This window comes from Barbus barbus, assembly GCF_936440315.1.
Source record: "Barbus barbus genome assembly, chromosome: 42".
Classification (NCBI taxonomy): Eukaryota; Metazoa; Chordata; class Actinopteri; order Cypriniformes; family Cyprinidae; genus Barbus; species Barbus barbus.
Window position 1 is genome coordinate 2,861,950 of NC_136720.1, and position 111,835 is coordinate 2,973,784.

At 38.2% G+C, this 111,835-nt stretch overlaps 2 protein-coding genes across 2 annotated transcripts; both read right to left on the reverse strand.

Moving 5' to 3' along the window:
* Nucleotides 1-7,337: 7,337 nt before the first annotated feature.
* LOC306861625 (uncharacterized protein) lies at nucleotides 7,338-9,151 on the reverse strand. The gene has a single exon (XM_079404005.1). The coding sequence runs from the start codon at nucleotides 9,091-9,093 to the stop codon at nucleotides 7,498-7,500; it is 1,596 nt and encodes a 531-aa protein (XP_079260131.1). The 5' UTR covers nucleotides 9,094-9,151; the 3' UTR covers nucleotides 7,338-7,497.
* A 16,153-nt stretch (nucleotides 9,152-25,304) lies between these two features.
* LOC306861600 (NACHT, LRR and PYD domains-containing protein 3-like) lies at nucleotides 25,305-68,078 on the reverse strand. Its single transcript, XM_079403972.1, has 12 exons — nucleotides 67,835-68,078; nucleotides 67,175-67,290; nucleotides 63,083-63,193; nucleotides 62,588-62,704; nucleotides 50,756-52,642; nucleotides 47,640-47,813; nucleotides 43,014-43,187; nucleotides 42,249-42,416; nucleotides 34,088-34,261; nucleotides 26,802-26,975; nucleotides 26,612-26,658; nucleotides 25,305-26,513 (listed from the first exon to the last, which is right to left on the reverse strand). The coding sequence occupies exons 2-12, from the start codon at nucleotides 67,219-67,221 to the stop codon at nucleotides 25,924-25,926; spliced, it is 3,663 nt and encodes a 1,220-aa protein (XP_079260098.1). The 5' UTR covers nucleotides 67,222-67,290; nucleotides 67,835-68,078; the 3' UTR covers nucleotides 25,305-25,923.
* Nucleotides 68,079-111,835: the final 43,757 nt, after the last annotated feature.

Genomic DNA, 111,835 nt, shown 5'->3' on the forward strand with positions numbered 1-111,835 from the left:
GTAACAAGCTGCGCACAAGCAATTTCGCCATTTTTCGCGCAAAATGGTTCAAGCGCAACTTTTGAAGTTCTTTTAAAAGACAATAGAAGGTATGATTTTTTCTCATTCATTCTCCTGACATAATGTATGTTTGACTGTAGGAGAGCTGACATTATTCAACTTTAAGAAAACAGCTAGAATGCCCTTATAATTCCAGCAATGAAACAAAAAATACCCATGTAGGAGTTTTTACGTTTTTATATTCATTGCACAAGCAATGTACTTTTCTGTCTATCAGCACATGTGCGCGAGGCCGCAAGCACAATTAGTTTTATATAGCAGTGCATAGCAACACGGTGTTCATTCCATGAATTAATCAGTTTTTGAAAGAATATATGTATATAGGTGTTACAGATTTGTATCTGTACTTTATGCTGTTATTATGAATTAATTGGTTATTCTTTATTAATTGGTCATAGTTAGCAAGTAGTTTTCAATGCGGATATGTTTATTTACGAATCACAGAATACATAATAAGGAACAATTTTTGTCCTAAACTTGCTATTAATTAGTACTTAGTTAATCTTGCTTCCGTATTGGTTAATAGCATTAAGTTCAGTGTTAATGTAATACTACCTATTACTTCCTGTATAGTTATTTAACAACGGACCACTATTATAAAGTGTTTTTTCCCTTTTGTTTGGTTACTTCTACTTTTTTAATACTTGAGTCAAATTTTAATTTGTACTTTTTTACATTTACTCAAGTACGTTTTTGGCCAGATACTTGTACTTTTAATTTAGTCAACATTTAATTGAGTGTCTGTACTTTCACTTCATTATTTTATTTTTTGAGTACTTTTTACATCTCTGTCTGTGCTTTAAACTCATAAAGTTTTATTTCCTGTCTTAAGGCCACTTGAGTCAGTAGTATGTACTGTGAGTGCACAAAATACTCTTTTCTTGTTGATAAATAGACTAAAGGCAATTTGGTAAAAAAGCTAAGTATGTAAGCAGTGGGTAAATTTAAATGAACACATATCAATACAACACATACATAATGTTCACTGCATACTGATCTACTTTATTACTAGTGAGCTTGTTACATTGAAGGTTTGTCTAAAAGCAGCTTTACAATTTCTGAGTGGAACAGATTCATTTCTGATTTAATTCATAGTGTAGGTGTAATGCAGAGTTCCTTTTTTCAGAGTACAAGGCACACTGTAATGTCCGTTTTGCAAATATGTGGTGCATGTGCCCAGGAGATCGTCAGATGTCCGGTCTTTGTCCCACACCTCCAGCTTCAGGTTGTCAGTGGCTTTGCAGTTTGGGAAGTTGAACTCTGCAACCCAAACAGGATTACGGGTACTCTGCTGAAAATCGGTCATACCCCCATACGTAAAGCCACACCAGACCTTGACGTATGGGTCGGGTCTGTTTCCAAATATATTATCTGAAGCAAGGTTACTGGCTTGTATATTATACACCCGAACAGCAGCACTGGCAAATTCCAGCTGAGACACCAACATCAGCACAGCCAGAGACATCAGCCGAAGATAATAAAAGATTGCCATGACTGTCAGAAAGAATATGTTCAATTATAATTAAGATTATAAGCTCTCAAATATTGAAATGCAAAAATAGTGTCAATGTAGAATACAAAAAAAACATGAAAATGAATTAGTATTTTCAAATTCAGAGAGATATTTCAATGCATTACTAAATAATAATGAAATAATGAAAGCATTCTTATTTTGTAAAGAAACCAGGAAAACTTTACCTTGTTCAAGTTGTTATTTTGTCCCAATCTGGATGGTATATAAAGAGTGTCTAAGTAACTGGCTTCTTGACTTCTGTTCACTCATTTGGTCCAGTCCTGGTTAAATAGCCTTTATTCTGGCAACCGTCCCTGGTTTTTAGTGCACGCCTAGTAAAGGGGAAAGTACTAGAATTTACCAAAGATAAATTCCAGTATATTATTAAAAATGAGCTTTATAGGTAAATAATAAGAACTTAAATGATAGAGGATTTAAAAAATTACACATTCATAAGGAAAACTTTACTTTGTAATTTAAATGAGTCTATTGAAAGCCACATTCTACCACTAAATAATTTAATACAAAATATAATTATTGGACTTGAAATAATAATTTTAATAATAATAAGAAGAGTTTATATTATTATTATTAGTAGTAGTATTAATTGTTTTTATTTCAATTTCATTTTCATCTAAAATTAAATTTTTGCTTAAAATTATTTGCTGTTATTCAAATATGTAATTTATGAATTTCCGTTTACTCCCCACCAGAGGTCACTCCTCCATCACATTGACCTTCACACTAGAGGGCTGCATTGGGTTTGGGCTCCCGCGGGACCCAACGCAAATCTCGCGGGAGCGGGCGATTTTATCATTGCTGCGGGCGGGTGGTCAGAAAATTACATCAGGCATCTTCGGAGGACCAGAGCATCGTGGACAGATCCTGGGTTGCCTACGTAGGTATCAAGGAATTTCCCGGTGCACCCCTTCAATGTCAAATTTGAATAGGAGGTGAACATTTGGCATTTAACTCAAAATACCGTGTGTTCACGGTGTGTGTGCACTTGGATGGGTTAAATGCAGAGCACAAATTCCTAGTATGGGTCACCATACTTGGCCACACGTCACTTCACTTGCACTGAATTTGTTTATGTCTGGCTGCGCAAATCATTTTACTCCAGACTGCTTTCTGAATGAGGGACAAATCAAGGCAGGTTTTCTTAAAAAGTTAAAATTCAAGGATGGATCAGTACCCATTGTTCATGATCCAGCTGCACCTCCAGAAGAAGGAAGTCTCACTTTTTATATTTGTTATAATTATTTGTGAATTGCCTTTGCTCTTCCACAGAAGAGAGGGGCAGGGTAAGCAGAGCTCATTAGCATGTAAAGAGATATGCACCGAAACGAGTCGTTGTGAACAGCTGTTTTTCACGACCACTGAGACTATTTCGAGAAGACCCTAAAGAATCATACCAACTTGAGGAAAATGGGCATCCGATGTCCCCTTTGAAGCACAGCCACCACAAAATCAGACTAACTTTAAGATCATTCTGAGGTTAAATACAGATTTAAAATCATAAGAAATAGTTTTTTGAAATCAAATCTTTGCCTAGCTATGATGTGAAACACTGGAATCTAACAATGCCTTAGAAAAAAATAGTTAACCTTAAAAATAAAGCATATACATAAACCCATGTAGGAAATATAAGAGTTATCGGATAAGCATGATATTGATACGTTGCATCGCGTTGTGTAAACATTACCATGTCTGCATTTGTGATTGGAGAAACGACAATCAAGTGCTACTCTACACTGCTCAAAACTCACATTTGAATCGTCAATGGCAAATTCTTTAAATAAGAAAACGTACTTACAGGCTGTGAATCAGAAGCACCAGATTTTCCTTGCAAAGTTGGAATTGCCCCACTTTATATAAACAGCCTTTGTGCGAGCCAGCATTGTAGGCTACTCTTCCAGGTTCAGGAAATAGTTCTCTGTAAAATGCGCTGCACACACTCTAATATTTGGGTTAGACTGTTCTGGAACAGTGTTGTAAATACAACTTAACCACTGATTTCTAGTTGTGTCCTCTTTTGAAAGCCCAAACACAGTAGTTTCGCTTTCACAATGAAACAGCATCTCCAGGACATGGCGCCGGTGGCAGCAACAATACAACCGCGAGAATAAAAAATCATGCCCCCTTTCTTTGCGTATACATTTGGGCGGTGTTTTGCAAATCTTCCCACACAGTGACATAGACATGTGGGGGTGTGTTTGAATGAGCCATATTTGGTGGGCGTGGTCGAGGCTTAACTTTTATAAAGAATATCTCTTTGGTTTTGAAACTTTAGTCTTTGCAACTTCAGGGATGTTATCTCTGCACAAACAGCTTGTAACACTCCAAAGAGAAAGGAAAACTTGAAATCGCATCATATGACCCCTTTAAATGAGTTACCATTGAGCTTCATCTGTGTTCCCCGCTGTGCCCTTGCATGCATAGTCTGGCTCTGTCTTGCTGTTTGCAGGTGCAGCTACAGAGCAAATACGCAGGCTTCGGTGGTTTTTTACCAGTATGCACAGCTGTGAGTGAGGTCACAGCTGTGTTATTCTATGAGAAAATTGTGTTTTGAGGACACATGAGGTATATTATTGTTGCTTCATCAAGGTAGTAACCCAAATCTGACCATTTTAATTCATCACACATGATTGTGGCTTGTACATCTGACTTGGGACTCGAGGCTGATTTATACTTCTGCGTCAGATCAGACCTACGCCGTAGCCTTTACGCCATAGGCTATGCGCAGGGCCAGATTAACATAAGGGCAAGGTGGGGCTGAAGCTATAGGGCCTACGGATTGAGGGAGCCCGTGATTGGCTGTGGAGGAAAGGAAAAGTAGACCTAGAATTGATTGGCCATCGGGAGCACGCAAGCTTTACTGTAGTGCATGGGAAACAAACACTAAAAGCCAAGTGATGAAACGGCACTACCTGTTTAAACCGTGCAGCGCAAGAGAACAGCTGGACCACACCGGACCAGTGTCTCCCACCCGCACAACGGGTCGTTGAGAGACCCGCACAACGACTGGAGCGCCACAATTTCACTGCTCTATTGAAGTGATAATAAGCAGTGCTTGCCCATTTGAATTCAAGACGCGACACTTATATGTGAACAGTAAAGTCTTTGAGTCAGTGGTGAAGCTAGCAGAAACCAGATTGATGCACCAACCATGTAAACTGAAGTGTCAAGGTCAACTGTACAAAACTGTAAATAAGCTGCAATTTAAATCATCTATCTCTGTGGATTTATTAAAGACTGTTTTCCATTATTCATCTTCGTGCGTTCATTATACACCGCACTCGTGACAACAGCCTTGTAATTCATTGTATTTTTCTAGAGCTTTCTCTTTTTTTATTCTCTCCTTTTCAGCACTGCTTTTGCACTATTATCCTTTTTTATCTCTTATTTCCCCCAGATCTCAGACTCTGCCGTGGTTTCCTGCCCAGTCTGTTTCCTGGCTAGGGTTTTCTGCTCAGGTCTGGTGGTCCTCTGCCCTGCCGTGGTGGTCGTCTGCTCCGCCCTGATGGGTTCCTGCTCCGTCTGCTCCGCCCTGGTGGGCTCTTGCTCTGTCCTGGTCTCCGGTTCCGGCTGGATGTCCTGCTCTGTCCCAATCCCCGGTCTTCGGGGCGGCGAGAAAATAATAAATAAAAATAGTGGGTCTGCGAGAAAATAATAATAAAAAAGAGTGTGGCTGCGGTAAAATAATAAATTAAAACAGTGGGGCTGCTAGAAAATAAAATGTAAAAAGAGTGGGGCTGTGAGAAAATAATAAATAAAAAGTGGGGCTGCTGTGAGTGCAGGCAGCTTAGGGAAAAAAATGCAACACTGCCCTCGCGATCAAAAAAACTGACCAGCTCACTGGGAATTCTCCTGGTGCTCCAATCCGGGCCTGCCCCTCACTCATATAGAGTGGACTCACCGGATTGGTCAGAAACGTAAGCAGGCGCCCCTCAGACGCCATATAAAAGATACTGGCTATCATTTATCCTGTTTAGAGTACAATCTACTGAACATTTTATGCTGTGATTGATGTAAATACAGGCTCACGTAAACATCTTGATGCGAGGTGTTCTGAAGCTTTAAGGAGTTTTGTCAAATTAAAGGTTTGTTTTACCTTTAAATTTTGCTCTTATTTTAAACCGCAGGTGAATTTTCAAATCATCAGATCTTAGAAGAGTATGTTTACATTTTAGATAATGATTTAAATACATCTACAATTGAATGATGTAATGACATGCGCCATTACGTAACGACTTGTTTGTGCACATTATTACTAACTCATTCTTAACTATTCATAGACCAACATGAACTCATGACTTGTTGATGTATCATTATCAGAGTTGCTATCCGGGGTCGCGGATTGCAGTTTCTTGGGCTTGTTTTAAAAAATATGCTTGCTTGTTAGGAAATTCTGACGTTTCTATACATTTACGTTCTCTGCATTCTCCAATGCATTGACACTGTCTGCTTACAGTTAATAGCCAATCAGTGCAATAATATAAGTGCTGTAGCGTAATTCATCAAACATACCCCCCCCCCCATTGGAGAAAAATCACGTTCAACATGGAGGCGCATGACGCTGTAATCCAAGCGATGATAGTAGTAGACATAATAGAGAAGTGGGATAACTTTCTTTTTTTAGGTAAATTTTCAACTTTTACAATGTTTTTGTTTTACTTATTAATTATCACGGGCTATAATAATAATAAAAAACAAGTAGGGCTATTCTAATACTAACAGTATATATATTTGGTTCGAATATATTTTATTAAGCTATACATTTTAACTTAACTTATTCTGCTCACAGGTGATCAGAAATGAGTGGATATAGTGTGTGCCTCCTGCTTTGTTACGGTTTGCTCATTTTTGCAAAATAACTTCTGTTTTTACATTTCAAATAAAAGAGCGGTTTCAGTTTAATATGTTGCAGGCTCATTTATTGCTAATAAATAATATTGGGCTTGTTTTTGAAGCTGCGGTTGCTTATTTGTCTCGCGACAGTTGGCAACATTGATCATTATGTCATGACTGTGCCTGGAGGGGCACATTATTACTAATGCTGGGTACACACTCCAGCGGTGTGGTTCCCCATGTGTACCTTAAGACTTGCTTTTTTCATGAATCTCTTTCCGCACTGATCACGTGAACGGTTTTTCTCCAGAATGAACTCTCAGGTGCATCTCTAGATTGTGTTTGTTTGAGGAACTCTTTCCACACTGATCACACATGAATGGTTTCTCTCCAGTGTGAACTCTCATGTGAACATCAAGACTTTGTTTGTGTGTGAAACTCTTAACCACACACAGTATTAAGAACCAAGGGTTCCCAAACTTTTGAAGGGGGTTATTTTAATAATTTCAGCTATTTTTTTGTCTTGTGGACTATATGTAAACATCTTTTATGGAAAATATCTTACTCAGGACAGTACTAAATAAAAAATAAAATGCGTTTTGTATGATCTCTCTTATTTTGGTAAAATTATCCACATTTTCACAGATTCTGCAAGGGGTTCCCAAACTTTCGCATGCCACTGTATCTATTTTGCGAAGTCACATTTATGGACAAGTGTAAATGGAACAGTTTAAAAAAATCAGAGAGCTATCCGATCAGAGAAAATGCATGAAGTGACCAGGTGGAAACAGGCCCTCAGATAAGAATTAAGCTGAATAATGACATTATTTCCTGCCTTCATAATTGAGTTTCATAACTAATGAACTTTACAATTAACTAATCTAACAATAACGACACTCACAAATTTCACAATTAAAAGTCATTTATAAATTCATATTCACAAAGGTGTGTCCTGCGACAAACCAAAATTGAATTATACTGAATAAACAACTGAATTATAGCAAAGCAGATGGTCACATACACAGCGGTTAAAGATGCAGAAGAGTCTATCTAGAGGAGAAGAATGCAAATAGTCATGAAGGTGGATGATCAGATTTGGGGCACTTTCGGCTGCGGTGAGAACGTAGCTTTAGTTTCACACAGATGCACATTTTCTGGTGCCGTTTTAAACTACTGAGCCATTTAAAACGCTTTCCACATGAAGAACACAAATATGGTTTCACATCTGCATGACTTTTCAGGTGTATCTGTAAGTGTGATGGCAAAAGAAATGTTTTATTACACCGATCACAATTAAACTGCCTTCCTCCAGAGCGAACGTGCTTTTGATTTTTCAAACCGCTCCTTTTTCTAGGCCTCTTTCTACTCGCAGAGCACTGCAGTTTCTTTCCATGTGTTTGCAAATGACGGTTCAGGTCTCTTTTATATGTGAAGCTCCTCTTACACTGAAGACATGTGAAAGGTTTCTCTCCAGTGTGAAGCCTCGTGTGAATCTGAAGGCTTACGTTCTGACTGAAACTCTTTCCACAATGAGTGCAGGTGAAGGGTTTCTCTCCAGTGTGGATTCTCATGTGACTCTTAAAGTGTCCTTTAAATCTGTAACTCTTTCCACAGTCGTGGCACGTGAAACTCTTTTGAGAATGAATTCTTTCATGCCAGGTAAGGTGTCTCTTGTCTGGGAATCTCTGTCCACACTGATGACATTTATACTCCTTTAAGTGAAGCCTCATGTGGTAAGTAAGGTTTGTTTCTTGCGCGTAACATTTTCCACACTGAGGACACATGAAAGGCTTCTCTCCTGTGTGATTTCTCATGTGAATCTTAAGAGCTCCTTTTTGTGTGAAGCTCCTCCCACACACTTTGCAGTTGAAGGGCTTCTCTCCAGTGTGATTTCTCATGTGGGCATTAAGGGTTGATTTATTTGAGAAGCTCTTCCTACACTGTGTGCAGGTGTAAGGACTCTCTCCAGTGTGACATTTCATGTGTGCATCAAGGGTTGTTTTTTGTCTGAAACACTTTCCACACTGATCACATGGAAACGGCTTCTCTCCAGTGTGAATGACCAAGTGAATCTGAAGAGATGCTTTGCATGAGAAGCTCTTCCCACACAGTTTGCAGGCAAACGGCCTCTCTCCAGTATGAGTTCTCATGTGGGTATTAAAGGGTGATTTATATGTGAAGCTTTTCCCACACACATTGCATGTAAAAGGATTCTCTCCAGTGTGAAGTCTCATATGAGTTCTGAGGTTTCCTCTGCAAGTGAAACTCTCTCCACACCGATTACATGTAAAACCGCTCTCTCCTGGCTGTTTTCTCTTCGTGTGGTAATCAAAGGATACTTTATGTCTGAAACTCATTCCACAGTGATCACATGTGAATGGCTTCTCTCCAGTGTGACGTTTCATATGGGAATCAAGACTTTGTTTATGTGCTAAACATGCTCCACACAGTTGGCATACGAAAGACTTAATTCCCGTGTGACTATTCATGTGGCGTTTAACGTTTTCTTTACATGTGAATCTCTTTCCACACTGATGGCATTTGTAAGCATTCATGTGCATTTGAAGGTTGTATTTTTTCTTGAAACTCTTTCCACATTGATGGCAGGTTAAGTAACTGTTAGATTCCGTCTGAACTTTTTTTGGGGATGAAGTTGTTTCCACATTCATGAAGTCAAGTCTCTCGTATTGATCTTTCTCTTCTATCTTTGTCAGTTCTTGCCTCTCTTCTTTCAGTACCATCAGGTCTAAAGTGAAAAAAGACAAATACAGGTTAGTGCCACTTTAATGGCTTAAAGCAACAGACATTAAAACGAACATTTTCCAACAAAACTGGGATATTATAGACTAGTCACTCCTGGTCTTATGCCAAGTTCTCACTGCACGATTTTATCCAGATTTTTCACTCGCCAACAGGTTTTGATAAATGCCCGAAATCGGTGCTCGTTCACGCGAGTGACAATCGCGCAGTGTAAATTATCAAAAGGCGCGTTTCCATTACCCTTCAAATTGCGAATTGAAAATACGCCTAATGGAAACACGTCAATTTAGCGAAAAAGCCCATATATCGCAAAAACGTTTTTACGCTCGCATGAGGTGGTTTTTCAGGCAATACGAAAAAGGAATAATTTGCAAAAGTGCAATGGAAACGGGTTTTTTTGCAATTATACGTAAAAAGTCATATGATCATTCTTTAAAGATGGCGCGGTCTGTGTGGACCGAAGATGAGACTGAGTTCTTTGTTAAACTAATTAAAGATAAAAACAATTACGAGAATATTAGATTCAAAGCAACAGAGAAATGCTACCATTTACCAAAACTTGGAAGCAGACATGAAAGAGAAGGGCTTTGTCAAGCCGTGGCAAATCTTGCGGTCCAAATGGAAAGCACTGAAAACAAAAATATCTTTCAGAGAAGAGAAAACTTTGCAAAAGCGGTGCTGGTGGGAGAGGGAAAGTAAAATTGAAGTTTTTTGACCAAATGGACGAAATACTTGGCCAGAGACCTATTGTGACGTCCATGAACACAGTTTTAAACAGCATATGTAAGGGAAACATTCTTTCTATTTTGCATTAGCTGATAACTAGCCTGGTGTATTTTAGTTTTACAAGATTGTTAGTTAGCCTCAGGCTTTGATTTATGTTATTGTTTATCATGTTCATTTATGCGACCTTATAGCTCTAACGTTACATACTACCTTCTTACTTCTTTCATGTAAACAAATTAATATTCGATGACGACGATGAAGATTGAGAGATGGCTGGCAGTTCCTACGATCTATCGTCGGATTCAACGGGTAAGTCACCACATTTTTCAGGCTACACACACACATACATAAACTAGCAATACACAGTATACAGTGCACAGCATAAATGAGTACACTGAATAAACATAAAAGATGTATTTTCTTAATGATCGCTAATATTGTTCATGGAAAGATAGTAAAATAGAAATGTATTAAACATATACTTAATAAAATCGACAAAATATATGCCATTATTTTCTGTAAAATATGTAAATTAGCCAATTTTGTTTAAATGAAGGATTGCAGATATGAGTACACCCTAGATTTAATTCAGCAAATGTATAATATTCTAGTACTTAGTATGTCCTCCAGAACTTTAAGTATACTGCTCTGACCCTCTTGGCACTGAGTGTACAAGTTCATGACAAATTTTCTGTCCTGTTTAACTCCTGGAGGACGACCTCCTTGAATGCTCTGGTCTTTAATGGGGAGTTTTGCTCAGCTCGTCTCTACAGAATCCCCCACAGCTGCTCAAGAGTGTTACGATTGAGTGAAATATATGTCCACTGAAGATATTAATTCTCCCAAGGTGAAACTTCTTCATTGTCATGCTGAAAGAATACTCAGTTATGCAGGGAGGGAAGAGGTTAAATGAGTTTATTTTGCTTTGGCTTCTGTAGATAATTCTAGTGGTGACAGGAACGATGCATGTCACTTCTGCAGGCTGCGTCATACTCTGTGAAATAAAGTCTCACTCTTTTCATAGCTTTTACCGGCTCGGAGACACTTGCGTGTTATTTCTCCTGCTCTTTTTCTAGCAAAAATTCACTCATCACTAAATGAAAACTTAAAGTGAAGACCTGATTATTTCAGGATCCTTGTCACCAGTCCATTGTTTTTTTTAATGACAATGCTACTTCTGCTATATTTTGACACTTAAAACAATAATTTGATATTCCTCTTGTAACACTGTCCTCTTTAATGCTAAGAAATAAGTCACCTGGCAGTTCTCTCTCAAGTAGTTCCACTGAAGTCTGAGTATGATTCAGTGCGCTATATAACACTTTTAATTGTCAGGAAATTACTTGTCTTTAACAGTTTTGGTTCAATATGCTTACCTGTTGATCAAAAACAGCCTTATACCTATACACATTTGTTTTTACTTAGTAATTTTCAGGAGAGTGTACTCATTTTAGCAACACAACATTTTATCACTTTGATAAGAAAAATTTCATGATTTCAGCTTCCTTATGAGCATGGGCAAGCACCAAATGTACAGCGTTTCATTGTGGATGACATAAAGGAGGGACCCTGCTTCTATCAATCCAGTCTCCCAAGAGAGTCCAGTCCATTACTGCCCTTCCAGAACCCCTTGGCCTTAGTCCACTGACCCCAATCTGGTAGTCTCTGTGTTCCCAGACCTCCCAAATCCAGTGGTCACAAAGCTAGCACTCATGAATCTACACACTCTAGAACGGACCACCCCCCTGCCTTCATCTCCACTGGTCTCGCTCAGCCTCTTTTTTTTTATCTCTGCTGGTACCACCCAGTCTTTCGTCTCTGCTGGTTCTGCTCAGCATCTTAATTCCTGTTGCTCAGCCATTGGAAGTCATCCAAATCTCCATCATCCTTCCATCCAGCTCCCTGGCTCCTCCCAGCTTCCCAGTCATGAGCTCAGCCTAGGTGCTCGGATTCCTCGGCTCCACCTTGATCTTTTCACCCATCACCATTTTCTTTTGACTCCACTGTTGTCCATCATCCCACATACTCCGTATTCATATTGGCTCCGATACTACCCTTTTCTGCCGGATCCAAATCCAATACTGTGCGTATACTAGCGATGCGTGGGTCGTCTAATAACCCACGGGTCGGGTAAAGAAATTGTCACTTTATTTGCGGGGCATTAAAAAAAAAAAAAAACCATGTATGTTGCGTGCAATTCCCTATAGCTTATATTAAATATTAGGTTCTTTGATAAGGTTACAATATGAAGGCCTACGTAGCAACGTAACTTGCGTGATGTCCACAAACCTTTGGCGTCACGTGACACGTCATGAAAGCGCAACGCAGCTCCTGCATCTGCACTTTATTTTTCCTGGAAAAGCGCTATATAAAAAAACGTCTTATATGATGGTGGAGGAGAGAGAAGCAGCAAGAGGAAGATTTGATGAAAGACTGCAGAAAGAGAGATGAGAATGTAAAAGAAAACTCTTCTTGGAAATTCTACTACATACGTAAGCAACACTGGTTTTAAGTGTTGCTGGCGACTAACAAGGAAATCTTGTTTGTATTTATTATCATTTACTGCACTTCATTTTTGTGCTTCCTTGTCATTAGTTCATCCCCTGCACTTTATTTTTCGTGAAGCATTATTTTGTAGTCTCTGCTATGATAAACAGACATCCACTCTTGCATTCCGTATATATATATATATATATGTTTCAAGGCATCTTTTTTCTAAGTAGCCTATTTTGAATGAAGACCAGTATCATTGATACCAATACTGCAACTGATGTTTCTATTAAATACATTTTCTTTCCAATTTTAGCCATTAATTATAGCCATCCAACATTAAAGCCATGATTTTTAACATTTAATAGACTTAAATAAAAAGAGTGAACTTTTAACAATCCTAACATAAGGCCTTCACATAATTCAGACCTGCCAACCTTGGAAAAATCTTTTGAGTACCATCAGTGTGACGGAATGAGACGGAACAGGACGGGACACGGGTCTTGGGGTTCATATATATATATATACTACGGGGCCGTTGAATGCTTGAATCTGATTGGCTGACGAACGTTCTGAGGTGTGCAATTATTTTCAGGGAAACGCACGGCGAACGTAGTTCCAGGCAGCTCTCTTGACCGCATTACAGTTCCATATCACTTCGCATCGTTGTCAGCGCTGCCCTGACGATTTTATCAGTTAGCCTAGTGTAGCAACTTAAAGGCTACACATGACATTTCTCACTAGCGAGGTAATAACAGCGCTGCATCTTAAAGCAGACTTACAGTTTAGAGACGGTGCTTCAGAACACTGTTGAGGGACACACAGAGGTAGCCTAATTCATACAAGCTCTCTCTCTCTCTCTCTCTCTCTCTGTGTCTCTGTCTCTCTCGCTCTCTTTCTAATAACTTCATTATTAACTGCATTAGTCTGCTATCAACGGCTCAAGCCTCCATTGCCAGCTTTAAAATGACGTTTTGGATGAGATGCGGAAGAAATAATCCTACTCACAATAGCGATTTAAGTAGAAAAACCGGACGAATCCCTTGAAATATATCATCTGATCGATGTCTTGAGGTGTGGCAACCGTAGTATAAGCGGAATAATTGTCGCCCGTCGTGAATTATTCCTTACATATACAGCTACATTATTACCTGAAGCTCCACGATGACCAATGTTAAAACTGTAATTGCATAATGTGCAAAATGCAAGCTATAATTTACGGAAGTTCTAAGCGGCCTTGTTTTGTCGTTATCACGACTTAATTTTCTCTGTGTCTTCGGCATGAGAAAATGCTATAGAAGCAGCATCATCGCAGCATCATGGATGATCGTATTCGCTTTTACTTTGATCAGGGACTCACTCAAACTGAAATAATAAAAATAAAAAATATGGTATAAGTACCATCCCAAATATTGAAGGTGTTGTGTGTGTAACCGACTACATTGATCCATGATAGAATACTTGTCATGCATATTCATACTCGGCCATTTTAGCTCTGTGTCTGTCAGTGATTGACGACTTACACATAAGTGTTCGACACTTGAGAAGGAGGCTGTCGGGTCTGCAACTGTATCGTCGAAGACAATATAGCGACCCTGATTTTCTCACAATAGCTACAATTACGTCGTGAGAAAACGGTTTTTAGGTTGAGATCAACAACTTTCGTTATGTCCAGATAACCACAAAACAACTTTCGTTATGTCGAGATCACGCGAAAATTAAGTCGTGATCACGAGAAAACAAGACAGAAAAATTATAATAATGCATGGCCGCTTAGAGCTTCCGTAATAATTAGGGCTGGGCAATATGGCAAAAATAAATTATCACGATTATCTTTTTTTTTAAATCAGTCGATATCGGTAGATATCACCAAAAAAAAATTAAAAATTAAAATTTCTTTCAAGTTTAAAGGCAGATTTTTGCTCCGAAGTGAAAGTTGTAAAATCCAAACCATTGATTGTGATTTTAAACTATTGTTTATGGTCAGAACATGACAAACACTTCACATATTTGAATTCTTCAAACTTCTCCAGTCATTTTTCCTGAACAAAATAAATATCTTAATAGAAAAATGAATTTCTTATTTTCTGCATGTTCTAATGAGAGATTGTTTCAAATCCTGAAACAGGTATGTGTTGCCTGACTTTGATGACATGCATCTTCAGCACAGTTTACAGTCCAGGCTGCAATATTAATATGACATTTTCTTCTTCCTTAGAGATGCTAATTTGACAGTAGCTTGAGTTAACTGTTGTTGTAGCTTGAGTTAGGATGCAGATGTGAATTTATGTCCATTATCAAAAACTGTAACATCTGTAAAAATTGTAACAAGGTCATTTTTATATGGTGACTGAATTATTCTGAATATTTACATTTTATTGTAATTAACTTTAATGTATACTACATCGTTTTGAGGTGGTTTCGTGTGTATGCAGATATTTCTTGAGTAGGGATGTGCAACAGTGATCGAGTATCTGATTAATCTAATATAGGATGCGTTGAGATATTTACATTTATTACCAGTGTTCAGTTTCATGCTCAAATGCAATGCCCGATATTAACTGAGTTATGAGAGACGGTCTTATTGCTTTTAGATGTTTATTTTTCAAAAATAGTGACATTATAATAATGCTGTAGTGCTTTTTTTCGTCATATTTGTTCAACAGTAGGCATACTTCAATTAAAATTGTTTTCGTACTTTGTATGCGTTTAAAATGCGCAGGCAATTTCAGGAATCACTTGATAATGTAGATGAAAATATAGCACAAATCTGCCATAAGCATTATAATGAGGACTTTATAGAATGTGAAATCTATAGTAAATTGTCTGCTTGTTTCAGCTCGCTGCCATGAATGCACATCATAGGCATTTCCATGCTTTTGTGCAGATATAAGTTGTAATGTTACATCTGTTATATAGCTACGTTATCTGATTAATATCATAGGATGTGTCATAGAATGGGCTTCAGTTTATTGGCATAAAGTCAATCAGCTTCACCTCAGGCAGCTATTCCAATGCTTCTTTTTTTAATAATATTGCTGCATTGTAATCATAATATAACTGTGTTCATGTTTTCATGTCATTTATATTTTTATCATTCATTTTCATTATCTCCATGACGGCCCCGCGAGCACTCAATTACTTGTTTTTGAAACCTATTGATGATCAAAATAAGAAATTGCCAAAAATGCCCATCCCTGTTCTTGAGATGAAGCCATGCTTACAGAAGAAAAATAATCGGATATGGAAAGCTCTGGCTTTGTGTGGATGAGACCAAAGTCTCGAATTCAGCATAAAAGGAGTGCTGTCTCTTTAAAATGTGTTGCTCATGACGTGGATCTGACACAAATCCAATTTTCTCCCTGTTCTTTACAGTCATTTAGGACGTTTTAGCTCTTTTAAGATTTATAAAGTCACTTGCCAAAAATAGTCATTTTGACTCAGCATGAGGACCAATAAAATCAAACAAATAAATATTTAATTTCAGTATAGAGGGATATTTTAATAAGGATCAAATGACAGAGTTTGAGAATGAAAACCAACCTGTTTGTTCCTCAGTATCTTCATGTTTGACTCTGAATGCTTCTTCAATCCTTATGTCTTCAGTCTCTTCTTTAATAAACTCCATATTTATTACAGTGTCACGTGGATCTCAGTCGCTTCAGCAGGAGGTTTTCTGTGTGTTTGAACACTTTGTCCTGTTTAAGAAGAAAGTCTCTCAATCAGCTCCCTAGTTACTGCACTGCTAAGTGACTCAGAGAGAGTTAATGGCCTTAAATCACCACGAGGAGACAAAAAACATCAATTAGAGTTGCCAACTGTTTTGTGAGATAAAGAATCGCCCGGCTGAATGGGCAAGTTATCAATGGGTCTGTCCAGTAACTAATAATGAACGCTCAGTTTGCAGAGAAGCATTTCAGTTGCTCACGGTGAACTGTGACTTAAAGGGACAGTTCACCCAAAAATTAAAAATGTGTCATGGTTTACACACCCATGAGATGTTCCAAACCTGTAATCATTTCTTTCTTTTCTTGAACATAAAAAAAATACTTTGAAGAATGCGGGTAATAAAAGAGTCTCTGGTCCCCAATAACTCTGATAGTATTTATTTTATTTAAGTTACTGAGGACCAGCAGCTGTTTAGTTTCCCACATAAGTATCTTCTTTTGTGTTCAGAAGAAAAATAACTTTATGCAGGTTTAGAACAACCTGGGTTAATTATGACCGAATTTTCATATTTTCTAAAGTGACAGACACATCTGTGCTTCAGTGTATAGATAGTTTTATTAAAATTTGGATAGTCTGATAAGAGCTGATAAAATGTAAAAACTGTAACTTGAATGCAATGTAAGTCACTTTGGATAAAAGCATCTGCTAAATGCATAAATATAAATGTAGTCTGTTAATATAATATTCCATACATTATCAGAGTTTGGTTGCCATAATTATTATATTTCTAGACATTATAATAGATTGATTAATGTATCATTTATATTAATCATAAATATATACATAGTAAATAATCAAAAATGTCATATACAATTTGGCGTTTTAAAAAGTAAAAAACAAAAACAATTATTTAGCTAAAAATGGGACAAATAAATGTAGCCCTAATTTAAGCAAATTAATTACAATAAATAAACAATTCGTCCCATCCAGGTAACAGCTGCAAAACGGTCCAAAAAACAAAACAAAACGACTAACAATAATAATCAAATTTAAAATAATTGATTATTAATATGTTCTGTTGGGGAAGGTGGCAGAGATTACTCTAATGCTGACATGTGTATTCTTCACAAACACAATTTCATGTCTGAAATAAGATTTTAATAAACTGTGAATATTAAAGCAGTCAAAACGCATTATAATGATCAGATAAATCCAAGTTTATAGCTAAAAAAGCACATCATAAACACAGGAGGTGCGTCCCTTATTTCTCTTTTCTGAAGTTGGCAACCCTGTGTTATTATGAGTGAACTCATCTTCACTATAATCTGCATCACACAACTGTAGTGACCCAGTTTATATCTTCACTATAATATGGGTCACTACAGCTTCACTATAATTTGGGTCACTACATCACACAACTGTAGTGACCCAGTTTATATCTTCACTATAATTTGGGTCACTACAGCTTCACTATAATCTGCATCACTACATCACACAACTGTAGTGACCCAGTTTATATCTTCACTATAATCTGGGTCACTACAGCTTCACTATAATCTGCATCACTACATCACACAACTGTAGTGACCCAGTTTATATCTTCACTATAATTTGGGTCACTACAGCTTCACTATAATCTGCATCACTACATCACACAACTGTAGTGACCCAGTTTATATCTTCACTATAATCTGGGTCACTACAGCTTCACTATAATCTGCATCACTACATCACACAACTGTAGTGACCCAGTTTATATCTTCACTATAATTTGGGTCACTACAGCTTCACTATAATCTGCATCACTACATCACACAACTGTAGTGACCCAGTTTATATCTTCACTATAATCTGGGTCTCTACAGCTTCACTATAATTTGGGTCACTACATCACACAACTGTAGTGACCCAGTTTATATCTTCACTATAATATGGGTCACTACAGCTTCACTATAATTTGGGTCACTACATCACACAACTGTAGTGACCCAGTTTATATCTTCACTATAATCTGGGTCACTACAGCTTCACTATAATTTGGTCACTACAGCTTCACTATAATCTGCATCACTACATCACACAACTGTAGTCACTTCATAGGGAGCGAAACGAGACGCAGCTTCTCTGTTATTCACGTAAGAGTGCGGTTTACTCATAAAAATAAAGTTTATTCATGTTAGATAAAGTATCACTACGTTTACTTCATCCATAATTAACCCACTTTACGTTGCTTGTCAAAACTATTACATTTCCTGATTTTTTGCATTGATTTAAACACTTTAAATGCTTAAAAACCACACAAACCTTCCTTCAGCCGAACCACAACTGTTGCAGGGAGCGGCGCAGTCTGATGACGTCACATCACAACACCAAAATAAAAGTCCTGTCATCACGCTGCTGTCTAAAATACACAAATACACATTTAAATGCCTGAAGAATTCAGAAGTGATTTATTGGCGAAATAAGACTTGCTGAAATCGTTTGGTCTCATACTGTATCGCGTATCTTGTCAGTGTCTGCACTTGCTTGGCCATTTTAGTGATAAACAGGACAGTGGGTTCAGCTCAATTCAAATAGTGATTTGTTAGACGGGTATAAAAAAGGTTATTATACCGCAGCAGCCCTCGTGTAAAGACCATCGACTCCACCAGTGACGCTGGGCGTTGCTTCATGAATATTCACGAGTTTCCTGTTTCGTGTTAAGGCGCCACTGAAAATATTGACTGTTTTCAGAATAAGAAATGCTTCAAAGTGTGAAGTTCAGCAGGTATTCAGGCTACTGTTAATTTAGGCAAAATAGTTTGTAGATTGTGTCGTATGTTATGTTTAATTATTACAGCTATTAATTTGTTGATGTGCCTGAGGATACAGGATAAACTTACTGAGCCAACAAACATTTTTATGTACCTAATTTATTTTGACAATCTTTAAACTGTTAATAACTGATATAAATGTATCTTTGCTGTTGTTGACATAATAAAGTTTCAGTTGTGATCATTCTGTGGTGTTTGCTCAGTTGGTAGCTTATATAACATCAGCACAACTTTAGTAATAAGTTCATGTTTTTGTAATATATTTAAATATAAACATTCTTAACACAGTGTTCCATGTGGTTATACACATGGTGTGATGATAAAAAATAAAGTCATTATGTGGCTATTTAGCATTTATGAATACAATAAAGACAGCAGTATAGAGAAGACAATATAACCTACCCCTTTAATCACCGACGGACCACATGTTCTACCCCCCCCCCCCCCCCCCCTCTATTTCTATTCTATTCTATTGACTGAATAGCTAGATGACAGAGACCAGTGGTGCACAATTCCATGTAATGACCAATTATATATAAGACTCATTTATTAGATGTTGAAGTGTTGAAGATGGATGAGGCTAAATTCAAAGCACAGACCTTAAAAAATTTGGAAAGATACCTCAGGGGGACTTTCAGACAAGACAAATTCATATTTATAAGAAGGGCTAAAAGCTTCATTTTTAAAGTAAGTAGTGTAAAATGTACACCTGGATTTAGTGGCTTCACTGGTTGTTTATAATGATTTTTATACTTTTTAGATGAAGCTTTGTATTATATTAAAAAAGATGGTACTTTGGCAAAACTGGTCAGCACGAAAAAAAGTGCCCAAGAAATTTTTGAAGAGCTCCACAGCAGCCCAGTAGGTGCTTTTATTGGCCTGCTATGTCTGCGGACATAAAAAAGTGGGTGAGTTTAATATGTGAATCCTTCGTCATGTTTTCATCTATTATTCCATCAAAACTGATTTTGATAATATATTTTAGGTCAAACACTGTGCTGCTTGTCAAAAAAAGCAATGTTCTCTGAAGAACCCAACAGAATATACCCCTATCGTGGTAATTCGTGTTTTTATGAAAAACACAAGGAATATTTTTGTTACAGCAATTTTATATAGTAAACATGAACGTTTATTAGGTGGCACAGCCTTGGGATATTGTGGGGATGGATTTAGTGCTAAAACTCACACCAACGAAAGAAGGCTACCAGTATATCTGCGTGATGGTAGATTACTTCACAAAGTGCTGTGAGGCTTTCCCACTGAGAACCAAAAGCACAGAGGAGGTAACAGCCTGCATAGTAAAATTGTTCGACAAATTTGGTGCCCCTAAAAGACTATGTAAATAAAGTTAGTGCTTTACTTTTTATTTGTCTTTTATTCCATTAATTGTTCTTCCAAATAAGGAAATAACTGATTCTTACTACTTATTTGTAAATGAGATTTGTGTTGATCTGTACTGTTTGGGTGTGTGCCAAACTCTGGACATTTCCTTTTTTTTCGTTTTACAGATGTTTGAGCAAGTTGGTAGATAATAGGCCAAGCTCGTGGGCTGATTATTTGGAGGCCACGATGTTTGGTCTGCGAACAAAAAAGCAGCTAACAACAACATTTTCCCCATACTTTCTGCTATTTGGTCATGAAATGTGTCTGGGCTAGGTACCAGACACCTATGAGGTAGGCCGTATAGTTAAATATTTGTAATTTTTTCTATTGCAGTATTTTTTTCACTGTGTAAGCACAATTGTACTCTTTACTGTAGATCAATGAAAGTGTGGAGGAAATGATTCCAGAGGAGTGCATTTCTGAATGGATTAAATTGCAGGACATGTTGTACCACATTGTTCAGGAGAATATGGCACAGGTGCAAATAAGAAAGGAAACCGGATCAAGGAGAGGCTTTTGTCATGCAGGTTGGGGACAGAGTCCTGAGGCAAAACAAAAGAAGTCAGCAGAGAAAGGGGGGTAAATTGGATCCTGATTTCTTTGGCGCGTACACTGTCACTAAAGTTGATTGCAAAAGCATAGACATTGTGGATGACCATGGCAAAGTATTTCCCAGAGTAACCTTGATCAACTGGTACACTTTTTAGAAGATCTTCCACCAAAAGCTCCCAAGGTCACCTCACCCATCACAACCACATACATTTCAGTCCCTCATACCACCTGCTCTAGTGCCCCCCAGCCTGCACCCTCCTCTGGTGCCCCCCAACCTGCGCCCTCCTCAGCTGTGCCTTGCACTGATTGTATGTATCCACCTTTTAAAACCTATGTAAAGAGAACAACATTCTATTATCATTAGCGTTTTTGTTTTGTTTTGTTTTGTTTTTTTAACTATTTTCAGTATTACAAGACATCTGGGCAGGAAAAGTAGGAGGCAGACTGTGGAGCAAAATACAGTGGGTACGGAAAGTATTCAGACCCCCTTAAATTTTTCACTCTTTGAAAATTTTTTTTCCTCATTAATGTAACTCGTTGAAACTCGTTCCTTTTGACCTCATGATTCTCATTTGCTCTGACATGCACTGTGAGCTGTAAGGTCTTATATAGACAGGTGTGTGGCTTTCCTAATCAAGTCCAGTCAGTATAATCAAACACATTGGACTCAAATTAAGGTGTAGAACCATCTCAAGGATGATCATAAGAAATGGACAGCACCTGAGTTAAATATATGAGTGTCACAGCAAAGGGTCTGAATACTTAGGACCATGTGATATTTCAGTTTTTCTTTTTTAATAAATCTGCAAAAATGTCAACAATTCTGTGTTTTTCTGTCAATATGGGGTGCTGTGTGTACATTAATGAGGAAAAAAAGTGAACTTAAATGATTTTAGCAAATGGCTGCAATATAACAGTGTGAAATATTTAAGGGGGTCTGAATACTTTCCGTACCCACTGTAGGTCTATATAAAATATTTACCTGGGATCTTGAGCGCCTCCAACCTGGGGAGAAGCTTGAGAGTGAGGTGAGCGAGTCTTCACACAATTCCTAATAACTCATTTGGACTTCATCATAATTCATCACTGGCATAGTAAACAGGTATGCAGGAAAGGCATTTGTCATCGATTCATTTCAAATGACAAATCTGTGGAATGGCAAGGCCATTGAAACGAAGAAGGTAAACAAGCTTGCTTATTTTGATATGATTATCATAAATTTTCATGTTTCATCTGTAATTGTCTGTGTACTCATAGATGAATCTGCAGGTATATGATTTGCTGGTGGGTGACCACTGGACACTGCTGGTTTGCTTCACTCTATGATGTCTGTTATTCTATTACACTATAAGAGAGTGGATTTTTTCCTTTAAGATTGAAAGTTAAATTCAATGTCTTGCCAGGTAAAATATCCTCGGGAAGGAAAGATCATTTATTTAAACTCCTGTGGAGAAGGCAGCAGGAAAGTTGACTACTGCCTTAAGGCTGTTAGGTGAGAAATTAAGAACCCTCATCAGATAATGGTTTATAAGTTGTACTTTCTTCAACAAAAAGGATTTAAAATGGACAAAAAGGGTTTCAAGGGTGCCACATGGAAATGTGTTACCACACAGCCTACAACCAGATGCCACTTCATGTGGGGTGTTTGTGTGTAAGGTAAGTAGCTGTAAATTGTTTTTATAATTGCATTATTCTTGTTTATTTTCTAGTTTGCAGAAGCACTTCTTCTGGGGGAAGACTTGACCTTCTCATGCATAGACGTAAACATTGCACAGATGGGTGAAGACCTGGGTCTATGCCTTTTGAATTAATCAGGTTTTTCTTCATTATATTAAAAAGGGATGATGTATTACATGTGATAAAGAATATAATGTCACCTTGATTACCTTCCAAAGAACCTGGATAACCTGTGCCTGGATAACAATATCCCCACACACCAGACAAGGCAGACACTTGGGTATGTTAGATTATTTATATTATTATATATAAACACTACAGTGTATTTTAAAGTTGCACTACCATATTCATTCATGTGTTGTAAATCTTATATTGTTTAGATTGCATGTGACTCTTGCAACGGCTGGTACCACTGGGACTGCATAAACAGGCCAAGTTTGGAGGCACATTTTATTTGTCCGGGATGTCAAGGCCCTATTTAAAGTGTTTTTTGTTCATTGCTACCACAATGAGAAGAAAACCCACCTAGTCTCTTTACATCCCTTTATTCTTTTACTTTAATTTCTTTTCTGTTGCGAGTTTCGTGTACTCCGTTAAGTTTTGCCACCACGCCTCGTCTCCGAGTTCAACTCGAGTCTGTGACCGCCTCAAAACTTCTACCAGCCACAACTCCATTGGCTTCCCAAGACGTCACTTCAACGACTACTGAACTCTCAACCAATCAGCAACTTCAGGGAACCCCCTTTCCTGCAATGACAATGACACAAGGGAACCCCTTAACTCAAAGGCAAAGCAAGCAAGTAATCTCCAGTCTTTTGCAGAGTCGGTGCATTTAATATACATTTTAGCCTCATTGAGAAACTCAAAGCAAGGATTAAATAAGTGATTGATGGTTGTTCAGGTCTATGCAATAACGCATATTGCTGTAAACTTGGGATTTGACATTTTAATTCTCTTAAACTCATCCTTTCCTCACCTTCTCTCTTTCTGCAACGTGTGAATGCTTGTGTTCATGTGTTAGATTAGTTTATGTCTTAGGTTTATATAAATAAAATCTGATTTATATTGAAAAGAGAAGTATCTTGTGTTTTGTGCTTACAAGTTAGCGTCTTAATCTGCCGATCTTGTTACTGTGCTATTAAATAGTGTTCTCACTATATTTTGGATTTTAATATCCAGTGCAGAGTTGATGTTATATGGCTTGGTCAATGAATCGCTGCCGCCTCAGTGATCAGCCGTGAAACAGTGATTCTGTTCAAATCCCTATAAAATCATAAATGATTCCCTTTGAGCTAACTTAAACTAAATATTACGTCTTTTACATTACAGGATATCTTTATTGGCTACTGAAATTTCATGAAATGTTTGAATATCAGTTCAGATTGTGGGCGTACTCAGTAATTAAGTGATTTTAAGAGTAACAAAAGTAGATTATTTAACTTAATTTGTACTTCAGTACAAGTAAAAGTACAGCTTTAAAAATATCCTCAAAAAAGTACAAGTACCCGAAAAAACTACTCAATTACAGTAACGTGAGTAGTTGTAATTCGTTACCTCCACCACTGTCCACAACCCATTGCGCTTTGGCAAAAGATTCAGTTCAGAAATATAAATAACCCATGGCTTGCAGATCGATGTGCTTCCTTTCTCTCTGATATGGTAGGAAGTTACCTCTAATTTAAATGCGGAGGAAATGAACTGTGACAAGATGACTGACAGGACAATTTACATTGGCAGGATGCACATAACTATGTGACAGAGCGTCCATTAAAGACGCAGCTGTATGATGCGATGGTACAAACCAAATTCCGGAAATGTTGGTTTTTTAAATTTGAATAAAATGAATACTAAAAGAATTTCAAATCACATGAGCCGATATTTTATTCACAATAGAATTTAGATAACAAAAATGTTTAAACTGAGAAATTTTAAAATTTTATGCACAAAATTAGCAGGTCTCAAAATAGTTGGGACAGGGGCATGCCATGGCGTATCATCTCCTCTTCTTTTCAAAACAGTTTGAAGACGTCTGGGCATCGAGGTTGAGTTTCTGGAGTTTAGGTGTTGGAATTTGGTCCAATTCTTGATAGAGGTTTCCAGCTGCTGAAGAGTTTGTGGTTGTCTTTGACGTATTTTCCGGTTAATGATGCACCAAATGTTCTCTATAGGTGAAATATCTGGACTGCAGGCAGGCCAATTCAGCACCCGTACTCTTCTACTACGAAGCCATGCTGTTGTAATAGCTGCAGTATGTGGTTTTGCATTGTCCTGCTGAAATACACAAGGCGTTCCCTGAAATCATCTGACATCATCTGGAGGGGAGCATATGTTGCTCTAAGACCTTTATAAACCTTTCAGCATTCAAAGTACCTTCCAAAACATGCAAGCTGCCCATACGTGTATGTGACGAATAAAAATCTTGAATCTTGAACATATGGCTTTTTGTATGATAGAGCTTTAGTTGGCATCTGCAGATGGCACGGAGGATTGTTTACCGACAGTGGTTTACTTTACTTACTTACTTTTACTTTTGTCATTTAGCAGACGCTTTTGTCCAAAGCGACTTACAAATAAGAAAAAGTAACTAAAACTAAAAAGTTACAAATCTATAAATACTATATACCCACATATTTAAGAAAATAAAGAAATTAAATAAAATTGACACATGCATATAACAACATTTCAATAATAAACATATAAATGAAAAAATGAAATAAAAAGCGATACTACTATCCCTTGCCGGTGTCCCTGCCCGGTGGAGTCGCACGGTAGAGTCGATGGTCTTTACACTCTTTGGTCTTCACACTAATTACATGTTCCCGGGGGCGGGGTTTATCTGGGTTTGTGACGTATCGGACCCAGGAAGTAGTTCGTTGTAGTCCCTTACCAGCCATTTTTGTAGGCATTAAACTTCCAGAATTTTAAAAGACGATATCTCTGTTTTTCATTGAACTTTCAACGCTGCAACTTTGCAGATATTGTTTATGCTCAAACAGCAACATTACACACTAACGTTAAAAAAGTGAAATCGCAAGGTTTGTAACTCAAGATTAAAATTATTGTACTCGACCATTTCTCTCAACAATCATTATTTTCTTATTCAATGTTTCCTGTTTTCTCAATCTTATTATAGTTTTCATCTTAAATGTATGATCTTCTGATGTTCCAGCTCCCTCCTGTGTCCGGTGGCGCCATTCCATTTTCGCTTGTTTTTTGACCTTGTGTCTCCATTCCTTCTGAAGTCCTTCAATAAGGAGATCGTCAAAATGAATATCTATTTTACCTGGTTCATCATCACTGTTTCCAAGTGATAACTGATCAGGACATTTCGTATTTATAGGGCTAGCCAATATCACAATGTCAACAGGACTACACACATACTTTAGTGTATATGCATTTTTAAAAGCTATATAAAGTGAGAGTATTTTTTCAGGTGTGTGTGTGAGAGAGGTTTCTGTCTTTGTTGCTTACAGACTTTTCAGCTTGATGTAGAGACACTGAGGAGTTCAAATGATAAAACCCAAACCCAAATCCAGCATAAAGAGACTCTGTGAACGTGTTGTTGAATGTGTGTAAGTGTGTGAGTGTGTGTGTGTCAGAGACGCTGTAGAAGGACAGAGTGCCAGCCGACATGTCCACATACACTCCTATTCTGTTAGAGGACTCTGAAGGGACACGTATGACATTTAACTTATACCTATGAAAAGCAATGAATGTGTCATCAGAGCAGATCAAACTCCAGGAATTTTTATCATATCCAAACTCACAGTCACGACTCCAACCTTTCCTGCTTATTCCCTTATATGTCACTGATATTCCAGCATATTGACTCCATTCAATCTCCCAGTAACAGCGTCCAGACAGACTCTCTCGACACAGAACCTGAGCATACACATCAAATCTGTCTGGATGATCAGGATATGACTGATACTCTACCACCCGTGTCACTTTTCTATTATTCTCAGAGAGAATGAGATGAGTGTTTGCTGTGTTTGGATCCAATGTAAGATCACAGGCATCTGAACACAAGAAGAGAGACATTTATAACAACAGCAATCACAAACATAATATCAAGGTGGGTGGGTGAATGTGTGTGTGTGTGTGTGTGTGAACGTACATTTACGTAGTCCTGCAGTAATCCTGAATTCTCCTCCTTCACCCATACTAGTTATAATGGGGGGAAAATTAATAATAATAATAATAATAAGAAAATATAAGGCACAATCTTCAAAATACACAAAGATAAAAAATGTGGAAAAGAACAAATATTGGCCATAGAAATGATTACACGCAGCAGTGTGACATACTTGAGTTTGTCCAGTGAGCAGTTTGGATGGGTTAGTGTATCAGAGAGCAGCTTGACTCCTGATTCTGCTGGGTGATTGTAGCTCAAATCCAGCTCTATCAGATGTGAGGGTTTTAAACTCAGAGCTGAAGATATATAACGACAGCCTTCCTCTGTCACCATACAGCCAGACAATCTAAAAACACACACAGGAACAGTTCAAGACATTAGTTTGGCAATCAAATGTCACTATCACACAGTGACCTGTGTAGTCTGTATTTTATCTTCTACAATTTTATTTAGTCTCATTAAAAGGGACTGAAAATATTTTTTAATCTATGCACAAACAACTTGTAACACTCCAAAGAGAAAGGACAACTTGAAGTTGTATCATATGACCCCTTTAATAAAGCAAATCTCTCTCGTGAACTGCCAAAATACAGACAGCACGTAACATGTCCCACCAGAGACGGTAATATATTGGATCACTGTTACACAAAAATAAAGGATGTATATCACTCTGTCCCACAGGCAGCTTTGGGGTTCTCTGGTCACTGTTAGGTTCATCTTACACCGACTTACAAGCAAAAACTGAAATCAGTAAACCTGTACTAAGGACTGTAAAGCGATGGACCAAATGAAACAGAGTGGGATTTACAAGCCTGTTTCGACTGCACCGACTGGAGTATTTCTGAAGCTGATGCCAATGCTCTGGACAAGCTCACAGACTGTAAATTCATACATCAGTTTCTGTGAAGACATGTGCATTCCTACCAGGACTTCTTTTATCCTCCTGGGGTCGACAAACGCGGATACGCGTTTTGTGGCAGATTTTCCTGATAAGGCCGAAATGAGCTTGAATTACTCTGCCATTTTTGATTGTACAGATAAGAGCAATACACCATTTGAATCTGTAAGGGGTCTACTTTTATTTCTATACACTCATAATAACAACTATGACCTTTGTGCTTTTGAAGAATAAAGAAAACAAACAGGGTGGGCTCTCTGCCTTCTCCGTCTCCGCGAACTGCTTTTAGAAACGCATCATTAAAATGAACTGTAACTCAGAAAATACTCAACACACAGACATGGGAGTTATATCTATAAAAAGCTTGAAGTGTCTACTTTTAAATTAAGTCATATCGAAAACAAATATGCTGTGATAAAGTAATCCGTATGAAACCAACACGATGTTCAGTCTTTCCCGTCTAACTCGCGGCTTGCGCCGTTCATATGTAAATATCCACGTGAGACACGCGCACATGGAGACGCCCAACACAAACAAAGCGTGAGGAGATTGTTCATCGTGGCTACTGTTCGTTTCTGGAAGAAGACTGAGAGGAATAAGGCAGAATTTCCCTCAAAAGAAGAACAAGATTTCATCAAGAAGAGATCAATCTGATGAGTAAGTAATGCTTCTTTTTTTGCATTAGTCAACGTGTTATTGTGACAATCTTGAACACATTTACTTGTTGGGTTGTTCTCAAACTACAACATGATGAATGCTACGCATCTAAGAATGTTTACACCATGTTTATTATTAATAATCTGTTCACAAACATATTTTAATAGCGTGCTAAACAATAACAATTCGTTTCTCAGATATAAAATGTCCTTATTTATAGTACAAAGTACATCCTTTATAGTACAAAGCATGCATGAGTCTATGGCTACAGAATCATATCATAGGCTACTATAAAATCCTACATGATGTTCAGTATGGCTATATGACAACAAAATCATAGTTGGGTTTTTCCCAAACTATAGTTCCTGACTACAATGTTTGAAATTGAGTAAAACATTTTGAATATGATAGGCAATTCATTGTATTTAAATTTCTTGCGGCGCGATGATGTTTTCATGCTCTATATAAAACAATAAAAGTAATATAAATGTATACTTTAACCCTTAAATGCATGAATGTTTCACCAATCACTCTTACATATTCGGGTCTTTAGCAACCCGGACCTATATATTCAGCATGGATGGATCCTAAACTGCTGCAATAGCAAAAAAATTCTCTTCATATTTTAAGAACCATTACAGAAGAATAAAATAAAGCATATTTCGTTACCTTTTGAAACTTAGAAGGGTTCAATTTGAGCAGATTATTGTACCATCGCAGTCCTCGTCAGAGCGCACTTCCACAGTACATTCAGCATCTGCCTCATATTCGCAATCTCAAACATATTCGCAAAACTACCATTTTCGGTGACTTCAAAATCGATAGTTTGATCGCTGACAGCTTATGTACCACATCCACCATCAAATGACAGTGACATTTATATTTTATGGCATACAGTAATTGCTCTGCAGTATAGCCATTCAAACCAGTTAAATTTTTGCTGATGATATTCTTTTGTTTTAAGCCTGCGGTTATTAGGAGTGAAACATCACGTCATTATTGTCTATCAAACACTGCCACCCCGAGGGATAAAGGTGAATTGCACGTATTGAGTCATCAAATATTTGAATATTTTTGTGCAGAAAAAATATACTTACACTAATACACACCTCGGGTCTCTAGCAACCCTATACACTTTTTATGAAAAATTAAACAGAAAACAGACATTCTTTTAAATTGTATTATATTTTTATTGTTATATTGTTTATAATGAATAAATTGAGGAATACTAAGAAAGCTGATATCTAACTTAAAAAAATTAAGGAGGGAGAGGGTAGTTAACGACGTCCCGGGTCGCTAAAGACCCGAGGTATGTATTTAAGGGCTAATATGATCAATGCTATGAGTGTAAGTATGTTTAGAACATGTTTATTGTTAATAGCCTAGACTACTCTCTTCAAAAATAGATTTTAATGAAGTGCTAAACAATAATGATTAGTTTCTCAGATATAAAATGTCTTTAATTTTTTTTCGATAGTACAAAGCATGCGTGAGTCTATGGCTACAAACATATATATACACACACACACACACACACACAGATGCTCCTGATATTAACATGCTCACAAATGTTTTTTTTTGGTTGTTTGTATTTTATTGAATTAGATACCTGCACCACAGATGAATCCTGATGACTTTCTTACCAACGCTGTACCAACATCTGATGTTCAACTACACTGATATTCTATGGTAAAACAAGATCCTTGACTACTGATTATGTTTTTTTCTTCTTGAATCCATGGAAAGAAGCAGAAACACTTAAATAAAACACGTAAATATCAGGTATGATTTACTTGTTTCACTTGTTGGACAGAATCTGTTGCAGGAATGACACACTAGCAGTCCAAACTTTTTGAACAGAAAGATGTTTTTGTAAAGAATTCTCTTCTGCTCACCAAGCTTGCATTTATTTGATCCAAAATACATAGTTGAATTTGCTAAAGCAGTAATATTGTGAAATATTTTTACTATTTAAAATAACTGCTTTCTATTTGAATATATTTTAAAATGTAATTTATTCCTGTGATCAAAGCTACATTTTCAGCATCATTACTCCAGTCTTACTCTAAGTGTAACAATACACACTATACCATTCAAAAGCTTGGAGTCAGTATATATAGCTCTTTTCAACATAATAATAATAAACGTTTTTTGAGCAGCATATCAGAATATTAGAATGATTTCTGAAGGATCATGTGACTGGAATGATGATGCTAAAAAGTCAGCTTTGATTGTTCCTAATAAACTGCACTCGCAGGTGAATCTCAAGTTTTGTGTGATAGCTAAATATATTCTTAATAAACTACAAACAAAAAATATATACATTTATTTTGTCCTCATATTCTTTCTTGTAACTCTTCCCTCTCAAGTCACATACCTGACTGAATGGCTCAGTATGCGGGCCTTTGTCTTCTCAGATGTGAATGTGAAGGTTGACACCTTCTCGCATAGACCTTTCTACTCAAAAAGTGTCTTAGGAAATTTTAATCAATATATTGTTTTCTGTGAGCAAGTAAACAAACAAAAACACTAGGGTACAAGATCCAGTTCTCAATCTTGTGAACAAATGTTCTGTATGTGTTTTATGGCCTTATTTCAGGGACTTCAAAATTTTAGTTTTTCACTAACAACGCATAAACGTTCTTTCTCAAAAACAAAATCATGTACATAAATGCTGCTAACACATTATTATAGCCCAGTTTGTGCTGTTTACAGTGTTGTTAGACTTTAGCCATCTATATATTTATAACCAACTGAAAAAAGCACAAATGTCAGGGCATGTCAAAACGTCTCCAGGCCCCCAAAACACCCTCAGACCCCAGAGGGTTAAGGCTCGAACCCCGATGATCGCTGCTTGCAGCTATACTTACATTTGTTTCCCTCTCTGTGCCCACATACTGTATTTTGATGAAGCTAAATTCTCAATAAAACTGTTTTCATTGGTATATTTGACTGTTTCTGTTGTCAGACAATGGAATGAATATGAAATAGTGACTGAAACGCGATCCATTAAGACAACATAACCAGCTCTCACTTCCCAGATGTTAATCTGCACAAACAAAACATGATAATCACACCGTCGTCTGATGAAATCGAATACACATAAGATAAAGACACTAGCTGTGCTGTGTTTTCGGCTATACTTGCATGTAAAATTAGAGAAGCAACATAATATCTGTGTTTAAATTAATTAAAGCACTGCTCCTCTGTGCCGCGTGCTGAACAGAAACTGAGCAGACGCAGAGAGAGAGAGAGGTGTGTGTGCGCTGGGAGAGCAAGACCTGTACCGGCAATTCTCACAAACTAAATAAGCTTTGGGTGCTTTTTTGAAGGGAAAAAAGTCACTAAAGGGGTCTGCAATGTTGCGAAGTTGGCAACACTGCGCATCTCCATTTATCCAACTACGGTTTGGGCCACGGGTCAAACAGAAAATATGTTAATCACGCGTTAAAAAAATCAGGCTTGTAGGCCAAGATGTGTACATCAGGAGTTTGCTAATTGTCACACTTTTTGTACGGTGGGGAAAGCTGTAATTTGCTGATAGGTTAGTTTGAATGTCTCACATTTGGGTTTTAGTCACATGGTCAAGGAAGGGCAAAAAAGAAGATTGCAACTGTTACTCTCTCTTTTCTTGGCCAGCGATCTTTCTTCACTGGAGCCCTCTTCTTGGGGCTCTGCTTTCCCTCTTTTTTCTCGGTTTCTCTCTTTCTTTTTCTCTCTCTCTCTCTCTCTCTCCCTCTCCCAGGTAACATTTTACATACATACCGGGTACAAATAACTGTATGTTTTATCATTCAAATGTAACCATAACAAAATACTTGTTACCATTGCAATTTTAAAGTATGCTAACTATTGACATTGATTACCATTGTGCTACCTATTGCTAAAAAAGTTATTTATAAACGACACAAAATCCCAAAACTTTGTAGTATTTATAAAATTTGTATAATAGCACTGCCTCCACTGTGTTATTCCACTACCTTTCTAGGATGAGTCACTGTTGTATACCTCATTTGTAAGTTAATTTGTGAAAAAAATCATCTGCTAAATGAAATGTAACTATTATCTTTGCATTTAGTTGCTCCATTTAGTCCAGTTCTCATTGAAAATATCTGCGTGTCTTTGTCTTTTTTTAATTTTGTTTATGATCTGTTTTTGTTTTAATTATGCCCAAAAATATACTGGGCCCAATTTCATGAAAAATCTGAGTTAAGAGTTGTTCCTTGTAACAAAATTCAAAGAAAATTCTTAAATTTAAAGAAAAGATCCTAGTAAAGAAAAACGTAATTCAGAAAGCATTTTAACCCTTAAAAGAGGTCTTAAGGTCCAAAATTGTTAGGAGTACGGATGAGGACTTTTAAAGAGGTCATCAGATGCCCATTTTGTACAAGTTGATATGATTCTTTAGGGTCTTAATTAAAAGTCTATAACATACTTTGGTTAAAATTTTCTCAATGGTAGTGTAAAAAACACCTTTTTAAACCTGTCAAAATCAGCTCTGTTTTCAACATGCTGTACTAGTCAATGTTGCTTTAAATGTTAATGAGCTCTGCTGGCCCCACCCCTCGCTTCCGAGCTGCTCTCAGAGAGACTGTTTACTTTAGCTGCATTCATCGTGAAACTTGCTAATTAGCACATTTAGGAAAGGCGATTTGCAAAGATTCATAAAAACCCTTATACTCACTTCTTCTGTAGGTGAGGCTGGATCATGAATGATTCGCGCGAACATAGATACATTTAGGCAGATCAAGATCGGCGCATTCACTTTAAAGCAAAAGTAATGTTAATCCTCTGCATCTTCAGCGGCTCAGATGTTGGGAGTAAATGACGACTGCTATATTCATTATTACATCCAACATTAAAAGCACCTCAATCACTTAATTGGAGACATTCTTGAATTCCCCTGCACGGAGTCCACACAATGGCGGACTGATGACAGCTCAGTGAGGGCGGGTCTAAGGTAAGACACCAGTCCAGTCTATACTGAAACGCTACAGTCAATCAACTATCGTGGGAGGGGCCTGTGCAGAACTACGTCATTCTGACAGGAGTCTCAGAACAACCTGATCTGAGAAAGGGGATTTAAAAAAAAAAAAAAAAAAAAAAAACGCTGGGTGGATTTTTATAATTGTAAGGTGGATGTGTTTCTTTAGCAGTGGAGAAAATGGACGAAACATGAAGAGGGAGAAGAAATGTGTTGCACACAATGCATAACAGTGAGCTAATAAGACGCTACACAGAAGATTGTGCAGGGATCATGTTTGTGACCGATCTTATTAGAGGTTTGTGTGTGTGTGTGTGAAAGAGAGAATAGTAAAATAGGAAAAATGATGCCTGTAAATTCAAAATGAAGGCTTATAAAGACCCTACTCTTAAAAGCGCTCTTTTATTTCCTTCTTGGACAGCCAAGCAATCACAGTCTTCAAAAGACTGTGTCATAGCTAGCAACGGGGTCAGCCCCGCCTCCTCACTAAGATAAAAGTTTTTGTCTTTTCCTCGCTCACAGTTGCTCTCAGATTGGTCCTGAAATCACTTTTAAGCTAAGACTTCTAGTTAGAAATTTTTAAGCTAAATTAGGAGCTCTCTGAGAGGATTCTTAGAATCTTTATGAATACTGGCCCTGGTCTTGAATCAGGAACCACTATTCACTGATAAGAATACACAGAAACCAAGACAGAGTATGAGTACTGATACTTGCTTAAGGGTAAATGATACTGAAACTAGTATTTTGAGTACAGTAAATTTTACAAAGCAATGAGGCTAATCAATACAGTAGTGTATAAATGTCTCTTTTTGAATAACTTTAAAAAAAAATTTACTTCTTGAGTAAGAGTCTGGAAAGATATGATTTATAATAGACAGCTTAGTTTTGTATAGTAAATTTTTTCTGTGTTTATAAATACCTCAATATGTTCAGTTGACAGTGTGAACTCTTCAGTCCAGCACAGAGCAGCTTCACTCCTGAATCCTGTAGGTCATTGTTACTCAAGTCCAGCTCTGTCAAACAGGAGCTTGATGATTGTAGAGCTGACGACAGACTTTCACAGCATTGGCCAGTGAGATTACAGGTGACCAATCTAAACAGAATAATGAATCAGTATTTAATATAAAATGACTTCTGACATTTAACATTTATAACAGCTGTGTATTTTTTCTGAAACACAAATATTTAATTATGGAATTCCATTATATAATTTATTTTTGTGTAAATTATTCTGAATTGTTCTCTATTTTCCATTTCATGTCCATGTATTTATTTATCTGGTGAGTAGCCTTGTTAGGCTGCTCATCACCTGTGAAGATTTTTTGACTGGTCTGTTGCATCTTTTATGTGTATATCACAGTGGGACACAGGCACACTCAATTCGTATCACATCATTGCCTTAACCCTTGCATGAATACATGAATGTTTCACCAATCATTATTACATACAGTATATAGGTGTTCCGCGATCTGGACCTATAAATCTAACACAGATGGATCTCTAACTGCTGCAATAGCGTAAAACTCTTTTTGAACATAGACATGAAAGTGCACTATTCAAACTTAAATTATTATAATTCATGAACACTTTTGAATACAGACCAAAGTTTGGTCTCTTTTTTAAAAAAAGACTATCTGCCAATTATTGCAGAAGTGAAATAATTAAAAAAAAACTTAAAAAATGTATAGAAGTTTAAATGTACTGTACGATTTTTATTTTACTTTATATAAAATCAATATTTTACAAAAGGTTTTAATCCAAAATTGCTATAAAATTAAAGCCATATGCTTAAATAAGTTGTGTTCCAAATTTGAAGTTGATATAAAAAAAATGAGTGGTGTCAAAATTAGCACATTAACGCAGGCGATTAATGTTTTCAGTTTAACGTGTTAAAAATATTTAACGCACTTAATGCAGGGGCAGAGCTAGGGTTGGCCACCCCACTCACAACTGCTGTTTCTGTCGCTTTTTCTCTTGACAAGAAGTGCATTTATTCAGTCGCAGAACATCTTTATGACCACATCAACCGGGAGACGTTTCAGACGCGAGCTCCACTTCACTTCGGCGGCAGGCGTGAGTCAAACGAGTGCGGAAACCGTACTGTGCTCGCGCGTGCTCAACGCACAAAGGTGCCGGCACGCGCTGTAGCCTGTCTCATTTCATATCAAAGCACGAAATAAACTATGTGCAATGTTGTGGTCAGTTAAGTCATGATGTTACCAAAAAGGCGATTAAAGCTGCCTTAAAACTGTGCGTGCATGTAATATGAGTCACATTAAGAACATGTCTAAGGTTTTCAAAACTGTCCTTGAGCAGCCCAGCACTGTCTCCCTCATCTAACACACCTTATTCAACTCGTCAGTTCATTAATAGACTTTATGACCTGAAGTGTGTCAGAAATGGTAAAAAGATTAGAGAGAAAATATGATGCATGTCAGATCCGTTACGTTCAGTAGCAGCAGCTCTTAAAGAAATAACAGCCAAAATAACCTAATAACCAGCTGCTGTGATGTCTAATAATCAAATAACAAAGAAAAAAAAAAAGGAAAAAATAACTTTTATAGCTTTAAGTATTCAGCTATATTTAATTTAGTATTTAATGTTTGATACCTTCAATTTCTGTATATTTCTGCTGAAGGGCACAGGTAAATATGACATTTATTGTACTGGGTTTATGTGAAGATTGCTTTAAGTTCACTTAAATTAGAAGTTATTTTTAAAAAGTCTAATAAAATGTTAAAATTGATGTCTCTCAATTATACTGTACTGTTGAATGGCTATAGTCAATAGGTAAATATTGGAGGAGGGCAATTTTATAGAGAAATCAGTATTGGTATCAGTGATACTGGCCTTCAGTCATAAAAAAAGATGGCATTAAACAAATATAAAAAAAATATAATGTCTTTGTTGTTTGTACATTAATTTGAAGATTGAATGTGAAATTATTGCAATATAAAAGTATATTTAAAAACTTTAATGTTAGGTGGGATTAATCGCAATTAATTGTGATTAATTTCAGAAAAATGTGCGATTAATTAGTAAAAACAAAATTTAATCGATTGACAGCACTAAAACAAAAATTGAGGTTCCTTTATATCCGTAATATCCATTAGGCCACGACTGCCCCTTTTTTTTTTACTTAAAAAAAAAATAATAATAAAAAAAATACAATTTTATAATCTTTATAAAGACTATAAAAATTGATTCTAAAAGACCGTAATGCATTTGGAATATGGCACCTCCCACTAAGGGGGAGGAGCCCGCTAAAAGATTTTAAAGTATGATTTCTATGGTAACGCAATATCAGCTTTCAAAATGGTTTTCACAGGTCGAATTATGGGTTTTTAAGCTTTCAAATTATATATAATTTATGATGATTACTTAAACATATGATAGGGAAAAAGGAAACCGAAAATATTTTTTTTGTGATAAAAAGGTCAAAACTCCTGTTATGATGTATATGTTTTGAGGTGCACTCGTCATAAATTAATCTTTTACTGTTCCTAAATAATTTAACAACAAACAATGATAAAGTATCTATTTAGGAGTCTTAGATCTTTTCAACGATATATAGTTTGTCATGATTAGATTAGGATTTAATTGTAATATATTGAAGTAAACTTAGGCATCCCGCTAGCAGGAAGGTGACAGTTAAGGGATTTTAATAATTGATAAAAGCAGATGATTTTACCATTAGTCATCATCAGAACACACTTCCCCATTATTTATTCAGCATCTGCCTCATATTCGCAATCTCAACCATATTCTCAAAACTATTGTTTTCAGTGTCTTCAAAATCAATATTTTGACACCAGCTTATTCACCACATCCACCATCAAATGACAGTGACAATTAGATTTCATTTCATGCAGTAATTGCTCTGCAGTAAAGCCTTTCATGCCAGTTCAAGTTTTGCTGATGATATTTTTGTGTTTTAGCCTGCAGTAATTATGAGTGAAACATGTCACCTTGAATAATTAAGTTGAATTGCACTTATTGGGGCATCAGATATTTAATTATTGTTGTGCAGGAAAAATATACTTACGCTTTTGCATATGTTACATGTGACATCACACTGGCAAAAGCATTTGCACCATAGCCCCACCCACTGGTGTTCAGTCACTTAAGACCTAACACCTGTCTGCACTGAATGCAAGCTTTATGTCAAATCAGAAGCAAATAGAACCCATTATAATCAATTATTTGTTTTATGATGCTTTGTCTGTAAATGACATTAGGCAATCAAAACAGCGGTCATTTACTGACAAATCTTAAAGGAGTTACCCCTAATACATATTCAGACAGAGCGTCAGAATTTTTTTTATGAACATGTAACTTGAAGGTGAAACTCAAAGAAACAAAATAATAATAACAACAACAATAATAATTAAATCATGTCAAGACCACTGGGGTTCAAGAACTGCATTTTTAACTCTTAAATGTATGGATGTTTTGCCAATCATCATTACATATTTGGGTCTTTAGCGACCCAGACCTATATATATATATATCTAACACAGTTGGATCTCTAACTGCTGCAATAGCATTAAACTCTCCTGATATTATAACAACAATTAAAAAAATTAAATAAAATAAAGCATACTATTTGTCACAGTTATGGACTTGTAGTTGTGTTTTTGTTCCCCCGTGTTCCCTGACCTAGTTTCCCGTCTGTGTCTGATTATGTCCTTTGGTTCAGGTGAGTCTTGTAATTATAATTATTTGCTCCACTACTTAAGTTCAAGTCTGTTCATGTCTTGGTCCAGTCTTAACATTGCCTGTGTGCGTGTATCCTGCCTGCCTTATGTGGATTACATCTGTGTGGATTAATTAAAGACTGTTTGCCGCTATCTTCATTGTATTCGTGCATTTATTCTATTCCGCACCGTGACAAAAGAACGGACCAGCACAGTGTTAGCGGCATGTTCCCCGTGTTTTTTTTTTATTCGTTTTTTGGCCGTTTTTCTTTCTTGCTTTATGGATTCCCCTGCTGTCCTCCTCCTTCTGCTGGAGCAGGGGGAACAAACTCTTAAGGACCATACGAGACTGTTCGTGGAAATATCCAACTTTACCCACTACTCAGATGACTGCCTCTGCTTGTTCTACCCCGCAAACTTAAACTCTGTGAGCAGAGTTGCCAGTTGTCTGGAGATGATGCTCAGGAGGATTTTGTTGCCTCTGTAGAGTGAGTACTGGTGTCCTGTGGTTCTCCGTTCACCGTGGACATCGCGGACAATGACACCAGTCTCACTCCGCACCCAGAGCCCAGCCTACCATCACCCCACGCATGGAGCGTCAGCTAGAGCCCACCGTAGAAGGAGAGCCAAAGCCCGCCGTGATCGACCAGAAAAAGCGACAGAGCTGAGAATCCCCCTGGAGCCAGAGCCTCTCACGACATCTGACCATGTGTGAGAGCCAGCAACAACGCACGCAACGGTGGATGTTTCAGTGGAGCGTGAGGGTGTGGAGGAAAGGCCTGCTCACTACACCACCGGTGAGGGTGAACGCAGCAAGGACTCTGAGGACTTAATTGACTTTAATACTGAAATAATGTCTTCCTTCATCATCTGGACCCTCTTCCAGTCCTGTTTCGGCCAAGGAGGCCATTTGTGAACTGTTTATCTGTCCATAACTGTCTGCCTGTACTTCTACGACCATAGAGGTCTATTTGATGTGTGTGAGAGAGTGTATGTGTGGGCAGCACACACATCGTCCCAGAACTCTGAAATCCCTCCCTCCAGGTATGCACTTAAGGGTTAGAAACAGTTTTAAGTTCTCTGAGGGCCACTTAAAATATTAGCAAGATTAAAAAAAAAAAAAACACTTTAGAAGTTCCAGCCTATTTTCTATCCTGTTTTTGACCCTCTCTGCAGAACAGTCTGCTTTTATAAGTTGGGCGCATTCAAGACTGGCTAACAATTTTGTAGGGCTGCTCCCTAATAGTCGACTAACCGTTAGTAGACCAGAAGAGGCTTGGTCGACCAACATTTTATTAGAAGCTTAGTCACAGAAAAAAAAAATTCCTCAGGAAGTGGCGAAGTCACGCAGTCCGTCACGGACAGATCGTTAACGGCTGATAATATATAGTACATCCAAACGTTCACCTTTCATTCATCAGTCAACTTAGCTTGATGAGCTAACAGGAGCTCTTCTTTTCACAGGGATCTTGGGATGGTTTCGGCCGAAGATGAAGATGATCGGGAACAACAGATAAAATAATCCAGTGAGGGGAGACTAAAGTTAAGTCAATGGTAGCGACTTCAAGACCAGACAAATGTTGTGAGGAGCAGTGTTGGGGGTAACGCATTACAAGTAACGCGAGTTACGTAATCAAATTACTTTTTTTCAAGTAACTAGTAAAGTAACGCATTACTTTTTAATTTACAAGAAAATATCTGAGTTACTTTTTCAAAAAAGTAACGCCAGTTACTTTGTTTTCCCATTTATTGACTGACAAGTCTCCTGTCCCCATTTTGGGAGAAATCGGAAGTACAGAGGCGTTGTGTGCGCTGTGTGAACATGATGTTACTGTAGTTCTAGACTAAATGTGACTGTGCATTCAGGGGTGCAAACTCCCCCGCCCCACAACACACACACACACGCCACAAGACTCCCTCTCTGGCTCTGTGACACCCACCCAAGTAAAAAACAAAATAACAAAATATACCTTCATCACACAATATTTTTATCTGGTAAATGGAACTACAAACAATTTAAACAATTTAACAAGTGAAAGTGTGAAATGTTCTATTTAGCAACAAAAAATTGAAGTGGGTGAGTGGTAAAGTTTGGCTACCTGAACTAGTTAAATGCATAGCGTTTCACATTCGCATTCACATTTCACACACAACAGCAATTCAAATTGCTTTACAGGAAGAAAATGTTACACACTGCAAAAAATGCTTTTCTTACATTTCCTTGGTCTTGTTTCTTAAATCAAATCATTTTTTTCCCAGAAAACAAAATGTCAAAATAACCTTGTTTTCGGTTTGAAATAAGATTATTTTGCTTGTTTTAAGGAAAACTTAAATTTTGACTTTTTTTCTGAAAAGAGAATTTTTACTTGTCTAGAAAATGCTTCTTGATTTAAGAATTTTTAGATATTTGGACTAGAAACAAGACAAAAACTCTAAGTAGGAAAGCATTTTTTGCAGTGCACCATTCAAGGATAAAGACGTTTATATGATTAAAAGACGTGTGAGCGACAACTACAGTCTACAATCAAAAAGTATTGCTGTTTAGATGTTACATGAACTTAGTCAGGGCAAATAAACCACTGTAAATCTTAATTTCAGCACTCAAATTTTTTCTGACTAAACGCGAGGTGTTTCTCCGTCTTGAAACAGGCTGTTACAGGCTGATACTTAGCGCTGCCTCCACTTGAGCTGAGTGATACTAATATTACTGTTCATTAAACGCTATGCTTTACTTGTAGATCGAACAGTTCTCAAACCGACTTCTAATGTAGCGATTATGTAACTTACAATCTTCATATCAATCGCAACAGCAGCCTCACGCAAAAAAAAAAAAACAGCCTCACGGGGTAATCACCATTTAAACTGGAACACCATAATTTACAGCAGATACAAATGTATTCCGTCCTACTCTACAGCGAACTTAATTTAGCTAGCTACAAACAGGCTAATCTAACCACCACAATTACTTCAAAAAATAAATTGTTTATCATTAGCACACGTTTTATGTCTGGAAATATGGACAGTTGCCTGCAGCGTCTAAAAGTTAGGCTTCATGAGTGAGAGAGAACGCTACAGGTGACGTGACACAGATGACTTGCAGATACAACGACCCAAACCACCAATTTCTTTTCTTTTTTTTACAGATCTACACAATTCACGTGAATGACCTATTTCAAGGTGAAAACAGCAAATTTCGCCGAAAGGTGACAAGTTTGCACCCCTGGCATTAATTCATCTCACTCGCAAAAAAACAGATTTAGTATTCATCAAAATGAATTAAAACAGTGAAATGCAAACAGAATATGACGCAAACCGCCAATTCAATGTTAAATAACACAAATGTATCTAATCCCATTTTATTAACCGATGTCTTTGCTGCTGACCTTTGATGATCCAGTTCAACCATACTAATAAGCAACAATGACTTCAGATAAACTAACAATTGTGCGTCATTGTTTTTTATTGCTGAAGAGTGTTGAACCTTCTTCTCCTGCGTTCTACTGTACAGACTTTTCCTTCAGCCTGAGGTATATTCATTACACTTTTTGGTGTGAAAGGGCTTTTACATTTGCTATAAATAGAACTTATTATATTCAAAACACACAATCAAACCCTGCTCATATTTAAAAAGTAACGCATTACTTTCCATAAAAAGTAACGTAGTTAGTTTACTTTTTTTTTTTCTTTAGGGAGTACCGCAATATTGTAATGCATTACTTTTAAAAGTAACTTTCCCCAACACTGGTGCGGAGTGAATGTGGCTTTATACTGGTCTTGATTGCATGGTGACAGGTGCGGGGAATCAGAACTCAGGTGATTGTGATTGTGCAGGCTGAGTGCTGGGACCTGACGAGACTGGTGTTTCCCAGTAATCTATATGAAACCAACGCGAGGTAGTCTTTCCTGTCTGAGCTTATTATATGTAATGTGGTCATTATATACTGATATCAACATGCTCACTGATTTATTTGTTTTTTTATTTGTTTGTGACCAGTTACCTGCAGAACATGTCTTTTCAAACTGTTTTTCTCTGAGAGTACTGTACCAACATCAGATGTTCAACTACAGTTGTCAACATTTGAAGTGGATTAAAAAAGTTCATAAAAGATGTCCTTTTTTGTTTTACTGCAGTTAGCATCACCTAGTTAAGTCTTATTAAGTGTTGTAGACAATTGTATATTGACTTGCAAGATGTTTAAATTAGAAAGAATTTAGACATTTAAGAAATTAGACAAAATAGCTGTTGTTTGTTAAGCAGACGATTGGATTAAACATAATTATCAGACACTGATCATCTCAAAATCTTATCTGAGCTACAATCTCATTACTACAAAAAATCTATTCATACATTTTATAATAAATTAGTGCATTTGAAAATCAGACCTTAGTATGTTCAGTTGACAGTCTGACAGTCCAGCAGAGAGGAGCTTCACTCCAGAATCCTGAAGGTCATTATTACTGATGTCCAGCTCTCTCAGACAGGAGTTTGATGATTGCAGAGCTGAAGACAAACTTTTACAACACTGACCAGTGAATCTACAACCTGCCAATCTGAACAAAACAAAAGATACAGTAACTCTTACTGAACATTTTAGATGTCTTCCTATTTGAGCACACACTAATTCAACTCATCAGCTCATTATTAGAGACAAGATTCTTAAAATCCGGTTCTGGAGGGCCACTGCCCTGCAGAGTTTAGCCCAAACCCTGATCAAACTCACTTATTTGATATTTTCTAGGGATTCTGCAGACCTTGATGAGCTCGCTCAGATGTATTTCATTAGGGTTGGAGCGAAACTCTGCATGGCATTGGCCCTCCAGGGCAAGATTAGGGGAACCCTGCTCTAAGACCACACGTGTGTCTCAGAGAAGAGAGACATAAAAAAATATGCAGTGTTGTGTGGGCTCGAGAACCAGGGTTGGGAACCACTGCTGTAGGTGACCACAACATTAAAATTGTGATCAATGCAGTGGATGCAAATACCACCAGCACTGATACAGATTCTGATAGTTAGTCTTGCTTGTTAGATCATTCGTTACATATTAATTAGCCTGTCATCAGTGCAAAAACAACTGCTTCACATTGTAGAACACTTAAGAGTATCTTGCTTTTTCATGTTGTGTTTGAAAGGGTGACTTCCTAAATACCTCAGTATATTCAGTTGACAATGAAAACTCTTCAGTCCATCAGAGAGCAGCTTCACTCCTGAATCCTGCAGGTCATTGTTACTGAGGTCCAGATTTCTCAGCTGAGAATCTGATGATTGGAGTGCTGAAGACAAACTTTCACAGTGCCGATGAGAGAGACCACATCCAGCAAGTCTATAAGGAGTATGATTTTGTGCAGGAGTGTCAAATTCAGTTCCTGGAGGGCCACTGCTCTCTGCTCTGCAGAGTTTAGCTCCAACCCTGATTAACACACCTGAACCAGGTCATCAAGGACTTCAGAATTAATAGAAACTTACAGACAGGTGTTTTGGAGCTGGTTGGAGCTACACTTTGCAGGACAGAGCCCCCTCCAGGACCGGAGTTTGACATATTGCAATGAGGAGATGAGTGTAAAAAAGTTATGTTTTTTTATTCTGTACATGGAAATGAAACATAAGTGTGACAATACACAGTCCATGATTCTGCCTCACACACAAAACCAAATGTCAGAATATATTAAAGACGAAATCATATGCAACTCAACTCTCTAAGGTCCACGAATATGCCGTGTGTTTAGTTGTATTTTTTCCTGATAATGGCACAAAGAACTTAAAATGCTTCGTCATTTTTGGTCAGACACAAAAGATGAATACATTATTCATAATGTATAATAATGTATTCATCTCTAAAGTATCTACTTTTACCGTCATGGCCAAAAATATCAGCACCCTTGGTAAATATGATCAAAGAAGGCTGTGAAAATTAATCTGATTATGAACATGAAATTATCCAGCCATGGCTTCCTGTTTCACAGAAATATAAATAGGAGGGAAAACAAAGCCCAAATTCCCTTAGTCATCCATTACAATGAGAAAAACCAAAGAATATATTTCTGATGTGCAGCAAAAGATAATTGAGCTTCACAAATGAGTGAAGTGGCTTTAAGAAAAGAGCTAGAGCAGTGAAAATTCCCATTTCTACCATCAGGGCAATAATTAAGAATTTCCAATCAACAGAAAATGTTACGAAACTGCCTGGAAGAGGACGTGTGTCTATATCGTCCTGATGCACGGTGAGAAGGAGAGTTTGAGTGGCTAAAGACTCTCCAAGGACCACAGCTGGAGAATTGCAGAAAATAGTTGAGTCTCGGGGGCAGAAAACCTTACAAAAAAAATTGTCAAACAGTACCTACATCACCACATGTTGTTTGAGAGGGTTTCAAGAAAAATTCTCCTCAGTCATCCAAAAACAATCTCCAGCATATTCAGTTATCAGACACGACTGGAACTTCAAATGGGACTGGCTTCTATGGTCAGATGAAACAAATAAATTAGCTTTTTAGCAGCAAACACTCAAGATGGGTTTGGTGAACACAGGGATAAAAAGTACCCCACATGTACAATGAAATATACTGCTGTATTTCTGATGTTGTGGGCCTATATTTCTGCTGGAGGTCCTGGACATCTTGTTTAGACACATGGCATCATGGATTCTATCAAATACCAACAGATTAAAAAAATCAATAAGTGACTGACTCTGTTAGAAATCGTATAATGGGCCATGTTTGGATCTTCCAACCGTACAATAATCCAAACACAAACCTCAAAAACAACACAAAAATGGGTCACTGAGCACAAAACCAAGCTTCTGCTGGCCATTCCAGTCCTCTGACCTGAACCCTGTAGAAAATGAGTGAGGTGAACTGAAGAGAAGAAGCACCAACATGGAGCTGTGAATCTGAAGGATCTGGAGAGATTCTGGATGAAGGAATGGTCTCTGATCTCTTTCCAGGTGTTCTCTAACCTCATCAGGCATTATTGAAAATGTAAAGCTGTTAAACTGGCAAATGGAGGTTTCAAAAAGTATTGAATAAAAGGGTGCCGTTAATTGTGGCCAATTTGTATTAGAGAAAAACAATTATTCATAATGATATTTCCCCCCATTTTAAATTCTTATTATCCAATGAAAGGTTAGATTTTTGTGAATGTTTTTAATAAAAGATCAAAAGGATTAACTATGCAGATTAATTTTCACAGCCTTCTTTGATCATATTTACCGAGGGTGCCGATATTTATGGCCATGACTGTATTTGTATACGCTCCCAATGACAACAAAATATTGTGTTTTTGTAAAATAAAGAAAACAAACATGGTGTGCTTTCTGCTGTCTTAGTCTCTGTGAACTGCTTTCTGAAACACGTCACAAAAGTTATCTGTATGAAACCAACAAAAGGTACAGTTTTTCTGGTCTGAACTCATTATCTGTAATGTGGTCACACCCAAGTCAAGTGCAGCGTAGGCTAATCATACGGTAATCATCCATATATGAGCCACTCGAATATGTAAACGCGCATATTACATTAGATAAACTTGATGAAGCGTGCTGCTTTGTTTATCAGTCTACTTTTCATTTTTTCAAGACGTGATGTGAAGAATAAGCCTTGTACAGATGTGGCCACTGAAAAAGCGAATTCAGAGGAAAGGGATCACGCGTAACCACAGTGTGTTATTCAAGACCACAGGGAATGGTCTAACACAGGAAAGACATGATCAGTAGGGGTAGTCACTTAATGTACTGCACTGATGAGGCAGATAACATTAATCACAGTGAGTTATAGTTTACTGCACAAAGGCCAATTAAATATTCATGATTCTGTTATCAATAGCATTTTCACGTTTATCATGACAGTTTGATCACTGAAAAATCATTTTAAAAATATCATTTCAAAAGTCACAAAGTAATGAGACCATAAAAGCAATTTAATTTAAAAGTGTAAATATTCTGTGTTGCTGGCGAAGGCTGTTTACACTAAGAGAACAAAGAAATGAACAAAAGAATGTTTTTTTCAATGTGAGAGAGTGGCATAGTGAGTAGGCTAAGTACAGGTTTTCGTTAATGCTTATCCTTTGACGCAAGTGACATATTAGTTTCAATCTGACAGACAAACAAAATATATTTTTGCTACATGATGTGACCTAAAAATAACATTTACAAGAATAAATAAAGACAGGGCCAAGTGCAAATGAAGTGATGAAGCAGAGGAAAACATTTGCATTTTACAGTGAAATTCTTTTTTCATGTTTTACAGTAGGCATGTTCACTAAAAACGGCTTGGTTATTATTATTATTATTATATTAAAATTCTGGGCTGAGCCTGTCGTGACATTTTGGTGGGTATTTTTTTAATGATTGGTAGTTTTGTTGGGGTTTATTTGCTCCTGTTTGAAAACATTCATTTTAATTGCTGGAAAGCTGTTAAAACATGTTCATTTAGTGTAGATGATTTTGTTTCCCTGTTGTTCAGCTCAGACTGATTATTAATGCATCGCTATAGCCTATAACCATCAAACATTGTTTTATTTTATTATTTTTGCAGCAGTTTCTAAAGCAACTGTAGGCCTGTCTGGATAATTTTATTTCTTATATTTTAAGGATAATTTATGCATTATTTTACTGTTATGTAGGGGTGTAACGATTCACTCGCATCTCTCCTTCACGCGCTCCACTATTTACCACCTGTAACTGTCACAGGATTGCGCTCGCGCTCCGTTCGTCTCACTGACACATATTGTGAGCAGCCGATGTGTGATCTCTCCTTAGTACTCGTGGCCAGTAATGCTAAATTGAAGTAGTTTTACTTTTCTGTAATTTTTCAATGGCTCTCGGTAAAACCAACGACATTACCTGAGCAGTCAAAGGCTGCATGGATAGAGCAAAAATGTAAGTGTCTAAAGCAAGTTTCATTGAATGATAAATGTGTTTCAAAACAGTTTCGTTCAACCGAATGTACGAAGGAAACTGTTAAAATAACCACAGCATTAACAACAATAATAAAGACAAAACTCTGTTTGGTTTTTCATTCTCGGTCTTCACAATTATTTTCTTACTTTGATTAATAAGAAATTCCACGGGTTAAGGCAGTGCTGGAAAATAATGGTGGCCACACAAAATATTGACCATGAATGAACTTGATGAATCTTGCTGCTTTGTTTATTAAGGTGATGTGGACGTTTACATGTTTGCATGGCTCATCTGGATGATTACCATATGAATAGCCCACGCAGCACATGGGTGTGAACCCATTACAGATAATATGCTCAGATGGGAAAAAATTCCCTTAAAAGTAATCCATATGAAACCTTGCATAGGTTTCATATGGATTACTTTATCAGAGTATATTTGTTTTCAATACGAATTACTTCATTTAAAAGCAGACACTTTGGTAGACGAGCTTTCAATAGACATATTTCTATAGACATATATCTTCGTCTCAAGTGTTCGCTGAGTTTTGGTTTATTATTGTGACACATTTCAGAAAGAAGTTCACAAAACCCTGTGAAAGTGCACCTTGTTTGTTTGGTTTTTTATGCACAATGTTTTGGTGTTCATGTTTATACAAATAAGAGTAAAGTTTCGAATGATTTATTACTCCTATTATTATTACCCTCATCTATACAACAAAAAATGACGGAGCCTTTTAAGATATTTTTGCCTTTATCAGGCAAAAATACAATTGAACACGCTGGCATGTTCACCAACTTCAGAGGGCTAAACAATTACGCACCTAAAAACACCTTTTCATTAATATATTTTAACATATTAAATTAGTCAATATGAAAGTCAAACCTCAATATGTTCAGTTGACAATGTGAACTCTTTAATCCAGTGGAGAGCAATTTCAATCCTGAATCCTGCAGGTCATTGTTACTCAGGTCCATCTCTCTTAGATGGGAGTTTGCTGACTGGAGTGCTGAAGACAAATGTTCACAGCACTGATCAGAGAGACGACATCCAGCAAGTCTGTAAGGAGATGTATTTGTAAAGGCATGTTTTCTGAGCTTGACTATTAAATATTTTTTATTTACATTTATGCATTTGTCAGACACTTATCTAAAGCAACTTACACCCCAAATTCCAGAAATGTTGGGACGTTTTTTAAATTTGAGTAAAATTAATATGAAAAGACTTTCAAATCACGTGAGCCAATATTGTATTAACAATAGAACATAGAGAACATAACAAATGTTTAAATGGAGAAATTTTACACTTTTATCCACTAAATGAGCTCATTTCAAATTTTATGCCTGCTACAGGTCTCAAAAAAGTTGGCACGGGGGCAACAAAGGGCTGAAAAAGCAAGAAATTTTGAAAAGATTCAGCTGGGAGAACATCTAGCAACTAATTAAGTTAATTGACAGCAGGTCTGTAAAATGATTAGCTATAAAATGGATGTCTTAGAGCGGCAGAGTCTCTCAAAAGTAAAGATGGGCAGAGGCACTCCAATCTGTGAAAGAGTGCGTAAAAAGATTGTGGAATACTTTAACCCAATGACGCATACGATCACACCGGTGCGATCAGTCTTGGTTGGTCCCTGAAGCGTACGATCACATCGGTGCGATCAGTCTTGGCTGATCCCTGAAGCGTACGATCACACCGGTGCGATCAGTCTTGGCTGGTCCCTGAAGCGTACGATCACACCGGTGCGATCAGTCTTGGCTGGTCCCTGAAGCGTACGATCACACCGGCTGATCCCTGAAGCGTACGATCACACCGGTGCGATCAGTCTTGGCTGGTCCCTGAAGCGTACGATCACACCGGTGCGATCAGTCTTGGCTGGTCCCTGAAGCGTACGATCACACCGGCTGATCCCTGAAGCGTACGATCACACCGGTGCGATCAGTCTTGGCTGATCCCTGAAGCGTACGATCACACCGGTGCGATCAGTCTTGGCTGGTCCCTGAAGCGTACGATCACACCGGCTGATCCCTGAAGCGTACGATCACACCGGTGCGATCAGTCTTGGTTGGTCCCTGAAGCGTACGATCACACCGGTGCGATCAGTCTTGGTTGGTCCCTGAAGCGTACGATCACACCGGTGCGATCAGTCTTGGCTGGTCCCTGAAGCGTACGATCACACCTGTGCGATCAGTCTTGGCTGATCCCTGAAGCGTACGATCACACCGGTGCGATCAGTCTTGGCTGATCCCTGAAGCGTACGATCACACCGGTGCGATCAGTCTTGGCTGATCCCTGAAGCGTACGATCACACCGGTGCGATCAGTCTTGGCTGGTCCCTGAAGCGTACGATCACACCTGTGCGATCAGTCTTGGCTGATCCCTGAAGCGTACGATCACACCGGTGCGATCAGTCTTGGCTGATCCCTGAAGCGTACGATCACACCGGTGCGATCAGTCTTGGCTGGTCCCTGAAGCGTACGATCACACCGGTGCGATCAGTCTTGGCTGGTCCCTGAAGCGTACGATCACACCGGTGCGATCAGTCTTGGCTGGTCCCTGAAGCGTACGATCACACCGGTACGATCAGTCTTGGCTGATCCCTGAAGCGTACGATCACACCGGTGCGATCAGTCTTGGCTGGTCCCTGAAGCGTACGATCACACCGGTGCGATCAGTCTTGGCTGGTCCCTGAAGCGTACGATCACACCTGTGCGATCAGTCTTGGCTGATCCCTGAAGCGTACGATCACACCGGTGCGATCAGTCTTGGCTGGTCCCTGAAGCGTACGATCACACCGGTGCGATCAGTCTTGGCTGGTCCCTGAAGAGTACGATCACACCGGTGCGATCAGTCTTGGCTGGTCCCTGAAGCGTACGATCACATCGGTGTGATTAGAACGTTCAGTGTGTCACGTGATCAACTGCTGAATTCAAATCTGCTTTCGTGCTTTGGCTGGTGTGGACCCAGATCGGACGCGCTGAGCGCTTGTCATATTATCACAACTATTCAGTGCTTTCAACCATGTAATGCTTATTTTAGGTTTCAGACACTGAAATACACATAAGTACTAGCAAAACCATTCATTTATATAGTTTGGAAAATACACGCTGATGTCTATGGAAACAGCAATAACGATCCTTATGAATCAATGAAAGATGCATTTATATAGCGCTTTATTGTGTATTGCTGTACACCCAAAGCGCTAAACAATCATGTGGTGGGGGGGTTTCTCCTCAACCACCACCAGTGTGCAGCATCCACTTGGATGATTTGACTTATCACAGGCCGAGAATAATGAGAGATGACTGACAAGATCATGCTGGAGTATTTGCTGCTCAACAGATCCTGAGGTCACTGACAATTATCTCATCTTGTAAGATGCGCTCCCTTTACACTGAGTGCGTGTGATCACGAAATCTAAAGTGAAAATGAACAGCGCCAACGCTCATTCAAAAGAGATTTAAATGCTCCACATACTGAGAGCGGCTCCCTGATGCGCCAAAATTATACACAATATTAGAATGTTTAAAGGAGTGGACACGAAAATCGTAGGAGAGGAACACATATTGCGGGAGCATGCGGTAATGGTGAGAAATTCAGCGGGAGCAGGATTAAGAAAACACCCAAATCCCGGACATTTTGGGCAATTACGAAATCCCGGCCGGATGCATTTTTTTAGGTCCAAAAAGAGGACATGTCCGGGGAAAAGAGGACATATGGTCACCCTATTTTATGCTAATAAAATGATCCTGAAAATAAAGATATAAAGGACCTCAGATGATGCAACCCTGAACCAATCAACAAACTACCAAATTTTTCTCACTGATGTTAATCATGTTCATCATGTCTGCCGTATGGACAATTACTCCTCTAATTGTAATGCAGAAACATTCATTTTCTGTGAAGCTGCTTTCGCAACGTGTATCATGAACAGTGTATACTAATAAACATGAACTTAATTTGAAAGTAAAGATTCTCTGACTCTGACATAAATGAATACTCACAGAGCTTTTCTGCAGTTCATCACAGCTGGTATCAGTCTCCATCTACCCTCTTCTGTTGTGTTGTATTTCATGGGCTCAAATTTGTCTAGCACCTCTTCTGACATCTGAAGCATGTAGGTTATTGCTGAGCAATGTGCAGCAGAGAGTTTATTATCTGAGTGATTGTCTGATTCCAGAAACACCTGGATCTCTCTACATAATGTCTGATCATTTACTTCCAGCAGACAGAGAAATAGATTGATGGATCTGCCAGCTGAAAGATGATTATAACTATCATTAAGTGGAAGAATTGATCTCTCAGCTGATAAGTAAAATCTCTTGATTCTTTCTTTAATGTACTGTGTGGTTTCTCTGATGGTCTCTGAGCTGTCCTCTGTTTGTGTCAGTAGATCCTCTAAGAGTCTCTGATTGGACTCCAGTGAAATGCCCAGCAAAAACCGCAGAAAAAGATCCAAGTTTCCATTTTCAATCTGAAGGGTTTGATCAACTGCTGACGTAAGTAACTCATACAAAGAGTTTTTCTTAGATGTGTAACTTTCATGTTTGTCATCCAAAAACGTTAAGTTCTTCATCAGGTAACAGTAAAACACATAAAAGGAAGCTAGAAACTCTTGAAAGCTCAAATGTATGAAGCAGTACACTTTCCTGTGATGAATCACAGATTCCTCCTTAAAGATCTCAGTGCAAATCCCAGAATACACTGAGGCATCAGTGACATCTATCCCACTTTCTCTCAGATCGTCCTCGTAGAACATCACATTGCCCTTCATCAGCTGTTTGAAAGCCAGTTCAGCAAGTTTCACAATCACTTCTCTGTTGGACTGCAGGAGTGTCTCTCTATCTTTCTCTTCATACTTCTGGTTCCTCATGTTGATCTGAATCAGCAGGAAGTGGATGTACATTTCAGTCAGAGTTTGAGGGATTTCTGCACTCAGATCTTCTTCCAGGAGCTTCTGAAGCACAGTAGATGAGATCCAGCAGAAGACGGGGATGTGGCACATGATGTGGAGGCTTCTTGATCTTCTGATGTGTGAGATGATTCTGCTGGCTTGATTCTCATCAATGATTCTCTTCCTGAAATATTCCTCCTTCTGAGGCTCTCTAAATCCCTGAATTTCTGTCACACGACTTGTATATTTGGAGGGGATCTGATTGGCTGCTGCTGGTCTGGAGGTGATCCAGATGAGAGCAGAGGGAAGCAGCTCTCCTTTCATGAGCTTTGACATCAACACACCCACTGATGAAGTCTCAGTCACATCACAAACTTTCTGATCGTCTGAAAACATCAGTGTGATTCTGCTTTCATCCAGACCATCAAAGATGAACACAACTTTACACTCCTCATAAATCTTTGAGTCCAGATCTTGAAGTTCAGGATGAAAGTCCAGCAGAAGTCTGTGAAGACTGTACTGATGATCTCGGATCAAGTTCAGCTCTCGAAATGGAAGCACAAACATGAAATCTACATCCTGATTGGCTTTTCCCTCGGCCCAGTCCAGAATGAACTTCTGCACCGAGATGGTTTTTCCGATTCCAGCGATGCCTTTAGTAAGAACAGTCTTGATCTGGTCTTTCTCCTCACATCCTGCTTCAGCTGAGGCTTTAAAGATGTCATTGCAGTAGATCTGTGTGTCTTGTGAGTGCTGTGTTCTGGCTGTTTCCTCCATCTGTAAAACCTCATGTTCTTCATTCACCCTTTTACTCTCTCCCTCTATGATGTAGAGCTGTGTGTAGATCTTGTTCAGGAGGGTTTGATGTAGGTTGATTCCCTCAAGTAAGCTCTCATATTTTTTCTTCATGCTGGTTTTATGTTGGTCTTTGATTCTCTGTAGTTCATCAACTACTGGGTGGTCAGAATCCTGCTGCAGGTCTCCAGTTTGATCATCTCTACCCACAAAGCAGAAACAAGAACAACACAAAGAGTGAATGAGGATGAGCGGCAAGATCTTCTAGTAAAGCCACATGTGTCATTCTCTAAACTGGTTGAATCATAATAAACTACGGTGACCAGGAGGGGACATGCAGTTCAGTGTCATGTCATGGCCACAAGATATTAATTTGTGAGAACATCATATTAATTTAAAAAATGTGATAAAATGTCACAATCATTTTGTCGAGGTAATGACATCCTTTTGTACCATCCATCAAGATCCTATGTTGAGGAAACAACAATTTTCTTGTGGCCACGAGTTTAATGCAATTTGAAGCATATTGTATTTTTTATTTAATTTTTTTTCTTGTGCTTATGCTCTATGCCACTCTCCAAGTAGTTTGACCAGTTCCTGTGGTAATTTTGTTAGTTATATTAGGGTAAACAGACTTTCCCTACAAGTTAGGCTATAGTGTAAATAGACACTATTGAACTGAACACCCGCCAAACCCGCGTTAGTTCCAGGAGGAATGCTTTTGGCTAGACATAATACTAATATTTTCACAATATTTACACTTGCAGAAATAAAGGCTACATTTGTTTACATTTTGCAGAACAGACGGAAGAAGATCCGTCAATGTGCTTTTGTTTTGCTACGTTCAGATGTTCGGTAGCCGGTCATGTGAGGAGTTTTCACTCTTCTCCGTGTCAGAGGTTATATACATTTATAATACACTTTAAAATATAATTTAATTCAGTGATGCAAATCAGAATTTTTATCAGCTGTTACTCCAGTTTTCAGAGTCATATGATCTTTCAGAAATCATTGTTTCACAAACCAGTGTTGTTGAAAAAACAGCATATGCAGGATATGTTTTTGAAGCTGTTTATGCTGGTCCTTTGCTGGTTTAAGATGGTCTTTAGCTGGTAATATGCTGGTCTTAAACTGGTCGGACTAGCTTAGGACCAGCACATGACCAGCTTAAACCAACTAAGGACCAGCTTAAATCAGCATCCCATGCTTTAAAACATACCTTACCAACAGGTTTTTTCAACAGGGAACAGTTTTGTTGCTTAATATTTTTTGGAACCTGTGACATTTTGTTCAGGATTCTTTTATGAATAGAAAGCTAAATAAGAACAGCATTGATAATAAATCAGGTTGAAAAAAATTCTGATTTGCATCAATTAAATAAATTACATAAAAAAAAACATTAAAAGTATTTTGAACGGCAGTGTGTGTGTGTGTGTGTGTGTGTGTATATATATATATATATATATATATATATATATATATATATATATATATGTATGTATGTATATATAAATTTATATCTATATAGATCTATATATATAAATAAATATAGACTATATTCTGTATATGATCCAAAGTAACTAGTAACTAACTACTTGAGTAGTTTTTTTATCCGATACTTTTTTACTCTTACTCAAGTAACTATTCAGACTATTACTTGAGTAAATATTTCTTCAAGTACTTTCACTTTCACTTGAGTACAGTTTTTGGGTACTCTACCCACCTCTTGTAATGGCTGCCACCTGTCACCAATGATTGGCTGGTTACACTGATTGATGAGAGGAGGATGAGAGGGGGCAGTGGAGATTTAAGCAGCATTTCCACCACAGCCTAAATGTCCTAATTCAGATGAAGGGCTACCTCCTTTTGTTTTGTTTTTTAAACAGTATATCAAAAAAAAATTATGTTTTTAAATGTGATTGTTGGTACATTTTACCAGTATTTACCATATTTTCAGAACAAAAGTTAAAATAGGAAAAATATGCAATATGAAAATAATTTAAGACAAAATGTGTTTTACTGAGGGAAAAAAAACATTTGGTTTTCAAAAAGCCTCTTTCCAAAAGGTACATCTATATGTACGTCTTATATTCGGGTAAATATGGTACTTTTCTTCATTCACGTTGTGAAGTGGGGTTTTCTTTTTGCAAGTTACTCTTTTGAGGTTGGTTACTGTTCCTCACTGCTGACACACACACAACACAATTTTTATTCTGTTACGTGACCTTCCCCCCCCTAGACTTGATAAGGGAACGTAACAACAGCTTCAAAATGCTAATTCGTTGCACAGATACTCGCTTAACAGTCTTCTAGTTCGTCACAAACACTCACTCAGGACAGCTTTCAAAGGAATTTAAAGGATGTTGACCATACAGTTGTGAACATACGATTCGCCGCATTGACCGGTATAAGCAGCTTGATTTGGAAATGACTTAAGAACAATTCAGTCGAGATCAGCCCTCACTGCACGGAGTTGTTGCCTACATCATTAAGAAGATCAAGCTTTCTCAACAGATGTGGATGAACAGGTGCTGGTCATAAAATTAGAATATCATGAAAAAGTTGATTTATTTCAGTAATACCATTCAAAAAGTGAAACTTGTAATTCATTAAACAGACTGATATATTTCAAATATTTATTTCCTTTAATTTTTAATTTAAAGATTTTAATTTTAACAGAGATGTGAGTGTTTGCTGGAATTATAGTTTTAGAAAAAGCCAACTATGATTTTGTAGTCATATAGCCAAGTAGCCTATGTATGATTTTATAGTATGATATGATTTTGTACTCATAGGCTCACGCATGCTTTGTACTATTGTAAAAAAGGTTATTTTATATCTGAGAAACTAATTATCATTGTTTAGCACGCTATAAAAATCTATTTGTGAACAGAGTATTAATAATTAACATGGTCTAATCATTCTTAGACTAGTAGCATTCATCATGTTACAGTGTACACTCATATTACACTCAAAACATCATCATGTAATAAGAAATTTAGATACAATGAACTGCGTTAACAATAATGTGTATTTGACCTTCACTATGTATCTATTGATTACACTGTGTTGTAAATAAAATGAAAATAATTTGACCTTCAAATAATTAGGGATGTAACGGTATGAAAATTTCTTATCACGGTTATAGTGACCAAAATGATCACGGTTATCAGTATTATCACGGTATTGTTAAAATGTGCTGGATGAGATGTAAAAAAAAAACACAAAGTTTTATATTTAAACAACAAACAACAAATAAAATGACTTTGTTTGCATAATCACTAAAACAAAAACATTACCAACGATGTTCAGATTTTAAATGACAACTTGACTGACAACAGTTTAATAGCATGTTCAAATATCTAATGTAAATGTTCAAATAAAGCTTTGAAAAAGTTTCATATAAAGGTAAACCTCACATTTCAGCCTTTAAAGAAAGAAAAGGGTTAAGTCAAAATGATAATTGATTAATAAATGATTATATACATTTTATCAGCTCCGTAAATAATTCTAGATGACTTAGCACATAATCCACAAAAGCTTGTTTTTCATCAACCGGTCAAAATTTACAGCAGGGCATGCAAATTCGGTCCGTTTTTGGCCAGACAGAAACTGCACACAGGCTGAATGTAAATATAAGTCTCTGTAAATCCATTCTCTAACACTAGGTGGTGCTTATGGAAAAGCTGAATTACAGCCGTAAACTCTGTGGACAAAGCAGTATTGTGTTTAAGAACACTTACTTTAGGTATTACATGAAGCGAAGATGGAAAAAATGCCATTGAATCGTTTCTGAAGACAGTCAGATCCTTCAGAGGTACATTCATATAATTAATTCATATATTCATTTGTATAATTTAGTGCTGTCAATCGATTAAAATTTTTAATCGCGTTAATCACAGTCATGGACTGTGATTAATCATGATTGATCGCAAATTTAAAATACTAGGATTTACCTGTAAATGTTGAAATTAAGAAATGCATGACAAACTAATAATGCATAAAAACAGAACCTTTCACACCTCCGCTAGGTATGTGTGCATTAGAGCTAACATTAGCATCATGCTACAGAAGACAATTTATGAGATTAATAGTACACTTTTACTCAGAACTCACTTTAAACCACCATCGAGTGTTTGTAATAACTTCCTTTTGCGATCATATGTGTACACTTTGGGCGGCTGCGGTACATTATAAAAGTAGCCCAAAAAAATCGCAACCCACGGCTCTGTAATTATTCCTGTGGCTGTATTTTAAAAATAGCCCAATTGTGTGGGAAAACTGCGACCCTGGCAACACTGTTTTCCCACACAATTGGGCTATTTTTAATATTTTTTTGGGCTACTTTTATAATGTACCGCATATGTCAGCAATGCCGAAAACACAATGCTGCAACATATTAGAAGAGTTAACGGAAATAAATACAAAAAATCAAATGGAAAAAACAAGAACTTGTCCTTATCTGAATGGAAATGTGCGCTGTATATCCTAGCGTTACTAGTGGCTATTCTGCTTCTCGTTTCACTGCTGCAATCCAGGCGCGTTTCTCGGAAATCTAAACCATTTAACCTCTGATTATTTATAAATGAATGTTAATGTTAGTTCCAGGCCAGAGGGAGCACCCAACCACTGAGCAACAAGCATCTAATTTTAATTTTGACATTTTAAACAGCAGGATTATATAAATTAATCGCAATCCCACTGTGCATCAAGCACCCGCCACCATTGTTTTGAATGTGCTCGAACACTAACCGGAAACGTCCGAGGAACAAAGACGTCACTTGCTTATACTGCCGAATATCCGTTGAAATGGTCTATTAAATAGGCCTACATACATCCAAATCCGTGTTTTGTTTTGGTTTGTCTTAGCCAAGTAGCCTAGATATTGAGCCTTTATCATATTTATAATACTATACAGTGTTTAATTTGTAAATTGCGAGGTCCCGGAATAAAGCGGGGAGGGAGAGACGGATCCAGCATCAGAGGATCACGGAGCATTCACACAATCACTTGGTTGACCCACTTAACTGATTACCAGCTTGCATCAGTTGCTTTTAGTGTGCACATATACTCTAAAAATCACGTTTATTTTATTGCAACATTTTTTAGTGTTTGGGTAGTTTTTGTGTAACCCAGCTCCTGGGACAGGACAGTCGCAACAACCCAGTGTTTGTAATGAGCTCGTGCAGATATTTTGCATTCTCTTCAGGTGAGAGTAGTTCTCAGTGCCGCCGACTTATTTCTTTGGTCAAATATAGGTTTGTTTTATTTAATCTATAATACAGTAAACCATTTTATTTTATGCAATGCAAATCAAGTCACCGAGTCTTTTTGCGACGATTAAATGTTTTATTTTTAATTCTAAAATGCTTGTTAAACAAGTTTAATGTAAGAAATGTTGTAGTCTATACATGTTTAAACGCAAAAATACATTGTATTAAGAACTGTAGGCTATTTGACGAAAATAAAGGCATTTAGGCAAGAAAGAAAGAAAGAAAGTGAAAAAAAGTCAAAATAAATGAAAAAATAAAACGAACCGAAGTGCTCTGGAAGTGTTCTGTTACTTCTGCTAAACTTTAATTACTAAAACTAAAATTAAACTAAACAGTATAAGAACTATAGGCTAGAAATCTGTAAACAATAAAAACTAAACTAAAAAAACAAATTATTAATAAAAATTAAAATGAATATTGAAAGTAATATTAAAATAAAAACAAATTTAAAAATGCAAAACTATAATAACCCTGGCACGAATGTCTTTCATTGGAAGAAGGGGATCTGCCAAATGAGGTGATCGGAACAAGAGGTGCCGGATCCAAACTGGGTTTGTTCAAATTAAGCCCCGTGCAGACCCGAGAAATGCCTTTAAATGTACTACCCGGACCCGACGCGGACCTGACCATTATTCGAAAGTTGGACCCGAACCCGGCTGGGAAGACACAGACCCGACTGCACCCATCCCGATCGGCACATATTGCACAGCAAATGCTTTGTTGTCAATAAATAAGACATAAATAAAAAAAACTTTTTGCCTTAACTACTGTTAGTAGCCTATAAGTCTCGGCATGGAGTTCTCAACGCGTAGCAGAAAGATCCTAAGTCCAGGCATTATCTCTCTTTGGGTGATGTTCCCGTTTATTATAAAGGTAGAAAAAGTTTTTTTTTTACATAAAATGGTACTTCAGCCAGTGCTAATTAATAAAATGCTGTTGTGCTGTCGGTGGAGTGGGTGCTCACGGCTACGGTAAGAACCGTGTGTTCCCCACCATCCACACCTTTCCCTAACTAACCTGTAAATATACCTAACTCCCCCAAGTGGCTAAAATAAGTAATGGCTAAATTAACCTATCTAAAAGGTGAATATAAAGAGTAGCTCCAGAGTGCAGTCTGGACGATGGGGCGGGGCGACACATTAAGGAGGGGCGACACGTGTCGCTCCGCCCACCCCCAATTTCATTGGCTTATGATACAGCGGAGCTTATTGGTGTGTAGAAGTTTGCTCATGAGCATTCTTTTATATACGTTTTTATGAATGATCTACGCTGTTTGGCTGTACTACAGAAATATTAAGCGCTAACAACAGCGATTTTAGTTAGAATCAATTAGCAAATGTGTTTTATTTTTTATTTTTTTACTTATGACGAATTAGAGTAAGTTCCTATCAAACGCTTGGTTGGGGCATCTCCGAGTATTCGGGCAGAACAGTTTAATATGAGCGGCTCACGAATGAAGTCATCAGAACAAATTCTTAATTCGTGGCCATGATATAGTCCTAATGGCACGTTAAATTACCTCATATATTATTGCACTTTTCACAGTACACGAAGCAGACATACTTAAACATTGAGCAGTTTTAGCTGGGCGATGCTGATAAAAATGATCCACTGTTTGAGATTTAGCTGTTTTGTATAATTAATATTTACATGTAGCCTATATTCTTTATTTTAGGATCGATGGATAAGCACAAACTTCATTCACTGTAGTTCAGGAAGACATAGGACAAACCCGCAAATGGTTTTAATTTAAAGAACAACACTGCGGTGACAAATAAGACAATAATACCAAATAGCCCATCAGCGTGAACTGGGGTATGATGTGTGGATAATGGGAATAAAAACCTTGCTGAAACACACTCATTTATTTATTTATTTGCATATATGCCTAAATGTTTTTGTTTGCTAAAAGAGCTGTTATTAAATCTGACCTACAGCAAATATTATTATTAATGTGCTTTAGTGCGTATTTAAACATTTTTATTTATACTTTTATATATAGACTATATGCACAAATTAAATTATTGGTTGTGTGGCTCAATCCTTTAAAAAGAACCAATCACTGTACTATATTAGGCCTACAGATGTTAGATTTTTAGTAGCTATATAGTCTTTAATAAATAAATAAAAATATTAATCACAGAGAAGGTCTTTTATTAAAAGTGCTCACGCACCTTTTGCACAGATTCACAGCGCCGAGTTATTTAATATTTGATATTTACGCAGGTCTATATGGCTACAATGATCGAGTGTTAATAACTGAATCTAAATTCATCCCGTACACAGATTAACACGCACACACACACACACACACACACACACACACACACAATGAGGGTGTGGATACAGAAATTATCGGATTTTTAATATTTGATGTCACGGACACTTATTTACTATAAGATAGGAAATTTTAAAAAACTGTAAGAGAATCGATATATGCTCAAATATTTTATTGAGATATAAACAAGGAAACATTGAGGTTCTCATGAAAATATTTATTTGCACTTTATAACCTACAAGTTTGTGACGCATTGAGCAACATAGGCTAATTCATCTCTATAAATAACAAAAAAAAAAAACGGTTGTGCTTTAAAACATACTTTAAAACATATTCACGTTATATAAGAAATTATATTCGTGTTTGCCCATGTCTAAAATACAGTAAATTATCACCATTTGCGTATAAAATCCCAATTTAGTGCTGATCCGTGGCCTTTCGATCCTCAAGGAAATATGAATGAAGCGCTACAACCTGAAGAACCCGGAGGAAGTTTATTTTTAAATAATGAATTCATCTGACTAAAATTACTATGGTTACTAAACAGATAATAATTAAAGCCTATGATTCTAGAGTTAGAACATATTTCTGTAGTATGTTCAAATCAATTTTACAAAATTGTACACAAAGGAATGCGCATGTTCGGGTCTACACCAATAAGGCTTGCCGTGTTATAAACCAATGAAATTGGGGGTGGGCGGAGCAACACGTGTCGCCCCGCCCCATCATCCAGACTGCACTCTGGAGTACTTGAATATAAATGGCTCCTACATTCCCCATTCACTTTCAATGGTCGGACATTTTTGACAAGTGTGACTTAATAAAAGCATTTAAAAGCAAACTTGCTGATTAAACAAAGTTCACTAGTGTGATAAACAGTAACAATGTTCATAATTTTTTTTATCTCGTATTGTGAAAATTATTAATAAAAAAATGCTTTTTTCACTCAAAAAATTAGGTGCCTACTTTCAGATAAATGTGGCCTTACGATTAATCAGATGCAAACAGAAACACAAAACCAGTCCTAAATGAAAGAAAACAACTTGACAAAAAGATTGAATCCAATATTTGGTGATAATATAGCATAATGAGACATTGATAAGCAATTGTTTGGAGTCCGGTCATTTTTGACAGGGAACACCACAAGTGTGACAGGAGTCTGAACACAACCAGAGGGATATTTATATGACCTGTTGTACGGGGGTCTTGTAACATCTCCAAAAAGTCTTTGCTGCCATCCACCGAGCATGGTTGCATCTCAAGTCTAAGAAGTGTCACCTGCTATGCCACAAAACTGCTTTCCTGGGACATATAGTGAGCCAGTCAATATCAAGGGAACATAGATACACCGTCTCACTACCCATGGTAGTGCCAACTGCCTCTACTACCAAAAGCTGGTGAAACATGAAAGAGCAACAAGAGATGATTGTGCATCAGGCCAACAAGGAGGTTGGTAACTGGACTCACCTAGAACATCATAAGCTGTAGCAGTTACAGGAAGCTAAATATGCCATGTGAACGGCTGGCCAGAGATAATGGCCCTTAGTGTTTTTGCTGTTGTTAATTGAACTGAACTGAAGTTTTCTGTAGTAAACTGCCTTTGTATATTTTCTATTTATTTCCTAGTGTTTAATTTACCATTATTTCTTTTGAACAAAACAATTTTAGATTGTAGGTCATCTTGTACCCTGCCAAGGACAAAGCTAACCAGCAAAACTTGATATCAAAAGCATCCTAAATGTTACATGTGTTTGCACCATATTGTAGTGAGTAACCTTTCTTGGTATTGCTGTTTCAAATAGTCACCGTAATCTAGTCTGAGCCTGTCCTGCCAAAAAGTCCAAGCTCAGGATTTTTTTTTCTTTAACCCCTGTTGATGAAATTAACACTAGTTGGGAGCAATCCCATTCCCTCACTTCTAAAAAGGCATTTGAGTCGGCACGGTGCGAGTGCAGCATTCCTGTGGCTGAATGCACTGGCTCCAGCCACCTCTCTCTGGTCTAGCGCCAATGTCCTTATCGTGACACACTGCGTCATTGCATATTGTCCTGCAACTCCTCCACAAGACTGCTCAAAATTTCTTGGAACAAAACAACAACAGCGTTCTATGTTTTACTCTTCCGCATCTGGAAAATCCCCACATTAACCTCTTAAGTGCAGATGCAAAGAAAACACTGAATTACAACTATTTAAAGTTATACTGTGGTGCTACACTATGCATTTTATGGTTTGTATAAAAAGTATATTTAAATATACATAACAGCTTCTAGCCTAGGTTGTGTTGGAATAGCCAAGCATTATATTAATCATGTCAATAGTTGATTAATCATTCTAATATTTACACAATGGATGTGGTATGGCGTGATGAATCTCTGATGGTTGCTTGTGCTATTTCCGACAACAAGGCTATTTTGAACGTTTGCTTTGACGCCTAAACGTTTTCATGTCCTTTACCTACAGCCTCAAGCTGCTGTAGCAAGAAAATGTTAGCAAATGTGAAAAGATGTAATGCACAAATAGGCAACTGATTATAGAACAAAATGTCCCACTATGAATATGATGCACGCCCATGCCTACTCGTGAATACACATTTTACCTGTCTCTAGGTTGTACTTCACCATCTTTGAAGTTGAGAGGATGATCAATGGACCAGTTGCTTTTCACGGTCAGGTGGCTGGGTACTGGAGAAACTGATCTTGATCGCTCCCTTGATCTTAAATTAGAACAGCACAGTGCAAAAATAAGTGATGTTGCATTTACTGCACAACCCACAGTAAAACAAAGCTCTTTAGTCTTTACTTTTAGTACCTAGGTCTTCAACCCTGATCTTGATCTATCCTGCAAAATTGATTTTAGACTTTTCAGCACAGCTGTCTGTGATTTTTCCAACAACCCTGAAGACCTTGATTAGCTGGTTCAGAGGTGTTTTAGAGCTAAACTCTACAGGACAGTTGGTCTCCAAGAGCAGAGTTGAACAACTAGGCTTTAGTTGGTCAGTTTTCTGTTATCTACAGGAATTATACACACCTGCACATTACTTGACTCTTCACGCACAAATGATATACAATAGGGAGACTTTACTTTATCTTACTTTTGTTCAGGTGGAATTCCTTCATCTTTGAAGTTCAGAGGATGATCTATGGACCAGTCACTCTTCATGGACATACTGCTGGGTGCTGGGGATACAGATCTTTGCCGCTTGCTTGCATGCAATGCAAAAACATATTAATGACACAATACCATATGTTTACTTTTTTTCCAACTCACAACATGGAACTGGTTACTACATAAAGTAGAGAAAAGCAGCTTATTACAGAGTGAAGTGTATCACTATTGATTTAGACAATTACTTGATTCAACCAACATATCTTGTAGTTTTTTCCCTATCTTTTAATTATGTCCCTGTAGTTAGTGCAGTAGACATTTCCTTTTTAGTTTCATGCCTTGATTAGCAGGGCTTGAAAATCGATGCACAGGTCCATGCTTATAACATGAGAAATACCCGCAAACATTTCAGCTTGAAAGCTTGGGACAGATGATGGAATGTAGCATGTGTTTTCAAGTCTTGCTAATGTAAAAATTTAAGCGATTTTAAACTATTCAAATACAGGAAGACATGAAGACAAGACTCTAGAGCTGTCTATGATCACGCGCTCACGCTCAGAGCATGCACACACAAACCCATCTGTCAACCAGGGCGCTACTACAAAATGTAGTTATTTTTGTGACTTACTACATGTAAACAGTGAAATGCACACTAAAATGATGTCAAAATACCCATATTGGCAAGCATCACATAAACCCTTGAGAAAGAAAACATGTATGTTCTGTCTTAAAGAGACAGCAGCAGGTATTATGTTATTTTAAACAGCAAAAGTAAATCACTCACAGCTCTTGACTGAATTACGTTTGTAACTCTAATAGTATAGATCCATCTGTGTTTATTTATACACTGAAGACTATCCAGTGTTATTTTATTTACAGATTAGATTATTACATTTCTGTAGTGTTTCTGCACCTGAATATTACCTACATAAAAAAAGTAAAGCACTGGTAATTTCATTTGTATCTTTGTTATTGTATTTATTTGAGCTACTGCTTGTCATTTATTTATTTGTTCTTATACTTATCTTATCAATGACTGACTGCTTATCTTTTTTAGTTAAATTCAGTAAATTCAATTTGAAACAGTTTGAAACTGAAGTTCCTTGCACTGTGTAAACTATTGCACAACAAAATTAGCCCACAGCACCACCATCTTCCTTACAATATACAGTCATGTGAAAATGGAAAGGACACCTTATTGAATTTCATGGTTTTCCATATCAAGACATAATAACAAAATACCTGGTCCTTGGCAGGTCTTAAAATTTGGAAAATAAAACCTCAGATGAACAACAAGACATGACATATTGCACCATGTGATTATTTAACAATTAAAGCCAAAATGGAAAAGCCATGGGTGACAAAGTTAGGACACCCTTGCTGTTATCATAGGGATTAAGAGGGTAAGTAGCAGTCAGGCACTGCTAAACAAATGCCTTTGATTAACTGATCATCAGCAAGTGTGTGCAGCTCCATAAAAGCAGAAGTTTAGGCCGTTTGCTGGTCTGGAGCCTTCAGGTGTGTGTTAAACAGTGCCAAGGAGGTAATACATCAGTGATCTGAGAGAAGCAATTGTTGCTGCCATCAATCTGCGAACAGCAACCTGGTCATTTCCAAACAACTATTCCATAGTGATGAAGATAATTCACAAGTGGAAGACATTCAAAACAGACCCCAATCCTCCCAGGAGTGGACATACCATCAAATTCACCCCGACATCAGACTGTGTAATGCTCTGAGAAATGGCAGACAACCCAAGAACTTTACCGCTGACTCTACAGGCCTCAGTCAACAGGTTAAATAATGAAGTTAATTGCAGTACAAATAGACCAGACAAGTATGGCATGTTTGGAAGGGCTGCCAGAAGAAAGCCTCTTCTCTCTAAAAGAACATGGTTTAGTTAAGGTTTGCAAAGTTGCATCTGAACAAAACATAAGTCTTCTAGAACAATGTCCTTTGAACAGACAAGACCAAAGTGGAGATGTTTGGCCATAATGCACAGTGCCATGTTTGGTGAAAAACTAAAGAACATATCAGCACAAACACCTCGTACCAAAAGTCACACATGCTGGTGGAGGGCTGATGATTTTGGGCTTGTTTTGTAGCCGCAGGACCTGGGCACATCACAGTCATTGAATCGACCACAAACTCCTCTGTATATGTCGCGGTCCTACTCCACCCCGCTCCGAGCGGGAATCGAACCGCAGTCTCCGGTGTGGGAGGCGGGCGCTCTAACGAGGAGGCTAAATGCCACGGCCTCTAGCGTCTGTCGCTAGAGCGCCACTTGAGATCGGGGAGTGAGGTTTAACCTGCACAGCACTTACCCACTGGCCTCTGCTACACTCACCCCCCTCACTCCCATCCGGGTCACGGCACCAAATCTCGTGGTCCTACTCCACCCCGCTCCGAGCGGGAATTGAACCGCTGTCTCCGGCATGGGAGGCGGGCGCTCTAACAAGGAGGCTAAATGCCACGGCCTCTAGCGTCTGTCGCTAGAGCGCCACTTGAGATCGGGGAGTGAGGTTTAACCTGCACAGCACTTACCCACTGGCCTCTGCTACACTCACCCCCCTCACTCCCATCCGGGTCACGGCACCAAATCTCGTGGTCCTACTCCACCCCGCTCCGAGCGGGAATTGAACCGCTGTCTCCGGCATGGGAGGCGGGCGCTCTAACAAGGAGGCTAAAGGCCACGGCCTCTAGCGTCTGTTGCTAGAGCGCCACTTGAGATCGGGGAGTGAGGTTTAACCTGCACAGCACTTACCCGCTGGCCTCTGCTACATATATACCAAAGTATTCTAGAGTCAAATGTGAGGCCATACGACCAACAGCTAAAGTTGGGCAAAAACTGGGTCACACAACAGGACAATGTTCCCAAGCACACCAGCAAATCTACAACAGAACAGCTGAAAAAGAAGAGAATCAAGGTTCTGCAATAGCCCAGTCAAAATTCAGAGCTCATCCTGACTGAAATCATGTGGTGAGAGCTGTGTATAAACAAAGGCCCACAAACCTCAATAAACTACAGCAACGTTGTAAAAAAAGAGTGGGCCAAAATTCCTCCAGAATGATGTGAGAGACTGATAAAGTCATACAGAAAATGATTACTTCAGGTTATTGCTGCTAAAAGGGAACTGGGATCTACAGGGAACTGAATCATAGGGTTTTCCAACTTTGTCACACATGGATTTTCCATCTTGCCCTTATTTTTGTTAATGTAATAATGACACTGTGCAATGTCATGTGATGTTGTTCATTTGAGGTTATATTTTCCCAATTCTAAGACCTGCTAAGTACCAGATCATTTTTTTTTCATTATTATATCCTGATACAGAAAACCATGGAATTCAATAGGGTGCTTTAACTTTTTCACATGACTATAAATATGAATCAACAGATAACTATAAATTGTAAAGCACAAATACATTGAATGAAGAAACATTTAAGCCTCGTTCAGACTGTCAGACCAAGAACGTATTTGTTTTTGTTTGTATCTGATTGGAATATGATCTAAATGAGTAACGGCCCACACCGCGTATCGCATTTGTTCAAATCTGATTTGTGTGTCCTGTTGCACTCGTTCATTTTACAGACTATCTGCATTGGTTACTGTGGCAATGATGTTGCGTTGGTATGCTTACACTAAAAACAACATGTTGACCTTGCACTGGATTACATTACACCTCATGAGGTAGCGGCGGAAACATGGGAAGCAGGAATGCTCAACCATATTCTGACTTTTTCCATCTCAACACAACCTTGTTTCTCCAAAAGCCATTCAGCATATTTTCTACAAACAGCGTCTGACATGTTTACATTTTACGTGGCATGAGAATGTGAAAAAGCTGTGTAAAGTCCGATCGGATTTCATGTGATTTTATTGCCGTTCAGACTTGCTTAATATGATTGGATCCCAAATGGATAAGCACAAAAATCGGATTTGTACTGACAGTCTCAACAAGGCTTTAGGTAAAAATAATTGTAATTAAAAAAGAAAAATACCACCCAACTCTCCCCTCAAATCCCCTATAAGAGACCCCAATTTTCCAAAAGGAAATTTATGCCCTGTTTAGCATACCTGCCACTTGGAGACAAGTCACCTTGTATCCCTACTGATTTGTCCATGGTTCACGATCTACATCACATAGCACCATGGATAGAAGCTGGTACTTTGGGTGTCGTATTCTATCCTCACTGTCAATGCATAAAGATTTCATGATTTCAACACTTCAGATGCTTAGAGTTTTTAAAATATTTATTCTAAAATGCTACCTTCTATTAACTATAAAGCACTTTTGAGAGAGAAATGTCTGCTTCTGCTTAATTTCTCATTAATAAACGACAAACTTGCCAAACCCAAAGTAGTCTCGGCCAAAATAGTATAAAAGTAAAAAACGGAAAATTACTACAATTTCTAGGTCCCAAGTCTTGCCCAAAAATGTGCAATTAAAATTCTTATAATACAAACTATTAAATAATCTTCTAAGAATTTTTGATTTGTATGCAGTCGAGTAACCAGCATAATTTTATATTGTTATAACTGGCCAGATTCAGCACAAACAAGCTACTTATAATAATCTAAACTCCATTTTACTGCCATCATAAACATAGTAAACTCTCCAGTAAATACTGAAAGCTAACCCAATATCTGCTTTTAATCACAGGTATGTAGTACATGACTTGACTCTAATATAACCTTGATTTTCATTCGGTCTAATATTCAAAATTAAAACACAACCTGGCTGAGGCAGTGCACAGAAGTACTGATGATGTTGGACGCTGTGGCTCCACGTGCTTTTCAGATTATATCCAATTTCCTCAAATATTTTAGGACTGCTTCTCCGACCGATATTTCCTTGTTTCCTCGTTCATCTCTCCTGCCACGTATCAATTCTCCAAATGCACTGTTTTGAGGCATGAACCAAGAACGATTAGCGCTATAAAGTTTCATATTTAGTTAGTTTCACTTTTGATATTCGTCTGTGGACCGTCTTAAAACTCCATCCACACTGCAAAAACGTCAACCATGTCTGCTCACAATCCCTATATTGTGTGGTCCGTGTACTTTGCATGCATAAGACCCAGCTAAGACCCAGCTAACACAGTTACTGGACCGGTGTTGTGTAATATTCGGTTCCCGTGAAGAACTGTTCCAGTGGGCGGGGTATAGATGAATATGCATAAGTTCGCTCCTCGATGGGCGTGGCTAGTTGATAGTAGGTTCCTGTGAAGAACGGTTCCAGTGGGCGGGGTATAGATGAATATGCATAAGTTCGCTCCGCGGTGGGCGTGGCTTTGTTGAACCACAAACAGTCGAGTGGAACAGAAACTGTTGTTTGGCGGATTATTATTTAAGTAATAAAGCCGAAGGTTCGTATTCTTTAACTAATTGGTTAAAATGATTTTGCACGTGCTTTTATTCTGATTTTAAATAATTGTTTTTGCTGTGCAACCTTGTAACGTCAGGGATTAAAAAGACTAAAGGAGCACAAACGAATCGAGCTGATATTTCTGTTATTTGTCGTATCTTTTGAAGCTGTAAACTGTTTCCTTGCTTGTTGTTTATTTAGCAAGAATGAGTGAATAAAACTAAGATGTAGCCTAGCTAACAAGCATGTTTAAATGCATTTTTAAATGTTCTCTGGTGTTGTTTTGTGTTATTTCTTGCCCGTTTTTAACCACAATACACTTAGCCTACCTTGAGCATTATGACTGTGATTTAAATAGGCTACTATTTACACTTTTATAAAAGATGAGACGGGTCAACTTTTTTCCCTCTTTTTATTTATTGGATAATTACCCAAAACAATGCATTTCACACTATTTGCTTTGCCAGAATGCATGTCATCTGAAGATGTGCATTATAAGAAAGAAAAAGAAAAGAAAGTCTTAATACAAAATTAAGCAGGGGCTTGGCGTGACAAACATAATGATATTTTATATTGGGTCTGTTTACACATTCCCCGTGAAAGCATCCGTTGAATCTGAAAGAGACACTGATGTTATAACATGTTTTGAAGCAGGGTGAAACATGGAAGAACAGTTTGCTAATTAACACACCCAAGAGTCCTCAGTGTCTTCTGTTTATGGATATTTGTCCCCACAGGCCAAGCTCAGAGAGGTCCTCTGTGGAAATAAATGAATCAAAGTGATGCACATAATATTGGTGAAAGAATGTGTCAATGTCCATTTTATATAATATGTTTCTACACTGCGGTAAAGTTGGTTTTATGTTCACACATTCGGACTTCCATGTTCAATAGCTTTGTTAATATGCATTTAAAAAGGATACTTACAATTAATTTTCACTACCGACTATAATGAGCAGTACCTACAATGCATTTTTCTGCAGAAGTCAATGTTTTTATGAGGCTGAAAAACACGTTTATGTCTATGGAATGATGTGATGTCATCACCATCAGAGGGACCGTCTACAAATGACATGACTTTTATGGCAAGTTGCTAAAGACTCTTTTGATCTGAAAAGCGCTGCTTGCTTTTATTTAAAACGTTCCAGAGCATGTTGATATATGATACATTTATGATTTATGTCTTTAATAAACTAGTTGTGCCTCAAGTCTAATTTTTTTTTGCTATTACTGTGTTATTTACTGTGGTTTCTTCAGTGACTCGATTAAGTTCAATAGCTTTTAAAAGGCTTGATGGACTGCTCCTGGACACATTGGAAAATCTTAACTTCACCCTAATAAACATACTACAACTCTTTATTGTGCAGTAATTTTCCTTATGTGGTCAATTTGTACTACTTCATAATGTGTTGTATTGGTTTCTTCAATGACACACCATTTAGTTCAATAGCTTTTAAAAAGCTCGATGGACTATTCTAGAACATGGTGGAAAATGTTTATTTTAACCTAAAGAACATACTACAACTCTTTAACATGCTATTATTTACTCTAGATGCTCAATTTCTCCCATCACTGTATTCTATGGGGTTCTTCAATGGCACAGCATCCAATTCAATAACTTTTGAAAGGCCCAATGGATTGTTTCAGAACATGTTGGAAAATCTTAATTTGACCCTAATAAACGTACCACGACTCTTTGTTTTGCATCATATGGTCAACAACTACTCTCAACCGGTTGCATTAATTTCCTAAATGACAAATTATTCAGTTCAACAGTTTTTAAAATGCTATGTGGACTGTTACAGAACGTGGTGGAATACGTTTATTTCAATCTGAAGAATACACCACAACTCTTCAGTGGACAATTATTTGCTTTATATGGGAAATTACATCTCCCCAACATTGTTTTCTTCGTTCGCACATTACACAGTTCAATAAATCTCATCTGGATTAAGACTAATTCTTCTGGGACAATCTGTAAAATGTTTAGCTAATTTTTCTTTTTCCCAGCAAATTTCCAATGCTATGTTTAAGTAAACAATAATATTTTCCTTATTGAATGAATGAATGAATGATGCATTTATATAGCGCTTTATTGTGTATTGCCGTACACCCAAAGCGCTTTACAATCATGTGGGGGGGTCTCAACTCAACCACCACCAGTGTGCAGCATCCACTTGGATTATGCGACAGTAGCCACACTACAACGGCGCCAGTGCGCTCACCACACACCAGCCACAGGTGGAGAGGAGAGAGAGTATAGAGCCAATCAAGTGTATGGGGATTATTAGGCGGCCATGATAGACAAGGGCCAGTAGAGGGAATTTGGCCAGGACACCGGGGTTACACACTAAAAAACACTAATTAATTTAACACTATTAAAGACTCAAAGAACACTCTGCAACATTGCTCAGTTTCAATCTTTTATTTTATGTATTTGCAGTTGGATGTACTTTCACAATTGCAAGAAAAAAATACATCAACCAATGTGTAAAGTGTCAGCACCATTATGACACCATCATGTGTACATGTCAATGCAAATAGATAAACTTAAATGCTAAATCAAAAGATTTAGAAGATGTAAAACATATATCCAGTCGGTTTATTCAACAGGGGCCTCGTTTATAACCGTGGCATACGCACAAATCCTGTCCTGAAAGAGGCGTACGCCACTTCCTACGCAAAAGGTATATATAAATAATAAAAATAATGGGATATATAAAAAGAAACTTGACGGGAAAATTAATAAAGTAAACAACGATTTTAAACTCTGTTTTCATGTCGATATACACATTTGCATTAAATATTCCACTCTCATTAATGGAGATAAGCACCGAAATTACATTTATTCATTTAGCTAACGCTTTTATCCAAAGCGACCTTCAATTGCTATATATGTCAGAGGTCGCACGCCTCTGGAGCAACTAGGGGTTAAGTGTCTTGCTCAGGGACACATTGGTGTCTCACAGTGGATTCGAACCCGGGTCTCTCACACCAAAGGCATGTGTCTTATCCACTGTGCCATCACCACCCCATACATAAAGGATGCGCTTGATCACTTTTCCTGTGGCGAGTTTTAATGTCAGCGAAGAGTGTTATAGGTGCACAATAATGAATATTTAAAATAAACTGAAGATCTCATGTTACGAGAAAATATTTTTCTAGCGAGACTAATGATCAATGATGCGCACTTACTTCGATATTATGGTGGACACTGCTAGAATCAATACAACTGCAGGCAGCTGCACGGTGTTGTTAATGTCACGTTTCCATTTTAAAATACTTTGTCAGGGATGCGCCGAGTCAGACAATTGTATTTACACTGTAATAAATATCTGTTTCCACTAAAAATAGCTCAAAGATGTTGAATTGTTTAAACAGTTGAAATACTATTTGGCCAGTGTTAAAGAATAAGATCAAGTCTATTCTAAAATATTTATCTGAGAACTATTTTAAGTTTTATTTTTATGGATATTTTGATATATTTAATCTGAAACAACAAAGATATTAAATTATATTTTTGCCAAAAAAAAAAAAAAGTATGGCACAAATGATATTTATAAGCCGTAGCTCATATTTCCTTAATGTCTTGTAACTTTGACAGTGTTAAATATGGTGTCACGTGGATGGGAATATGCATGGAAACGATATGCAGATGAGGGTATGCATAGTAAGACTAGGCGTTATAAGGTCCATATGTGGTGATTTGTGGGAGGAGACGGGGTGGAGATGCACGTACGCACAATCTTCCCCTGACTGGAATTTATAAAGCGAAAATTTGTGTTTTTTTTTTTTTTGCGCGCAGGTTCTGGCATATGCATGGTATTATATATAAAGAAAAACTTTCGTGCATACACAAAATCTACCTTTTGTGAGTATCTACGTACACTTTTAGGATGAAATCTACGGAGAGTTTTATAAATGAGGCCTCTGGAGAGTTCTGTTCTGTAGTTTGTTCTGTAAAGTCCAATATGTTTCAGAGCACTTCAGCCATAGAAAGAAAAGCTATTGAAATGGATGATGCATTGAAAAAAATCTACACAACACACTGCTCGTAAAAATTGAGCATCTCAAAAAAATAAAAAATCTTCACTGAAGAAAAAAAAAGTAGCCATTGAACTGGTTAATGTGTCATTGAAGAAACCAATACAAAATGTCACCAAAAAAAAAATAATTTGTCCCTGCTAGGCTTATTATTTGTATATTGTACACCCTAAAGATATACAGATTTTTGTGTTTCGCTAGTGTAAGGGTGGCTCAGGCTGTAGGATTGCCGAATGACTAAAGAAACGTTATCAGCACCATGGTGTTACGGGGCTGACGAGACGTGAGACGTGCGGATCCATGTGCAAAGCTTTATTAAGAAACATGGTCAGAAACAGGCAGGGTCAGACATCGGCAAACAGGTATGGCAAGGGCAAGACAGAGCAATCCGTGGAGCAAGCGTGGGTCAACGATGAGCGAACAGTATCCAAAGGGGCAAGGCAGAGAGAGAATCCAGAGACGAGAGCAATAATCCAAACGGGGAGCGACCAGAGTCCAAACGGCAAGGCAAAGGGGTAAATCCAGGAAACAAAGGCAGGGTCAGACACAGCAAGATAAACAAGGCAAGACAAGACTAAGACTATGATAATGGCTCTGTAGAGTTGCTATCGCTATGCAAGTGATATACGCTAACAGAATACTCGGCCACACAAGGATCCAGCGGCTTTTCAAAAGGACATTGGCCAGGTATGGATTGTGCACGACTGTTATTAACCCTCGAGCAGGGCTCGCGACCGCTCGAGAATTATATTCAGGAGTATTTAGACCTTGCCTATTCTTCTGATCTGCCGGACTACGCACTCATAGATTTTTTCTGTGAGGGCATTAATCAGCCGCTCAAGACTCAGTTAATCCGCGAGGGTCCCCGTTCATCTCTCAGTCAATTTATGGACTATGCCTTGCTGTGTGTGGGCTCTCCGTTCACTGTGGGTGTTGCGGAGGAATGCAACACCGCACTCACTCACAAAATGGCGGCAACAACAACACCCCTTCACGTCGTCGCTGCCAAGCCAGAGTCTGCTCACGTCGTCGCTGCCAAGCCAGAGTCTGCTCACGTCGTCGCTGCCAAGCCAGAGTCTGCTCACGTCGTCGCTGCCAAGCCAGAGTCTGCTCACGTCGTCGCTGCCAAGCCAGAGTCTGCTCACGTCGTCGCTGCCAAGCCAGAGTCTGCTCACGTCGTCGCTGCCAAGCCAGAGTCTGCTCACGTCGTCGCTGCCAAGCCAGAGTCACACCACGTCTCAGTGCTCCAGCCAGAGTCTCTTCACGCCTCCGCCGAACTGCCAGAGGCTGTTACCACAGATTCAAGGTCAGTCCTTCGAGTTATGATATCCAGTGTGATGGACCCACCACTGATGTCAGTGCGAGTAGCTGGCATTCCCAGGGCCTCAACCCTGGCTGTTACAGAGACTGTTCCCCTGACCTCAGTGCTTCCCATTATGGCGGTTGCCATTTTGAGTGTATGGGCTGCACACTGTGCTCCTGAGGCCTCTCCTGTCCACGAGTCTGCTCCAGTGCCTCCAGAGGTGGCGGCTTCCGCTGCAGAACCTCCCGAAGTGGTGGCACCTGTTCCTGACCTCATGGTCTGCCCTGTCACGGCCACGGAGGCCGTTCCTGAACTCACGGTCTGCCCTGTCACGGCCACGGAGGCTGTTCCTGAATTCACTGTCTGCCCCGTCACGGCCACGGAGACCGTTCCTGAACTCGCTGTCTGCCCTGTCACGGTCATGGAGACCGTTCCTGAACTCACTGTCTGCCCCGTCACGGCCACGGAGACCATTCCTGAACTCACTGTCTGCCCTGTCACGGTCATGGAGGCCATTCCCGAACTCACGGTCTGCCCTGTCACGGCCACGGAGGCCGTCCCTGAACTCCCTGTCTGCCCTGTCACGGCCATGGAGGCCGTTCCTGAGCTCACGCCCTGTCCTGTCACGGCCAAAGAGGCCGTCTGTGAGCTCTCGCCCTGTCCTGTCACGGCTAAAGAGGCCGTCTGTGAACCCTCGCCATGTCCTGCCATGCCCCCTGAGATCATGAATGCTCTCCCTGTATTGTCTGTCTCTGTTCTCCCTGTGTTGTCTTTCTCTGTTTACCCCAGATCTCAGACTCTGCCATGGTTTCCTGCCCAGTCTGCCTCCTGTCAAGGGTCTTCTGCTCGGGTATGGTGGTCGTCTGCCCCGCCGTGGTGGTCTTCTGCTAGGGTCTGGTGGTCGTCTGCCCTGCCGTGGTGGTCTTCTGCTCAGGTCTGGTGGTCATCTGCCCCGCCGTGGTGGTCTTATGCTCGGGTCTGGTGGTCCTCTGCCCCGCCGTGGTGGTCTTCTGCTCCGGTCTGGTGGTCCTCTGCCCCGCCGTGGTGGTCTTCTGCTCGGGTCTGGTGGTCGTCTGCCCCGCCGTGGTGGTCTTATGCTCGGGTCTGGTGGTCGTCTGCTCCGCCCTGGTGGGCTCCTGGTCCGTCTGCTCCGCCCTGGTGGGCTCTTGCTCTGTCCTGGTCTCCGGTTCTGCCTCAGTCCCCGGTCTTCCCACTTCCTCAAGGACCTGGCCCTCCGTTCCCTCCCCCTCGTCCGCCTCCGCTCCACCACCCTCCTGGATTGTATTGGAGTGTCTGGAAGCCACTCCTTGGGGGGGGGCTATGTCACGAATCCTGGCCATGCTCTTCCGTTAACTCGCCACCAGATGTCACTCACTCATCATATGGACTCTCACACCACACACACACAGGACTCCATTTCCCATAATGCCCCATACCATGATTGATTACCCACACAGGTGTTTCTCATTACTTCTGTCTATTTAAGCTGTTCTCCCTATCACCTCATTGCGAAGTCTTGATTTGCACCGGCTGTCATTTCCAAGCGTTTTCCCTGTTTCCAGTCTCCTGTCTAGTTCCTGTTTGGCTACCCTGACCTTGGAGTGTTTATCTCGTTTATGACCGTTTTCTGCCTGCCCCGACCACTGCCTGGATATCGTTTCTGCCTCTGCCTTACCCTCAGTATTGACTCTGTTGTTGTTTGCTCCTGTTTAATAAAACCTGCAAATGGATCCGTACGCCTCTGTCTGGTTCACAACACATGGTATAAAACTGTACATTTCTAGTGTATTATCACCCACTGCCACTTATACCAACAACGGAAATAAGCGCAGTTAGAATAGCTAAATATGTGGGAGAGCATTGCTATTAAGTGACTATATTGTATTGCAATAGGTAGAACTTCAATACTAACCTTGAATCAAGACTAGTTAGCACATAATTTATAATTGAAATGGTTTCATAACAGTATTTTGTTATGGTTACACTTGAATTGGTTACAAAATAGATGACGGACGGTAAAACATTACCAGTTAATTGTACCCAACATGTATGTAAAATGTTACCTGAGACAGAAAGAGGGGGGGGGGGGAGATAGAGAGAGGAAAAAAAGAGGGAGAGAAGGCAGAGCCCCAAGAACAGTTCCAGCAAAGAAAAGAGACAGAGCAACAGTTACAATCTTCTTTTATCCTTTCCTTGACCATGTGACTAAAACCCAATGTGAGACATTCAAACTGACCAATCAGCAGATTACAGCTTCACCCACTGGGCAAAAGGTGCTAGACCCCCAATGTACTGTCTGCACATCTGTGCCTTCAGGAATGCCAAATGGCCCTTTTGTTACCCAATATATGTTTGGGACAGGAAGGCAGAAGTCTGATTATTTTCAACCTTACACTAGTGTTCAGTGTGTTACATAAATACACTGTTACATCACATCTGCATGTATTGCATTAAAAATCAACTTTGGACAAAAATCAAAACTTAGCCAAATGCAGCCATATATAGCCCATTGGAGATACATGTAAAACAGATAGATTATGAAATAGCTGCTATCTCTTGAATGTACTAGAGCTCAAATGATTCAACCTAATTAAGTTTGATTACGCTAATTTTATGAAGAAATAGCTACACTGTTAATGCAGTCTCTCTGCATGGCGCAGCTTTTACAAAGATTTTCTAAATGATCTGATAAAGTACTATTTAGCAATTTTTAGTGTAGCCATTTTAGACATTTCAAATCAATAATTTTGAAACAGAAAACACACACACACACACACGAAAGTTGAATAGCCAAAAAAAGATTTGTTTATCCGTCAAAAAAACGAATGTTTACTTAGAGCCACAAGGCCAAAGGTTATAATAAACATTACAAACAGAAAATGTACTGTTTTTTATGCATTTAGCATAACAAATAAAAAGAAAAGTTACAAACACATACAATGAACACCTCTAAATAAATGATATGCACAAAACCATGATTGGTCTTTTGATGGGACCACTATGTTGAGGCATTTTACATGAAACCACCTCTGGCACAATTCACACTGAATCTGCGAACAAAAAGGGCACATGTTGTTAGATTTGATATTTTTTAAATTCACTTCCTATTTTGTCACTAGTGAAATCATGACATATTTATTACCCAAATCTCGTCCTTGTTTGGGTTAGGTTTTTGCCCACAGACGGAACAATATTCTTCCCTTGAGACTGCAATTATTAAAAGGAAGATAGGGATATGCTTTTAATAAATGGTCGGTCAAAGAAAAACTCAAAGGACATAAAAAAAGCTAAAATACCTGATGCTAGTAAAATGTCTTTTGCCATATTTCTCCTGCAGTTCAACATCCAGTCCTTGCTGGGATCTATGTCAATGCTTTCCGGAATTGTTGGAAAGTTTTCCACAACCTGCCTGGCCATCTACACAAAAAACATCAAATATTAATATTAGAAAAGCTGAAAACAAAGCTTAAGTATACAACTATTTTTATTACCTGCATCACAAATACACCACAGCTGTAACCATCGTCTTGAAATGTATGATCTATTGTGCCAGGCTGCCATTTGGTGTCTACCCAGTCTTCTATTGCATCACGATTTCTCCTCATTTTGAAGAATTCCCTGTTGTTGCACAAAAACAATGCACTGTGATTTTGGTGTTCTTCTGCAAAGTCCCAAATACACCAACAACAGAGTGTTTGACAGAGCAGAAAAGTTACAGGTTGTTTGAAAAGAAAGCTAATGTACCCACATTTTTTACAGGCCTGTGTGGCTGCCTCCTTTTCATTATTTCCACATTGAGGGTCAAGCACAAAAATTTGGTTTGACACAGCATGGACATACTAAAAAGACAAAATAATACATAATTAAAATGTGCAGAAACATTAATATTGGAATGCCTTCGTGTGTAATACCTATTTCAAACAAGATAGTTATTTTCTACTTACCACAAACCTCCAGTGTACATTGTTGACATTCACAGCAGCGATTACACCATCATATTGCTCAAAGTTGACCTGTATGACTTTCAAAAATGCAATCAATGTTGTACGTATGACCTACTCAGAAACATAACTAGAGTTTCACTCACTTTTCTTAATCTTTGTTGCGCCAACTGCTCTCTTGTGCCATTTAAAATTACACCTGTAGTGTAATGACTCAGTTGGTAGAGTTTAGCAGATGCACCCTTTGAATTAAGAATTGCTCTTAGATAGCATTCAATAGTCTGAAAATACACACATACACATTGTAATTTAACAACTTAATTCAGTTTGTAAATTGAACATACATTTACACTGAGTGTCTGCCAAATGCTGCACTATTTGGCATTTATATTTTATTCCCGATAGACATACCGCTCCAAATAACCAGTCATGGGGCCTCAAAGTTGGGAATGCACTATGATGCAAGAGGTACTCCTGTTTGTGATCAGGGGACCTCAGAATGGCAACAACCAGATCAGATCTCAGATCTGAGGGTTTTGTCCACAGCATTTCAACCTACAATAACATCCACCTTATGAATGACTTTCCCTCAACTTCATTGATTAAATGTTTACATTAATGACAGTATTACCTCATCTTCTACAGATAGTATCTCTGCAGGTAGAAAATGATGGTCCAGGTTTGAACCTGTTGCCTGGCTCGTTGCCAGGTCCTTTCTACGCTTCTGGGTTCTTTGTTTTTTTTTGTGGACCTGGTATGTTGTTTGGTGCTGAAAAGTATTTGGATTTTTTCCCAGATAATTGTGTTTTCCTTCTCTTCATCCATGTTTCCTGGGAATGACTGATGTCCATTGGTGGCTGAGGCTTTAGCAACAGATCTTCTGAGAGGTTGTGCTGAATGATGTGTTCGGTGTATCTTGTTTGCAGGGAGCAATGCATTTTTCTTATGAAAGTTCCTGGTCTGAGCTTTTTCTTAGATTTCATGATGGTATGTTTTACAATTCCAAACCACTTTTCCACATGGCAATTAGTGTCTCTTGTTTTGTGTGATTTTGTTTTTATGTCCTTCTGATCATGTGATGCACATTCTAGATGTCTTAACAGCAAACCACTCCACATAGGAAAAATTGCAAGATAGTGGTCAAAGAGCATGTCGATGATACCTGGACAAAAGTATGGATTGTTGTCCTTAGAGAAAGATGTCTCACTTGCTGAGTGTTCCTTGGCTTCTTCAAAGATCTGTCTGAAATACGGTATGAATGGTGAACTACCCACAATCGTAGTAGCATTTTTTCTGTCTTCACAGTCCCATTTTTCCGCGTCTCCAGTTTCCATTGTTTCATTGAGCTTGCCTTCTTGGGGTTTAACAATTACACTTTCAAGAATTTGCAGGCTTGCCTTGACATTTTCACTGCTTTTTGGAGTTGTCAGGACAGAACACAGTGCACTGAAGATATGTCTTGTTTCAGCTAGTGAACAGGCATTCTGCAGTCTTGTAAAAGCAAATGTGACAAAGTCTCTGAGACCTTGGTCGTCAGTTTGCTTTGATTATGCCTGTCTGACTGCTTTGAGGATGTGAGCAGAACATATGTGCAGCACAGTGTAAGGCTTCATGTCATCCTGTGTTTTTTTGCCTGTGCAAATATTAAAAGCTCTTTCTAGGTAGGATGTCATGTGCTCCCTATTGAAAGCTAGCAGAACACTTTGCATGAGAGCCCAGCTATAGTCCGTCTCAACCTGGTGTATGTGCAGTTGTGTGTATTTGGACAGATGCAATGTAAATTGCATGAGCCAATATGTGATTGGAGGTACCGAATGCTCATTTGATAGCATTTCACAGATTGGTAAAGGGGGAGCATCCCGACCCCTTCTTGGAAGAGTGAGTGAGTAGTATAGGACTCGCTTTGGCTGATCTGCAATTTTTGAGACCACTCCTCCAGTGGCATCCAGATAAAGGGACACAGGAAGCCTACTGCGTAAATGGTCGACAAGAATACTGATCCCAAGCTCAGTGGACATATGAACACCAAAGGGGTCCATGAGAAAATGCTGTATGTATCCTGGTAGTTTAAAAAATCTGGTGTCACATCCTTTTAGTATGCCTTGCATGAGATGTATTTCCATTAACACATCAGTGTGGAGTAGTTTCTTCTTCCTAATTTCTGAGCGGATTACCTTCAGCACATTCCTGTTGAGGCAGCTGGACATATTTCCACTCAAAAGTTCTTCCTTGGATGTGGTTTTGAGTTTTTTGTAGAAATAATGACTAGGTCCACGTGTAATTGCTCTAGCAAGTGCTCCTCTTTTGAGGTTTGTTGCTGGCCTAAACCTTTTCTCACACACTTTGTGTATTATTTGTCCATGTTGACTGACCAGCATCTTTACCATTTTGCACATCCTTTCAGGCTTGGTTTTCAGTTTGAATTTGTATTTTGCCTGGCATGATGGGAATGTGCAAATTGCCACAATGTGTAAATATGGACATTTTCTTTTCCTGCTGTGGGCAACCTTTATGTTCTGATATTTAAAAGATAGAGTGCAACAGGGATTCTCATGTTTAAATGCATTATAGAGGTAGTGGGCCCAGGGTGGCCTTAATTTAGTGGAACCTTTCGAAGGTCTTATTTTGTTCAATTCCTTTCTATTAAGAGTGATGGTAAACTGTTTACGCACCTTTTGTGCTGTCCTGTAAACATTTGGACCAGCATCTCCCAATGGTGCATACTCACTTGTTTCAGTTCCCTCCAGGTTCACTCTGGTATCCTCTGGGCCAATGTTATTTAGACCACTATCCTCAGTTTCACTCTCTCTTTCCAGGTCTGCTGTGTCCTCCTGTGAGTCCGTGTTATTTTGGACAATATCTGCCACAGTGTCCTCTTTCCAACTCATTATCGTGCCTAGATCAGATTGAACAATAAGTGTATACTCATGAATTTTTTTGTCATGAAATAGTTATATATTTATGGCCAACACTTGTTTTAATTCTGAACAATATAAGAATAAATAAATGCTGGAACACATGGTAAATGGAGATAAAAGTCTGGTGAGGTAACAACAATGGTTTGAATATCTTTGTCCATGATTAATACATAATGCTATTATTTACAAGAAAGCTAAAAATGTATTTCTTTTAGAAACTGTCTGTTAAAATTTGTTCATGGTTAGACCGAATACTATTTTTTTATTTTTTTATTTATTTATTATTTAACCAGGAAGTCTCATTGAGATTTAAAATCTCATTTACTTGAGAGACCTGGCCAAGGTAACAGCCATACAGTAAGACAATTATAAAATACAAGTACACATTACAACAATATTCAAACATATCCTCTCAACAAAAACAATCACAAGCTTCCAATACCATTCTCTTTATGATGCCTTTAAATTCACCAATAGACACAAATTCATCTAGTTTTAGATCTTTTTGCAAATTATTCCATGTCCAGGGTGCCTAATATGAAAATGCAGTTTTCCCCAGTTCTGTACAAACTCGGGGTATGTTAAAAAGCAAACACTTGGAAGAGCGTAGCTAGTAATTTCCAGAACAAAGACAAATAAGAGTACAGAGATAAGCTGGAAGTTTACCTAACATTGCTTTATAGATATAAATGTAGCAGTGCTGTTTTCTACGTATAGCTAATGATGTCCAACCCACCATCTCATATAGAATGCAATGAGGAGTATCCGTACTCATCATTGCATTCTATATGAGATGGTATATCTAATATATATATTGCATTTGTAATAAAACGTAGTGAAGCATGGTATACCGAATCAAGGCTTGTTAAGATAGAAGAGGCCGCATGCATGTATAATATATCACCATAATCAAGCACAGTTAGAAAGTAGCTTCTACAAGTTTCTTTTTGGCATTAATAGTAAAATTTGATTTATTTCTAAAATAAAAGCCAAGCTTCAGTTTGAGCTTCCTGATTAGTTTAGCAATGTGTACATTGAATAAAAGCTTATCGTCAATCCAAATACCCAAGTACTTATAAGAAGGTACTCTTTCAATAATTTTACCATCAGATGTAAAAATGCTAAGATTATCAAGTACCTGTGCCTGAGGTTTTGAAAAAACCATACACTTTGTTTTCTGTGAATTTAAAACTAATTTTAAACTAACCAGAGCATCTTCCAGTGACTGAAATGCAATCTGAAGCTCTTTCACCGCCTGTGTTGTAGATGGAGCAAGTGTATAATTAATAGTATCATCAGCATAAGTGTTTTTTTGCTTGAATGTCCTCATTCATCATTTATATAAATAGAAAACAAAAAAGGTCCCAAAATGGAACTCTGGGGGACCCCTTTAAATATATCAAGAAAATCAGATTTGAGATCCTCTACATGAACACACTGAGTCCGATCTACCAAATGATTTCTAAACCATTTCAATGTCCCTGGTGCAAAACCAGCACTGCTAAGTTTGTTTAGCAGTAATTCATGATTCACTGAATCAAACGCCTTGGATAGATCCACAAATAATGCTGTGCAGTGCTGTTTTTTATCCAGTGCACCAATAATATAATTTAACACTACTGTAGCAGCAGTAATGATACTATGGCCAGTTCTAAAACCAGACTGAAAAGAATTTAAAATGTTATTATCAAATAAAGAGATTCAAGAATCTTGGCCAAAACTGTGAGTTTGGAGATGGGACGATAATTGCTCATATCTGAGAGATCACCACCTTTAAATAATGGGAGAACATAAGCAGCTTTCCAGATTTTAGGTACAGAATTCAATAAAAAAATTTAGATTAAAAATATGAGTAACTGGCTCAGCAATAACATCTGCTGCTACCTTTAAAAGATAAGGGTCTAAGTTATCTGGGCCTACAGATGTTTTGTTATCAGTGCCTTTCAACGCTTTACAAATTTGATTTACTGAAACAGGTTTAAAAACAAAAACATCCATATTTAAAGTCGCTGGTATAATCACAGAACATGGGACAGTTGTATTTGCATTTAAACGGTCAAATACTGACCCAGCATGTATAAAGTGTTTATTTAATTGGTTGATCATATTAACTTTGTTTATTTTATCAACCTGAATATATTGAGGAAGGCTAGAGGCTACATGAGTCCCTGACATGGATTTAATTAATTTCCAAAATTTGGAAGGATTATTTAAATTCTCTGTGACTGACTTTAAATAAAACTCAGATTTAGACTTCCTAATCATCAATGTGCACTTATTCCTTAGTGTTTTGAATGTAGCCCAGTCAGCAGGGGTGTTTGAAAATCTGGCGTGTGCCCATGATTTATTTCTTAAATTAATTAATTCGGAAAGACTATCTAAAAACAAGGGATTATCCCTACCACTGATCCTGAACTTCTTAATGGGAACATGTTTATTAGAGATGGACTGAAAATATTCCCATGCCAGTTCAACATCCTGTATTAGAGTTACTCTTTTAAGATCACTATAGTATAAATCATGCAAAAAAGCTTGCTCCTCAATTTTTATAACATCTTTTAAAAATAAAACAAGGTTTTACCTTAGGGATTTTTGTATTCCGGACACAAGCAATTACACAATGATCACTGATATCATTACAGAATATGCCAGTTGAAGTAAATTTATGAGCAGCATTCGTTATGATTAGATCCAGTAAGGTAGATTTATGTTAAACTTTAGGATTTAGCCTTGCTGGTAAATTAATAAATTGCGTAAGGCTTAAGGAATCACACAATTCTTTAAAACAATCTGAGGTTCCAGAGAGCCTTAGTGTTCTTACTTTTTTGTTTTGCTCTAAAGAACCTTTTTCTTTTAAAGTTTTGACTTGTCTAACACCTACTGTTCATCAGATGATTGCTCCAATTTGTCCTGACTGGATAGTAGTACCACGGAGGTACATTCCCACAAAATGTTGTGAACACTACCAAAAAAAATTAATAAATAAACACAATAAAGGATTCTGCAGAATGAGCTAAGTTGTCTCAATAAAAAGCTCATTCCATTTAAATCTTTGTTTGGACTTTAAACATACAATTTTTTAGATTATTAAGTTCTCAATATAAGATGACAACCTAATGAACATGTTGTTGAATGAACCGACTTAATAGTATCTCTTTTGGGTTTTCCTGTAGTATTTAGTATTCATTTAATATTGTACTCACACAATGTCATGCTCTATGTGCAGTGAGTGAGTTTATAGCTTAGCATAACTGGCACTGTCCATGGTGCTGAATTCATCATGTTGTTAATAACGCTTAGAAAACACAACATCAAACAGAATGTTTATTTGGACTGGCACTTCAGTGACTTTGACAGTTAAAACAATTTCATCAAAACTTTTTGTAAACATTTTGGGCCTCCTTTGTTCAATTTGGGCCTGTGTTGTGTTGATTTCTTTAGTGACACGTGACAAACTATAAACCAATTATTCTGAAGTCATCATTTTAACTGTACTGGGCATATATAGCCCACTTTTCCACCTCTTTTTTATTTAAGTGTGAATTTGTGATTATTATAATATAACTTTGTTCATCAGGTATGACTGAACAGACTGGATTGTGCCTTATTTTCAAAATCAGTTGTTCTCAAATGTCTGGAGGGCCCCTAATGCAGATTTTGTATGTCTCCTTAATCTGTCATTTTAACACTGCAAGAGCTGAATGAGGTGTGCCAGAGGGGGACATGCAAAACATGCTGTACTAAGGGTCCCTCCAGGACTGGGTTGAGGACCACTCATCAAAATGAATTAATTTTAGCAAAGAAAACCCTACCTCCCCAACCAACCAGTCATGAGGCCACAATGATTAAAATGACCTGTGATGCAATAGGTATTTTAGTTTCCAATCAGACGTTCTTAGAATTCCAACATAAAGATTTGTAAGATCTGCAAGTGGTCTCATTAGTAGTTAAGGGCTGAGTTTATGGCAATGCCACATATTTGGCCTCACCAATTGTTTACTTAAATTTTGTTATTTGTACTTTACAGACATCCTCTAACAACAAACACAAAAGCCAAACCAACATGCAAGCCAAGGAGTTAAAGACTTTATTAGAAGGGTGCATCATTCATTCAAGGGTGCACACTTTTTGTATATTTAATACTATTTAAGTTACCTGAGGTTTAAGGTGCTCTGATCCATGGGGTTAGTGGCTGCATGCCACGTATCCGTAAACAAAAGGGAGATTTGGTGTCCCAGTGTCATCTTTATGCTGTGTCACAGGAAATTGGTTCGTACCATTATGTTTCTAAGAGGGTAGTCTTTATTAAAGTTCTTTTTTCTTGTTTATTTATTTATTTGCCTTGTGCAGTTGAATTTTTATGATTTTGTTATGTTGATGATTATTTGGTTTGAATGTCATAAAATAAATGTTGATCTTTGATTATTGAGTTGTTGCCTTCTATTATGTTTTGGTTGAGGCTAATATAGTTAAGCATGTTTTGGGGTCTTTTTTATGGAAAATAAATGTTGTAATTAAGTGGCATGTTGTGTGTGTTTTGCACAAGATTAACACAGGGAGACATAATTTAGGATTTTATGTTGTGTTATGTTAGGATTTACAGAGGTTTCTGTTATATTGGTTTTGTAGTATTACCGTTGTGGTGAATAGTAGAGCATGTGGTTAGGTTGAGGGTGGAAAGCAAAACTGCATGTTGTTTGACTATTTACATGCAAGTGTATAGTGAGAGTGAACTACTGTGATGAGTGGGATGTAACTGAGATCAATGGAAGTAAGACTTGGCAGCTCCCATGGCTCTTAGCCCCACCCCACTTGTCACAAAATTTTTAAAGCTCAACAAAAAAAAAAAAAAATAGAGTTTGTTTTTCAAATGTTTTGAGGCAAAAAATCTCTTAAAATGTTTTTAGTATTCTTAATTTATCAATTTTACAGTGAAACAATGGGTTAGTAAGCCTAGGTTTCTTTGATTTATGCATAGTTCATTTTTGTTAATGGGCCTAAAGTTATTTTGGAGGCTGCTATTGCTATTATTTTATCAGTTATGTATAGATAAAACATCTAAAGTTGTCCATAGCTTTAAATTAAATAAAAATTTTCTTTCTTAAATATCCTTCCTGCTTCTTTAAAGAAACACAATCATGAAACCATGATTTGTACTTTTTCCAAGTAGCTTTTAAAAAAGAAAAAAGTAGATTTTATTTATTTTACATTTTAAGGTTTAAATGAAGATTTATTTTAGATTACATTTATAAATACCCCATTAAAGGTAGTGACAGATATTCCTTTTTTTGTATTATAATTATTAAGAAAAGATGACAGCAACTTACTCACATTGTTACAAATATATATAGTGATCTTCACATAGGTGCCAATTGTGTGGTATGCCATACACAAGACACTAGAGACGGTGGGTTTTGTCCCACATCATCTCAGGTGTGTGTGTGTGTGTCAGATGACCTCTCTGTCCTTTTACCTCGGGGCACCAGTTAAGGAATATCACCTTAACAATATCAAATAATCCAAGTGGATCATACAGTAAGCAAAATTATGTACATTGGAGGAAGGAAATCAGATAGTTTATGTGAATAGTTTTGAGATTCGGCTTGTGATTGCCAACACAAGAAAAACAGTTGTAAAAAAAAAAAAAAAACTGAACATGCAATTAAAAAAATAAATATGCCATGGTTAATAAAGTACTAAACAACTATGCAAATGACAAACACTACTAAGGAATAGCAATTATATTTTAGGGGTGTGAAAAGTTGAAAAGTGTGAAAAGTTTGATCCCCTTTGTTCTAGTCATTGTTACCACATGGCCAGCAAAATTGCAATGTATGGCCATCTTAGCCTAGGCCTTAGAATGAAAGCAAAAGGAGGGTTTGGGTAAAAAGGTGAATCTTTTGGACCAATTAAAATGCCCTCTCCTGGGTGCTGGGATCGCCTTTTATGATGTTTGTTTGTGTTATTCCACTGACATCCAATCAAATTGTAACAAACCATCCTCCACTATAGCAGTTAGAGAGGGCCCATTTCATAAACTGGGCCCCCTGGAAAGTCATCTTGTCTGCTGGTGCACTACATGCATATGTTCACATTCAGCAAAGCATGCAGATTTGCATCTAAAAACTTCAATGACATGTTGGCTAAAAATGTCAGCCATTCAGCTGAATAATTCACATTATGTGAATATTGCTTAAAAGCTGTGAAGAATTAGGTCTTTCCATTAACAAATCTTTGTGCTGTGGTAGGTAGGCTATACTGAGTTTCTTTTAGTGCAGCTATAAAAAGCAATGCACTTAGCTTCTTATCAAATTGGAAAATGTAAAAAAAACATGTTTTTCAATAAGAAAAATGTAGAACCATGGACAGTGAGTTCTGCAAGACTGTAAATATTGATCAGTGAACATGGATTATGATATTGAGTGAGTTTAATGTTAGATGAATAAAGAAAACAGGATAAACATAAAACATAATAATATAGTCATGTTAATTCAACACCTTTCATCAATGTTGCATAGCTAATTATAAGAATCACAGCTCACACAAAGTAGCACACAAAATTACAAAAACAGAGATGAAACAACAAGAAAACCTGGGCTGTAGTTTGTTTTATAAACTATTTATAAAAATATATTGTCTTTTATAAATAGACTATATATTTCACTCCCTTCACTCACTCCCTTCAAAAACTATTGAAGTGGATAATGTGTGATTGAGAAAAACATAAAAGGCAAATATATGTACACTGAAGACTATGCTCTATAGGGTCAAATAAACAATTTTCCAACTCGTTCTGGAGCACTACGACCCTTTTTTCTTTAGCTATTGAAGTGGACCATGTGTTAATGGAGAAACCTATAGAAAATGTCATTAATAAGTATAAAGCAAAAACTTGTACAATAAAGAATTGTAGCTTGGTCTTTGAGAATAAATAAAGAATTTACAATCTTACTTGGATGACTTGATCTGTTTGTTCCAGACCTATTGAACTGTGTAAGGTGTCAATGAAGAAACCACTGCTGGGAGCATGAAGCAATAAGAAAGAAAGAGTTGTAGTATGTTCTTTCAATTGAGCTAAACATTTTAGAGTTTGCTGTAGTAAAATGTTGCTGAAGTGTTGTGTGTTACTTAATGAAAAATGAATATTACACAATGTCAAGTCAAGTCAAGTCACCTTTATTTATATAGCGCTTTTTACAATGCAAATTGTGTCAAAGCACTGCACAATATCAAAAAAGGAAAATAATGTGTCAATAAGTTTAAATAGTGTCTTATAATATCACTGGAAATGAAGCGTCCCCAACTAAGCAAGCCAGAGGTGACAGCGGCAAGGAACCAAAACTCCATCGGTGACAGAATGGAGAAAAAACCTTGGGAGAAGCCAGGCTCAGTCGGGGGGCCAATTCTCCTCTGGCCAAACAAACCAGCAGTTCAGTTCCAAACTGCAGCAAGTCAGGTTGAATGGGCTCCGCTGGTTCCAGTGGTCTTTTCCGATGGCTGTCTAAGTGGCGGGGTCCTCAATGGGGATCTGTCTCTGGCGTTCATCCAGGTGTCTGGCCTCTGCCTACGATCAGGGACACATACGTCATCTCCCGGCGCTGATCCTCCATCTCAGGTGTTCGGTCATCTCAGATCATGTAATGGTTGGATCCAGACTGAAGTTCTGTAATTCCTGGCTACCACGGGATGTTAATCCCGTGGCAGAAACGTAGAGACAAGCAGAGACATGATTAGCGTAGCTGCTGTTCCATCTAAGCAAAAAGAAATTGTTCAACCCAAGCTAAAGAATAATAATAATGTACATTTGATCAGATATAACTGCAGTACAAGATTATAAAATGCTTGGCTAAAGAGATGTGTCTTTAATCTAGATTTAAACAGAGAGAGTGTGTCTGAACCCCGAATGTTATCAGGAAGGCTATTCCAGAGTTTGGGAGCCAAATGTGAAAAAGCTCTACCTCCTTTAGTGGACTTTGCTATCCTAGGTACTACCAAAAGTCCAGAGTTTTGCGACCTTAGAGAGCGGGTTGGATTGTAGCGTGGTAGAAGACAAGTTAGGTACGCAGGTGCTAAACCATTTAGGGCCTTATAGGCAAGTAATAATCATTTGTAAATGATACGGAACTTAATAGGTAGCCAGTGCAGAGACTGTAAAATTGGAGTAATATGATCATATTTTCTTGATCTGGTAAGAACTCTAGCCGCTGCATTTTGGACTATCTGTAGCTTGTTTATTGAAGATGCAGGACAACCACCTAGCAGTGCATTACAATAGTCCAGTCTAGAGGTCATGAACGCATGAACTAGCTTTTCTGCATCAGAAACAGGTAGCATGCTTCGAAGCTTGGCAATGTTTCTAAGATGCAAGAATGCTGTGTTTGTAACATGGGAAATATGATTTTCAAAGGACAAGTTGCTGTCTAAAATAACATCCAGATTTTTTACTTTAGAGGATGTAACAGTACATCCGTCTAGTTGCAAATTATAATCCACGAGATTCTGTGTACTGTTTTTTGGTCCAATAAGTAATCTCTGTCTTATCTGAATTTAGTAGGAGGAAATTATTGGTCATCCAATCTTTTACACTTTTTACACAATCTATTAGCTTAGTTTATAAGTTTCATCTGGTCTTGTTGAGATATATAGTTGAGTATCATCAGCATAGCAATGAAAACTTATCCCGTGTTTTCTAATAATATTTCCAAGGGGCAACATGTAAATTGAAAATAGCAGAGGACCTAGGACAGATCCTTGTGGTACTCCATACTTTACTGGTGATAATTGAGATGACTCCCCATTTAAATGAACAAAGTGGTAGCGATCGGACAGGTAGGATCTAAACCATCTTAAAGCCTGTCCTTGAATACCAATATAGTTTTGTAATCGATCTATGAGTATATTATGGTCTATAGTGTCAAACGCAGCACTAAGATCAAGTAATACTAGCAATGAGGTGCAGCCTTGATCTGAAGCAAGTAGTAAGTCATTCGTAATTTTAACAAGTGCAGTTTCTGTACTATGATTGGGCCTGAAACCTGATTGAAATTCTTCATAGAGATAATTTTTTTGCAAAAAGGAGCATAATTGAGTAGACACAACTTTTTCTCAAATTTTTAACAAACGGAAGATTTGAAATGGGTCTGTAATTTGCCAGTTCATTTGAATCTAGTTGTGGTTTCTTAATAAGAGGCTTAATAACCGCCACCTTGAATGGTTTTGGGACGTGACCTAAATATAACGATGAGTTAATAATATTGAGAAGCGGTTTTTCTGCTACGGGTAACAACTCTTTCAGTAATTTAGTAGGTACAGGATCTAATAAACACGTTGTTGGTTTAGATGCACTGATAAGTTTATTTAGCTCTTCCTGCCTTATAGTTGTAAAGCACTGCAGTTTTTCTTTAGGTGCGATGAATGAAGCTGAAATACTAGACGCAGTAGAATCTACATTTGATATTGTATTTCTGATGTTATCTATTTTATCAGAAAAGAAATTCATAAAATCATTACTATTAAACTGAGGGAATATTTAGATCGGGTGGCGTCTGTTTATTTGTTAGTCTAGCCACTGTGCTAAATAAGAACCTTGGATTGTTTTGGTTATTATCTATGAGTTTGTGGATATGCTCTACCCTGGCAGCTTTTAGAGCCTGTCTATAGCTGGACATACTGTTTTTCCACGCAATTCTACAAACTTCTAATTTAGTTTTTCTCCATTTGCGCTCAAGAATACGAGTTTCTTTCTTGAGAGAATGGGTATAACTGTTGTACATGGCGCAGTACGTTTTTCTCTAACCTTTTTCAATTTGAGGGGGGCAACAGCTTCTAATGTGTTAGAGAAGATAGTGCCCATGTTGCTAGTCATTTCGTCTAGTTCATGTGTATTTATGGGTACACAGAGCAGTTGAGATAAATCAGGCAGGTTATTTGTGAATCTGTCTTTGGTGGCTGGAACAATAGTTCTGCCCGGACGATAACGCGGAGCCATACAATTAATATCAGTAATACGCAGCATGCACGATACAAGGAAATGATCAGTAACATCATCACTTTGAGGTACGGTATCTATATCAGTAAGATCAAGTCCATGCGATATAATTAAATCTTTTTTTTTTTTTTTTTATTATGCAAACAAACATGCTATTTACAGGTGACAAATCAGATACAGAGTAACCAGGGTCAACAAAACATACATGACAGCCAACATGGTTTGTGTGAGTATGAGTGTGTGTGTGTGTGTGTGTGTGTGTGTGTGTGACTGGGTGTTGGGTTTAGAAGTATACTAAACAAAATAATCAAAAAATGTATCAAAAAAAAAAAAAAAAGTACAACAGTAATGATAACAGTAATAATAATAATAATAATAGTAACATTAATAACAAAAATTAGAGGATAGTAATTAATTAAAAAATAAATAAATAAATATGTGGGGAAAGTTGGAGGATTAGAAAGAGGACAAAATAATTATAATAATAATAATAATAATAAAGCTAAAAAGAGTAAGATATTGTAAGGCTGCCTCTGGGCCCTCCGTGGGCAAGGCATAGTTTAGGCCCAGGACGAGCCATCTAGGAGAGGAGCTGCAGGGCACAAGGACCAAAGTCTCAGCCCCGGCCGCCACTCACATGCCATGTTTACCTCACATATGGACTGTATATGTATTGTTAAGTGTATAATGCATTAAAAAAGTGTGACGTGCAGTGTGGAGCCAGCCCAGTGCAAAGCCCAGGCCCCCATGCTCACGTCCCACTTACCCTGTGTGTGTCTGATATACATGTATGCATTTTTTTTTTCCTCTCTCTTTTTCCCCCTTTTTTTTTTTTTTCTTTTCCCTCCCCTCCTCTCCTTCCTCCTCTCTCCTCTTCCCTTGCTTGTTTTAAAATAGATGTATGTATACCGTCTAGTGATGCATTAAAAAAAACAAGGCATGTAGTGCTGAACCTGCCAGAGGCAAGAAAACCAGGCCAAAGCTGGTACAGGTTGGAGATACAAGGCCCCCGGCCCCACAGCACACCCACCAACCACTAAACCCAACCACACAGGGCCACAGCCAACTGAGGCCCAGAGGCGTGAAAAGAGAAAGAGAAGAAAAGAGAGAGAAGAAAAAATAAATAAATAAAAAGTGCAGATAGCAGAAAGCAACCGTAAGAAAGGATAGAGAAAGATAAAAAAAATAATAATAATAATATTAATAATAGAAAAATATTTTAAGTTTTTGATTTAGTTTGATATTAGCCTTTGTTGCTACCTCTTCCTAACCCCCCTCCCCCATAATCTTATGTAGATATTGATGAATGGTGTGTTGTTGAGGGTGGCTTCAGACAGAGACGGTCAACGGATTCATGATTGATGGAAGTTTATGAGAGATAACAAAGAGGGGTTCAATTCTGTTGTATTATTTTGAGTGGAAGTTGACAGGTTTTCCATGGAGATGTAGTCTGTTATTAAGTTTTTCCAAGATGAAATATGTATGCTATTCCTTGATTTCCAGTTCATGAGGATAGTTTTCTTGGCGATAGTTAGAGCTACTAAGAGTAATTTACTATCTGTATCGTTTGAGTTGATTATGGATGTGTCACCTAATATACAGAGGGAAGGAGACAATGGGATGTGACATCCCATATGGTTGGATAGTGACTCAGTAACATTTTCCCAAAATTCTTTAACTGGGGTGCAATGCCACAAGGCGTGAAGATAGGTGTCTGGGGTGTTTTGTGTACAGTGTGAACATGTTTCTGAAGTAAAACCCATTTTAAATAATTTTCGTCCAGTAAGGTGAAATCTATGAAGTATTTTATATTGTATAAGTTGAAGATTGGCATTTTTCGTCATGAAGTAAATGTTTTTGCAGATTTGTGTCCAGAAAGTGGCATCGGGGGCAATAGATAATTCTGATTCCCATTTAACATTTGGTATACCTAATGTATTGTCCGATTTTGATATAATTCTGTATATTTTGGAGAGTAGTTTTTTAGAAGAAGAAATATTTAATAGCACTGATATTGGGAGGGGGAGGTCTAGATTAATTGTCCTAGTGTCAATTTTTGATTGAATTGATGATTTGATTTGTGAGTATTCCAAAAAACAATTGCTCCCAATGCCATATCTCTGAACCAAGTGGGAGAATGGTGCCAGGTTATTATTATGAAAGATATGCTGAAGTTGTGTGATTCCCTTTTCTGCCCATGTGCGTAAATTGAGTGGCTTCTTGTTAGCTGTAAAATCTGGGTTATTCCAAATTGGGGTGTATTTAGATGGTGCAAGAGGAGAGTTTGTGATTTGATGGAATTTCCACCAGGCTGTCAGAGCTGCTGCTATTGTCGGCATTTTAAAACAGTGATGCTTTTTGATTGTCTGATTGTAGAAGGGTAAATCTGAAGTATTAATGTCCTTACAAATTGTTTGTTCAATATCTAGCCATGTGCTTTCTGATGAGTTAGGTTGAATCCATTTGTGTATATTTTGGAGCTGATTGGCCAGAAAGTAGTGGTAAAAATGTGGTGCTTCCAGTCCTCCTTGTGTTCTCTGTTTCTGTAGGGTGGTCAATTTGATTCTTGGGGTCTTGTTTTTCCAGTAAAATTTGGTAATTATTGAATCTAGTGATTTAAACCAGGAAAGGGTGGGTTGTGTTGGTGTCATTGTAAATAAATAGTTTAATTTAGGGAGTATAGTCATTTTAATTGTTGATATTCTGCCCATAATAGATAGTGGTAGGTTCATCCAGCGTTGAAGATCCTCGTCTATTGTTTTAAGTAGTGGAGTGTAGTTGAGTCCAAACAGCTCTGACAGCCTGGGGGAAACATTAATACCTAGATATTTGATATGATCGGTGCACAGAGGAATTGGTGATGTATGGGATGTCACATCCAAACTAGTGGAATGTAATGAAAGTATAGCAGATTTACTCCAGTTGATTGAGTATTCAGAGATATTTGAAAAAGAGTCAATGAGTTTAATCGTTTCTTGTAATGATGATGGAGGATCTTGTAAATATAATAATATATCATCAGCGTAAAGACTTATTTTGTGGTGTATATTTAGTGTTTGAATACCTTTTATGTTGCTGTTTTGACGGATGGCTGCTGCTAATGGTTCAATGAAAATGGTAAAAAGTGAGGGGGAGAGTGGGCATCCTTGTCTAGTCCCGCGGTGCAGTGTGAAGCTACGTGATGTTAGTCCATTGGTGATGACAGTGGCTAAAGGTGATGTATATAGAATTTTAATCCAATTAATGAACGACTCCCCAAAACCAAACCTCTCTAATGTGGAAAACAGGAATTTCCAGTTTACTCTATCGAAAGCTTTTTCTGCATCAAGAGTGACTATGATGGTTTTGGCTTTGTGAATTGATGAATAATACATTAAGTTAAAAAGTCTACGTGTGTTGTTAGATGCAAGTCTACCTTTAATGAAACCAGTTTGGTCTGGATGTATTATAGATGGTGTGACTTTTTCTAATCTATAGGCTAGTGCTTTGGCGATGATTTTAATGTCTACATTGATTAGGGAAATTGGACGATAGCTTGACGGTAGTGTTGGGTCTTTATTGGGTTTAAGAAGAAGCGAAATTGTAGCTGTGTTCATATTATCTGGGAGTTTTGATTTTTGTTTTGATTCATTTGTCATTCGGATAAAGAGTGGTGATAAGATGGACCAAAAGTGTTTGTAGAACTCAGCAGGGTATCCATCAGGACCTGGTGCTTTATTATTCGGCATAAGTTTGAGGGCATTAAAAAATTAATGTTCTGTTAACGGAGATTCAAGAGTATTTATTTGATGTTTACTAAGTTGAGGTAGGTTGATATTGTTGAGAAATGAATCGATGTCTTTCTGAGTCGGGTGTTTATCTGAAGAGTATAATTTACTGTAAAAATTGTGAAAAATTTGATTTATTTCTTCTGGTGAATTGGTGGACTTCCCTGCTGTGTCTGTAATAACTGCTATTGTTGTTTTTTCCTTATTTTGTTTGATTTGATTTGCCAAATATTTACCAGATTTGTTACTGTGATGGAAGTTTTCTTGTCTTAGCCTTTGTATTAAGAATTGGGTATGTTTATTGATTAATTCGTTTAACTGAAATTTATATTTTCTTAATGTGTCCTGTGTTTTTTCTGTTGGATTATTTATATTGGAGTCTTCTAGTTCTTTGATTTTTTGTTCCAATTCTGCTTGTTGTTCCTTCTCTTTCTTTTTTTTGTGAACGGAGAATGAAATGATTTTTCCTCTTAGTACTGCTTTCCCTGCTTCCCACAGAAGAGAAGGAGATAATTCTGGGGAGTCATTCATCTCTAGAAAGCATGCCCACTCTCTTCTAAAATAACTGTCGAATTCATGGTCTCTCAGAAGGGATATGTTAAATCGCCATCTAGTAATGGGTTTATGTGGACTATTTATGTTCCATTTTAATGTTACTGGGGCATGATCACTAATAACTATTGGATGGATCTTTGATTCAGAAATATTTGATATGATAGAGTTACTGGTGAGAAAGAAGTCAATGCGGGAATACGATCGGTGGACTGGTGAGAAAAAAGAATATTCTTTAACGTTAGGATGCTGTGTACGCCAACTATCGCCAAGACCAAAATCACTCATGAACTGTTTTATGGTTTCTGCAGATTTCCAGATACGTGTATTGTCTGAACTGTTAAATCTATCTATTGTAGGGTCTAGAACTGTGTTGAAATCACCTGCTATTATGACTGGGCAGTTAGAAAAGTTTGAAATGGTGGAAAAAAATGTCTGAAAGAAAGATGGGTCATCTATGTTTGGGCCGTATAAATTGCCAATTGTAACTGGGCTATTATTAATTGAGATGTTTATGATAATGAAACGTCCCTCGGGGTCTATAATTGTAGTGTTATGAACAAATGAGATTTTTTTACTTATTAAAATGCATACTCCTCTCTGTTTTGTGTTGTAGTGAGCCGAGAATAAATGACTGTACTTTGATGATTTAATTTTGTTATGATCAGATTCTGATAGATGTGTTTCTTGCAGAAGGCATATGTCGGCTTGTAGTTTGTTTAGATGATTCAAAACTTTAATCCTCTTTGTCTGAGAGCCAAGACCACGAACGTTCCAGGTTACAAAATTGATAGTTGACATGTTTTAATAGAGAGTGAACAGAAATAAATATTAATGTGTGGGCCTGTTAGTACTGTATATGTATAAATGTGTGTGTATGTATTTGAAAGGATACAGCAGTACATATGTGTGTGTGTATAACAGTGCAATGTTGTTGGCAAACTGACAAAACTACAGATACATAATTGACAGAATGTACACAGCAGGACAACACTAACAAAACAAAAACCATTAAATACAAACATAAGGTGGAATATGGGAGGGGGGCACGAGACCTAGGTGCAAAAACAAGATCACATCTTATATATGAGAGAGAGAGAGAGAGAGAGAGAGAGAGATTGTCCTAATGAGAGTTATCGGGAGTGAAATGTTCAGAAAAGCCAGGGAGTAATGTCCTTATCGCGATATAGTTGCCCATCTATGTATAATTTGTCCACTGTAATGATTGCTCTTTTTCCTTCATTTATTTTCTGTTTTCGGATTGGGAAAAGTTGCTTTCGACGGTCGAGAATGTCCTTTGGGTATTGTTCGTTGAGTCCATAGTTTGTTCCTTTAAGTTGTCTGCCTTGTCTCTGAACCAGTTCTTTGTGTTTGTAGTGTTCGAATTTTGCGATGATAGGTCGTGGTCTATTGTTGTTGTTTTGAGATCTGATACGGTGAACACGGTGAAAGGTGATGATCTGTACAGATTCGGCTGGTAATTTGAGTTGTTTTATCATAAAGTCCTTTAGTGATTTCTCGGGGTCGTCTGGAGTTTGTTCCGGGATGCCTGTGAAGATTAAATTGTCCCTCATGCTGCGCGTTTGCAAATCCAAAATGTTTTCATGATTTTGTTTTCTGCGGCGACGGAGGTGAGTTGATTGGTAAGTGCGTGAACTGAATCCTTTAAGAAGTGATTTTCTTTAGTGAGAGTGTCTATCTGTTCTTGGCTGAATTCTAAACTGTGCCGCAATTCCTGGAGATCCTTGTGTATGACTTCTATCAGTGCGATCCTGGTGTCAAGTCCGGAAAGTTTATTTTCGATGGAGAATAGAATGTCGCTTACCTCAGTGCAGCACGGCGGTTTAGGTGATGTGGATGGTGTTTTGCTTGGACTGGAAGGTGAATCGGGACGAGGTCTCTTGGAGATTGGAGTGGGGTTACCTTTGCTTTTTTTGTTGTGATCTGGTTTGTCCCTATTCATGGTGCAGCAGAGTGTGTTGTAGTGTGCGTCGATATACTCCTCGAGATAATCCAGGTTGTAAAACAGTATAGTCCAGTTTTGAATCGAGTTGAAAGAATTTATGAAAAGACGAGAGAAAGAAGGAGGTTTACAATCTAGCAGACGGGAGCCGCCATCTTTTTTTGCCATCAGTTTTGCTTGACTCCAAGAGAGTTTATTAGGTCAGTAAACGCAAGTCCTAACGCATCATTTGTATTATCAACGTGAATGTTAAAATCTCCGACAATTAGCAGTTTATCAACATTAACTAGTAGATCTGAGAGGAAATCTGCAAATTCTTTTAGGAAATCTGTATATGGCCCTGGCGGTCTATACACAGTAGCCAGAGCAAGAGATAGGAGAGATTTCTTTTGCATATCTAACAGTGTAACATTAAGCAGAAGTATTTCGAATGAGTTAAACCTCCTGTATCCTGTTTTCTGAGTAACACTGAGAATATCACTATATATTGTTGCAACACCGCCGCCACGACCAGTCTGACGGGGCTCATGTTTATAACAGTAGCTTGGTGGAGTAGACTCATTTAGACCAAAATATTCATTTGGTTTAAGCCAGGTTTCAGTCAGGCAGAGTACATCAAAATGATTCTGTGATCATTTCATTTACAATAACTGCTTTGGGTGCGAGTGATCTAATATTTAAGAGCCCAAGTTTTAAAAATTGTTTTTGTTCATTTATTTTGCGTTTTTCTGGTTTAATCACGGTCAGATTTTTTCTAGATCCTGCATTGAATTTATATTTTGATCTCGCTATTCGGGGAACAGACACAGTCTGTATAGATTGGACAACACAATTACTTCTATTTTTTTTTTAAGTGGGTAGAACAAAAGTCATCATAGTAGTTATTTGAGAGTTGGCTTACTAGTCAGATGGAGCGTAGCGTCCTGGAGATGTTGTCCGACAGGAGTTCCGCTCCGACTCTGCTGGGGTGCAGGCCATCAGCACGGAAGAGCCTAGGACGCTCCCAGAAAAGATTCCAATTATTAACAAAGAGCAGTTTCTGTTCTTTACACCATGACGATAACCATTCGTTTAAAGCAAACAGTCTACTGAACCTTTCGTTTCCTTGTCGATACGTGGGAAGCGGTCCTGACACGATGATCGTCGCCGCGGGCGATGTGCTGCGTACCGTCTCGATCAGGCTCCTGTTGTCACGGTTCACTCATTCATTGTTTCCTCCTTGTCCCGAGTATTGTCATGTGTGTGCGTGTAGTACGTGTGTGGGCGTGGCCGAGCCATCACCATTCACTACATTCAGCTGAGCCTCGTTAGCAGCACCAGCTGCAGCTCCTTAACTCACCCATAAATACTCACCAGTTTCTCCTCTCCTTTGTCAGATCGTTGTGGATGTCTTCATGCATTGTTTCAGTTCCTGTTCCTGTTTCTACTCGTCCGGTTTGCTGTTGGTGTCTAAGTCCGTCCTGTGTCGGTGTGCTGTGTACGTTTGTTCCTGTCTGGATTCCACGCTTCACCACGGATACTCTTCACCACCCTCCTGCCGTGTAGTCCATCCAGTTCCTGCGTCACCTGCCATCATTCCACTCCTGCACCTGGATTATCTGTTTTGGACAATAAATCTGACTTTCACCTGCAACTTGCTTCCTCTTCTCTGTTCGCCATGACACCTGTAGTCCCTCTTCAGTGTCTCCGTCTGCCGCAGCTTGATGTCGTTGGCCCCCACGTGCAGCACGACAGCACCGATGTTCTCGTTGCCCTTCAGGATCGCAGGTATCTGCGCAGAAACATCGAGAACACGTGCACCGGGGAAACAGTGAGTGTGCACTTTACCTTCAGCTGACGTAGCACGGACTTGCCGGACGATGGAGCTTCCCACGACCACAGCATCGCGTTCCATCTCGCGGAGGGGGGCGAAGCGGTTCCGGGTGGAGATGAAGGACATCTGGGAAAACCGCGTTCTGGGTGTACAGGGTCTGTGCAGAGAAACACACGGAGTAGAGGTGGTGGGGATGTTAGAAGCGTGTACTTTATCTTCAGCTAGCGTAGGACGGACGTGCCGGACAATGGAGTCTCCGACAATCACAACGTCGCGTTCTGTCTCGCGGAGGGGGACGAATTGGTTCCTTGTGGAGATCTCGAAGACGGGGGGGGGGGGAGAAGTCGTCACCCGAGGCCTGGCTCGCGTCCTCCGCTGCTGCAGCACCCAGGGTCCGTGGTGTCCCGGCGCCGGAGTGAAGGACATCTGGGAAGATCGAGTCCTGGGTGCACAGGGTCTGTGCAGAGAAACACACGGAGTAGAGGTGATGGGAGTGTTAGCAGCATGCTGTATACCTACCCCGGATTTGTGAGCGTCAGCCCGGGATGTTTCCAGCGCGGCTTTCCGCTGTCTCAGCTGGGCCTGCTTCTCCACGGCTTCCAGCTCCAGCTGCACCGAATGCAGCTCGAACGTGTCCTCACCTGCACTCAAAGGTAGACACAAATCCGCCATTTAAGCAAGTAACAGTGAAACGATAGTAATGTGTGTGAATAGAGGATTTGCAATGTAAGCGAGATTAACGGCAGCCACTCTGCCGTTGCTAACGGGCTATAAGCTAATAGCAGACTCGAGAATCAGAATAAAACTAGTGATAAACAGGCGCTCTGATTGGATGTGTTATAGAACGCTATAGTGGATATATTCACACGTTATAGAAAAGCCGTTTGACTAAGGCTGTCAAAGCCCCACTGTCGTCGTTAAAGCAGGTTCAGTGGCAAACGGTTCCGTATGGTATAATGTTATTGCATTGAAAGTCGAGCGAGATCACGGAAAAAAATAAAGGCGAAAAGGGCAAGGCCCTGTGTGTGTGTGTGATCTCAGTCTGGGTGTGTGCCGGAAGCGGAAGCGTCCTCTGGTGGCAAGCGTCCTCTAGTGGCCGGATATTGTCGAAAAACAGCAACTTCCAGTATAGAATAAGCCATTTTTGCAAGATAAAAGATGGATATCTGTTGGATTTTTGTATTATATTAATTAGAAATTTCCCCTTATATAAAAGGATCATTGTTTGAAATGAAAAGTTAATTAAAAATTAGTAAAATTGATAATAGAGTCCATGGACATGACATGTATGTCATGAGTCCGGGTCCGGCACTTCTCCCTGTCGCCACAGGAGGCCGCCATCTCCCGTCCTCCCGGACTCATTTTCCATAACCAAGTACACCTGCCACATCACTCACACCTGCCACATCATTATTACACTCACGACACCCGCAGCTGTTCCCCATTGCCACAGACTATTTAGGCTACGTCCACATGAAGACGGGTTTCTCCGTATCCAATCTTTTTTTTGCCTCAAATTCCGTAAACACGGAGTCGTCTCAGGAAATATCTGCGTCCACACGGAATCACTGAAACCGACTGAAAATGATGTAGTACACATGCCAGACCAATATGTGGCGCTGTAATTCTGCCACAGAGATACACAAAAAAAAACAGAGAAGAAGACTTGGACCATGTGCGTAAACCTTGCGCGCTGAATATAAACTAACACACAAAGCAGAAGATTTTGCTTTAATAAAACTAATGAGCTCAGTAGGTTCTGCAGCACAAACACAGGCACGTAGTCTGACATTGTTGTTGTTGTTGTCGCTGTTATGTGACGTAGCGGTGTCTGATTAGGGGCGAGACGTGGGCTGATGACGTCATCGTTTCAGAAAATATACGGATTCGCCGTCCACACGAAAACATGAAAACGGCGTTTTCAAATTTATCCATCCTGGGACCCGGTTTCAAAAATGATCGGTTTCACTCTTCGAAAATGCCGGTTTCGTGTGGACGAAACGCCTATACGGTAAAAAATGTATGCGTATACAGAGAAACCCATCTTCGTGTGGACGGGGCCTAAGTTGTAGCTCGTGTTCTAATATTAGCAGTATCAAAAAATACGGTTGCACATTAGTTTTGACTGGACAAGTGTTTATGCAAAATCAGGGTCAGACACAGAGAAAAAACACTGGATAACAATTTACTGTAAGTACTTTGTGTAATAAGTTGTTTGTGTTCAATGTGATGAAAGTAATTTTTATTTACACAGCACTTTATACAATACAGATTGTTTCAAAGCAGCTTCACAGTAAGTTTTCAGTTCATTGTGGGACCAATATCTGATATGTAGGGAATAATTGACGACGGGCTGTTGAATTATTAGAAAAAAACCTTGGGTGTGCATTATTTTTCTAATAATTCAACGGACCGAAGTCAATTATTCCGCTTATACTACGGTTGCCACACCTCAGGACATCGATCAGATGATATATTTCAAGGCATTTGTCCAGTTTTTCTACTTAAATCGCTATTGTGAGTAGGATTATTTCTTCTGCATCTAATTCAACGCCTCCCTTGTTAATTCCAAACCGTCATTTTAAACCATAACAGAGGCTTAAGCCATTGATAGCAGACTTAGGCCGTGTTCACACTTGGCGTCTTTTTTGACTAGAAAAAGTTGACGAGCGTTTTTTTTAATGAAAAACAAAGCTGGCAGCGTCTGTTACAAATAGAGTGTCTTTTGTTGCCATAGCAACAGCTGCAACAGTAGCCTAGCGCTGTGTACTGCAGAAATGTCAAGAAAGAGTAAAAAGTTGGCTCTTGCGTTGGCTTTTGAAGTTAACGGGAAAGAAAATGTCGATTCACAACGACGTTTGTGGGTGCACGACATTATACGAGGAAGAAACCAATATGGTGCTTACAACAATTTAGTCCAGGAGCTCCGGTTGGATGATGCACGGTTTGCGGTATATTCTATATATCTTCTTGTTTTTATGGAAACGACAGATATCGCTACTCGCTTGTCATTGGTCAGCTGTCAAAAAGGCGCTTGACGTAGGGCGTTTTTTTCAGAAAAGTTTAACTTTTTTCAACTCGAAAAAACGCTCTGTGAGCTTCAGAAAAAGACGCCGGCGGTGGCATTTTAAAAAGCGCTCAGGACTTTTTTGAAAACACATTATAATGTAAAACAGACGCCGGCAGCTTCGAAAAAGATGCCAAGTGTACACGGCCTAATGCAGTTAATAACTAAGTTATGAGAGGAGAGAGAGAGATTACCTCTTTTATTAGAGACTTAGTGTTCGGCAACAATGTCTCTAGTTATAGTGAAACTTAAAATTCATTTTCTTCACGAACAGCGCCGTTGTTGTTACCTCGCTTGTGAGAAGTCATGTTTTTAAGTTGTTACTGATACTGATAATATCGTCAAGAGTTGCGCTAACAACATTAGTTGGTTCTTTTGCTGTTTTCGGCTGTAAGGACCTTTGAAATAACACAAATCATTTGGACGAAGTGATAGGGACATCATGTAATGTGGTGCCTGGAACTACGTTCGCCGTGCGTTTCCCTGAAAATAATTGCACACCTTAGAACGTTCGTCAGCCAATCAGATTCAAGCATTCAACGGCCCCGTAGTATAGCTGCAATTACACTATACACTTGTCAGAAGAACTCATGGTAGACATACTGACCTGAAAAAGGTTAGGCTGAAAAGGAAGTACAAAACTTTCAAATTTACAACACTTGTATACACCACTGCAATAATTGATTAATAGTGATTATATAATGTATTTGACTACTAACAAATGTTTTAGAACTTCTTGAAACTGAACTTTATATTTCTGTGGTGCTGTTTGTTTCTTTCCTTTTCAGTTAAGGATGTTCCACTTAATCGAGTTCCTGATCAGCAAAACTGTAGCAGTGGTGCCACAAAAGTGGTGCAGTGATGGAGTTGTCTATTGGCCAAACTACCGAAATGATGAAAGAGTGAACAGGGCAGTAAAAAACTCAGAGGAACCTGGGCCTGACTGGAAAACATATGATGTCAGAGTTATTAAAGTATGCGGTATGCTAATTTTATTTGTAAATAATCAAAATGGCTATTGTAAGCAAATATCAAAATAATTTGCCCTTATGTAATTGAAAAAAAATCCTTTTAATCAGTTTCATACGGTTCTGTTGTCTATAATTCTGTTCTTTTTTTTTTGTAGTTGCTGTTAATATGAAACTAATGAAGTTTAAAGTCGAGGAAAAGGATGAGCTTAGACCCGGCCTCACATTAGACACGTGCATGATCTTGTCGTACGGTGAGGGAATATTTAGTATCGCACCTGCGCAAGGACATAAGCCTGTTAGATTTTTTAAAATCCCAAAGCTTGAAGCCATGGCGTTCCCTGTTCAGTTCCCCACTGGACACAATACCATTGATGAGGAAAGACAGTTATGATATGATAAACTGACAACCACCACACAGGTAAAGCCCAAGCGGCAACCTTCCGGTCTCTCTCTTGAAACCAACACGGAAGTGACTTAAACTGTAATTCATCAACTGGCGGCTAGAGACTGGCTGCAAGAGGGAGTCAGTCCCATAGACCTCCCATGTCACAGCAGAAAAAATTGTTTACAGCCTGGTACAAAAAGTGGTTTTGGACTATATAGCTAATTTTGCCCTTCATGACAACTGTGAGGGGGGTCAATTTTTTTTTTAACTCATCTGTTTAAATTATATTAAGTCTGAAAGTTCTGTATAATTAAGGGCATGGCCACTTCTCATATGGTGTATACCAGCATTATTTTACAGAGACAGTCTCTCTTTTTGTGGCAGAGGTGCTCCAGGTAATGATAATTCACTAGTAAATGCAGAGCTCTGCATGCTCTTAGCTACCACAGGATCGCCACGGCATTCTCAACAAATTACACTAATTTACAACTTAAGTTCTTAGGCCAGTGAAAATGTTTATGTAATTAATAAGAACATCTGCAAATCAAGATAAGATGTTTACTGCTGATTTTTGTTATTTTTCAACCCACTTTATAGTCATTTCTTTGGAGAGTGAGGAGGAAGATCATCATAAAAAGAGAGCCAGGGGTCCAGCCAAAATCTTAAACGAACCACCTGCTCCTGTAATCCCACCTCCACCTTTTGTGCCAAATAGTGGCACAGCTGCTCCTCCTCCACCCACTTCACCAGCAGAAGAGCAAACCCCTTCTACAAGCCAGGTCTACAGACCTACCTGGTGGGGGGGAAGATGTAGATCAGACAGTATACCCTGCTCTGGTGAGAAATACCTTATCGTATAAGCAGGGCCTAAAACTAACTTCTTGCCACACCTGCCAATGGCCGGTCACCTCATAAAATTTACCGACCAAAAATTTTTTTTTTCCGGTGATGAAACTTTTTGCAAAAACAGGCATTTGTTACAACTACAATTTAATAATTTTAAATATGTTTTTAATGGCATCTTTTTACAAAGTAGCCTATTATTAATGAAGCATTAATACCAATACTGCTACTGGTGTCTCTATTAAATGCATTTTCCATCAATTTTACCTATTAATAATAGCCATTCAACATTACAGTGTAATTGGAAGCCATTATTTTTAACATTTAATATGAAATATTAAGTGATTTTAAAACAATCTTCACATGAACTATAAATTGTATATGCATGAACTATACAGATTAATCTGATTAATCTTAATATCTATTTATGCCATCCTGTTTAAAGTCCCCCTGTAGTGAAAATCAAGGTTTGTTTATTTTTAACCCGCGACAACAGTGTAAAAGTAGCCCGAAGTCAGACCCCGCATTGACATCCTCGCGTCACACGCATATGCTCGTGGACGCGAACTGAAATTACAAACTTGGCTGCACTCGAGCCTTCAAGGCATTTTGAGAACACAACATCGTCAAGTAAGCAACTTTAATGAATGTTACAGTATTCACTGTAGTTGTCCGCTAGTAAAAACATAGCTTTATCAGTCATTATCCATGGATCAGGAGACTGTGGATGGTGTGACTGAGTGGAGGCGGGGCTAATTTGCGTATTCATAGAACTGCATATAGTAAATTGGATTGGATTGGATTCAATTTATTGTCATTGCACATGTAGGTACAAGGCAACGAAATGCAATGAAGAAGAAGAAATACAGCATAACATGAGGAAAGAGAGGAGAAAAAAATTGTCCTCACACTACGTTCCTGAACGAGAGTGCAGTGTGAGAACAGACAAAAAACCTCAGCATGGAGCACAGTCAACACAGGAACATAACTTGCATAGTAATCCTAGTTCAGACGAAACAGCCATCCGGCCAGCAGCCATTACAGCGCAAACACACGGACCCGTTATCACTGACAGGATGAAGCGACGAAGGCGTGGGATGGGGGTAGGGAGGTGTATGAGTGTGTGTGTGTATGTGTAAGTTCGTGTGAGTTCGTATGACTTGAAATCCGTTTGGATAGCCAGTCCCGTCTCCTTAATTTTCAGATAATTTAGGGCAACGCCTAATCCAAATAGCAGAAACCCAGTTATCATTGTTCCGAATAAGAAGATGTCTTCAATGTCCTCCACGGAGAGAGCCGCCAGACACACGACCCGCCATCTCTCCCATGCGTCCATCGTGTAGCCAGCAGCAAACGTCCCTGCGGGACATTCCGGTTCTCCAGATCCCGCTTTCCTAGTCGAGAATGAGGGTGTAGAGTTGCATTCAAACTATTTTAAGGCATGAGAGAATTATTTGCACAAGAAAAAAAACATGTCATTTTGATGATCAAAGCATAACATTTTTGACTACAGGGGGACTTTTAATGGTTAAAATGATAATCACAATTATTTTGCTCAAACTTATCTATGTGAGTTGAGAGGTGTTGTCCATATTTTCTGAAGAGACTCGATCGCTTTATACAAGAGATTGAATTTATGCATTTATTCACATAAACATTTGTCAGCTTACACATCAGTTGTGGTAAACTGCAGCTCAGGCATGTTCGGTTGACGTGCAAGAACCAGTGAGGTTCATTCTGTGTTAATGGACAAACCTCCGAATGGACAAACTTGATATTGTTGAGTTAATTCTAGTTATAAAGTCCGAAATATAAAGTTGCATTTGCAAGGAAAAAAAAGTCTCAAAAAAGAATTGTGAGACAAAATAGGTAACGTTAAATGTAAAATGTTATAGGTTTAAATAGTATTTCATGCTGTAACTGTAGGGCAAATATAATATATTCCCAATGAACTGTATATGTGAATATTATGTAGACCAATTGTTTAAATCAAATGTATGCTTTAAAAGCAGAGTAGCCTAATCATAGCAGGTTTCATTCATTAGTCTGTCGTTGAAATGTCTGCGTTTAGCTTCAAACGGCGTTTTTGACGACAGTATTCTATAAACATTATTTGTATTCCGATTCTGACATCCAAAGGCACTACGATACATTTTATCTCTTATTCTGTGGATTTTTCCCATTTCACTCCACTTGTTATCGTGTGATTGCACACTTTTGTTTTAAAGGCAGTGGTTATGTGTGTCCTTTTATAAAATGGTATATGTCATGACATCTTTAAATGAAAATCTGCTTTTGTGTTACAGGTGCTGTGAGAAACAACCAAGTCTCCCGTGCCGCCGCTGAGGAGGACATTGTTAAACACGTGATACGGTGGTTCAACCTGGCAGCAGATAGGGGAAGCTCACTCTGTCAGCACCTTGACCCAACAGTAGCCTCCATGAGATGTTCTTTTAAAAGTCCAATTCTATTCAGCAAAGAATCTCAATATTTCTGTATTTGTTTTTAATCTTTTTCATTACGTAAAATGTTTTTATTAAATAAAACAATGTTCTTGGTACAATTTTCTGTGGCATTTTATTTTTCTGTAACACCTATTCAATGTCTACATAATAAAACTGTGAATATATTTAGTCTGTAACTATTTTTTTATAGTTCTATTGTGACTGGCTAAAAAGATGAATTTAGATTTTCAGTTTTTGCATGATTTAATGTTTTATTAATATTAATAAAGGCAGACATTTTATATTCAAGCTTTTATAGAGCAATCTAGTCTGTTTAATGTTTGGTCTGTTAGATTTGAAATCTTTTTGTAGCTAGTTTACCAGATTAGTAGTTTTGAATGAGACCGAATGAACGGATCCGGGCCGGATGAACTGCTTTATTAGCGGATACGGGTAGGGTCTGGAACGGATACCTCTGGGGCGGATCCAATCCGGAGTCATTTTGCTATCTGGGATCTTTAATGTTAAGAGGAAACACCCACATTTCTAATAATTTTCTTACTAGGAGCAACTCTTAGCACTAAGATGTTTCATGAATAACGGGCCCTGGAGAATAAAACATGAGGAACAAGAAACCTGGAGAATAAATTTTGATCTACAAATTCTTTATGATTTAGAAATAATCAACAAGTTATTTCCAATCCTGTAACTGTACGGAAGTTTAACAAATGCTCTGTAATTTATCATCACTTTACAACTTTACAGTTGCTTACATTTAGATATAAGCCCAGATAAAACGCTCCCTTCAGTTCATCATATACTTTATTATTTATATTTGTTTTCTGATGTAAATCCGTTGGTTTTGGCGAAAAAGACTTTTATTTTGTAATATCGGCGTGACGTCATAAGGCTACGCCGCGCTCCGTCTGTGATTCTGATGAAGAAACGTGTTTAATCAATACATCTCGTTTAGAGAATTGTATATAACTGCGAAATTAAATACTAATGTAAGTTAACACTGCGGCTTTATCTATCTATCAGACATTAATGGAGGATATATTCTATTACATTTTAAACCTACAAATATTAATTAAAACCTTGTATATTGTTTAGGCTAGTTTTTGTTTTTGTCTGATCAGGTCATCACTCTGACTCCCTCACTAGTGTGCAGACTACTGAACTAGGGAGCTGACCGAGACACACAGATTCAGTTTGGATTTATATTTCCATCTGTTATTTTGATCTTAAACAGGAGAAAGTGTTCAAACACAGAAGAACTCCTGCTGAAGCGACGGAGGTCCACGTGACACTGTTATAAAGATGGACTTTATTAAAGAAGAGACTGAAGAAACATTGAGAGTCAAACATGAAGATACTGAGGAACAAACAGGTTGGTTTTCATTCTCAAAGCTGAACATTTTATTCTTATTGAAATGTCCAGCTCTACAGAAATGAATGATATTGTTGAAGAAACTCATGACAGTTTTATGTGTCATGAGACCCTAAAACACATTTTTTGAGATGTAAACATATATATGAACAGGCCATCATTTTTGGCCATGCTGTCATTCAAAGAAATTATGAACACATGCAAAAACGAGAGGATCAATGAAATGTAAATAACTTATGTTGTAGTCAATGTGCCAATTTACTGATTTTGTCACTAGATTTAGTGACTTCCGCATCCCTTTAGAGACTTTTTTCAGAAGCCTAGCAACAAAATCAATTTCTTGGACAAACTCTTCGTACATTGAGATTTTCCCATGATGTCATAAATGTCGAGTTCACTGATCTATATAAATATAGATCAGGTCATCTAGCAACATTAAGTGACCAGTTTTAGCTACTTTCAGTTGAAAGCAGTTGGCAACACTGGTCAGTGTTTTTTTGTCCTTTGTATTTTACTGGTTTAAAGGTGCCATAAATGCATTGATACAATATTTTAAGTTGTTCTCTGATATCTACATAAAAGGTATGTGGCTTAGGTAAGGGCAAAAAATCTTTACATGTCCATTTACACCCCTAAGATTTCTCCCCAGAATGAAACGGTCTGTTATTGGCTTATTTGGGAGGGTCATGAATAATAATGTTGAGCTCTGCTCTAATTGGCTGTTTCACAGTGCGGCTCAATGTTGAGCTCTGCTCTGATTGGCTGTTTCACAGTGCGGCTCAATGTTGCTCACAGGAAGGAAACGCAGGGAACATATATATTTCAATAACTTTCTTGCGCCGTTATATAATTGGGTAATTATACTATAAATAAAATGCGGGCATCAGGGAGCCACTATTAATATGCTGGGCATTGAAACGGCTTTGGCATGCACGATCGCGTTTTACTTTCAGTTTCAAGATTCGCGATCGCACAAACCCTGTTTATACTATGGAGCGGCAGTAAGTTACTTACCACACATTTTACAAGATGAGATGCTTGTCAGTGTTGCTCAGGATCTGTAAATAATTTGCCATCATTCTCAGTCATCTCTCCTTACTCTGTTTATGTGGTAAGTGAAATCTTATGTACTGCAGTGTAACAGGCTACCACTAGCAGCTAACCATGTCCCTTTAGTGGATCGCTTTATTTTATTAGAACGCATTATTTGTGCCTTTCTGAATACAGACACCAACCCATCCCTGCACTTCACATCCCCTGCACAGCCTGGAACATAACATTTATTTCCATGATCTGCCATTTTCGCTGTTGTCCTCGCTTCACAATACCTGCAGAACTTCTGATGGTTCGGCTGGCGGCTGGCCTAGAACATGGGTGGGTTTATGCAAATGTTGGGGGCGTAACTTTTAGTGATTATTACGTAACAGTCAGTGTTATGTTCTGATTCGCCTATTTTCATTGGTCTTTTTTTATTCACGAGATTTACATAAGAAGGACGAAACAATGGTGTTTGAGGCTCACAGTATGTCATTTCCATGAACAGAACTCTTATTATTCAACTATGCCAAGGTAAAGACAGTTTTCCATTCTATGGCACCTTTAAGTTAAATATGGGATCATTTAAAAAAATAAAAAATCCACACATCACTTCTGGCCACTGTTGTTTGGTGGGGTTAGTTCCACAATATGTAAGACCCTGCTTACTGTATCATCACCGGTGCACTGCTGCATTTTTCCAATTTTCCAGCCAAAGAAATGTAATTACTACTTTAATTTCTGCAGTTAGAGCATTGACTTGTTGAGTGGAAGAGGTTATTCAATTTCTTACTTTGTCAGTTACAAACAGAAGATCGGTGTTATCGATAACTTATAAATCTGTGATTAATCTCTTACAGATCCACGTGAGACTGTTATAAAGATGGAGTTTATTAAAGAAGAGAGTGAAGAAACATTCAGAGTCAAACATGAAGATACTGAGGAACAAACAGGTTGGTTTCGTTCTCAAAGCTGAACTCACTCATGTGATCCTTATTTAAATGTCCAGCTCTACAGAAAGGAATTCGATTTTTAAAGAATGTCATATGAGTTTTGTAATTAAAAAATTTTACCTCGAAAATGAGCACTGAAACATATGCAACTAAGATTATACAATAAACTTTTGTCTTTTTTTGCATTAGACCTGAAGACACTGAAAGAGGAGAGTCAAGAACTCAATAAAAAGGAAGATAACATTCAGTATGAGAAATATGGTTTCATGACAGGAGAAAAATCATTTAGTTGCTCACATGCTGAAAAGACAGAAAACAGAAGTTATTTCGCCTGCCAACAGTGCGGGAAAAGTTTCAATAGTAAAGGAAGCCTTGAAGTCCACGTGAGAGTTCACACTGGAGAGAAACCTTACACATGTTCTCAATGTGGAAAAAGTTTTACTTATAAACAACACCTCGATGACCACTTGAGAATCCACACTGGAGAGAAACCTTTCACGTGCCCTCAGTGCGGAAAGAGTTTCACTCAAAAAGGAAACTTTAAAAACCACATTAGGATTCACACCGGAGAGAAACCTTTCACCTGCCAACTGTGTGGAAAGAGCTTCATCCGAAAATCAAACCTTGACAAGCACATGAAAATTCACACTGGAGAGAGACTTTACACATGTTCTCAGTGTGGAAGAGGTTTTATACAAAAACAACACCTCACTGACCACATGAGAATTCACACTGGAGAGAAACCTTTCACCTGCCAGCAATGTGGAAAGAGCTTCATGAAAAAAGGAAGCCTTAGTAAACACTGGAAGATTCACACTAGAGAAGCCGTTCGCATGTGATGGACGTACAGTTGCTCTGTAACGTGTGCGATCACAACAGTGTGATTCGTGTTCAGTGTAATATGCTTTCTTTGGTTGGTGCTGACCAGAGAAGGGCGAGCTTAGCGCTTGCCATATCCCTTATGAAAATTAACCATGATTTTACTATGGTAAAACTGTAGTAACCAGGACTGTAGTAAGTGTATTTTCTAGTGTATGATAGATGGTTTCAATTGTACTACAAGTGGTAACTAAATACATCTTTTTTTTTCTTACAGAGAAAGTTGAAAGCACATTTGAGTTCATATTCATGGTGTCCCAAAATATCACAGTTGAGTACACTTAGACACTGCAAGTTTCAGGAGCGACAACCGCATTTAAATGCCTCATATTTACAAGCGCTCTCAGGCATGTTGTTTGGTCTTGACACATAAAGATGTAATAAAGTGGTCTGTCGCGGATGTGAGAGATGATTTTTTTAAATCAAAGCATTTGGGTGTTTTAGAGTTTTTTGTGCTTGTCCTTGTTTTGTTTAGTTTTTTTCTATGAAGATCTGGCAACACTGACACTTTACCGCAGGTCTCATGAGCGCAGCTAGACCCTTGCTAAGTTAAAACTTATTTCACTGTTATTTTCTTGCATCTCGCATACAGACGAATACACTGATGCATGTTCAAATACGTCATTAACTAGTTGTTCAGTTCCGTACACACTGCGTAGAATTTCTGTAAATGCGGTTGTCACTACCTGTATTATTCGGGAGTTATGCGGTTTTCACTCCCGTATTTTAGTGAATTGTGTGTGTACAGAACGCGATTAAAGAGTAAAAGGTGAACTGACTACCGAATTTAGCTGCAGTGTGTACGTGTCCTTAGATGTTCTAAAGAGTATCTTAAGAAGTACCAAAGAATATAGGGTTGTTTTCACACTTGGCCCTTTTCAGGGGTCTGAGTGCCTTTCGCATGATTTTTGGTCCATATGTGAACACTCCAAACGACCTCAGACCCCTGAGAAGCGAACCGAACCGAGACCAGGGACGTGAAGAGTTCCTCAGGGGCTAAAATGTAAAATTGGGGCAATGTAAAAAAAAAAAAATATATATATATATATACTTTCTGCATTTAAAGGATACCTATACTGTATCTGGAAAAATTGAAAGCAGTTTATTATATTTT

What these genes read in the sequence shown, in the direction of transcription:
- LOC306861625 (XM_079404005.1), bottom strand. Translation starts at nt 9,093, where the DNA reads ATGAATGTGGAAACAACTTCATCCCCAAAAAAAGTTCAGACGGAATCT.
- LOC306861600 (XM_079403972.1), bottom strand. Translation starts at nt 67,221, where the DNA reads ATGGACAAATCAGTAGGGATACAAGGTGACTTGTCTCCAAGTGGCAG. An exon ending in TGTCAACTGAACATACTAAG is followed by an intron (nt 34,262 to 42,248) that starts GTCTGATTTTCA and finishes TATTCTGTTTAG; the next exon opens with ATTGGTCACCTGTAATCTCA. An exon ending in TACTGCAGGACTACGTAAAT is followed by an intron (nt 26,514 to 26,611) that starts GTACGTTCACAC and finishes TCTTGTGTTCAG; the next exon opens with ATGCCTGTGATCTTACATTG.